Genomic DNA, 144179 nt, shown 5'->3' with positions numbered 1-144179 from the left:
AGATGGATAGATAGATGGATAGATAGATAGAGGGGGTGCATGGGGATAGATAGATGGATAGATAGAGAGATAGAGGGGGTGCATGGGGATAGATAGATGGATAGATAGATAGATAGAGGGGGTGCATGGGGATGGATAGATGGATAGATAGAGAGATAGATAGAGGGGGTGCATGGGGATAGATAGTTGGATAGATAGATAGATAGAGGGGGTGCATGGGGATAGATACATGGATAGATAGAGGGGGTGCATGGCAATAGATGGAGGGGAAGCATGGGGATAGATAGATAGCGGGGGTGCATGGCGATAGATGGATGGATAGATAGATAGATAGCAGGGGTGCATGGCAATAGATGGAGGGGAAGCATGGGGATAGACAGATAGCGGGGGTGCATGGCGATAGATGGATGGATAGATAGATAGATAGATAGCAGGGGTGCATGGTGATAGATGAATGGATAGATAGATAGATAGCAGGGGTGCATGGCAATAGATGGAGGGGAAGCATGGGGATGGATAGATAGATAGCGGGGGTGCATGGCGATAGATGGATGGATAGATAGATAGATAGAAGGGGTGCATGGTGATAGATAGATAGGTAGGGAAGTTTTAAACGGTCAAAATCAGAAGGATATGTTTTGACTCCACTGAAATGTGTCAATTGACACAAAATATTTCCCCAGCAATCAGGGAATTTCCCATGAAGCAGAGAAAGCAATCCCTGCCCACCTCCAGACTGGCATGTGTCGGCGTGTGGGTGGGGTTGCACCCTCACTGCCATGTCTATTGGATTCTTTGGGAGAATGAGTCTGGGAGCGTCACCGCTCGGAGCTGCTGTGTGACACCTTTGGGGTCTAGTACCACGTGCGGGAGGGCAGGCCAGCTGGAGCTTCTGTGGGGGGCTGGCTGTATCAGCAATTGATCTAGGGCATGGTGTGTAAGGAGTTCCTGGCTCCCACAGCCCCACCCAGGCCTTCCCAGCAGGATGCTCTGGAAAGCAGCCTTGAAGGAGCACCCCGATTTTCAGAGACGTAGATGGGTGCTGGCTCATTCCTGCACACCCAAGTTCTCCCCAACAGACCGGAGTCCCGATAAATCCCATGTAATCACACTGACAGCTGTCACACTGGAAATAAATAGCTAACGTGACTCTAGGTACATGCATAAATACTTCAGCTTTGTGCTGTTCCCTATTGCGCTGCTCATCCGCAGCTGTAATGCACATTTAATAAGTACTTATTCATTGCACGGCTCACCGTAATACAGGAGTGCAGAGGTTTTGCTGAGTCAGCAGGAACACAGCTTGGGCTGTGATAGAAAGGGAGAGGAGGGAGTTAAAAGGTACTTAATTATCAGGCTGCGAACAGCCATACTTTTTTATCAAACAAATATGGTTTAAATGGCTGTGTCAGTGTTTGGGTTCTTTTGCTGGATGACAGTTAATCCACAATAAGGCCATTTGCTTTTCTGCTCTGTGCACCTGTGCATGTTTGTGAGCGAGTGGGTCTGTGTGTGTGTGAGTGCAAGTGTGAGGGCACTTCTGAGTGTGAATGCGTGACTGAGTGTGAGTGTGTGGACGTCTCTGTGAGTGCGAGTGTGTACCCGTGAGTGCACATGCATGTCTCTGTGTTTACAAGCATGCATGCAGCGTATGCTAGTCCCTCACCACTCTGCTGTGCTCAGCTGCTGTCTATCCTTTCCATTGCTTTACTACTCCTACCAATTTGCTGCTCGCATCGTTTGCCCCGATCAATCCGGGGATCAGTGCAATGCTGGGCTGGAGAGGCAGGGCTGGAAGAAGGCTGGACAGATGCTGCCAGTGCCCTGCCATGCAGCACCCTGCCTCTGAGGCTGGGCAGAGTGACAAGAGCATGTCACACCAATTCTCCGTTCTGGCTGCCAGTCCATATGTCGCCCCTGCCCAGGGGTGCTGGGCCTTATATTCCCCTCCCCAACTGGGCAAGGGGCTGAGTGGCTCTCACTCTGTGCCCACCTCCTGAGTGCCCAGCAGAGCCCCCATGGCTGCTAGAGCCCATGAGGGTCACAGCTTTGGGATTTCCTCTTGCCAGTGTCAGGGCATGATGCAGGACCCCTCCTCCCAAAGAGGAAGGGGAACACCTGTGCTTAATTGCAGCTACTCATATTTGGACTGTGGTAGCACCCAGGACCCCAGCTATGGAGCAGGACCCGTCGCGCAGGGTGCTGTACACAAGCACATGTATAATGGTAACACGGGACCTCACCTGTGAAGCAGGACCCATCGCGCCAGGTGCTGTACACTAGCAGGTGTATAACGGTAACAATGGACCCCAGCTGCGGAGCAGGACCCGTCGCGCTGGGTGCTGTACATTAGCAGGTGTATAACGGTAACAAGGGACCCCAGCTGCGGAGCAGGACCCATCGCGCTGGGCGCTGTACACTAGCGGGTGTATAATGGTAACAAGGGACCCCAGCTGCGGAGCAGGACCCATCATGCCGGGTGCTGTACATTAGCAGGTGTAGAATGGTAACAAGGGACCCCAGCTGCGGAGCAGGACCCATCGTGCCGTGTGCTGTGCAGACACAGAGTGCAAAGACGGCCCCTGCCCCAAACAGCTCACAATCCAAGAGACAGCAGGTGGGTACAACAGGCAGCGAGGAACATAAGGACACAGTGGGATAACCCTGGCTAGTGAGGGAGTAGCCCCAGCCCCCGATAGCTCCCGTGCAGTGCTGTGCAGGTGTCAGGGCCAATGGGCATTTTAGGGCAAGATCTGATGGGCAAGGAGGTGGCTGTGCAGAGGTCTGGGGAAGCTGCTCTCGCAGGGAGGGCAGCGAGAGTTAAGGTCCTAGCTTGGTAGCAGGAGACCTGGGCTGGATTCCTGGCTATGCCACATCTCCCCCGTGAGCTTGAGGCAGGCACTGGTCTCTTTGGGCCTCATCTCCCCCCAGTAATCCAGGGAAAATGACCCACCCTCCTCTGCCCTGTCTGTTTGAACTGGCCACCCTGGTGCAGGGCCCTTCTCGTACTGTGCAGCGCCTGGCGGGACAGGGCTCTTCTCGGCTGCTGCCATGATACAAACGATAATGATGGATGGTGGCAGCTGTACCTGAGTGAGGGGAGGAGACTTTGCTTTCTCTGGATGGAGATGGTGCTGAGACTACGGTGAGGGGCTCCTCGGCAATGCTGAGAAGAAGGAGAATACAAGGTGAGGCTTGAGAACAGCACTTTCCGTGGGGGGCCTAGGCCAATCCCGAGTGGGGAGGGCCCTTCAGTGCTGGCTGAGCAGACACAGGCTCATCTCAGGGGGTCACTGCCCTGGCTGCAGTTAACCTGGGGTTTGCACTATGCCAGGACCAATTTGAAAGCAAACAGAGTGAAAGAAAAGCTACCAGCAGGGTATGCCAGGGCCACAGAAAAACACACAGAGATGCTGGCAGCAGAGAAATCATCTCCCCATTAGCTCTAATTAGCATGTGGTTGAAAGACAACAAGAGTTTAAATTAGGAAGACATCACAATGGTCCCAACTGTGTTACTGCTGTGCTCATAGAACACCCTGACAGTTGCAATTTAATACACATCTAGGATCTGTCAAGGAGCGTGTGCGCTTGTGTGCGTGGTGCACGAGCACGTTTGTGTGTGTGTGGTGCGTGTGCGAGCCTCTATGCGTGGTCTGTGGTGCGTGTGCGAGCCTCATGGTGCCTACGTGTGTGTGGTGCGTGTGCGAATCGTGGGGAGCAGCAAGGAATCCGCACTGATTCCCTGACCTGGCCCAGGAGATCTGGGCTCTCTAGAAGCCGGGCACTGCCAGCCAGGGCAGGGTCTAGGGAGGCAGGCCTGGAGCAGTGCTGTTAGCGCTGAGCTTTCCTGGCAGCCAGACACGTGCTAAAGACGCCTGAGCACTGGGGCAGTGGGGAAGCAGTTGCCTGTTGCCATGGGAGGAACGACAGGACTTGCACGTGGCTCTGGAGCGAGCCAGCACTGGCCAGGCTCACCTGCAGGTGTCACGGGTCCCCACCAGGGCTGTGACGAGATGGGACTCGTGGGCTCCGAAATGACCAGGACTCTGCACTTGTCCTTGTTCAACCTCATCAGATTTCTTTTGGCCAAATCCTCCAATTTGTCTAGGGCCCTCTTGTATCCTATCCCTGCCATCCAGCGTGTCTACCTCTCCTCCCAGTTTAGTGTCGTCTGCAAACTTGCTGAGGGTGCAATCCACACCATCCTCCAGATCATTGATGAAGATATTGAACAAAACCGGCCCCAGGACCGACCCTTGGGGCACTCCGCTTGACACCAGCTGCCAGCTAGACATGGAGCCATTGATCACTAGTGGAGCATTTTAATGCTGCCCTACAGCCAGGCCAAACCCTTGGCTCAGTTCCACTACAGACTGAGACTGTGTCATGAGTTGGTATAAAAGGGGAAGGCGAGGAGGAGCTCAGCTGGCTGGGTGGGCACAGTGACCCATCCAGTCGGCTTCTAGCCCCAGGCCTTGGTAGCAGTCTCCTGCAAGAAGCCTCCAAGCACAACCCGTAGCCCCACAAAAGGCCAGATGCAGAAAAGGGAGAGAAAGGGGTAAAGCGAGCCCCCACCTCCCTGCAGGGACAGCAGTAACAAACACCAAACAGCCTCCAGGGCATCGTGGGATCACTGCACACTGACAGCCCAGCGGGAGCTGCTGCATGCAGCTCACGGGCTTAGCCAGGTGACAAGCGCTGACCGAGCTGACCAAGTGCCGCCAGCATCGGCATGAAATACTAATTGTGCGAGGAGTGCCATGCTCCAGGGAGACCCCAGAGTGGCCATGGACTCACCAGGGGAGACTCCCCATGTCCCATCAGCCTCACTGGGCACATCGACACTGCTCATGGGAGCAAGGCCCCAAGTCAGGGCGGCGGAGCACTGTCTGCACCATGACGTTCAGCATGCCAGCACAGCCACAGACGATGCGGCCGTTCCGTCTCACGGCTCCCTGGCACCGTCCCCAGGCCCCAGCCGTGTCTCCGCTGTGCAGTCCAGAGCCTGGGTCAGCTGGTGCAGGCTCGCAGAGCTCAGGCTGCAGGGCAGAGGCTCGGCCTGGAGCCTTGGCTCGGAGACCATCCCCCCTCATGGGGTCTGTCACAGCCCCGTCTCCAGCCCGAGTCAGCAGACCTGGACCAGCTGTGGCTCTTTTATTGCAGCGTACACATACCCTGAGGCGCAGGGAGAAGTAACTGGCCATGGAGGGGCCGTGGCCAGGCTGAAAATTGGACTCAGATCTCTGGCATTCCAACCAGAGCTTTAGCCAGTAGAGCATCCCCTGCCCACGCCCCCCATTCCTGTGCTCCCCCCCCCAGTGCTGCAAGGGAACAGAGGGGCCGCAGGCCCTTTGCGGTCACTGATAAGGGTCTCAGGGAATGTGGTGGGGGCCCCTGCTCAGCCCACACTAACTGCCTGGAGACAGCCCTTGGTCAGAGGAGGATGCTGGTCCCTCTGCAGAGGAACTGACATCCAAGAGGGAGGCTGCAATAAACCTTCAGAGAGCGCTTGTGGAAGGGAGGGGGAGCTCTCACCATCCAGGGCTCTGGGAGCAGGAGAGCCAGGGCTATGGATTAAACAGCTTCGCACCTGGTGATGCCAGAGCCACATGCAGGACACAAACCCCTGCTCCAGGGAGGGCTGCACTTGCTGGCTTACGAAGGAAACGTGTGGCAGGGGCTTGTTCTGAGGACGTCTGAGTGTGTTCAGCTCTTAAGGATTTTATTTACTGTGCTCACAAGGTCAATGTTGCAGCCCCTCTGCTGGCTAGTGCTGAGCACTGGACAGGCGCGGGACGTGAGCTGGGAGCATGCACAGTGAGGGGAGCGCTGTGGGGCAGGCAGGGCCTGGTACTGGAGCCCATGCTGGCCAAGGACACAGACTGCCAGGGCAGGTGCAGGACTGTGCACAATACCCCAGTTGCTGCTGCCCCCTCCCAGACCAGCCTTTATTGTGCCAAGCTGTGCTCTCCACCCCGCTGGCCAGGACCACCCCCGCCCGGCCCTCACCCCCCTCGGGCACATGTGTAGGGACCAGGCCGAGTGCGCCATTATCCGGCTGGCTGCTCTCCCTGGTCAGGCTATGGGACAACCCTGGCATCATTCGGAGACGTGTACAGTATCCCCACGCTGGGGCTGATGGGTCCTACCTGTCTCACTGAAGGGAGAGAGCCCAGCCCACAAGAGCGGGAGGGAGAGACGCTGACCTAAGGGTTCAAGATAACGTGGCAGCCTGGGGCACAGCACTGGGCCCCCTCCCTTCTCTGTGCCTGAGCCTGAGCCTTGTTCGGGACGGGTCAGCCACCTTCACCCACCTCCCTGGAGAAGGAGAGTGCTGAGTGCACAGTCCTGCTGCTTTAATTATTTATAGGTACCATGGGCAGAACATGTTCGAATGACATTTGCACTGGAGCCTGGCAGCGCAGATCAGCACTGAGCCAAAAGGAACATGTCAGCGGCTTTATGGCTGGTTAAACCTACGTCAATCACAGCGGCGCATTCCCTTCCTCACCCCCACCCCTCGGCACCCTCTCCCTGCCCTGCAGAGAGCCCGCCCGCAGCACCAGAGTGACAGATTGATAGGCAAACCCACCGACATCCAGTCGTAAGTCATCAGGCTGTTTTATGGGTAAATCACAAGTAATAAGCTTTCCCACTAGAATTAGAATGACATCCCGGAAAATTATGTTCTGGTTTAACAGAGGATGACGGAAAAGCAATGGGCTCCTGCAGAGGGGAGTTGCTGTCCTCTCTGCCCGACAAGATCCTGCCACCTGCAGATTCAGCACTGGAGCAGCAGCTCTGTGCCAGACTGAGGGCAGTGAGGAGGGACACAGCTACCCTGTCTGTCCATCCAGCCAGCAACACCTACCTTTCAACAGCCCCGATGCCCAGGCTCCATCAGTGCTGTTAGCGACCTACCGTGTGCAGAAGCTCCATGTTTATGCTTCAGCCACAGGGCGATGCAGCCCAGGGTGCATGGGGTGCTGAGTGCACCTCTGTGAGACGGTGAGACTTGCTCTGCTGGGCAAAGGTACAGAGCAGACACCAGGTCAGGAGGTGCTGCACTGGCCTGTGCCCTTGCCAGCTCAGCTGGGGTCCCCAGAGCAAACCAGGGAGCTTCCTGCTTTACTGCCTGCCCTAGTCTTGGGAGCCCCGAGCAGCGGGGTGCTGCGCTCACACACACAGACATTCATTCTGTGGGAGCGTGGCCTCGTTTAGGGGCCCTTTCTGCAAACCTTGGAGCCAAGGGGGTGATGCACATGGGTGAAATTCAAGCCCCGTGTGTCCGTGGGGTTTACATGGAGCACAGGCCTTGTCCTTGCTCCTACACAAGAGAGAATTTCACCCTACATAAGAGCTACTCATGTGAGTGCAGGATGCAGAACTGGGCCCTAAACTCACAGGCCAGGCTCCCCACTTGGTGCTGTAAAGATGAGAGAGAGCTCTCATCTGAGCCCGTTAGGGTAACTTACCCTGGTGATGCTGGCACAGAGCGACGCCCCTGGTCGTTATCCTCCTGCCCAGCCTGGGGAGGCCAGTGCCTTATGCTTCAGTACCTTCCCAGGCTCCATAGAAGGACTTCTTCCCTACCCTGCCTGACAGCTTCTTATTCAGCCTGGGCAGCCTGCGGCAGGCGCTGCAGTGAGCCGGTTCTGAGCAGCCTGTGGATCAGAGCAAGGTTCATGGTTGCACCTGCAGGAAACACGTGTCATTCGGTCCATCTTATTCCTCTTTCGTAACCTTACAATTTTGTGATCCATCTGCCTCCCAGCTTCTGCTGACGAAGGCTCAGCAGAACATACCTTCCCCTCCCAGCTCCATCTGGAGGCGGCTCAGGCCTCCGAATGAACAGGCAGGAGATACACGATGTCAGTCCTAGCTTTGATAATTCCTGCCACTTTGAGTAGGAGAATCCAGCATACAGAGCCCATGACTCCTGAAATGTCTCCATCTCTCCTGCACATTTGACAGTGCTCGCTGCTCTGGGATTTAAAGCTAATTGATCCTAGTCTGTCTCTTAGCATCCCTGCTTCTAGAATGTCATTTTCTTCAGAAAATGCTCCTTTGCCATGACTGAGAATTGTGACCACATATTGATTGGAGGCCAGGAAAAGCACTAGGGCCATGGGGACTAGATTAACTTTTTTTGGAAAATGGTTTCACAGTTATTTAGAGAGTCACTCAGTTAATTTCAGGTCATTTATCCCCATTCCTTTCCCTGTGCTCGAGCCAGGCTCCCCCTCCAGAGCATGGCCTGGGATGGATCTCTCTCTGTACTGCTCTTTCTCCTGGTGGGAGCTCTGCAGCTGATGGGAGTCCAGAAAAAGGGAATAAAGCCCTGTTTACGTGGAATAGCAGTGTCCCCGCCCTGGATCCCACCTGTTACGAGGTATAGCTGCCTGGCCTGGCTGGAAGCGTGTTGCACTCAAATGAGGAGGTTACAACACATTTCTCGCCACTCAGAAGAAAGACGTGTGACTAACCTGAAGGGTGAGTGGCCCCCTTGCGCGCACACAGCTGTGACGCGCCTTTTGGGGCACTAAGAGCTGCGTGCACAGGTGACAGAATTCACCCCCCACCTAGCTGGGACATGTCAATTCTAGCACATGGGCCTGCAGGTCTATTGATGGGAACGGGGCTGGAGGGGCGGCTGGGTGGATGTGGCAGCCCACATCACACCCACCTCCTTGGCCAATGATGCTTTGAGATCCAGTGCCACTATAGCCTTCATGTTGGCGTGAGCACCATGCTCACTGTCTTCACCACACAGGAGGGAGGCTGGGGGCATATTTACCGGGTGAGTCTCCCTGGGCCATGCACTGAGGATGACCTTGTTTCTCAGCACAATGGCACTGCACTTACACTGTGTAAATCCAGTATCAAAAGACTCCATGGCCAACTTCCCTCTAGAAATTCCTTCTTTGTGCTTTACAAGAGCATGCCCAGAACGTTTAGTGATTTCCATCTCAGGTGGTGGTCACCATAGCCTGCCTGGCCAGTCGCCTCCCATCGTGCTGGGGTCCATGGGACAATGGACCAGGGCGGCACCACGACCTGGCTTGCCGCAGAACAACGATTTCTTTCTGAAATATTTCAAAGCATTTTTTTCTTTGGGGAGAAAGTGTAGAAGTCAAATGGCTCCTGAGGTGGAATATATTCCAAATGTCAACACAATCTGTGCTACAGTACGGCTAAATGTGATAATCTTAACGCCTGGCTTCTTACTGTCAGTGGCACTGAAGTCTGATGGATTGACAAACAGCCAGAACGACATGCAGTCCTAGATGATAAGGGCTCTCCAGGGAAATCATAGCTCTTTAAAGATGTTGGCAGCTACAAGCAACCACCTTTTATATTTAAAAGGATTACAAGCACTGATTGCACTTCCTGGGGTGAGATTGTTGGGGGTTTTCTGGTCACCTTTCTTCACCAAAGTGAAGCCTGTGTAGCTAACCGAGCCTTTCCAACAATTATTTTGAAATAATGATGGTGTGTCATGTTGGCTGCAATGAGTATTTTTAATGCCTAATTTGTGTGCAGTCTGAAGGGATTTCAAGTCAGAGGTGAGTGCCTCCTGACTAGAAATGAAGCTACAATTGGCTGATTCAATGGGGGATAAGTCAGGGTGGATCGTTCTGTTAGGGACGCGTGCTTCCTCTGGCTGAGGTGGGATTAGAACCTCGCCGGTTGCCATGGTTAAAGGGATGTGTTCTACTGAGAAGGGTTTGGTGTCTTCTCCCTGAAATGAACATCTGGATGAAGTGGAGCTCACCAGCATAGGTTTGCTACAGCAGTGAGACAGGGCAAAGGAAAAATACACATCTGTGTAAAGCCAAGTGCAGCTTGAGTAATTAACAATTCCTGTGCCATGAGCCATTAGTTCTGCTTAGTGATGAATGGAAAACGTCAGAAGACAGCAGCTGGATGTGCTAACCAGTATCTGGGAACAACTGGCGAGAACATGGAAGACGCTGTTTGCCACGTAGTATGGGCCAGCAGATGAGGCTGAGGGCGGGGAGTCAAGAGCCATGGACCGTCACCAGCTCTGTCCCAGACTTGCTGTCTGGCCTTGCGGGAGTTGCTTCCCCTCTCTTGGCCGCAGGTTGCAGTGCGAGGATGCTGAACTCACTCTCCTCTGTATGCGCCCAGTGATCTCTGCGGGAATGACCCTAGCACTGGATGCTACGTTTACCAGAGGCATGTCGTTACTTACCTGCAACAGATGCATGACCCTGATCATCTCGCACTCTAGTGGCTTTTCCAGTCTCCTGGAAGCTGTAACAGCTCTGCCAGCCCTAAACATTTCCCTCAAAGGCTCGTGGAGGGTCAATAAACTCTTGATTCTAGAAAGCAGCTTCCTGTCAGGAGCTGGGTGAGACTCTTTGGGACAACAGAGTGAGGAAGCTGGAGACACAATTACTTTCTCACTGCAAGAATTGGGGGCTTTGCTGTGGGAGCCAGGTGCAGAATGGCTGCCTACGCCTCCTCAGTCTCTCTGTAGGGGTGGTGGGTCCCCGCAGGTTAGACAGGCAGCTGTTTGCATTCCTGTCTCTGCAATATCGTCTGCTTTTCAGCTCTGGTTCTTCCAAAAGTTCCTCAACAGCATCAATGAGCTAATTAGCTGCAGGGTGAACAGCAGAATGCTGTTCATTTAACTCCCGCAGAATGAACATAAGAACGGCCAGGCTGGGTCAGACCAAAGGTCCAGAGGGAGTGAACCTAACAGGTAATGATCAAGTGATCTCTCTCCTTCGATCCATCTCCACTCTCCGACAAACAGAGGCTAGGGACACCATTCCCTACCCATCCTGGCTAATAGCCATTAGCGGGCTTAACCTCCATGAACTTATCCAGTTCTCTTTTAAACCTAGCCTTCACAACCTCCTCAGGCAAGGAGTTCCACAGGTTGACTGTGCACTGAGTGAAGAAGAACTTCCTTTTATTTGTTTTAAACCTGCTACCCATTAATTTCATTTGGTGGCCCCTAGTTCTTATATTATGGGAAAAAGTAAATAACTTTTCCTTATTCACTTTCTCCACACCACTCATGAGTTTATAGACCTCTATCATATCCCCCCTGAGTCTCCTCTTTTCCAAGCTGAAAAGTCCTAGCCTCTTTAATCTCTCCTCATATGAGACCCATTCCAAACCCCTAATCGTTTTAGTTGCCCTTCTCTGAACCTTTTCTAATGCCAGTCTATCTTTTTTGAGATGAGGGGACCACATCTGTACGCAGTGTTCAAGATGTGGGTGCACCATGGATTTATATAAGGGCAATAAGATATTCTCCGTCTTATTCTCTATCCCTTTTTTAATGATTCCTAACAACCCGTTTGCTTTTTTGACTCCTGCTGCACACTGCGTGGAGGTCTTCAGAGAACTATCCACGATGACTCCAAGATCTTTCTCCTGAGTAGTTGTAGCTAAATTAGCCCTCATCATATTGTATGTACAGTTGGGGTTATTTTTTCCAATGTGCATTACTTTACATTTATCCACATTAAATTTCATTTGCTATTTTGTTGCCCAATCACTTAGTTTTGTGAGATCTTTTTTAAATTCTTCACAGTCTGCTTTGGTCTTAACTATCTTGAGCAGTTTAGTATCATCTGCAAACTTTGCCACCTCACTGTTTACCCCTATCTCCAGATCATTTATGAATAGGTTGAATAGGATTGGTCCTAGGACTGACCCTTGGGGAACATCACTAGTTACCCCTCTCCACTCCAAAAATTTACCATTTATTCCTACCCTTTGTTCCCTGTCTTTTAACCAGTTCTCAATCCATGAAAGGATCTCCCCTCTTATCCCATGGCAACTTAATTTACGTAAGAGCCTTTGGTGAAGGACCTTGTCAAAGGCTTTCTGGAAATCTTAAGTACACTACACCCACTGGATCCCCCTTGTCCACATGCTTGTTTACCCCCTGAAAGAACTCTAACAGGTTAGTAAGACATGATCTCCCTTTACAGAAACCGTGTTGACTTTTGCGCAGCTTTTTGCTGGGAGCTTGGCTTGCCTGTCTGTGTCTGTCTGTCTGTCTGACTGGCCTGTCCGTCTGTGAATTCCAACTGCAGCCACCATCACAGCCCCCAGGCAGCAGACCAAGAATGAGCAGAAGCATTGTTCAACGAGGACTGTTCTCTAGGCTGCTCTCCAGGATCTACCGCGTAGAGCCCTTTGGCATATTGGGGGTTAAACCCCCCAGGTGCAGAGAGGACACAAGAATGGCGGTGACGAGAAGACTAATGATAGCGACGCACTCCTTGCACAGTAACATTTCAGCATAGCCTGTGCAGCAGACGAGGCGCGCTCAGCAGATGCAGGTCCACCCCATGGCCGCTTTCCATTGCCATTCTGCTGCAGGACTGACTCCCTTTGCCACCAGGCTCGCAGCACGGCAGCGTGTGCAGGTGATGTCCTTGTGGAGCAGCGGCTGGAAGTGGGAAGAGGCTGACTTCCCAGCATTGCACAGCCCAGCCCAGAGCCTGTTTTCCCAGGCAGGAGGCCCATACCAGCCGGTAACAGGAAGCTGTGACTTCTAGTCCTGATGGCACTGCTATTAATGAGTATTCAGCAAGGCGCAGGATGGAGTTTAGTGGCAGTGCCCAGGAGCAAGGTTTCAAGGCCAAGTTAAAATTAATGATTTTGTTTCTCTCTGTGAATTCTGTGGGTATGGCGGTTCCTGGAGTGGTACCAGCTGTCTGGGACCTTCCCTGGAACTCAGCTTCAGAGGTTTCTGCTTCGGAATCCTAGCTCTGTATGGTGCAGACAAATGGACACGGATGCCTTCTACTGCCTGGAGTCAGACTAGTGTGCATAAAGAGAACGGCAGATAGGCCTCCTTGTTAGCCAGTCCCTGGTGGTCCCAAGGTCTGAAATGTGGAAGTTGCACTGAGGAAAAGTCATAAATAAAATCCATTTGGAATGTTATGTCTAAATGTTCTCTGCCTAGACCATCTCACCAGCCCAAGGCTGCAGCCTGCAGTCTCAGCGCTAGGAGCCTAGATGCTAAACTGAACATATGCAAGGCAATAAGATAAGAGCCTGGATGCTGCATGAAACAGCTATTCAGCAGCTGAAGGACGCATGGGGCCTGGACAGTAACTGAAGTGGTTATGGCTGAAAAACTGTAGGGAGCCCAGATATTAGCGGGGGACAGGACAGGTAGCGCCGGGAGACTCAGACGGCGGCGCACAAGCCGCACACGGCTCTTTGATGCGCCCCCCGCAGCTCTTTGCAGCACACGCTGTTAAAGCGCTGTGTGAGTTAATTATTAACCAGTCAGGAAGCTTTTACTGGGTTAACCGCCAATTACAGTTCAGCTAAGTTCTCTCTAAGCTGCGCGGCAGCTTATTAAACACTGCACAGGCACTCAGGGCTGCGGCGGGGAGAAATGCCCCTTCCCCAGCCCCAGGGCCTCTCCCCCGGCTGCAGCAGGTCCGGGGCTGGGCTGGGTCAGGGCTGGGGGACAGGGGACCTGCCGTGGTCAGGGGACAGGAGCCCTGGACCTGCTGTGGGAAGAGAGAGCTGAGGGGAGTCCTCTCTCCCTGCTGCAGCCTCAGGGCAGCCTGTACCCCAAACCCCTCATCCCTGGCCCCACGCCAGAGCCCGCACCTGCAGCTGGAGCCCTCACCCCCACTCCAACCCTCTGCCCCAGCCCTGAACCCCCTCCCACACTCCAAACCCCTCAGCCCCACCCCCACCACATGAATTTTGTTATGTGCACCAATACGGAGGTGATCGCATCACAAAATTAATTCCACACATGAGTGGGAAAAATTAGAGGGAACACTGCTGGTCAATCATTCTGCTGTGGGAATTTTATATATAAATAGTAAATGAAACAAGGAATTCACATGCCTGTGGCTCTGTTGATCCCCCGAGGTCTGAGTGTCACTGAGTTAAAGGACTCTTAGGCCTGGAAGCAGCTCCGCTGGAGGCTACAGGGAGAAAGGGGGTGTGGTTTTTCTGAGCAGCTGATTACCAGACCTATCATTTCCTTCCCCATTTGTAAGGCCCGGCTCACACTCTGGTTACCAGAGATGTATTTTTCTCCTGGGGTGTATAGACATCACACTCTTTTTTTCATTTTCCCTTAATGATCCCGGCAGATCGCATCCATCTTTTGTAAATAACTCTCCAGAGGAAGTTTGGACATCTTGCCTTCTGGAATTCAACATGGCACCAACATTATGCACAATGTGTGATTGTTACAGGTGATTCTGCGGCAGCATCTCTGCGTGGATGGCTGGGGCACGGAGCTGGGTGGTGCTGCCGCAGTGCCCTGACTTTACTGGACATCTGGAACACAAAGACAATGAACGTCGCAGGGCTGGTGTCCCGATGAGTTAGCTGCAAACGCTACAGTTCTCCAGACCTGCAAACCTCCTCTGTGCTTCACCTACACGGAGCAGGCAGGGCTCGATTCACTGCCCAGAGGGTCACCGTGTCTCCTTAGCCCCTGCCTTGGTTGTGGTCAGTGACTGAGCGTCGGAGAAATCTGTACTTAGCTGTCTGGAGCCCACCGCATTAAACAAAGGGAAAAGGGACAGAGCCCCAACTGGGGCAAGTCGGCTGCAGCTCCACGGTAGCCAATGGGGCCGGATCCCCAGCTGGTGTCAATCAGCAGTAGATCTACTGCAGCAGCCAATGCAGCAGCACGTCTACCAGTCTTTGACAAAACAGCTTTCAGATAAAGTCGGGATCAGTGGAGCTGCGAGGAGTCACCCCAGCCAAGAAGCGGGGCTGTCCCAGGCTTCCTTCAAGCCAGGTCAATAAACGAGTGTGTCAGAGTTACAGGAATGGTGACAACAGCAGCTGGATTTTCAAACAGCCTTCAGATTATGAGCGTGCAGAGGTACTTGCATCTTCAGAGAGACCCACACGTGCGCACACACACACACACAATTCCCCACTCTACACACACCATGCCCTACTCTGTGCACACACACATGCGATGCCCCGCTCTGCACGCACACACACAATTCCCTGCTCTACACACACACACACACACACACACACACGATGCCCCACTCTCCAGTCACTCACGGGATTTGCAGAAACTCACATTTTTGGCTATTTTAGGGGGCAGCATGGGCCCAGTCTGACACTGGCCCTGGGTGTTCTCTGTGCACTGGAGACTGACTGGCCCTTCGTGGGGGTGCTGCTCTCTGACATCTATAAAACACTGCAGAGTTTGAGGAGAACTCACACTCCCCGTTTTTAGCAAAGCCAGCTGCCTCGCTAGCCCTGGAGGAGGGGCAGGTTTGGGCCCTCATGAACTGTCTGACTATGAAAACAGTCAAATGAGAAGGAAATGAGGCTTCTCTTGAACCTGAGCTACTGAAGCTGCACGGACCCTCCCCCGCCGGGAGCCTCACTGCTGTTGAATTGTCCAAGCAAGGAGAAATAATAAAAAAGGGGAGAGGAAATCAATGTAGAAAACACTCTTCCAAGCCTGGCCTGTACTGTGGGAGGAGGGCTGGCGTGAGAGTCCAGGGTGCACCTCAGGTGTGGTGTTGGAATCACAGCTCCTCCTTTTGCTAGCAGAGGGTCTGGTTTCTTGTTGGGAATTTGATGTTCTGCTTATTCATCCACAGTGTCAAAAAGCAAAATCTGTGTCTTGGCCTGGGCCTATTTCTGTGCTGGCAGCTTCAGCTGGCTTCTGGGAGTCCTGCATCCAGGATGGGAAGCCTCTTGCAGCTAAGCGCATGGTTAAACACAGGAGACAGGATGGCATGTAGGAAACATCCATAGCTCTGCGCAAGACTTGTACACGTGCAGCTGGGAGCCTAATGTGCTCCAGCGTTTGCTGCGATTGCGCCATTATCGGTGCTGCATGCCCAGTACAGCCTGATTGCTGCACACGCAATCACCATAGCAGCAAGCGCAAGTTTGGGATGCCTCCACTGGGGCCATCCCGACCTCCTAAGGTGACCAAGATGCATGTACCTGTTCCTGGAACATCCTGGAATCCCTTCTCTGGCTAGGTGTCGTGCTATCTGCTGTCATTAAAGGTCCTTCAGGAAGTGGATGATCTTGGGAACAAGATGGTGGGGGATGACTGGAGGATAAAAGGGTCACATGAACGGGGTCCTACCAGATCCAATGAGAGATTGTTTCAGAGCAAGGACTCAGGGGATTGAGTCTGCCAGGCACCTGGTATGTTTGAGGCCAAACTGAATTCCTGAGAATGAACCTTGCAGATTGCACCTGGCTCCTGCCAGGCAAGGGGTAACTCCAGAAAAAATCAGGCCAGAATGGAAGGACTCAAACTACAAACCGTTCTGATGGCCCCCTCCCTTAAAGGGTTTCCTGGGGAAGGCAGATTAGCATTGTATATTGCTAACACTGTTGCAAGCATTTCAGGGTATTTTGGAAAATGTTAAAGGTGTAAGTGAGTATGGAATAAAGAATTTCTTTGCAGGTTGCGAGAGGCCAAGGGGGGAAGATGGAAAAAAGCAAAGAACGGGTTAACTTTAGACTTCTGGTAGGCCCGAAGATAAAAAGCTAACTTTAGGCTTAAGGTCATGGCACACATCTAACTCTCGGCTGCCTGCCAAGAAAGAGGGGGGCCCCGGAATCCACCAATTAGCCGTAAGAAAGGAAAATTTAACTAAACAAGTCTGCAGAGCCAGCCCCTAACAAGCGAGGCAAGCGAGGCCAGCAAAAAAAAACCCCCAAGGTCTAAGACTGCAAAGGTTGAAAACACCGATGAGATGGCAAGAGGGGGAGCCGAGCCTTGTGTCCCTGGAGACAGTTTTGAGAAAACTGAAGACACCATGGAAAGCTGGTTTGGACTGGCACAGAGGCACCAGGAGCAGAGGTCTCTGAATGAAGCACTCCCAGGGAGCCCAGGACTTAAAATCCTCCTGAGAGCTGAAGCAACTTTGAGATCACAGCGGATCCTTGGATGACCTGGGCCCAGGACAGAACTCCCGTCCACCCTTCCCCCTCTTCTGCTTACGTTACACCCAGGCCTGGCCAGCCTCGGGTAAAGCGTGTGTGAGTATGAAACGGGTAGTGATCAATGGCTCCATGTCTAGTTGGCAGCCGGTGTCAAATGGAGTGCCCCAGGGGTCGGTCCTGGGGCCGGTTCTGTTCAATATCTTCATAGATGATCCGGAGGATGGTGTGGATTGCACTCTCAGCAAATTTGCGGATGATACTAAACTGGGAGTGGTTGATATGCTGGAGGGCAGGGATAGAATACAGAGGGACCTAGACAAATTGAAGGATTGGGCCAAAAGAAATCTGATGAGGTTCAATAAGGATAAGTGCAGGGTCCTGCACTTATGACAAAAGAACCCAATGCACAGCTACAGACTAGGGACCGAATGGCTAGGCAGCAGTTCTGCGGAAAAGGACCTAGGGGTGACAGTGGACGAGAAGCTGGATATGAGTCGACAGTGTGCCCTTGTTGCCAAGAAGGCCAATGGCATTTTGGGCTGTATAAGTAGGGGCATAGCGAGCAGATCGAGGGACGTGATCGTTCCCCTCTATTCGACATTGGTGAGGCCTCATCTGGAGTACTGTGTCCAGTTTTGGGCCCCACACTACAAGAAGGATGTGGATAAATTGGAGAGAGTCCAGCGAAGGGCAACAAAAATGATTAGGGGTCTGGAACACATGACTTATGAGGAGAGGCTGAGGGAACTGGGATTGTTTAGTCTGCAGAAGAGAAGAATGAGGGGGGATTTGATAGCTGCTTTCAACTACCTGAGAGGTGGTTCCAGAGAGGATGGTTCTAGACTATTCTCAGTGGTAGAAGAGGACAGGACAAGGAGTAATGGTCTCAAGTTGCAGTGGGGGAGGTTTAGGTTGGATATTAGGAAAAACTTCTTCACTAGGAGGGTGGTGAAACACTGGAATGGGTTATCTAGGGAGGTGGTAGAATCTCCTTCCTTAGAAGTTTTTAAGGTCAGGCTTGACAAAGCCCTGGCTGGGATGATTTAATTGGGGATTGGTCCTGCTTTGAGCAGGGGTTTGGACTAGATGACCTCCTGAGGTCCCTTCCAACCCTGATATTCTATGATTCTATGAAAGAGGGTTAGGGCTTGAGGCACTAACGCTTTCTTCCTTCCTCTGAGTGATGTGGGGAGCACCCATCACTCTCTGCTGTTATTTTATTATTTATCAATAAAGTTTTAAAACTCAGTTACGTGGTGTGTTCCGTCATCTCCTCCCTAAAGATCCTGCAGCCTCAGCCTGATCACCTGACACCTCATGCAGACTGGTAACAAAAGTCTGTCACACTGGACTATGTTCAGGAGAAATGGGTCTCTCTCCAGTGCCCTGTGCCTGGGCTGTGGTGGGGCTCTGCTCTGGGCTGGAGTCTGGCCAGACCTACTTGCACTGGAGGGGAAGATACATCTCTCTTGTAGCATCAGAGCGAGCTGTAACCTCCCTGCGGGTCTGGGTATGCTGGCACTGGAGGAATTGGCCAGTCAGGGATGCTGGCCTGTGCTTCACTTCAGGGGGGTCTCAGAAAAAGTACCAAGTTCTCACTGGACTCATGTATCAGTCACTATGGAAGCCAGGGCATATTTCTCTCCTTGCAGCCCCTGACTGAGATCAGGGCCCCCCCATGCTGGGCACTGCACAGACCCTGACCGAGATCAGGGCCCATCATGCTGGGCACTGCAGACACACATGAGAGTGCTTGACACAGAGATTACTACCAAAACAGACAAAGGCAGGAGATTTACACCCCATAGTACAGACAGGTGCTATGGTCCAGTGAGAATCAATGACTGGCAAAGTCACACAGCAATTCATTGGCCAGGAACTGAACCCCACTCTCCCAAGTCTCAGCCCAGTGCCTTAACCACCAGGGCGTCCTGCATGATCTTCCCTCTTTGGATTCCAGTTTCATTAACGGGCATGACACTTGTTTGTGCTTGTATTTCCTACTTGTTCCATCTTTGGTTCGGATCAGCTTGAAATGCTTAGCTGCAGCTGTACACAGACAGGGGCTTTTCCCCTACGGTGTCTTTAAAGGGGAGTCATTTTATGGGGAGATTTAATTTCTACCCACGTTATCTGGTGACCTATATAGATGCCACCACAGAATTTAATGCATTATTCTCTTCTCTCTCTGTGCTGTCCAGCTGCTGTGTGTTGATTCAGACTTTTTATGAAAATCTGACTGTTGCATCCCCTCACTGCAGGCAGGTGCTCCCTTTCAAGTAGTTTCCTGGACGTAGTGCGAAAAGGTCATGCTCACCTGCCACCAACTTGCTCCTCACTCCCTAATCTGTGGTGCTAATAAAAGCACTGCTGTTGGATTTATCCCAAACCAAAATGAAAAATCATCTCTTTGCACCATTTTAGTGTAAAAGCACCCGGACAGTTTTGCCCCAGCTAATAAATGAATACAGCAGCATTTCTATGACACCCTGGGGGGGGTGTACGTGTGTGTGAGATGGGGTGTACAAACCCCACACTGGAGAACAAGGGGTTAGGAAACAGCTCTGGGCCCAGGTGGCCCCACACCTGCAAAGCCTGCACAAGATGGAAGTAGGGCTTAAAGGGCCCTGGAAGGGAGCGGTTTGTTGCTCTGACCTGGGCGGGGGTGGGGCAGAGGGCTGCCCATGAGCTCATTGCCTGAGTTCGGACCACGAAGGCCTTAGAAAACCTACAAGGAGAGGCAGGCAACTGTGCAGATCAGAACCTTGATTTGAGATTCTTTGATTTACTCTGTGGGGAAAAAGGAGCCTTGGGTAGGAAGTGGTCCCGGGGAGCAGCTGCTTAGCACCCCATGGTGCAGAGCGTATCTGCTCACCATTGGGCCTTGGACGACAGCCCGGTGGAGAGGGTGGGGGCCTGGGCTCCCCTCCCCGCTCCAAGAAGATGTGATAACAACAGGAGGGCTTCACCTTCGTGGAGAACCCAGCGGGGGAAGACCCTGATTGGTCAAGGGCCCAGGCCCCAAAGTCCCCCTGCGAAAGGGAAGGACTAGAAAGCTGGGGCTGGGGAGCGCTGAAGAACAATACTATACTGTATTTCAGGGGTGGGCAAACTATGGCCTGTGGGCCACATCCGGCTTATAAGACCATTTAATGCGGCCCTCAGCTCCCGCCATGGAGTGGGGTTGGGGGTTTGCCCCGCTCCAGCTGGGGAACAGGGTTGGGGGTTTGCCCCGCTCCAGCTGGGGAGCAGGGTTGGGGGCTTGCCCCGCTCCAGCTGGGGAGCAGGGTTGGGGGCTTGCCCCGCTCCAGCTGGGGAGCAGGGTTGGGGGCTTGCCCTGCTCTGGGTGGCTCCCAGGAAGCAGCCAGCATAACCTCCTCCCGGCTCCTACCTAGTACACAGACCTGTGGCCAGGCGGCTCTGTGCGCTGCCCTGACCGCAGGTGCGGCCCCCACAGTCTCCATTGGCCACAGTTCCTGGACAATGGGAGCTGCAGGGGGGGCGCCTGCGGACGGGGCAGTGTGCAGAGCCGCCTGGTTGCGCCTTGGAGCCGGAGGGGGGACATGCTTCCGGTAGCTGCTTGCGGTAAGCACCGCCTGAACCCTGCACCCCTGAGGCCCCCCCATGCCACAGCCCTGATTCCCCTCCCGCCCTCTGAATCCCTTGGTCCCAGCCCGGAGCACCCTCCTGCACCCCAAACCCCTCATCCCCAGCCCCACCCCAGAGCCCGCATCACCAGCCAGAGCCCTCACCCCCTTCCCCTTGTCTCAACAGCCTGTCCCATCCCTGATTCCCCTCCCGCCCACCGAACCCCTTGATCCCAGCCCGGAGCACCCTCCTGCATCCCAAACCCCTCATCCCCAGCCCCACCCCAGACATTTTTAGGTTCTGATTTTACAGAGATCCTCTGCTTGGACCCGTCTGTCTCTGTCAAATCTCACTGGGACTCTGCACAGGTGGATCCCTTCGCAAGGTCAGCGGCCAAGGGTGGAATTTTCACACATTCAGCATTTTAGGGATGTCCCTCCTGCGCCAGTGCAGGGCGCACTGTGTTGTCATCATTTGTTCAAATTAAGACAGAAAACTCAACCGTTTTCTGAGGAACATTGTTATAAAAAACAATGTTTTTTCATGCCAAGTGCCAGCGTGAGGGGGCAGGAACCTGTGGCGGCAGACACAGTGAGGTGCTTCGTTTACACACACTCTCATTGCTCAGGCACAGGGGAAGGATTTTGCTCAAACCTTCCAAACTCACCTCTGGATGGAGCCTGAGAAGCTCATCCACTAAGCTCTGATGGTGAAAATGATACATGTGTCTCCACGGCTGCACAGATCCACCCTGCTCCAATTCCTCGGGTGTGATGTAGTAATAGTACCTAGAACTTCTGTAAAAAGAACAGGAGGACTTGTGGCACCTTAGAGACTAACCAATTTATTTGAGCATGAGCTTTCGTGAGCTACAGCTCACGACTGAAGGCACCCGATGAAGTGAGCTGTAGCTCACGAAAGCTTATGCTCAAATAAATTGGTTAGTCTCTAAGGTGCCACAAGTCCTCCTTATCTGTTTGCGAATACAGACTAACAGGGCTGCTACTCTGAAACCTAGAACTTCTGTGGCACTTTTCACCCCCCAAGTGGCTCATGCACATGGCCAGGCTAGCAAAGGAGGCCTAAGGCAGTCCACAGAACAGAGGGGAAACGGTCCACACGCTCCATTGCGGGCATAACTGGCAACTTCAAAACGCGGGTACCCTTGGGTGCACTCACAAAACGAACTGCAGGGGGAAATCAATTTGCACTCAATTGCTGGCTTGCGCCCACAGCCAGCTCAGAAGTACAAATATGCACATTTGTCTCTGAGGCTCAAAAAGTGAAGGAATAAATTACTCCAAGGACAGGCAGGCGGCCTGGTGGAAATGCACTTCATGAAGCAACAGACCATCCATTGTCTCCCGGTGTTACAGTGGCTCCCGTGGAGCAACATGCCTGGCAGACGTGTGCTATCGACTACTCACAACCGACGCTGACTACCCGCTGTCACTCCAGGGCAACAGGGCTTCTTCCTCCCAAAGAGCTGGAGTGAGACAGGCGCTTTTTGTTGTCATCACTCGACCTTTTTCTGGGAGAAGTTTTTTCTGAGGAGCATTTTAATAAAAAGCTGGAAATATCCAGTCAAGCAATGGCCTGTTGCTGGAAATCTGTACAGAGAGCAAACTGATTCTGCAGACTGCTCTCTGCTGGAGCATGGCCTGGGCTTGGTGTGTCCATAGCTTGCATGACAGGATTCTTCTCCTGCTTGCTGGGTGCCCTGCCCCCCTTGGTGAGCTGTTGAAGACCACATTAAAAATACCATGCAAGAAAAGGAAATGAAACAAGATAAACTAAATCAGACTCGGGCTAGACGACAAGGAAATAATTTATTTCCAGGTCCTAAAAAGACCTTGACAAAATAACAAGGATGAGAAAATCAACCTCCTGATTTTGTTTGGATAGAGGGAAAAAAGCAATGTGACGCCATCAAACATCCAAACAGTCTGCCAGCTCCTTCCTGTAGGGGGTGCTTATGGGCACAGTGTGGTGTGGGAGTGAAGCCAGCAGTGTTGCCTAGGCACCTCTGCAGCCTGATCCCAGACAGAAGCTGAGCTGGGCTGTTCCAGACCATTGCATTTACAGATAGAATTAAAAATAAAAATGCAGAAGAGGTTGTGTGTGTTGGGGAGGGGTTGGCTGGTCCAGGATGCACAATTGGAAGCCAGTTTGGTAATTCAGAGTACATACCCTGTTGGGCTGCATCCTCTGCTAGACAATCCCTGGCAATTGCATGAGGCCCTTCCTAGAGCAAAGGCCAGTTCAGCAGGTGATTGGGTAGAGTGGTTCATTGTCTCAAAGGGAAAACACAAAAAAGTTCCTGAGGAAAGAGAGGCCTTTCTCCATTCTCTTACTCCTGGATTGGTGGCATTGTCTGGGAGTGACTGAGCATGGTCAAAGGCAGTGCTTTGGGGGCAGGAAGAACAGCTACCGAGTAAAGCCTTTCTGATTGCCTGGTAAACGAAACAGGCCATTTATCTGGCTGCTTCTCTAACATCAGTAGGGGAAAATCATAGTAAAGGTCTAACAAGACAACATGTGGCATCCACGACATGAGAGACTTGCACAGATACCAAGATAGGGGCTGCTCCCCCAGCCTTTGCAGCCATACTGAGACCCAGAGAGACGAGCAACTCTGCTTGTTCAAAGTTTAAATGCTGAATTCTGGCTGGCTTGGGAGAGTCTCCCAAAAACACCTGAGCTGGGGAGACAGATGCTCAAGAGCATGTGAGCCTTGAGTGGCTGCAGCAGGGGAGGGGGAACCTGTTGTCTTAGGAACAACAGGCAGAGAGTATTATTTTTCTAACATGTCCTTTCAGCCTGTCCCCAAACCACAGCATGGGGCTTCCTCTGCAGCTCAGGGCAATACAAACTGCTGGAAAACAGAACACAGTATAAAATGAACATGCACATACATTTATATCAAACACAGTCTCCAAGGAACTGGCAACTGGGATAGAAAACACTGACTGTGGCTAGGCTATGAGGACAAACCCAATGACTATGACAAACCTTGGGAGGCCTTATCAGTTATGTATCAATTACGACATTGATTTTTCCCACATCAGCCGATAAGAAGCTGCTGTAGCCAGAGCTGCACAAGAAGCTGCTTGTGTGCCCTGCTGAACAGGACTCCGAAACGTTAGCTGGGATTTACTCTGAGAATGTCACCGATCTGAAGACATCCCTGGGATACTCAGCATGTCCCTCAAATGCCATTTCGTGGACCACGGCATTTGGACAGCCTGTGCTTTCCCACCTCATTGACCCCAGTTCTCACGGTCCAGCACTGCTCTTTGCCAGGCAGCTCCGAATTAACCGTACTATGTTTCCTGGTACTACACTGTGCTGGTACTCGGGGGACCGGTGGCTCACATTCTCTGGTGATTTTTCCTAAAGCCCCCTGCTCTCGCCCTGAAATATAAACAGAATCCTTCTGTCAGCCACTTCTGTGGAAACCTGAAGGGACTTTCACTCTAGGGCAAACTTGCCAAAAAAACAAACAAAACAAAAAACAAATGCTGGGTTTAGGGGATTGCATGGCTTGGCTTTGCTGATGATGCGTGGTGTCTGGCACCTCCACAAGGCCTGATCCCAGAGCTGGGGTGGACTTGTCATCAAAGGCTGTGATCAGCTGACCGATATTCAGTGGCTGAGGTGAAATGAGTTGTTGGTGTTGTCAGGCCTGTGCCTGCTGGGGAGCGCATCCACCTCCCACACCCACAAATGCAGCTGGCACTACTTGCCACTCTTGTTGGTTGCAGAATGTGGCTCAAGAACTGAACAGGCCGAAGAGGCTCACTCCCTTCTCAGCCATCCAGGCTACCTCCTTTGGGGATGCTGCAGCAAGCTGGCTGAAGTGCTGTGCCTGTGAGAGTGTACACTGCAACCCATACGAACCCGAGACATCAGGCCCCGGGCTGGCTGAGAACTTCCCACAGAAAGCGCTGTCTTTAAGGATGCTCTGCATTCCCTCTACAACACAGGCTCAGAGAGTTTCCTCCTTCACAATTCAGCTTCACTGCCCACAGTCCAGCCACATAGTCATAATCCTGTATTAGTGACATCACAGTTTGTTACCATAGGGATCATTGGGATGCCAGAACCTCAGAACAATGACTTCATTGTTGATTAAGCAGGAGGGGTGGATGTTGGCATAAACATAAATATCTGTGATACATGGCAAAAATGGACAGGAAAATTCTAATAAAAACCATGAGGTGAAACTCAAGCCCAGTTCGGAAGCAAAGTATGTTTGACCCTAGTGTAAAAATCCTTCTTTAAAGGACCTGACCTAGGAACTAGCACCCAGGACCTCCAAAACTCAGCAAATGTAAACTGCTCCACTGATTGTAAGCAGCTGGGATTCTGCACAGAAACACCAGCTCGCCACAACTAGAGGAACTGAAATACAAGGAAAGAAGAAAGAGACTCAGAAAAGTCAGTAAATATAAGGTGGAGAAAAACAGAACGAAAGTTAAAAGCTTGTTTCACTCTCCAAGGAAAGCTCTTAAAAAAATCAAAGCACATCAAATGCTCTGAATCAAGTGGCAAAAACAATTTAGACAACAAAAGGCTCCTCTTTCTTCCTTCCTCTCTTTAACTGGGCTCATTGAACAGATCGATTTAAATGATAATTTGTGGAGGAAAACCCTGTCCGAATTTTCTTGCATTAGATTTTCTCTTTCTTAAATTAACATGGAGTGCTTCAATGGACATTGGTATGGAAGTGATTGGGATGGTAACAGCAGCTCCTCTGGGCACTTCAGCCTTGTTATGTGTGTGCTACAGAGCCTCTACTAAGAGGCGGCTAACAAAGAGCACATCATAAAGCCATCGCTCGCCCTGTCCAAAATGGTCCTTGATGCCTCTCCTTCCATACCAGGGTGGGTAGTGGAGGGACTCTGTTATCTGGACGACATATTGTCCTTATTGTTTGACCTGAGCTTACTTCCGCAGCAGCCCCTGAAGACATGGGAAGCCTGGAGAATCCCCAAGTTCGGAAATCGTTCTCTCCGTCTCGTTGTGAGTTTTTGGTTAATTGTGGCTAGGATTCTTCGCTCTCCTCCTCACCTTTATGCCCGGCGTAGAGAGCTGCCAGCTGCCGGAAGCGTGGCCCCCAGCTGCTCAGATAGGAGAAGTCCTGTTCTGAGCTGGTGGACCAGGTGTTGATGGAGCTCAAGGATGGGATGGGGGAGTCTGAGCCCTCAAAGGCGTAGGTTTGGAACGAGTCATATGGTGGGACAGACAGATCCTCGTCTGCCTGATCCACCTTCCTGCTGATGTAGCCTCTGAACATGGAGAAGTCCAGGTCTGGATTCTGGAACCATTGTGGGAGGGCATGGAGTTCGGAGGGCAGGTTACTAGTCATGCCCCCGTCTCCCGGCCCTCCCCCGCTGTCGCTGCCTTTGAGCTCACTGAAGTCATAGAGGCTGCGTAGGGCTGACATGTCGTAGGCCTCTGTGTCCTGTTCCCCACCCCCCTCATCATTGTACTTGATGACATTGTCCCTCATGTCCTCATCCTCCTCTGAGGTCAGGTGGCTCTTGTGGTGTCGCTTCAGAGTGAGGATTAGGAGAACCAGCACTGGAGAGGGAAAGAGCCGTCAGTGGGGCAGTACGCCAGGGAGACGAGCTAGGGGAAAGGGCAGAGAGTGAGCGTGAATGGCTCCCTCCCTAGCAGTGGAGAGGCTGCCTGCATTCAGGTCTGGTGTGCAGGGCAAGGGGCATGGCGCCCAAATGACCCATTCATGGCAGGAGAACATGGCCCCAGGGAGGGAAGACCAGAGCTGCAGCCCTCTTGGCTGGTGTGAATTGGCATCACCGGCCAGTTTGCCAACTGAGGGCCAGGCCCATAGTGACGACATTCTGCTGTCGCTGTCCCTGGGTCCCCGGTGGGGGACAGTGCAGGCTGGAGCTAGAGCTAGTGCTGGTCTCTGCGGTGTGTCCCAGAGAACTGGGGCAGCTGCATTCTCCATGCTGCATAGCCACCAGGGCACTCACCCCCCCGGAGGGGAAAGTGCAACAGAGATGGAAGGATGGGTTCTGTGAGAGACAAGGAGAAAAGGGGGAGCAGGGCATGGCAGCAGCAGAATGGCTGGAGGGTGATGCTGGAGCGGATGGCACAGAGTGGGAGCAGCAAGATGCAGATGAGTCCTGGATTATCAGCTATTCATCCCATCACCTTTAGCGCACTGATGTGCACTTTATTGTTTGTGGGCAATTCGGCAGAAATTTGTTTGCAATGCATTGGAAAATGAAACCGAAGTAAAGTGCACCCTGTAGAAAGGGTTTTCTAAAGAGAGACTTCTCCAGCAATGCCCGGGGTCCTGCATGTTCCCTGACAATGCTCAGCCGGCAGGGACACCGCAGGGTGGGAAGTGACTCTGTTGATCATCTCCTTTATTTTAAACATGAGCTCCTCACTTGACACATGCAAACAGGCCTGTGTGTGCAGGCCTCCCTCTGCCTGTGACCCAGTCTCTGCCTGCCCAGACCCAGGAGCCTGCCCAGACAAGGGAGGAGGCACTCTGGGTGGAGGGATCTTTCGGCCCGATGTAACCACTGCCAAACCCAGAACCAGTCTCAGCCAGACCCAGTATCACAGCAGCCGATGACACGCTCAGGCACGGAACCCAACGCTCAGGGAACAATTGATCCATCAGACCAACGGGAGAGGTGGGGGCTCCTATGTATCAGAGTCATGACAGGGACTCGGACAACAATTATATTTCTTGTTTATTTAGATCTTAATGCTGACCCACCCCCACAAGGCTGTCACTAGACAACGTCTTGCTGTCCAAGTCTCCTGTCACTGTTATCTTCCCTGGCTTCCTCTGTGTGCTTGGGACCCTGCTTGTCTTCAGTTAGACTATGAGCAACCCAGGGCAGGGCTCAGCTCTGGGCACCACTGCAACAGAAATACTGTCCCTCCTCCACATAAGGAGCTCTCTGAGATGCCAGCACAACAAGGGGTGTTAAAAACCAGCTAGCACAAGCCTCCAGCTTTTGCCTGTGTATCATGTGATGACGCAGGTGGCTGATCCATCTGCAGGTGGCTTGGGACACTTCCATAAACCAAGTCCTGGAGGGTCTCAGCGTGTTCCCTGGCAGAGGCCAGCCTGGGACTTGGCATGGAATGGGCTCCATGCACAGAGGCTTCTCTGGATGGAGGGGTTTCTGTCTGAACTCAGCTCTGTCGGGCTTCTCCCTGCAGAACGGGTGAATTTACTGCCTCTCCCGCTCTGCAGAAAACCATCAAGGAGTCAGGTGGCAAAGGTGAGAAGCTGCTGTTGGGCTGGTGCCAAATAGCTGCACTCGCTGACGTGCAGGAGAGAGGATGGGAGAAAGAGAAGAGAGATGTAGGGGCGGGATGAGAGGAAGCGCAAGGCTGAAGAGAAGCAGGCTGGGACACTCACCGATCAGGATGAGGATGCAAACCAAGAGTGCGATGAGAGCTCCAGGGCTCAGTGCTGCAGACATGACGTAGGCTGTGCTGTTACAGGACTGGATGGCCCCTGTGCTGTCGCAGCTACACACCCGGATGGTCAGAGTCCCCGTGCTGCTCAGGGCAGGAGGCCCACTGTCCACCACCAGAATGGGAAGGAAGTAAACGTCCTGCTCCTGGCGGTTAAAGCCCACTCTCTGCGTGTGCACTGCGGCCGTGTTGTCTGGAGAGAGCAAGAAACCCACGGGCAGGGTTACTGCCAGTGCCCACAGAGCTTCACCAAACTGCCCCGGCCCCTTACTGCCAGCATGAGACAAACATACCACCCCAACCGCCCTCCTCACCAGGCTGCTCCTCCCACGCTTCCTCTGGCTCTGCCACTGGAAAAAGCAGCATGCCCCGCATCCACCAGTGGGCCTGGTGTGCGTTCTCACACTTGTATAACAGGTGCCTATGTACCCAGCTGGCATGAAAACTCCCCGCAGGGGCGGGCTTCTTCAGACTGCACTGAAAACATGGCCCAGGAGTCTGGTTTGCCTGAATTCCCACACAAGCCCAATGGCCTGTGGCAGTCTGGCACCATGAGCAGGGGCAGCCCCTAAACCAAGTGCATGGCACAAAAGTGAGACTAATGGGGACAGAGGGAGATGGGAGCCAGCAGCAGCACATGGGTATCAAACACTCAGATAAATAGCAAAAGGAAAGCAGAGGAAGCACAAACATTTTCAGAGAATCTTCTGATCGCTCCAGTGTCCCTGACGAGGTTCTCATGGAGCAAGCTACAAGGCCTCAGACACTGAGAGGGGATCAAAGACAGTCATAGGACCAGAGACGCAGCTCCTGGGCCAACTAGCTCAGCCCCTTCGCCAGGCAGGACTCAGGGAAGGATAGCTGCAGTTTGAAACAATGTTTTCCTTGTCTCCATGTGTCGACATGCACCTGGAGCCATGGGCCAGGGCTATTCAGAGATTCCAAGGCCAGAAGGGGCCATTGTGATCGTCTAGTCTGACCTTCTGCATAACACAGGCCAAAGAAACTTCCCCAGAACAATTTTAGAGCAGACCTAGGTCTTAGTCTGAGGTTCAGAAGTGCTTTAGGGCCCCTCTGAACTTCCTAAGGGGCAGGAGGAACTCTCTGTAAGCTTCCAGCCTGTCATCTCTTCTGCCACCCCAGCCTCAAGGTGCTTTAATAATATTTAAAAAATACAATCCATACCGAGAAGAACAGAGAGTAACAACCAACCCCCAGGCAAAGAGCAGCCAGATGCTATAACACCAGCTGCATACTGGGCACGGACACTGGCCTGGAAACTGGGAGAGTGACTCTGGCCCATAAGCCAAGCTATCTGAAGCAATAGGACTGGGGGAAGGGGATGAGGGACCGCTTGGCTGCCTTTCCCCACTCCTGGACAGTCCTCACCATGGGAAAGCAGCAGAGAGGAAATACCGGAGGAGGACCAGCACTATCAATGGAAGAATGGTAAACAAATCTCAGAAGCGGCTGCTGAATCTGCCTGCCCTCTTCACTAAAATGTAAAAGGCCCACTGACAGCGGGGTGGCCTGCTGCATGCAAACTCCCTCCCTATTCCAGCTGATGTATGCTGGCCTGGCCCCTTTCTGTATCAATCAGCTTTTTGATCGGCAAAGACATCTGGTCTAACTGTGGCTGTCATGCCACCTGCCATTATGGAAACTGGCATGTGGACTGGGAGCCGTGTGGGCTGAGAAGTCGCTGATGGGGCAGCATGCTGTGCATGTCAGGGACCATGTGCTGGCCATGCAAAGACCAGGAAGTCAGGAGTCCATGGAGCTGTGGGCATGGGAAAGGCCTATAACCAGGATATCAGGACAGGCCTTAGAGAAGTTGTGAAAGAGCAAGAGGAGCACAATGGAAACAAACCAATGGGCAGAGAACATTATGGCAAGGGCAGAACCCACCAGCAGCCAAGGGCCGATTTCCATCCTGATCCAGCGGTGCAATGGGGCCAGAAATGAGAGAATCTGGCCCCGTGGGAACTGCCCCAGCGTAGCGGGAATTCTTGGGTTGCATAGAGCTGGTCTAGTGGCAGTGGGAGTAGTTGGGGAAAATGAGGCATGGCAGGGCTGCCTCAATGCACCAGCTATTCTTGGGATGCTGGAATAGCTCCTTGCTTAGATAGAGGCTGGAGAAGCCAAGGCTGCTCTAACTTACACCAGGGACTATCGGAGCCACAAAGGTGGAGCAAGGTCCTGTGCTGAGCAGTTCGGTCACACCCAAGAACTGGGGTCACGGAATTTACAGTTAGGCTCCTGATGTGTCACAGCCATCACTTAGTCACACACACTTTGTGCAAGGCCCCTGTTTTCCAGCCTCAGGTACATTATGAGGTTTTTATTGACTAAATACACCAATGCTGGAAGCAGTCAGTACAGCTTCCCTTCTGGCACTTCTTGGGATATTCTGCTCCTCTCTCATCACTTCCCTGTTGAGGGCGGGTGACTTTTGTAGCCTTTTTCCACAACTCACACTCATACTGCTGGTTGTTGTGCAGCCTGGTCGCCCCCGTGGTCGTCTTCCATCCACAATAACTGCAAGAGCCAGCTCACCGATCGCGTCTCATAGCCTAGCCTCACATCCCCCAACTTGTCCTAACGGAAGCAACCTGCGCTAGGCCCCTAACAGCCTCATTTCATTTCCTGTCACAGTGTCCAACTACTCGACCATGTCAACATCTTAATTTTCATTGTGGAGACACACTGATTGCCTTTCCTGGGGGTGCCCAAGTCTCTGTTCAGTACATTACGATGGGCTGAATTACAGGTTTATACACTCTGCCTTTTAACTTTCTTGGTATCTTTTTGCCACAGAGAACTGGGGTCAGCTCCCACCACTCCGCTTTGGTTTTGTTCTGAGTATCATTCAGAGGACACCATCAGCAGCAACCATTGACCCCAGTATTTAAATACTTTCATGCTTCTAGGCAATCGGCCTGTGCTGTCCTTTATGGTGAGTCCTCCTCCTGCAGTTAGCACGGCCTCAGTCTTACCAGCCTTCACTCTAAGCCCAGCCCACTCACAACTACATTGCCACTGTTCAAAGTTGGCTTGTAGGGTCTCACAATCTTCCGCACACACCTCTGAGTCCTCAGAGAACAGCATGTTCCCAAGCAGCTAGCTCCCTTCCTTATCTTCTCATTGAACACGTCCATGACAGGCACAAACTAAAAGGGGTGTAACGCTGACCCCTGAGCTCCAGTATTTACTGGACGTTCTCTGCTGTGGCCCCTGTTTGTTTGGACCAGGCCAGTCCCAACACTGTACATACCTGGGGTAAGACACAAGTAGCCTTCTGGCACACTGGCTCTTGCGAACTCCACCAGGCTAGTTTTGTTGGTACACAATCACATGCCTTTTCCAGGTTCACAAAGACCATATCTAGCTGCTGTCTCTTTTCTCTGAACTTCTCCATGAGTATTTGTAGCACAAATTTGAAATTAGATGTGCTCCTTCCCGACATGAATCCATATGGACTGTTCCAAATTTAAACCATTCCACAGAGTTGCTTTTCAAAAGCCTTCTACCACACCTTCATAGCATGTGATATCAGCTTAAGTGGGGGATAATAAGCACATTGTGTATATCTCCTTTATGTTTAAAAACAGCCAACACAAAGCTTTGATACCATTCACCTGGCATTTTCCCTTTCTTCAGGGAGATTGCCCCCCTGTTATCAGTTTGCCACAGGTTTCTGTATTACCAGCGGATAACTGCACTGCAGACATTGTCAGGGGAGCCAGAGGCTTTGGCACCTGGGTAGTCCAGCACTTGGGAAACAGGAAAAAATGCATCTCCTCGTCGCCTTAGGACACAGAACCTGCTTTAAAGAGCTTACTCACACTCAGAATGCGAAACACAGGGCAACAGATTAGCGAGTTGCCCCATACAGCACATGCTATAATGCTGCCGATATTCTGAACTCAGGCAGGGCCAGCATTCAAAAGGATTCCTTTGAATAGACACCACACAAACAAAAAGAAAAGGAGTACTTGTGGCACCTTAGAGACTAACCAATTTATTTGAGCATGAGCTTTCGTGAGCTACAGCTCACTTCATCGGATGCATACTGTGGAAAATACAGAAGATGGTTTTTATACACACAAACCATGAAAAAAAATGGGTGTTTATTACTGCAAAAGGTTTTCTCTCCCCCCACCCCACTCTCCTGCTGGTAACAGCTTATCTAAAGTGATCACTCTCCTTACAATGTGTATGATAATCAAGGTGGGCTGGAGAAAACCTGGATTTGTGCTGGAAATGGCCCACCTTGATTATCATACACATTGTAAGGAGAGTGATCACTTTAGATAAGCTATTACCAGCAGGAGAGTGGGGTGGGGGGAGAGAAAACCTTTTGCAGTGATAAACACCCATTTTTTTTCATGGTTTGTGTGTATAAAAACCATCTTCTGTATTTTCCACAGTATGCATCCGATGAAGTGAGCTGTAGCTCACGAAAGCTCATGCTCAAATAAATGGGTTAGTCTCTGAGGTGCCACAAGTCCTCCTGTTCTTTTTGCAAATACAGACTAACAGGGCTGCTACTCTGAAACCTGATCAGGTGAGGTGAGCTATTACCAGCAGGAGCGGGGTGGGGGTGGGGGGGGAAGGAAATCCTTTTGTAGTGATAATCAAGGTGGGCCATTTCCAGCAGTTGACAAGAAGTCTGAGGAACAGGGGTGGGGGGAGAATAAACATGGGGAAATAGTTTTACTTTGTGTAAACCACCCCCCCCCCACACACACACTGTTCCTCAGAGCTGCTGGAAATGGCCCACCTCGATTATCACTACAAAAGGTCCCGTCCCCTCCCACCACTCTCCCACCACAAGTCCTCCTGTTCTTTTTGCGGATACAGACTAACCGGCTGCTACGCTGAAACCTGATCAGGTAATAAGATCTTTAGCTCGCTGCTGCTGCTGCCTCAGCTCACTGTGGTGTAGTAGAGCAAAGGGGGCTATAAACATTATTAACAGCGTTGTAATAGCGGGGGGCTAGGACTCCATCTCTGCCCACGTTTGCTAGACACCAAGTTAGATACTTGGACACTGTGAAGTAACAGGATGGAGAAGCACACTGTTATATTAATTTTAACAGAACACTTGCCAGTCCATGGGAAACTCAGCAGTTCTGCCCATCTGGACTCAGGGGACATTATCAGGGGTTTGGGACATACCAGCAGGGAATATGCACAAGTCTACTAATAAGCCTGAGAACTTGGGGCAGAGAAATCTTGGCTCAATGGGTCTGACCCTGACACTGGACCCTGTCTGGGGCTTTGAGCTCACCGCCAGATCTGGGTGAGGGACTGGTGCCAGGCCACCTCTCACTCCAAGTTGTATCATGGATAGGAGTTTTGTACTTTGGAGCTGTTCCAGTGTCTCAGACAGACACCTATTTAGCTCTTTGTAAATGTGTACTTAGCACCAGTTCCTAGTGTTGTTTGGGAAGCATATCAGAATGCTGGCAACTCCCATTTTATTTACAGTCAGCTCCAGTTCACATTAGAGAAAGACCTGCTATAACACACCGATTTCAAAATGATTTGTATAAATACAGAATACTCACTAGAAATATGCGTGAGTCCCTCAGGGAAAGGCAGCTACTAACTTCAGCTCTGATATTGATGGAACGACACATGCAGCGTCCATCCAAACCCCCAGGGAAGGAAAGAGGAAGAATTTTGATTGTCCTGTCCACAAAGTCAAAACAAAAGCAGCCAACAACACTGAAATATCACACCGACTGTTGGCAGCTGCCTGACCGAGCTCCACTTTCAGAAAGGCACAGCTCATAGAGGGGTCGGAGAACTTCCACAGACATACATAACTCAATGGCAGAGAGAGAGACAAAATTAAAAGAATACAAAACTCTTTATTTCAAACTGCCTAACAACGTTTTCTCTCCCTGAGCAGGGCTAAGCAAGCACCGGATCCAGAGAGGAGACCCACAGATCCTCATGGCTATAACAAAAGAAGAAAAGGCCTGGTAGTTCATTTAGCTCATCACCAAGCCAATGCCGGACTACTGGTTAGACAGTCTGAGAGCTTCAGCATTAGGCACTTTTCCCAGATATTCAGCCTACATTTCCCTTTGCTCAGTTTAATCCCATAACTAGCCCCACATCCCCTCCTTCTCTCCTTGCTTGATGTTTACATCCTTCAGTAATTTGTAGACTGTTCTCCTGGCCCCTCTCCTTAAGCTGTTGCATAGCCAAATAGTCAGATGTATCCTGCTGTCTTTGCAGGTCAGTCCTCTCCTCTGGCCCCATTGTCATCATATTTGTAATGGCTCTTCTCTGAACATCTCATATTTGCTAATTCCTTTGCAGAATTGAGATGCCTGGAGCAGAAGGCAGGTACTGTCCCACCAGTGTTGTGGTGCAGATAATCATTGTGAATGTAGTCCCAAAGCCACCACAAGGGTCAAAATTATCTTCTTGGTCCACAGCTTTTCAACTTTGAGGTGACAGTGGGGTTATCTATATGGTGAAGTATTTGGGGCTTTTCCATGCTTGCACAGGTTTGCTGCCTCGCACGTGCTAGGCAGTACTCTTGCATGCATCATCCTCTGCTTGTGAAGCCCACAAACCATCTTTTTTTTCTGCTACCATCTTACATTTCAAGCACTTCCCTTCTGTGCTGTCCCCAGATTGCCACATTCTGCCCTCCTACTAATCACCTGGGCGATTTCTTCCCACATACGCCACATCACTTTTCCAGAGAGAGTCCCCTGTTATTTCCTGTCCATGTCTCAGCCACCTTGAGGACCAGACTAACAAAACAGGGCCAAAACCTGCATGAACAAAGTGTCCAGAACCCAGCCCTTGGTACTGGTACAGAACAGGAAAGTTCAGAAACACAAGCTATTCACAGGGATGCCTATGTCATAACCAGGTATAGTGAAACAGTCCCGCCTCTCAGAGTCTTTCTGCAAACAGACTCTGCTGATGGCAGCGATAGCTCTTTTTACCTAAGTCAATCTAAAATAGGAGAAAAAAGAAAGCAGATGAGAGCAATCAAATCTCCGGGTTGGATTTTCATATCCTCGCTCCTCCTGCACTCGCCGAGCCAGAATAAGCATCTGTCTTCCCCTTCTCCAACAGCTGTTTCACAGCTTTAGCATCCCAGGACACGCAGACTCTTTACTGTATATAACTCCCAGTTCAGTGGGCAGCCATACTGCAGTTGTAGCTTCCCTCTTCCTAAAAGGTTTCTCTGAAAGGAATAAAATTCCCTTCTCTAACTTCTGTGGCAGGACTTGGGTCTGGTGGGAAAGAATTCTTGATTATTTGCATTTTACTTCTTCCTAACACAAAATTCTCTGAGCTTCAGGCATCATTACTGCTCTGGTCCCATTGCCTTTTTCTTTGCCTGGGTGGGGATGAAGTGCTCCCTTTCCCTCTCTGTCAGATCAGAGTGTCATGCAGAGTGGGTAACAGAATCTCCACTGGACCTGGAGTATCTGTTACTTCTATCTTCAGGCACTCCTAGAATCCTGATTGTTAAGATTTCCAAGTCTTCCATCATTCCATCCGTTATGTTGCTCTTAATTAGACCTTTAGAGAGTTGAGACATCTGCTTGTCTAGCCCCCAAGCTTTGGAGTCGGTAGGCTCCATGTATCACTCTGTATTATCTACCAGACTTTCTAGGCTGCTGAGATGAGATTCCCTCTACTCTCCCTTCCAGTGCAGTTAGTATTTCTTGGGGAATATGATTTTTGGCCATAATTGTCTCAAATGCTTCTCTAATCAATTTGCTCAGGCCAGGCAGAGCCAGCAGAGACAAGGCAGGAGTCCTAGGATGACGACAACATTTGGAAGGCCACAGACGGGGGAGAAAGTCAGCTTTTTCCATTCTATATCTGCCTTTAGGCGCCTCGATTGTTGTTCTGCTTTCTTCTGGACATGGCCATCCACTGGCTGTGATGGTGCGAGGAGTGTAGAACAATGCTGCACAGCTGGAAAGGTTCACTTCAAAACTTCATCTTTCAACATAGCGCTAGCAGATGATGCTATGGGTGAAGCAGGCTCGCTCTGCCGTGTTAGAAGAACAGGGCCCATGTCGCTTTGTCAGGAGGGACTCAAAGTCTCGTGGGATAGGAGCTTGTATGGGGACTGGGTAACAACAACACAACGAAGAAGCATCTGTGAAACTGGCACAGAATGTGAGTAAGCGCTCAATGAGCTTCGCCCCGACTCACGGTTTTGCAGCTCAGCAGTAAAGATGCAAAAAGTGAGTAAGCGAACACTCGGGAAAAGCGACAGCAAAGCAGGGTGATCCCTACGGACACAAACGAGGGAACCATTACCAAAGCCCCAGGCTCTCTCAGACAGGATGAGCTGTAAGTCAGCCAAAGCAAATGGTCCCCTACTGGCTCTTGCTTTAGGCCCTTTCTTTCTCTGATCAAGAGGAGCATCAGCATTTCTGGAAGGCAACCAGGGCTCAGTCAAGGAAGCTGGGTTGATCTTAGCAACAGAGTGGGAGTGGCAGAGTGGTGTGTATGAAGCAGTGAGTGTGGAGAGGGCAAGGGGAGTGGAAATATTAATCAGGGTCCTTATTTAAAAGGCCCCTTGGTGGGTCGTTGTCTGGGGGTAGGGCCACACGCCTCGGGGAGGGGGAGAAGGGACATGTCCCATGGCAAGTCCTCACCCCTGGGTGGGGCAGGCTGTGTCTGTGGGGACATGGCTCTTCTCTCACTTTTTTATTCACATCCTCATAGATCAAGCTCATGGCTGGCTGGGCCTCTGTGAGATTCCAGACCAGCCCTAGCATCTGTGTCCCAAGCAAGGAGCCCCTCGGTGACTTCTTCAGTCTCCCTGGGCTGAAGCATGGATGGCATGCTATTAGTGCCCTCCAGTGGGGCCCAACAGCCTGGAGCCTCCAGGGAGGGTGGCAGAGGGGGGGCTTTGCCCGCTGTTCCAGCTGGAGGTGGATTATCGGCCCAGATTCAGCGCGAGGGATTCAGTGAATGCTGGCTCTGGAGCATGGGATGGTGGGGCTGACTGAGCTCATTTACCATATGAAAGTGGGGCCTGATGGTAAAATGTTGGAACTTCTGCGCTTTCTGGCTTGTGTTTCTGGTGTTGCAGAACAAGGACAGCGGGTCCTGTCAGTGGCTGCCCTGCAATGATGAAGTCCCAGGGCCGGTTTCAGACTCCTTCTAGCACAGCATGGCTCAGAGTGGCCTCTTCTCTCCAGTCTGCTGTCACCCCACTGCACTTGCTCCATACGTTGGGAGGTGCAGGTGGTTACTGTGGGCAAGGTGGGGCTGCACACGCAGAGGTATCTCATCTCAGCAGGGAGCAGATTGTCCCTCTCTGTGAAGGGCTAGCGAGACGGCTCCAGGATCTCGCGTTCAGGGCTGGGCACCTCAGTTCCAGAATGATGCTGATTAATTGGAACATTCAGAGAAAGGCAACAAAAATACCAAGAGGGCTGGAGGGGCCGAATAAGGATGAAAGAGGAACATTGCTGAGCGTGCCTCGCAGAGCCGGTAATGAGAACCGGCAGCTCTGCGAAGAGAGTAAACGAGCCTGCCGGGGAGCGGCGTGGGGAACTGATCAGAGTGGGACAAAGGGGTGTAAACTAGGAGCAAAGGGCGACAGCAGCAAAGGAAAACGGAGCCCGAGGCGATGTGATGTCTACACTGCACGGCTGCCCCACAGCACGGACGACAGGGAGGGAGTCAATTACACAGCACAACAAAGCGCTGAGCTCTAACTGGGCCGTGTGGATGCTGCAGACACAAACTAAACAATACCTTCTTCATGTTACTGGCGCCCTTGTCCCAAGAGCGTCACGCTGTGGCGTCCCCGCAATTCACACCCCTGTAGGTGCACTGTGGCACAGCACAGACGTAGCCAGACTCAGACTCCATTTTCCTTTGCTTTATGTCAGCCCTTTGCTCCTGGTTCACACCCTCTTGGCCCACTGGCTCCGTAGGCCACGCTGCGGCACAGTGCAGACAAGCTCTGTGTGTCAGAGAACCCCAAGAGCGAATGCCATCACTTGGGCCATTGAATGCAATGCTGGAGAGAGCCCTAGAGAATGGACTGCGGAGGGCAGCTCTGCTGGCCCCCGGGGGACAGGATGGCAGGGACAGACCCTGGCCTCTGTGGGATGGGCTGGGCCCTGACAAGGCTTTTGTCATTCTGACTCTATGAGTCCTGCCTGGTCGGGCACTCTCCCATCCATGGCCACTGGCCGCAATGTCTCCTGCATGCCCTCTCTTTTCTGCTGGATGTTGTCTGGGGTCACTGATCATTAGCCATGCCCATTTGGGGACTATGGCCAAATCACGGTCCTGGCTAACTACAGAGAGCAACCTCCTGCCTGAACACCCAAGGGTGAGCTGGCTCTGGGGATGGCAGGAGGCAGCCCAGGAGCCATCGTGCTGCCACAGGCAAGACGGCTCGGGGAGCCTGGAGACACCACGTCTTGCAGCACTCCGGCTCCCAAAAGCCTGCTGACAATTGTGGCATGTATGTAAAAGGACAGGCTGAGCCATGAGCTCATCTCCGCGGGAGGCATGGTGACCGACTCCCCTTAAGCACTCAAGGGAGTGCAGGAGTATGTCTGGTCCGCTCCGGGGGGCGGCAGGGGGGGAGGGGTGTCTAGGCTGGGGAAGGGACTCCCCACCCTCACAACACAGGGCAGGAGCTGGCTATGCTGCTTCCTCTCCTAGCTAGTGTGCAGTGGTTGTGAAATAAGCAAAGCTATTAGTTCAGCCCCACGCCCCTCTGCAAAGCCCCTGTAAATAGTCCCGTGGGGGTGAGGTCTGGATAGGAGGGCAGAGTCACCCCTCCAGAGCCCACCCATGCAGGGGGTGGGGCAAGGGAGATGCCTAAGTGGACCCGAAGGGCAGACTGTCCCATCTCCCTGGGCCTGCCCCAAGAACCGCTGCCCGTGGAGCCTCCACAGGGTGCACTCTGGGTGGTCGGAACCCACCTGCATGAACTCACAGCATCCTGCCCCTCTCTGCACAGTGGGTCCTCGGCTGTTCAGCTGCCATGCCTGCCTGCAGAAGAGGGGGCAGGATCTAGGCCATTAATTTTTAAAAGGAAATAATTTTCACTCTGGGCCCTTACGTTCTCCCTGGTATTTAGCCATCTTCTGCGGAGCGTAATTTTAACTGGGTTAGATGCTACGGCCCAGTGGCCTCCTTCCATCCTTCCCCTACCCTATGAGGTGTCGGCATATCCCAGCAGTTCTCAGCTCTAGCACATCTCTGTAGGATCCTGGAAGCGTCTCTCAGCTATTAGAATAGAGGCATGCCGATCCCCACTTGCAGCTAGGGACAACACCTTTGCATTCTGCTGCCAGTGGGACAATTTGGCATTTGGTGTGTGCAAACAAATGTCACTTTCTAATAGCTGAAAATCTAATGCTCTGCTGACCACAGCCTCCTAATCCCATCCAGTCCCACATCAAAATCCCACTGTCTCTGCCAGGAGCCTTTCTGCTCAGCCTGACAAACTCTTATACAGGGTCAAAGATGGAGAACATTTCCTGAGAGGATTTTGGTCCCTGTCATGCTGAGAGGATGAGTTACGCTCCTGATGTTGCTTTCTGCTGCCTAACAGGAAGTGAGAGAAGTAGGTGCAAAAAGATTTAACCAAGAGCTTAGTGAATCCATCTGTGATGACATCCATCAGTGTCACTCCTTGGCTGCAGGAGCAATATTTATAAATCACGTTTCAAAACGGGCTACAAATTTGTACAAAGAAACAGATGGGCTGGTGGGTAGCAGTTTGTCACCACTGATATTTATATAGAGAAGGAGACAGAGTGCAAGAGGGGCCGAGCCCGGGAGAGAGAGACGGCAAGAAGGGGGAGAGAGAAACTGAAGGAGGCTTTAGCAAGGGAATGAGCAGGCCTGGAAGGGAACCAAAGGAGAGAGTGCTGGGGAAATTAGATTGTGTGTGTGTGTGGGGGGGGGAATTGGACAGGAGCAAAGGAGGGGAGACAGAGCGAAAGACTGCAGTAATAATACGCCCACCAGCTGATTCTTGTTCTTATTCTCTAATAAGCCGTTGTTCAGCGACGCGTATGCCGGGGTCTCCAGCAGCCCTTGGAACAAGCCCTGCAATTAAAGCTTGTTTCCAGCCAAGGCTTAGGTGTGCTGGGTGATGCTGGCTTTTACTCCTTGTTTAGTGAGATGCCACAAGGAAAGTTTTGGGGATCACTCAGCATGGAAGATTAATTTGCTCCTGCAGAGTGAGCCTCACCGTGCTCTCTGAGGAATCAGGAATCCCTTGCAGTATCAGAGCATAGAGTCTGGAGAAGGGGCCGTGTGCAAGCATGTCCAGGGCTGCCTGAATTCCCGGGTTCCTCTTGGTTTGAAGCCTGTTGGTGGAGAAGCCCAGAGCAGCATGAACATGGAGCACAAACGCCCACACACTGTCTGGGGTAAGAGGGTGGCTTTTGCCAAGCTCTGATAATCTGAAATGTTTATACTCGTGAAAATGAGGTTGGAAAATCACTAATGCAGCACAGGGCCACTGCGGATGCTGGGAGCTACAGAGCAACCTCCCATCAGGGAATGCGCTTGGATAAGTGTAACCTGACTAGGTCAAACAGCCCTGGCTCCTGTGGGGGGAATCCTGCCTCTCAGACCCATCAGAACATTTGGAAGACATTAATGAAGTAAAAGACACAGGTGGATATAATTTACTTGGAGTTCAAAAAGTTTTTGATAAGGTCCCTCATAAGAGGCTATGAAGGAAAATAACATAAGGCATGGGGCAAAATCTTGTGGAGGATTAAAACCTGGTTAGATGATAAAAAAACAGAGACTCCATGAATAGCTGCCCCAAGAGTGGAGAGAGGTTAATTGAGGGTCACCTTGGATCAGTAATTGGACCAGTTGTTATTTAACATACAGTGACGAGACATTAGTTTCTCCACAGTTAAGAGTGAAGCTTTTAATTGCAACCGGGATTTTGATGCTCTGAACTAGGCCAAAACCAAACCAACCTGCCTGAAATGTCAGACAGGATTTTAGGAGGGGATAGAGTTCTTCTGGAAGGCAAATTGGATCAAGTTATGGGGAGATGAAGGCTGCAAAAATGGAGGTGGCTTCACTTTCTGAAAACTTCCTTTACCTTTTGTTTTGTCACCCTCCAACATGGTGCCTTTGGCTAGTAGGCGACCTTCAGGGGGTAAATGGAAGGTAAATGTTTAGTAGAAGGGTTTTAAGATGCCCCCAGACACTTGGGTTCCTAGCTGAGCCAGCAATGTGGCAGGTATCCCTCAGATCCACCTACAATTCGCAGTTGGACTCTCAGAAATGTCAGTCAACCAATAGAAAACTTGATCTGATACCAGGTAGCACCCTCCACCACTCCAGAGTGCATCTCCCCAGGCATATACAGGGATGTGATGCTCATAGTGTTTAATGCCAAATCAACAGTAAATAAGACCATGATGATCAACAAGATCCCAGATTTGCTGAGACCAGGTCCAACAACATTACAGCTCTGCTGGCCCTGGCCCATCCCATCCCCACGCTACTCAGTGCATGAGAACCAGAAATAAACACAGAATGGCAGAAGGCAGGACATGTATCCAGGGTTGTGAGTTCAATCCTTGAGGGGGCCATTTAGGGATCTGGGGCAAAAATTGGGGACTGGTCCTGCTTTGAGCAGGGGGTGGGACTAGATGACCTCCTGAGGTCCCTTCCAACCCCGATATTCTAGGATTCTATGATCTGAAGTCCTGAGAAAGGCAGTGGAGGGTTAGCCAAATGGCAAGATTGAATAGGTGGCAAGGAGCATGAGTGCCAGAGTTATTGGGCCTGCAGGAGAGAAGAGTTAGCAGGGACTGACAGAGAGATTCTGAATCATCAACTGACCAAGATCTCCGAAGAGACGCTCGCTGAGATGAAGTGACAGAGCAGCACAGTCAGACCCAATGGAAGAAAATGCTCCTCAGGGCATGGCTACGCTGGAAACTTCCAAGCGCGGCTGCAGGAACGCTCCCGCGGCAGCGCTTTGAAGTGCGAGTGTGGTCACGCACGAGCGCCGGGATAGAGCTCTCCCAGTGCTCCTGGTAATCCACCTCCACCAGGGGATTAGCCCCGAGCGCTGGGAGCGCGGCTCCCAGTGCTCGGAGCCTGTCTACACAAGCGCTTTGAAGTGCTCAGACTTGCCGCACTCAGGGGGGTGATTTTTCACCCCTCGACCCAGCAAGTTAGAGCGCTATAAAATGTAAGTGTAGACAAGCCCTTCGTGCATCGCAGGGGGAGCGGGTGGAACCCAAGCCGCAGGAGGCCCCTTGAGTCAGTTTCTCTGGCAGACTATTAACAGTGCTGGGAGGTTTGCAGGCTAAGACCAGGTTGACACGAGCTTTGCCAGTGTGTAGCTATTCTGATTCCCAGTGTGGACAGAGCTGCCCTTTTGCCCGTGTAGCAATTCCAGCCCCCCGAGCGAAATAAGCTACACTGGTAAAAGCACAGTTTGCTAGTATAACTGCAAAAGGCTTTGCTAGCACCACTCTGTCGATCAGGGATCACATCTCTTCACACCCCAGCCAACAGAGCTAAGCCAGCAGAAGTTTGTAGGGTAGACCTGGCTGTAGACTAAAGCTTTGTCTACACTACACAGCTGTGTTGCTAAAAGTCAGGAAGTGTAAACACTGTTTGTCAGCACTTTTGCCAACAAAATACTTCCACCCTGTAGGAGCTGGGTTCACCTTGTCGGCAGGAGAGCCCTCCCGCCGACAACAGCCCTTTACACGGCCACTTGCTGAGGCAAGACTTTTGTCTTGGGGGGAAGGGCGGGGGGGACTTTTTTTAAGCACCCGTGAACGACAAAAGTTTTCAGAGTAACAGCCGGGTTAGTCTGTATTCGCAAAAAGAAAAGGAGGACTTGTGGCACCTTAGAGACTAACCAATTTATTTGAGCATAAGCTTTCGTGAGCTACAGCTCACTTCATCGAATGCATACCGTGGAAACTGCAGAAGACATTATATACACAGAGACCATGAAACAATACCTCCTCCCACCCCACTCTCCTGCTGGTAATAGCTTATCTAAAGTGATCATCAACTTGGGCCATTTCCAGCACAAATCCAGGTTTTCTCACCCTCCGCCCCCCCCCCCCCCACACACACCTTTAAAGAGAGTGGTCACTTTGGATGGGCTATTACCAGCAGGAGAGTGAGTTTGTGTGTGCGGGGGGCAGAGGGTGAGAAAACCTGGATTTGTGCTGGAAATGGCCCAAGTTGATGATCACTTTAGATAAGCTATTACCAGCAGGAGAGTGGGGTGGGAGGAGGTATTGTTTCATGGTCTCTGTGTATATAATGTCTTCTGCAGTTTCCACGGTATGCATCCGATGAAGTGAGCTGTAGCTCACGAAAGCTCATGCTCAAATAAATTGGTTAGTCTCTAAGGTGCCACAAGTCCTCCTTTTCTTTTTGACAAAAGTTTTGTTGTGCAATTGGCAGTGTAGACAAAGACTCAGTGTGAAAAGGCCTCCTGTTTCAGGGCACACCCTGACAAGCTGCAGGCAAAAGCAGGGTTTTTTCCTGCCAGCTCTGAACAATTGGCCAGGCATGTTGTGGTTGTTTCCACCTCCCCCTTGAAGCATTAACAATAGTAGCCAGTGCCAGAGGTGCTATAAAAGACTGGACAGACCGGCAGAGTAATGTGAGCTAGTAACTCCTTACGCTCCAAAAAGCAATAGACTGACAAGCCTTAGGCCGTATTTACACAAGCGAGCTTACAGCAGCACAGCTGTACCGCTGCAAGATCGCTCGTGTAGCCGCTCCATGCTGATGGGAGAGCGTCTCCCAATGACGCAGCACTGTCCTCACCAGTGTTTCTGTCGGTGTCACACGTGTGGTTTCTCCTAGGGCTGCCGATTAATCGCAGTTAACTCATGGGATTAACTCAAAAAAATGAATCACGATTAATCACAGTTTTAATCGCACTGTTAAACAGCAGTATACCAATTGAAATTTATTTAATATTTTGGATATTTTTTCTACATTTTCATATATACTGTATTCTGCGTTGTAATTGAAATCAAAATATATATTATTTTTATTACAACTATTTGCACTGTAAAAATGATAAACAAAATAGTATTTTTCAATTCACCGCATACAAGTACTGTGGTGCCATCTCTTTGTCGTGAAAGTACAATTTACAAATGTAGATTTTTTTGTTACATAACTGCACTCAAAAACAAAACAATGTAAAACTTTAGAACCTGCAAGTCCACTCAGTCCTACTTCTTGTTCCACCAATCGCTAAGACAAACAAATTTGTTTACATTTACAGGAGATAATGCTGCCTAGTTCTTATTTACAATGTCACCAGAAAGTGAGAACAGATGTTCGCATGGCACTGTTGTAGCTGGCATTGAAAGGTATTTACATGCCAGATATGCTAAACATTCATATGTCCCTTCATGCTTCGGCCACCATTCCAGAGAACATGCTTCTATGCTGATGACGGTCGTTAAAAAAATAATGCGTTAATTAAATTAGTGACTGAACTCCTTGGGGGAGAACTGTATGTCCCCTGCTCTGTTTTACCTGCATTCTGCCATATAGTTCATGTTATAGCAGTCTCAGATGCTCACCCACCACATATTGTTCTTTTTAAGAACACTTTCACAGCAGATTTGACAAAACCCAAAGAAGGTATCAATGTGAGATTTCTAAAGATAGCTACAGCACTCAACCCAAGGTTTAAGAATCTGAAGTGCCTTCCAAAATCTGAGAGGGAAGAGGTGTGGAGTATGCTTTCAGAAGTCTTAAGAGAGCAATACTCCAATGCGGAAACTACTGAACCCACACCACCAAAAAAGAAAATCAACCTTCTGCTGGTGGCATCTGACTCAGAAAATGAAAATGAACACGCGTCAGTCCAGACTGCTTTGGATTGTTATCGAGCAGAACCTGTCATCAGCATGGACGCATGTCCCCTGGAATGGTGGTTGAAGCATGAAGGGACATATGAATCTTTAATGCATATGGCACATAAATACCTTGCAATGCCGGCTACAAAAGTGCCATGCAAATACCTGTTCTCACTTTCAGGTGACATTGTAAACAAGAACCAGGCAGCATTATCTCCTGCAAATGTAAACAAATTTGTTTGTCTGAGCAATTGGCTGAACAAGAAATAGGACTGAGTGGACTTGCAGGCTCTAAAATTCTACATTGTTTTATTTTTGAATGCAGGTTTTTGGTTTTTTTTCTTTACATAATTCTACATTTGTAAGGGCTACTTTCATGATAAAAAAGCTTGCACTGCAGTACATGTATTACGTGAACTGAAAAATACTATTTCCTTTGTTTTTTTACAGTGCAAATACTTGTAATAAAAAATAAATACAAAGTGAACACTGTACACTTTGTATTCTGTGTTGTAACTGAAATCAATATATTTGAAAATGTAGAAAACATCCAAAAATATTTAAATAAATGGTATTCTATTATTGTTTTACAATGTGATTAATCACTATTAATTTTTTTAATCGCTTGACATCCCTAGTTTTTTCACATCCCTGAGTGACATAAGTTATACCGACAAAAGTGTTAGTGTGGATACAGCCTAGACCCGGTGTGTGAGTGAAGCCCCCAGCCTCCCAGTGCATCTTTTCCAGGGGCATGGCCTGCTATTCTGCTCAGCGTGTCTCTGCTCTAGATGGGGACTGCTTCACTGCTTGTGCGGGAAATCACACATACATAATGGGAAGGCTGTGCCCCTCTGCAGGACAGAAAGGAAAACAGGCCCCCCCAACATCAGAGCCACAGAGCACCTAACAGGAGCTGAGACTCTGCTAGCTAGGAAGGAGCGAGGTGAAGCCTGCAGTAGCCAGACACGGAGGCTCGTGAAAGCTCCGGCTATTTGCCAGCCAAGAATTCTGGGACAGGCTCCTAAGAAGGGCCTGTGTGGCTCAGGCAGCTGCTCGAGAAGGGCTGGATCCGTATCTGTCGGAGATGAACGGTCTGGGGGGTGGAACAGTCCGGGGGGCCTGCTGCATCACATAGCACTTCCCATGGTGACCAGCCTTTCCTGCTCCCCGTTCTTGGCACAGGCCCCAGGCCATGCAGCTGCCAACTGGAGAGGAAGGGAGAATAGGGCAGAAGGGAATTGACGAGGGGGAAGGAGGATGACTCACCCTGGATATCCAGCAGAGAAAAGTGGTGGTTGTTGGTGGCTTCTGGGGCCAGCGTGAAGTAGAAGCGATGGCCACTCTGAGGCTCGTCACGGTCCACGACACTTATTGTCTGAATTAGCTACAAGAAGAAACCAGAGGTCAGAGCTGCTTCCCTGGGGCGGATGTAGAGGTCTCAGCCTGGGGGCTCCTCGCAGCACTGGGAATGGGCAGCGTCTCCCCCAAGAGAGATGGAAAACCTTTGCCAGTGCCATCAGATTCAGCTACTTCCACAACCCCTCCTCCACGCACCTGCAGCTGGGCAGGAAGGGAATGGCATTGCTCCCCCCCGGGCACACAGCACCCGTCTCTTCCTGAAGGGTCAGCTCTCCTGGAAGGAGAGGCAGTTGCAGCTCCACACGCAGTGGCTACCAGAGTAGTTCTGAGAAGAAAATTGCCCCCCCAAGTCATACTCCAGCAGGGTGAACAGTCAGAGAACAGTGCCGACTCCTTAACCCTGAGGCAGGCCTCACCTGGGCCCCACAGCTGCGTGCGCTTCAGGAGGAAGATTGTAGAACCCTTCCCAGATACACAGACACCCAGTCAGGATGTGCCATGCCCAGTGCAGACATTTCACACGCAAATACTGACGTGGCACAATGCGGACGGGGAGCCGGGCGTTCTGATTACCTGGCCGGGCTTGGCATCTTCACATACCGCAGCCTCGTACGGCGTCGCCAGCTCGGGTGGGTTGTCGTTCACGTCCAGGATTCGGATACGCAGAGATGCTCTAGACACCTGAGAATGATTGTCTGAAACAGAACACACACAGGACAACATCGGTGAGCGTCCTCAGCCAGCAGCATCTCATCCCATCTCTTTGTTGTCTGTCAGCAGCCCCTGTGGTCAGTGCAGGTGCATCCCCAGATGTGGAGAGACACGCCCTAAGTATTTATTCCATTTCTAACACAACCATCAACACACCTTCCAGCTGCCTGGCACACAGATTAGCTCAAGTGTGATGCAAACATTTCCCCCACAACTCAGCAGCCTCTGTACAGTGTCCCTCAGCAGCACCAGCCGCATTTCCACGCGTGAAACTCGGCTGCTGGGGGCTGCAGCACTGCAGCCAACAAGGTCCTCTCTCAGCAAGCACTAGCTTTTATGGTGCACGTGAATTCCAGTGGCAAGAACCTGCCACTGATCCCATGGTGAAGATCTCCCCCGGCCAGCTTCCACCAGCTTCACTCTGGAGACTGACAGATATGGGCAGAGGGGATCTGTGAGACTAGACCATCAAGGGCTGAAGGCATCACCTCAGTGAAACGTCAATAAAGCTGAAATGAAAGTACAGTTGGAACGGGAGAGAGAGAGAGTTACTAATCAATACAAAAACAAACGCCGTTCTACGTGTCACATTCAGTCCCTTCCCTTCCTGCGGCTCCCCACTCCCTGGCCCGTGCCTGGACATTCTCTAGAATGCCAGGTCCTTGGCCCCAGGGCTTCTGTGTTCATTGCCGGTGAAGCATCCAGTTCACTTTGAGCTCTACAGGAAGGATGGGTTTGTAGAGAATTGCTGGCCCCTGGAATCTTCCCTGGGTGTGACCTGGCAGCCAGTGCAGAGCATGGGGCACAGGTAGTGTGTCTGCAGGAGTGTGCCCTGCTCAAAAGGATGGGGGAGGGGGGTGGAAGAGGGGAAAGTGCACTTCCAGATGGTGTCCAGGGACTAAACCTAGCTCTCAGAGATAACCTCTGTCTCAGATCATGACCTCCATGACAGTTACGTCCCACTGGAACCAGAAAGCTGTTAATTGTTAAGGCGAGGCTTGTGAGTGCAGAAGGTATGTCCTTTATGGGAGCCAGACTTGGACTATGGAACTTGCTGCCACAAGAGATAAGAGTCTCACCAGGTCCGGAACTAAATGCAAAACTCAGCTTTGAGAGTCGGTTTTCCTGCAATAAGCTCTTCCAATAGATACACACACACACACTATTAAAATCAATGCTGGTCAATCTAAACTAGTCAAGCTGTGCTCCCAACAGACTGGCAAGTGGGAGACAGAGAGAGGTTGCCAACATTAATTCTATTTTTAATCTTTGGGAGGCCCCAGATGCAATGATGATGGGAGCTATGTACGTCCTGGATAGAGAAATTCTAAGGCAGCCCAAGGGCCAGCACGCTGCTGTCATCTAGCACTGGGATTTGAGGCACTGATGGCTGGGGCAAAGTCTGAGAGAAGAGAATGGAAACTCCTGGCAGAGGCATTTCTCCCCACTACATTCTGTGAATCCTGGATCAGGCTGGGCAGAGCCTGGGGTGGCGAACCCCTTTGGCAATAGCTGAGCAGATGAACTCACTCACAGATTTCACCAGTTCTTCAGGCTTCTCCCCATGCCAAAAAGCATCACACCTCTGCCTTATCTGGCTGGTATTTAAGCCAACTGGCTTTCATCCAGGGCCCTCTTTCAGGCTGGCGGTGGGGAAGGAGAGGGGGTGGAGAATTGGAGGAAACAGCACTGCCCAGCTCTAGAGAAAGGGACCCCCAGTGTGCAGCAGACACCGCAGACCATAGCAGCTCACAGCTGTTCCAAGTGGTTGCAAATAAATGCTGAACCAAAGAGGGGCAGAAAAGGCCTTTCTACTCCTCTCTCACTCAGCACTGGGGTCTCCAGGGCATGCCAGGTTGTGTGTGTGTGGGGGGGGGGGGAGCGGCGGTGCTCAGTCTCTCTCTCCCAGAGGCATCACTCTTCCTCTCAAGGAAAGAAGGGGAGTGTTATGTAAAAATTCTTCCAGAGCAACTAAACATTGGGGCAATTCCCATCTTACAAAGAGGAACCCAGATGCACAAGTGGGAAGATCTGTCAGTTCAGCTTCAGTCGACCCTGGTCAGCGTCAGTCATTGCAAGAGCTGGTGTTCCAGCCCCTGAGGCTGTAATGCCCATGTCAGAACAGGGGTGCGTGGACAGGGAAAAGGGCTCAGCTTTATTTCAGGCTGGCGATAAGTCTCCAGGGGTTCTTTGGTTCTGCCCCCTCAGGGACCTGCCCAGTGTCTGACCCTGGTGTGTTGAATACTGCGCGCAGATGTGGTCGCCCCATCTCAAAAAAGATATATTGGAATTGGAAAGGTTCAGAAAAGGGCAACAAAAATGATTACGGGTATGGAACAGCTTCTGTATGAGGAGAGATTAATAAGACTGGGACTTTTCACCTTGGAAAAGAGACGACTAAGGGGGGATATGATTGAGGTCTATACAATCATGACTAGCGCAGAGAAAGTAAATAAGGAAGTGTTATTTACTCCTTCTCATAACACAAGAACCAGGGGTCACCAAATGAAATTAACAGGCAGCAGGTTTAAAACAAACAAAAGGAAGTTTTTTTCACACAATACACAGTCAGTCTGTGGAACTGTTTGCCAGAGGATGTTATGAAGGCCAAGACCATGACAGGGTTCAGAAAAGAACTAGAGTTCATGGAGGACAGGTCCATCAATGGCTATCAGCAAGGATGTGCAGGAATGGTGTCCCTAGCCTCTGTCTGTCGGAGGCTGGGAATGGGCGACAGGGGATGGGTTACTTGATGATTACTGGTTCTGTTCATTCCCTCTGAAGCACCTGGCATCGTCCACTATCAGAAGACAGGACACTCGGCTAGATGGACCTTTGGTCTGACCCAGTATGGCCGTTCTTATGTTGCTGCTCTGAGCCCCTCCCCAGCCAGGGTTGGCTGAGCTTGTGCAGCCATGCAGCACTCCTCGAATGCCACGTTGAACTCTTTCCAGCTGTGCCGCTGTGCCTCCAGAGCACAAGTGCCAACCCCAGGGCACTGCTAGGAAGCAGGGCACAGACTCCAAAACCGGCTGTGAGTTCTGCACGTAGATTTCCCCAACCAATTACCAAGCGTACACTGCTCAGGGACTGTAACAGCCTAAACATGGAGTCACAGGCAGGCCCCTGGGGTTCTCCAGTCTTATCCCTTAGGCAGCATACTTTTGTGATAGCTGGTTGCTTGCACCATGCATCACAGCAATATTCAGGTTGCTTTTAGCCCCAAAGGGCCAGTCACTTACCCCAGGTCAACTGCACACCACAAGCTCATAGCCAATCCTCTAATAAACTATACACAGATTTATTATATAGCAAAAGGAAATAGGAGTTATTTCCAAGGGTAAAGCAGGTCAACACACACACACAAATGAGTTACAACCTCATGTTTCCAAAGATAATAGAAGCTTCTATAATTAGCAGGCTCTAGATGTCCTTTAGGGCTAACCCAGGCTGAGCACTGGGGATCTCTTGCTAATGCCTTAGAAACCTTGTCTGCAGAGTCCAAGAAGCAATGAGATCCAGTTCCTCCCTGTCAGGGGTTTTTATTCCCTTCCCCCCTCTGTTTTGAGCTGCAAACTCAGCTGATGGGAGGAATTCACATGCAAGACTCATCTTCATGAGATGGGGGGCAGGGTGAGAGTAAACAGCAAACTCTCGAGTCCTCTCTAACGTTCCACTTCAGTCCATCTGGTGTTGCTGGGCCTTCCCTTTTGGACACGACATGACAACGGCTCACAATGCAAATGCTCCAGTGAGATTAACGCAGGCAGCAACGCCCCAGCGTTCAATACAGTCTAAACACTGAACTCATTCTTATACTTCCAACCTCTATTTTAACATTACTAGCACCCAGGTGAGCTGGACTGACTCCACCCATGTATTTGTCAGGGTTCAGTTGAAACATGGGGACCTTGGCATGAGCTGGCACCTGGTCTACCAGCATCATAAGCCGATCTCATCTGGGTGTCCACCTGCTTCTGCTGAGACTTTATAAATATTCTAATAGAACTGCGTTATCCATGGGTTTGTAAGCCTGAGCCAACCCTCTCAGGGCAGTGGCAGAACTGGCTTGGCTCCCCGGGAGCCCAAACAGCAGCTCTGTGTCTTGCTGCACCACGCAGCTCCTGCACTTACCTCTGCCTGATAAGCTGTGTGAGCTTTATGCACATGGGATGTGCTAGCTTGTAGGTAGCTTGGAGCTCTGATTTGCTCCTGCTTGTTTCTGCCCCATGGCACGCACCTTAAAGGTACATTAATCCCTCTTTATCATATTATAAACCACTCCGGAGGGCCTAATGCCTTCCAAAGCGCCTCACATGCTTCCAGAAATGAAAAACCCTAATTCTCTGGCTCCTTTGTTCCCCCAGAAGTTATAACTCTGGAGAGGCCCAGCAAGGGAGGGAGCACTACTTGTTAGAGCAGGAGCCTGCTGCCTGTTTGTTGATAAAGTTAAGTCTGGTCTGTGAGTCAGACGGAGTTGTACCCGGGGGAGAGAAGTATGAGCACAGCTCCATAATTAGCAGAGAACCCAAACCCCCTCCCCAGAGCCCACCTTCGCCCCCCTCTCTGCTCTCCTGTTATCGCTTCCGCTCACCCAGACCTGCTGCTTTGGTGATTAGATGGGTGTTCTGGGGGGAAGGAGGCAGAAGTCGTGACTAAAAGCCTGGAACAACATGTTATTTTTAAGAGCATGTTAGTGCAGCAAAATAAACTGCAACTGCTTTTAGGAAGAAAGGAAGCTAAAGGCAGCAGGGCAGGGAGGAAGCTGGGAGGTGGAAAATCTGAGGGGGTGGTAAAGAGGTGTGTCCGGTTCCAGCTGAAGGGGTAAATGAGTGAGCGGGGTTTGATTCCAGCAAGTGATATGGTAAGAGCGTTTTATCTCCTTCCCCAGCAGCCTGGCTCCTCTTGCAGAAAGATGGATAACCTTTCCCTGCAGTTTGATTCTAAAGTGAGCTGGCATTGCCCTGAAGGTGATATACAGAGAAGGAGATGAGAAAAGGCAGAAAGAAAGGATGAGAGGAGGAAGAGAAAGACTCAGATCTCTCCTCGTCTCCCTCCTAACCTTACCCTGACTCCCATCACCCATTCAGAGCGCAAACAATTAGTGGGCAATAGAGCATTCATTATCATGACTATTCTTAATGACTCTTATGTATTTCTACAGGGCTAGCGATACCATGTGCTTGGCACTGCACAGACATGTTTAAGAAAAAGACAGCTGTGTGCCCCAAGGAGCCAGATCTTAACCCAGGATATTTAAATCTTTCCAAACCAGTCAGAAGACAGCCTGTTTCCTACCGTGCCATCCTTATGGAACTAGCTTGCGGCCCTTTAGCTGAGGTTGCAATCAGCGTATGCTGATATTTAGAGTCAGAGAGAACAGCACAAACCCCTCCTATCATCACAGCATCAAAGTCAAGGAGTCTGCAGAAATATACTGTATGTGGATAGTGGAGATATCCAGGTGCTAAGATACATTTATTGAGCACCTGTGACGGTCTCACCTGCGCTTTGCCAGCCGACTTGTCTCCCCCAGAGCTATCAATAACATTCCACGCCTGTGAGCAGCTTCCAAGACATGCCATTAAAAAAAAAAATCACCTGCCACACAAAGGTCTCCTCCCCGCCCGCACCACACCCCACCTCCCAAAAAAATCACCCTAAATCACTGAAGCTTGAGGCCCATATTTATTCCAGGGTCTGATACCTCAAGAAACACTGGGGCTAGAAATGAGAGCATCATCTTTGGAGACCCTTCCATGGGACACATGGTATTTTTCTTTTCTTTTCTTTTTGGCCCTGCTGCATCGCTACGTGCTGGGCCTTTGAACAGAACATTGTTGTGTATTTTTTAAAAAGCTGTTTAAGGGGTTACTAAAATGTATTCTTTACAAAACTCTCCTCTCCCTCTGAGGCACTGGGTTTTACAGGGGGAAGAATATAAAAAGCTGCCTCAAAAGATTTTTTAAAAACTCTCCTGAGATGTGTTTTCTGTAACTTATGGGGTATAAGTAGAATCAACAATGGTCTGGGGTAGGTGCATTGCAGTGCATGTGTAATGAACTGCAAGATTTACTCCTCCTAAGTACCCCAAACCTCACATGCCAGTGCCCAAAAGAGCTTTGTAGCACCCCTGACTCCCATGTAGTGTCTCTATACGTGTGGAATGACACACACACAGAGACACGTGCAGACATGCCTACGAGGGCATAGCCACGTGCTAATGTGTATACAGCTGCATGCATGCACAGACCCATGGGCAGAAAAAAACACATTTTCATAATATTAGCCAGACTGTCAACCCGAGCAAGAGACGGCAGAGAAGTATGACATCATCAGACAGAGCCTGCCAGGACTGAGGGGGCGGAACATGCCAAGGAAGAGTGTGATCAGTTTAAAGAGAGCATCATCTTTCACTGCAACTCTACTCTGTATTCCAGCTCAGCTGACTGACATGCAAATTAGTTTAATTATTTCTTCTTCTCAAATAAATTATATTTTGCAGTGGCTGCAATATGTTGTGTCAGGCAAAATTACATTCAATATTTTTAAACTAATTGATGTCAGCCTTGAGAAAACCTGACTGACAAGCAGCAAGGAAACTAGGCTGCTACCTAACCAGTTTCTGAAATTAAAATTAAACATGCCAGTTTTCTGCATTTCCTCCAGGAGTCTGAATGCCATTAATCTGAAAAGACTGAGGAAGGAGACTGAAAAACACACAGAGCAAGAGCGAGATGATGGAAACACAGCAGTGCAGTGAAGGAGCTGTGGACCTGTGATTGGCAGTTGCCTTCGCCAACCTGAGCAGAAGTATTTGCAGATCCATTTGAGCCCATCACAGTTGCAGCAGAAGTGCTCTGCAACAATATTTGCCTTCAGCAGAAGTGCACTGAAAGGAAAAACTAATCTCTAATTCCTTCCCTGCCCCAGATAAATCTTTAGAAGCCCAGGATAGGCAGGATATTACTTTGCTCTGTGCACTTTTAACATGGGTTGCAGTCTTCCATGGCCCCATTGAGATCCAATGCTCCTGCAATGGAAAAGTCCTGGCTGGAACATACATTAAACAGGGACTGTCTGTCACACTGACTGAGGCACATGGAACCCAGTTCTAAGGCGTGGGCCCAATTCCTCCAGCACAACGGTGCTGAATTCTGAGGCACATTCTGACATTTCTTCTCAGCTTCAAATAAATTCCAAAATAAAGAGTTTTTTCAATGATGAAAATAACCCAATCAGAGCAGTTTTCCTGGTGTTATTTATTTAGATACTAAATTCTAACTATTCCATGCTGTCCCTGGTTTTCAGTGTGCAGCAGATTCTTATACTGACGGTGAGTAACGCTGCAGGCTGTTGTTGACGGAAGCTGGAAGTTTTGGTAGCAGAAGCTTTTGGCAGTGATGAGAAGATGCATCTCCTCTTTTCTTATCTGCTGGCAGGAGAGGAAGTGATATGAGGTTTTTTGTTGATGTGGCTTCAACTCTTAGTTCTACAGCCCAGAGATCCTGGACAGCAACGAGCTGCCCCACAGGACCCACCACACCCAGCAGCAGTGGATAACCATGCTAGTTGGACTTTTCTAATTAAAATGATCCCCATTAACAAAATTTTTTACACCAAAACTGCCACAATTAGGCTTCGGATTCAACCCGCCAATGAACTGAATTATTTAATATTCGCACTGCTAAGGGAACTTGAGGAACCCGCTCTGCTTGGCACTGGTCAGACCTCAGCTGGAGTACTGCGTCCAGTTTTGGTCACCGCTGTTTTCAAAGGCTGTAGACAAACTGGAAAGGATCCAGAGGCGAGCGACAAAGATGATCGATGGGATGGAATGCCAGTCACAGGAGCAAAGGCTGAAGGACCTGGGTATGTTTAGTTTGGAAAAGAGGAGAGCAAGGGCGGGGGGACGGGGGACGGGACAGGATAGTGGTCTTCAACAGACAGAAGACCAACAAATTCTGAAGTGTGTTTCCGAGGGAATGCCACTACATGACCGATGGTCACTTGGTTGCCAAAGAGCTTCAGTGGCGTGAGAGGACATGGACTCAGTGTACAGCCAGGCCACCTTAAGGATCGAGCTAGAGCTTCATGCAGGCAGCGCCAAGTCTGCAAGGAGGGTACGTCCCTGTGGGATTTGCCATTATCCAGATGATGAACGGTGTTTTAGAATCCTTTGCAAAGTCTGTACATGTCACTATCGCATGCCCCATACGAGGAATTCTGTGTACCAGAAGGTTCACACCTTTGGTGGAATTCTGGGGAACGTGCAAGAGCTGTTGGGGAGGCTTGGGGCAGACAGCATTAGTTTCAGGGCAGAGGCAACTGGTTGCAGGGTCCCGACCACCAAAAGGGGTGTCAGTACCTGGAGATGTGCTGAGAGGCCCAGAGCTTGGAACAGTGTCTAAACTCTGCCTTGCCCCAGCGAAGTAGGAGCTTGTGGGATTTAGCAGTCGGATCCCTCTGAGCAGTCTAGTGAGTGTCCAATGGGGGAAGCTCAGCTCGATCTGTGATAACTTCCACCTGAAGACTTAGGCATTGGTTGTTACAGTCAGGTCATGCTCTGAACTTTTCTCTGCAACCGTTTGTCCTTGTTCTTTTACAGGAAGTTCCGCTCCTGCGGCATATCTCTGGAGACGCAGATTCTGCAGCCAAATCTGTCACCCCTGAATCTCAGGAAACACTGGGCCTATCATCATGCTGAGTAGACTGGATGATCGAATATGTCTTTTCTGCAACAATGCTGAAATGGTGACATCACTATCATTTCCATAGCAACTGATTTTGAAATAAACCCAGGATTATTGTGTCACCGCAGAAGCCAGATACACAAGGGAGCAACTCTTGTTCCACCCATATCTCAGTGGATTAGAAAGAGCAAAATGACATACAGTAGAATATTGGGCTTGAATATTTGGCCTGCCAGTGTGTGCACAAGAGGGGTGCTAGAACAAGTGAGTGCATACCCATTTTTCACAAGTGCAGACATGAGTGCAACTGCCTGACCGTGCAGGCAAATGGCTGCTTGCACATTCACATTTGCAGGTACAAGCAAATGCATCTGTACTAAACATGGGCACCTAAAATCAGAACCTGGAGCTGAAAACATGGCTCCTGAGTGAGTGGAAGCAGCATGTAAGACCAAGTAATGTATAAACGGCTCTTACCTCCCCTGAGTCCTGCCCTAGCTCAGCGGCATGAGAGTAATTAAATTGCATCCAAACACAATGCTCTGATTAAAGCCAGTCTCCAGCAGAAAGATTTATCATCTCAATTACCAGCAGTGGACACAGCAGTCAAGTCCTCCTCATTTTACATGAGCAGAGAGGAAAGCAGGAAGAGAATCACAAATATTAGCCTAAGGAAGGTAAACAGCTTTTGTGTGAAATGAAGATTTATCTCAGCAAACACTCAGCCAGATTTGCTGAACAATCCCCAGGTTTGCTGGTTGGCTGCGCAGTTACCAGGGCCCAAATATTCTGCCCGTTGCCAATTGGCACAGACAGGCCACCCTGGAACAGGGGCTTTTTGCTTGTTTCTGGAAGAGGGAATCTGACCCTGTTGTCTTCACCTCAAATAGCCCATATTAACAGCCACACTTGGAGAGTTATGGGTGTGGCCTTAGGCCCTGTGCCTGCTATTCCTCTGATGTGAATGTACCGTTGGTGAAGAACTGTAACTGAGGCGTGGCCCCAGCCACACAGAGTGCTCAGGGAATCCCACAGGTGAACATGTATGGTGGTTCATTTATAGTGCCTCAAAGTCCCAGTCAGGATCAGGACCCCATATCAATGCATGGAGAGTTCCTGCCTCAAGTTACTCGCACTCTAAACAGACAAGCCAGACAAGGGGTCAGGGTTAGGGAGCTGGCCGGGGGGGGGGGGGCGGGGGAAGGGGGCCGCTGGCAAACATCACATTAGTGCCCTGCATTTAGTCTTTAATTGATCATCGGTTGGTGGTAATGGTGGGTGTTTGAGCTAAGAGCAGGAAATGGGGAAGGGGAAAAAGGGAGTGTAGGGAGACAGGTACAGGTCAAACAGACTGTCAGCAGACATGGTTTCAGAGTAGCAGCCGTGTTAGTCTGTATTCGCAAAAAGAAAAGGAGTCCTTGTAGCACCTTAGAGACTAACAAATTTGTTTGCCCAGGGTGTCAGAGGAGCCACCACTACCCATGGCTCCTGAGTGGAATGGGGATGGGGAGTTGTGACAAAGCGGGACTGTTCTTAATGTTTTATCTGAATAGTGTGGGGGTGCCTCAGTTTCCCCAATGCAGTTCTTAAGTATCTAGGTGGTGGGATAAGGGTGTATGATCGTTGCAGAGCCCTAGAGGGCAGGTGTGTCCAGGAGTCTGGACACAGAGAATGGCCGACACCCTGTTTCCTGGCAACTGATGGCCTGGGCCCTTCCCCCCCCCCCCGCCCCGCAAGGTGAGAGCTAAAGGGTTGGAGAACAAAGGAATCCGGTGACCTACTGGCCCGGGAAAGGGACAAAGCCCAGAGGAGGAGGGGCTGGAGGGGGAGTCAGTTGGGGACGAGGAGTGAAGTGCGGACGTGGTTGTCTGGCTCACTGCCCCCCAAAATGGACCCAGCTGAGGGGTCCTGTTCTCTGCACCTACAAGCTCTGTGTTAGATCATGTTCCTGTCATCTAATAAACCCTCTGTTTTACTGGCTGGCTGAGAGTCACGTCTGACTGCGAAGTTGGGGGGCAGGACCGTCTGGCTTCCCCAGGACCCCGCCTGGGCGGATTCGCTGTGGGAAGCGCACGAAGGGGCAGAGGAGGCTGAATGCTCCGAGATCAGACCCAGGAAGGGGGAAGCCGTGTGAGCTGTGTGTCCTGCAGACAGGCTGCTCACAGAAAGGAGACTGCCAGGGAGTCCTAACTGGCTTCGCAGGGAGCAGTTCCAGAGCATCGCCCGGGGACTCCGTGACAGGAGACCCTTAGTTCCCTGGGTTGAGTGACTAGCATGGGGAGATATGGACCTGACCCAGGGCAGGAGGAGGAACTGTATGGATTTGTCTCCTCTTTTTGGAAGTCTTGTGATGTGTTTAGTACAAGGCAATTGCCTGTGAAAAATGGGGAAATACTCTGCCACCTGTTTGTACTGAGCCCCAGCACTGGGCAGCCATGGCCCCCTCCCCTCAGCGCCAAGCCGCAGCACCGGGCGGCCACGGCCCCCTCCCCGCAGCGCCAAGCCCCAGCACCGGGCGGCCACGGCCCCCTCCCCGCAGCGCCAAGCCCCAGCACTGCTCTGGGTTCAGCCTGACATCTGTTATAAGGCCGCATGCTGAAATCCCTTCTGTCACTTTGAAGGCCTTACCTTTACAACTGCCCTTTCCACCAGAGAATTCAGACATAAATTGTACTTTAAATTCAATATCGGCCATTAATATTTCATGATTACAAACCGTTAAGGGTAATGTCACTGGCAGGAACGTCTGGACAGTTAAAATGGATGAGTCAGAACTTACTGACGGGGAGAAGTCAGAATACTAAAGAATCTCCCCAGCTTTTGAAGTAATCCAGTCTGACAGGCCTCCCTGCTGGAGGGGAACTGCAGCATTTACTGACTTGTTCTGAAATCCTAGCTGCTGTGTATAAATATTTTCCTTCTGATTCTTGTCACCTCATGTTTGCTGTAAAAGCTGAGTTGTTCTGCACCACCAGCATCCTCTGTGCTGGCCACCGCTACCACAGCTTCATTTCCATGCCCTCAGGAGGCGCGTGCCCCTGCTTTGGTAACAATCTGTACAAGCTGAATGCATTAAAGGTGTCTAGACACACAGGGGTGCAGGGCCGGGAAGACCAGCCTGGGCCTAGCCAGTGCTCACCACAAGGCCACAGCGGTGCAGCTTTCCCAGGAACATACAGCTCACAACAGCCAGTGGAAATAAAACCTCACTGTAACTAGAGCCAAACCCCTAGGTTCAGATGTCCCAGGACCATGAGGCTGTTCCAATCTGGGTCCAGTCTTTGTAGCTCTGGACCCCTCTCATTGCAATGGCTGAAGCAGAGGTGGGGGTGGAAACAACCCAAGTGACACATGTTCCAGGCTGCACACTGAGTCCCCCTGTGTCCAGGCATCTCAGCACCGGAGCCAGAAAGGCAGGGCAAGGACAGGATTAGCGCTAAGTGAAGTCCTGGCCCTGCGTCAGACCCATCAATGCGTCACCATGCGGCTTGGCGAGCGTGTGCATATCTTCCTGGACAAAAAACAACCCACAAAGACATCCCCAAGATGTCCCCTAAGCAAGACCTAGGCAAACTCCCCTGCACAGAGGCAGATCTAGGTAGGTGCCCTTACCTGTACACACTGAGTGCAGAGAGGAAAAATCCTTTACCAAGACCTCTCTCTCATTTCAAAGGCACCCAGCAGATTGGACTGGAGCCTGGTGCTAACTGTGATGGTGGAAAGTGGGGCATGACTGGGTCTGTGCCTGGCCTGGCGATGCTGGTGCCTGTTACCATTCTGAGACATTAGACAAGTGAGCGGAAAGGTTTGAAGACTGTGTTCGTGTTCTCTGTATTCCCCACTGTTCTGCTTCTTCCTGAAGCCTCTATCGTTCTCGATGTTTGTGTGGAAGGGAACAAGAATGTGGAGGGAACCCAAGCCCTCTCACTGGAGTCAAAAGGGTCAGATCCATTGTCTTACAGGGAACAACCTGCTTAGCTCCACACAATGAGACAAGGGCCTGAGCATGCATTACAGAGAGTGGCAGGGCGCTGAGGATAATCTTGCCACCTTCCTACCCAGCAGCAGAACACCTGTCGTTTATCAAAGCTCTTTTTGCTATTATTTATTTTCTTTTCATTCCCCATGAGGAGTTTGTTCAAAGCCTCTACAAGCCAGGACCAAGAGTTTGTTCTTTTCTGTCTTTAACTGAAGTAAAAAAGATGAACAGAACTTCTGCTGGGAAATTATTTTGCCTGAGTCCGGGCTTTGGCTGCTCAGCAATGTGCCAGGCAGTCGTTCCATGTCACTGTGTTTTGGCAGAAGTGCCGCTATGAGAAAAATCCTCACAGAGAAACGAACATGAAACCTGCACGTCTGCGAATGCGTTTCCTCCTCGCTCTCCCCAGCCGGATGAGAGAGGGCTCCTCAGCAACTGCAAATGAAGGCTGGAAGGGCATCACTGCCCTACAGAAAGGAAAGGCTATCACATGAGGATTTGTTAGTCTCTAAGGTGCCACAAGGACTCCTCGTTCTTTTTGCTGATACAGACTAACACGGCTACCACTCTGAAACCTGTCACATGAGGACTGTATGTCAAGGTTCCAAAAGAAGCTTATTGAAAGAGGGGACAATGGAGTACGGCGAACAGGCAGGCTCCATCTCCCGTCACAGGCCCTTCCTGTTAGCCTCCCAGGTCACCGCTACCATCTGGCCATCAGCTCAGAATTCCCAGGCAGACTGAGTTCTCAGGCACAAGCTCCCTTTTCCACAGTAGCCTTTAGGGAATGCAGTAGCTCCCTATCTCACAGCTACTTGGTTCTGCAAACCTCTGCCCTTTAGGTGTCTCTGTTTCTTTCCCTTCTTCCACTCAATCTTTCAATCCCCGCCCTGCATCTGGCTCTCGCAATTCATCTGTATTCACACATAAGGCAGGTGCTCCCTTTCTACCTGCCGTAGTGCTGAATATTTATTTCACCAAAAAAACGCCTTTCACTTAGAAGAACAGCATGTGCTGGCCCTCTTGGGGAGAAGCAGGAGAGGAACGTCAAGGGGAACATTCAGAAATCCACTCTGTCAGCTATTGGCTCTTCCCTACTTTGTCTGCAGCCCTCCCAGCCCCGGTGAGGGAGCTCAAAGATTCACCAGAAGCAGAAGCTAACGTGACTGCTTGGGCTTTTGTTTTCTCGTTGTCTTCTTGAAGTTTAGAAGAGCAGTTTTATAACATCATTTTCATCCTTCTGGGAAACTGCACAGAATGGAAAGGGCAGAACCAGGCAAACAGTAGGAAAGGGAATTAGCAGAGTGCAGGAAACATGGGCAGAAACAAGCAAAAACCATCAGTAACAACCCCCCACAGGCCCCTTTAGAAAGATAAAAGCAAATCTAGTGGTGTCTTCAAACTTCCAAGTCCTTGAAGTTTGTCCATCATCCACCCATCCGTCTACCCACATACTCAGATGTCCCACATTATTTGGCACTTCCCAAGTACTTACAAAACAGAAATTACAACGAGAACTTCTCTTGCTTCCTTCCCAGCCCACAGGAGAGAGAGCCCGATCAGTTAATGGGTTTCTTTATACATGTGAGTAAGGGATACGGTGGTCTGTGTGTGCAGAAATTATTGAGGGAAAAACAGTCACGTAGCTGAGTTTTGCATTTAGTGAAACTTTTCTGCTGCTCTGGAGCTGGAGGCAAGCGTTCTCCCTGTGAGCAAGGCCAGCCCAGCCTCGAGAAGGGCAATTCTCTGAGCTCATTGAAGCTGCCTTAGCCTCCTTGCTGCTTACTCCCTGTGTTTAATGAAGTCTTTGGAATCACCAAGGCTCTCACCCAGTGGCATTAGGCAGAGAAATAACCTTGATGAAGCACAGGCAGCACGGCTGCTGCATCACCGCAGCTGAGAGCAGGTGCCGACGACAGCACAGAGAGCTGGGCCGAGACAGAGCAGAGACAGCCTGCACAACTGTCTGGAGAAAAGGAAGAAGAGCGCAAGTGATGGGCCTTTCTGTCCATCTGTTGTATTTCATCTGTCAATCTGTCCGTCACTGTCATGGCCCTTTCTAGACACAATGCCCCAAATCTATTTGTTTTTATAAAATCACTGTTTGATGTAACACAGGACAAGCTGCTTCTGCTACTGGCCCGACGCCGGTGCAAGGCGTGTGTGTGTGAATGGGAGGTAGGAGGCGTCCTTCAGAAAATACTCGCAGTGCAGGTGCCGGGGCCGGAGGGAATTTTAAGTTACTGCAGAGTCCCCACAATATAATTTCCTGCCCTGTGGGGGACTGCGAGCGCTGCACGTGTCTGAGGAGAGAGGCAGAGGCGCCAGGACCCAGGCAGCAAATCCAGAAACAGGTTGGCATCAGAACTGAGGAGGAAACACGCTATCTAAACATGGGCTCTTGGGAGCCCCAGAGGTGTCTCATCAGGGGTGAAAGCAGCAAATGAGCAGCGTAGGGATGGCTGGTGGAGCTGCTGGGTAGATAACATGGGTTTTGATTAGCGTTCATCAAAGGTACCATCCGACCACAGCTCCCCTTCTCAACACATGAGACAGGAGGAGTATTTTTAGATTGTCTGGGGAGATGTTAGATTCCCCTTCCTGCATCTTCTCTTACATCATCACTATTTAATGCCTGCTTCCTTGAGGCTGGTCACTTCTGCGCCAGTGAGTGAGACCCACCCCTCTCCAGAACCCTCCTCCTCACCTGCTTCCATTGCCAGGACCGTGATGTTGTGCCACCCTGCCGTCTCCCGATCCAGGACTTTGCCTGTCACAACGGCGCCTGTGTTTGCATCAATGTCAAAGATCCTCTCCAGGTCAGTGTTGCGATCGATGGCGTATCTGAGCACAAAGCAGGAGAGAGCCATGAGTGACTGGGGAGGGGCTAGCAAGGCCTGTACTGACTCCCAGACAGGTTGGGTTAGGCCCTATTACAATCACTTCCAATGTGACACTAACCTGTTCTCTGTCTGGCCCCTATCTCCAGGGACATAGGTGGCCCCATCACTATCTGACTGGAGGCCTTAGAGTTAAGGTGAGGGTATACTGGGGAAGCTTGTACCAAGAGTGCAAACTCCTTCCTTGGGAGAAGCAGGGACTATGGACAAGGGGAAACGTCTGTTCTGATTGTAATGCATCAGCTCAGCACATTCATAGAATCATAGAAATGCAGGACTGGGAAGGACCTCAATAGGTCACCAAGTCCAGTCCCCTGGCTATGGAGAAAGGACTAAATATTACCTAGACCACCCCTGACGGGTCTGTCTAACCTGCTCTTAAACACCTCCAGTGACGGAGATTCCACAACCTCCCTGGGCAATTTGTTCCAGCACTTAACCACCCTGACAGTTAGGAAGTTTTTCCTAATGTCCAACCTAAACAGCCCCTGCTGCAATATAAGCCCATTACTTCTTGTCCTGCCCTCAGTGGATAAGGAGAACAATTTATCACCCTCCTCTTTATAACAATCTTCGAGGTACTTGAAGACTGTTATCATGTTCCCCCCTCAGTCGTCTCTTCTCCAGACTAAACAAACCCAATTTTTTCAATCTTCCCTCATAGGTCATGTTTTCTAGACCTTTAATCATTTTTGTTGCTCTCCTCTGGACTTTCTCCAATTTGCCCACATCTTTCCTGAAGTCTGGTGCCCAGAACTGGACACTTCTCCTGTCTCGCTTACAACATTCCTGCTAATACAGCTCAGAATGATGTTCACTTTTTTTGCAACAGTGTTACAAATTTTTATATTTGTAATTCATATTTGTATATATAAATAATATTTTATATTTATATAAATTTTATATATAATTTTATATATAATTTTATATTTATATAAATTTTATATATAATTTATATAAATTATTTATATAAATTTATATAATTTTATATTTATATTTACATATAAATATATGTAATTCACATTTGTATATATAAAAATATTTTATATTTGTAATGTATATTTGTAATTCATATTTAGTTTGTGATCCACTATAACCCCCAGATCCTTTTCTGCAGTACTACTTCCTAGGTAGTCCTTTCCCATTCTGTATTTGTGCAATTGATTGTTCCTTCCCAAATGGAGTACTTTGCTTTTGTCCTTATTGAATTTCATCCTATTTATTTCAGACCATTTCTCCAGGTTGTCAAGATCATTTTGAATTCTAATCCTGCCCTCCAACGTGCTCGTGACCCCTCCCAGCTTGGTGTCACCCACAAACGTTATAAGTGTACTCTCTATGCCATTAGTCAAATCACTTATAAAGATACTGACTAGAACCGGACCCAGGACAGATCCGTGTGGACACCACTCGATATGCCCTTCCAGTTTGATTGTGAACAACTGATAACTACCCTCTGAGTATGTTTTTCCAACCAGTTGTGCACCCACCTTATAGTAGCTCCATCTAGGCCAGGGGTCTCAAGCAGCCAGTGGAGTTATTTCCTGTGGCCTGCCATAGGCGCCGACTCCACCGGCAGCCAAGCTCCCCTTACCCCCTGCCCCCCCTCCACCTACCTCCCAGCGCTTCCTGCCACCAAACAGCTGTTTGGCTGCACGTAGGACTTTCCAGGAGGAAGGGGGGAGGAGCGGGGATGCAGCGTGCTTGGGGGGGGGGGGGGAGTTGGGGCAGGGACTTTGGGAAAGGGTTTGGAATGGGGATGGGGAAGGGGTGGGAAGAGGCAGGGCAGGGGCGGGGCCTCATCGACTAGATGAGCAGTCTGAGGTATGAAGTTCAGCATGTATGATTCTTTGCTGTGAGTAGTTGGGAAGAATGTTTGTTAAAAGTGGCAAAGTATTTTGTATGAATATTTACTTTAAAAAGTTCCTGCCATTACAGCTATGTTGATAGATTGTTAGTGTAGATCATCATCAGTGTTACTGACCACATAAGGAATAGTTACAAGTATTTATATTTTATTAAAACCCCTCTTCACATTACAGTTTTTAAAAAGTTAATATGTTGACTTTTAATATCATACTATATTACTCTTCATATTTTTCATTTTTGACTACACTTTTGTATCGTTGTATGAAAAGGTTTCAGTGATGCAGCCTTCGGGCCAATGTACTAGTCCTCATGTGGCCCTCGTGGTGATTTGAGTTTGAGATCCCTGATCTAGGCTGTATTTCCCTAGTTGGTTTCTGAAAAGGCCGTGAGACAGTAACAAAAGCCTTACTAAAATCAAGATATATGACATCTACTGCTGCCCTCCTCCCCCATCCACAAGGCTTGTTACCCTATCAAAGAAAGATATTAGGTTAGTTTGACATGATTTGTTCTTTACAAATCCATGTGGACTGTTACTTATCACCTTATTTTCTTCTAGGTGCTTTCAAACATTGATTATTATCTTTCTTGGTACTGAAGTTAAGCTGTCTGGTCTATAATCCCCTGGCTTGTCCTTATTCCCTTTTTTATAGCTAGGTACTATAACTGCCCTTTTCCAGTCCTCTGGTATCTCTCCCCTCCTCCACGAGTTCGCAAAGATAATCGCTAATGGCTCAGAGATCTATTCAGATTCAAGGCAATAAAGGAGCCATGAGTAACTCCCAGACCAGCACAATGGCACAGGAATGGGGCATCCCCCGGTTAGCAGTTCTCACCACTCGGGAACCTCTCTTTGGCTGCACCCGTCTACGTCAGGGTTACTGGATGTCCGGAGCATGGTGCAGTAGCAGAGCTGTGTGGGGATGGGAGCCAAGGACAGCAACAGTGTAAATATAAGTGCAGTCATAAAAATTAAAGGTGGCAAGGTCCAATTTGATCCCAGACCATGCATCCCTGAGGTCTACAAGCAAAGACCACAACCACCATGAATGGTGCTAATGCAAACACCTAAGCAGACAGACAAACAGCAGATTGTCCTTTGACATTCCCTGTATTTTCCTACTTTGTGCTATCTAGTTTTAAATAACTCAAATGAAAACTCCTCTGGTTTCCTGCAGGTGTCTATCCCACCATTTCACAGGCTGCTGGCTGTCAGGAAGGGTTTTTACTTTTCCATCTAACTTTCCCTTTTATTTCCGTCTTCTTCTGTTTCTGAGAGTCCCATCCCCTGACACCGCCCCAATCAATCTTGCTCTGGTTCTGTAGGTAGGTGGATCGACCCCTGTGTTTCACCTGCACAGCTAGCTCCTGAACAAAGCCTTCCAGCACCCTGAGCGCTCAGTTGTCCCTGTGAATCTTTTACAGGGACCTTCACAGAGCACAAGCTAGGGTAGCAGTAGGATGGGGTAGGGTTGGGATCCCGCCTCTTCCAAATTCCTCCCTTTCCCAGCAAGCGGCCAAAGGGGCTGGGGAAGGAAGAGGCTGCTGAGGCAATAGCACTGTCCTATCAGAGGCAGGACCTGCTGAGCAGCTCCGTGTAAGCGAGAGGAAAGAGCAGCCGAGCAGCATGGCTGCATCCGGGACCTGGCGGGGCGGGCGCCAGTGCCATGAAGCAGCCCAGTGCCATGTACCTGATGGTTACAAAAAGCAAGAGAGACGGTATCACAGACACAGCTGCTCCAAAGGCCAAAAGGGACCCACAAACCGTCTCCTCACCAAGCAAGCCCCAGAGAGCCACTCCCCAAAACTCTCCCAGTTGGGAGCTTCCCGCACAGGCCACTTCCACAGGGCAGGAGCCAGCACAGAGCCATGGTCAAACCACACAGTGTAGAGGACAGCACCCACAAGCAGGGCTCCCCTGCCAGGCAGAGTCCCGCTGCAACTATTCAGCGTGTTGGGGGGAGCACCTCCTGCCAGCCTAGCCCCTGGGCTAGGTGCCCCCTGCCCATAGCCTCAGCACAATAAAAAATAGGACCATTCGAACAGGAATCCTTCTAATTTCCCTACCACCTTCCATCCGAGCAGCCTCGTGTGCTTTAACAAACGGGGAGTTTAGCCTCACAACCCCCCTCTACGCCCCCCAGGCAATAGAGAAACAGCAGGTATGGTTATCCCCATTCTTACAGGGGTTACATGTCCTGCCCCAGGTCACAAAGTCAGTCTGTGGTTGAGCAGGGGGAGAATCCAGCCCTCCACTTTAACCACATCATGATGACTGGGATCTATGCCCCCAGTGCCCCAGCACAGTACAATATTTCCAGTAACCATACACTCGCAACCAAGCATGTTAGCATTAAATCACAGCACAATTGGACTGCAAGCTCTTCGCAGGCAGGGGCTGGTTCTGCTGTGCCCAGCACGGCACAGCCCCATCTGATTGAGCTCTCAGAGCACAGACACAACACAAATAATAAACTACAATAACACCACCATGATAAGAATTAGAAGTCCAGGAGGCCAGCGAATCATTGGCAATACAATATAATTGTATTGTCTACAGCATCTTTCATACGCAAGGCATCCCAAAGCCTTTTACAGAATTAAATAATCCAAGACAACAAAAAGTAAAATGGGATAAATTACCAAAAGGAGGGTGGTGAATAAATTAAAGCGTTCAGGCCAATGACAGAGGGAGGGATAAATTGAGGGGCAGAGGCAAGGGAGCTGAGAGAGGAACCGAGCGGGAGAGCTGATGAAGTAGGAAGGCACAGGAAGGCCACGACAGATGGCAGAGGCTGCATGCAGAAGGCTCCCAGTGACCGTGTGTGGATGAAGTGGGGGGAGAGGATTCCTAGACCATGAGCTCTTTAGGGCAGGGATCGTTTTCCTATTGGTTTGTGCCCCGCCCAACACAATCGGGCCCTGATGCAGCCGGGGGCCTCCAGGCAGCAATATCAATATTAGTAACGACACAGAGACAAGACCCAAGAGCTCCACCAGAGAGTGTTCAGACAAGGAGGGTGGCTCCCAATGTGATCTCAAGGCCACAGATTCCGCCACTCACATCCCAGCCTTGTTTAGCCACAGCTTAGCCATGGGACTGACTTCCTCACGGGTCATCAATGAACTTCCAGGTGACACTGCTGCATACCTGTCAGGCTAAGGTGCTTACAGAGCAGCCTCCCACACAAGGTTTTAGCTGCGTGGTTCTCATTAAAACCAACACCCGCCCTTGGCTAAACCACTATCCTGGTGCACAAATACCATAGGAAACAGCAAAATACAGGGAGGCAGACACAGACAGACAGACACTAGCTTGAAAATTAAAGGACAAAACTGTCCAAAATCATCACCATATAGATGCACATGCAAATATATGTTCTGCCCACGCAGTTACCTCCCCCACCCCTTTGCCCCAGCAGAACGTAGTATGTATTAGGAGACTGTGACCCAAAGCTGGCATGTAAAATTAAAAAGGTTGCAGAGGAGGTTTTAAACTAAGGGCTGGGGGAAAGGCAACACATGCAGAGGAGCACACGGTTCGGACAAAGATGTTCCTTAGGGGAGCGTCTATTAATGGGGAGTCTCCATATCCTAGTAAAAAGGAGAAGATAGAAGTTGATAAAGTACAGGTAGGAACTGAAGAGAAACAGTCAAATGAAAAAGAGTCCCATTCAGTTACCTCACATGAAGGCAGACAACTAAATACTGACAAATTTGCTAAGTGCTTGTATACAAATGCTAGAAGTCTAGGTAATAACATGGGTGAATTTGAGTCTCTGGTATTCAATGAAGGTCTAACAGGCATCACAGAAACTTGGTGGAACGATGATAATCAATTGGACACGGTAATATCAGGGTACAAAATATACAGGAATGACAAGCAGGTCATGCTGGTGCGGGAGTGGCACTAGATGCAAAAGAAAGCATAGTGCCAAATACAGTAAAAATCTAAATTACTCAAACTGTGCCATAGAATCTCTAAGAATAGAAATTCCCTGCTTGACTAATAAAAGTAGAGAGGGATATACTACCGCTCACCTGACCTCGATGGTGATGATGACTGCGAAATGCTCAGGGAGATTAGAGAGCCTATAAAACTAGAAAACTCGGTAATAATGGGAGATTTCAACTATCCCCATATAGACTGGGTACATGTCACCTCACGATAGGATCCAGAAATAAACTTTCTAGACACAATTAATGACTGGTTCTTGGAGCAGCTAGTCCTGGAACCCACAAGGGGAGAGGCACTTCTCGAGTTAGTAGTAAGTGGAGCACAGGATCAGGTCCAAGGAGTGAACATACCTGAACTACTGAATAATACCATAATGCAATTAAATTTAACATCTGTGGCCGGGGGGCGGGGGAGAAACCAAAGAATCCCACCACAGTAGCATTCAACTTTAAGAAGGGGAACCACACAAAAATGAGGAAGCTAGTTAAACAGAAATTAAAAGGAGTAATCACGAAAGTGAAATCCCTGCAAGCTGCATTGAAACTTAAAAAAAAAAAACCATACTAGAGGCTCAAACTAAATGTATACCCCAAATTAAAAAAAAAATACCAAGACCAAAAAATGCCACCATGGCTAAACAACAGAGTAAAAGAAGCGGTTAGAGGCAAAAAGGCATACTTTAAAAACTGGATGTCAAATCCTACTGAAAAAAATAGAAAGGAGCATAAACGTTGGCAAATCAAGTATATAAATGTAATTAGGCAGGGCAAAAAAGAATCTGAAGAACAACTAGCAAAAGACACAAAAACTAACAGCAAAAAAAAGAAAAGAAAAGAAAAAGTTAAGTACATTTGAAGCAGGAATAGTCCAAACAATGGGTGGGCCACTGGATGATCAAGGTGCTAAAGGATCACTCTAAAGTCATTGCAGAGAATCTAAATGAATTATTTGCATTGGTCTTCGCTGCAGAGGATGTGAGGAGATTCCCACACCTGAGCCATTCTTTTTAGGTGACAAATCTGAGGAACTGTCCCAGCTTGAGGTGTCAATAGAGGAGGTTTTGGAACAAAATGATAAATTAAACAGTAATAAGTTACCAGACGGTATTCACCAAAGAGATCTGAAGGAACTCAAATATAAAATTGAAGAATTACTAAGTGTGCTATGTTTCAGACAGCAGCCGTGTTAATCTGTATCTGCAATAAGAACAGGAGGACTTGTGGCACCTTAGAGACTAACAAATTTATTTGAGCATAAGCTTTCGTGAGCTACAGCTCACTTCATCGGATGCATGCAATGGAAGACACAGTAGGGGGATTTTATATACACAGAGAACATGAAACAATGGGTGTTACCACATACACTGTAACAAGAGTGATCAGGTAAGGTGAGCTATTACCAGCAGAAGAGAAAAAAACCCGTTTGTAGTGATAATCAAGGTGGGCCATTTCCAGCAGTTGGCAAGAACGTGTGAGGAACAGTAGCGGGGGCGGGGGGGGGGAGGGGAGGGAGGGATAAACATGGAGCAATAGTTTTACTTTGTGTAATGACACATCCACTCCCAGTCTTTATTCAAGCCTAATTTAATGGTGTCCAGTTTTCAAATTAATTCCAATTTAGCAGTCTCTCGATGGAGTCTGTTTTTGAAGAAACTCCCTGAAAAAGCAGAAGAACAAATCCGCACAGACACACCCCTAAAACCCTGACCTGGGGTATTCTATCTGCTACCCAAGATCCATAAACCTGGAAATCCTGGGCGCCCCATCATCTCAGGCATTGGCACCTTGACAGCAAGACTGTCTGGCTATGTAGACTCCCTCCTCAGGCCCTACGCTACCAGCACTCCCAGCTACCTTCGAGACACCACTGACTTCCTGAGGAAACTACAATCCATCGGTGATCTTCCTGATAACACCATCCTGGCCACTATGGATGTAGAAGCCCTCTGCACCAACATTCCACACAGAGATGGACTACAAGCTGTCAGGAACACTGTCCCCGATAATGTCACGGCTAACCTGGTGGCTGAACTTTGTGACTTTGTCCTCACCCACAACTATTTCACATTTGGGGACAACGTATACCTTCAAATCAGCAGCACTGCTATGGGTACCCGCATGGTCCCACAGTATGCCAACATTTTTATGGCTGACTTAATGCTTCCTCAGCGCTCGTCCCCTAATGCTCCTACTCTACTTGCGCTATATTGATGACATCTTCATCATCTGGACTCATGGAAAAGAAGCCCTTAAGGAATTCCACCATGATTTCAACAATTTCCATCCCAACATCAACCTCAGCTTGGACCAGTCCACACAAGAGATCCACTTCCTGGACACAATAGTGCTAATAAGCGATGGTCACATAAACACTACCCTATACCGGAAACCTACTGACCGCTATGTTTACCCACATGCCTCCAGCTTTCACCCTGACCACACCACAAGATCCATTGTCTACAGCCAAGCTCTACAATACAACCGCATTTGCTCCAACCCCTCAGACAGAGACAAACACCTACAAGATCTCTATCAAGCATTCTTACAACTACAATACCCACCTGCTGAAGTGAAGAAACACATTGACAGAGCCAGAAGAGTACCCAGAAGTCACCTACTACAGGACAGGCCTAACAAAGAAAATAACAGAACGCCACTAGCCGTCACCTTCAGCCCCCAACTAAAACCCCTCCAGCGCATCATCAAGAATCTACAACCTATCCTGAAGGACGACCCATCACTCCCACAGATCTTGGGAGACAGGCCAGTCCTTGCTTACAGACAGCCCCCCAACCTGAAGCAAATACTCACCAGCAACCACACACCACACAACAGAACCACTAACCCAGGAACCTATCCTTGCAACAAAGCCCGTTGCCAACTGTGTCCACATATCTATTCAGGGGACACCATCATAGGGCCTAATCACATCAGCCACACTATCAGAGGCTTGTTCACCTGCGCATCTACCAATGTGATATATGCCATCATGTGCCAGCAATGCCCCTCTGCCGTGTATATTGGTCAAACTGGACAGTCTCTACGTAAAAGAATGAATGGACACCAATCAGACTTCAAGAATTATAACATTCAAAAACCAGTTGGAGAACACTTCAATCTCTTTGGTTACTCGATTACAGACCTAAAAGTGGCAATTCTTCAACAAAAAAACTTCAAAAACAGACTCCAACGAGAGACTGCTGAATTGGAATTAATTTGCGAACTGGACACCATTAAATGAGGCTTGAATAAAGACTGGGAGTGGATGTGTCATTACACAAAGTAAAACTATTTCCCCTTGTTTATTTTTCCCCCTTACTGTTCCTCACACGTTCTTGCCTACTGCTGGAAATGGCCCACCTTGACTATCACTACAAAAGGTTTTTTTCTCTCCTGCTGGTAATAGCTCACCTTACCTGATCACTCTTGTTACAGTGTATATGGTAACACCCATTGTTTCATGTTCTCTGTGTATATAAAATCTCCCCACTGTATTTTCCACTGTATGCATCCGATGAAGTGAGCTGAAGCTCACGAAAGCTTATGCTCAGCTAAATTTGTTAGTCTCTAAGGTGCCACAAGTCCTTTTCTTTTTAAGTGTGGTATGTAACCTATCATCTAAATTAGCCTTTGTACCGGATGACTGGTGGATAGCTAATGTGATGCCAATTTTTAAAAACGGCTCCAGAGGCAATCCTGGGAATTACAGGCCAGTAAGCCTAACTTCAGTACCAGACAAACTGGTTGACTCTATAGTAAAGAACAGAATTATCAGACACATAGATGAACACAGTACGTTGGGGAAGAGACAACGTGGCTTTTGTAATGGGAAATCATGCTTCGACAATTTATTATAATTCTTTGAAGGTGTCAACAAGCATGTGGACAAGGGTGATCCAGTGGATATAGTGTATTTGGACTTTCAGAAAGCCTTTGACAAAGTCCCTCACCAAAGGCTCTGAAGCAAACTAAGCAGTCATGGGATAAAGGGGGAGGTCCTCTCATGGATCAGTAACTAGTTAAAAGACAAGAAGCAAAGGATAAGAATAAATGGTCAGTTTTCAGAATGGAGAAAAGTAAATAGTGGGGTCCCCCAGGGGTCTGTACTGTTCAACATGTTCATAAATGATCTGGGAAAAGGGGTAAACAGTGAGGTGGCAAAATTTGCAGATGATACAAAATTACCCCGAATAGTTAAGTCTAAAGCAGACTGTCAAGAATTACAAAGAGATCTCACTAAAGTGGGTGACTGGGCAACAAAATAGCAGATGAAATTCAATGGTGGTAAGTGCAAAGTGAGGAACACTGGAAAACATTATCCCAACTATACATACAAAATGATGGGGTCTAAATTAGCTGTTACCACATAAGAAAGAGGTCTTGGAGTCATTGTGGATAGTTTTCACATCCACTCAACGTGCAGCAGCAGTCAAAACACCTAACAGAACGTTAGGAACATTGGGACAGGGATAGACAATAAGACAGTAAATATCCTAATACCACTATATAAATCTATGGTAGGCCGACACCTTGAATACTGAGTGCTGTTCTGGTCGCCCCATCTCAAAAAAGCTTTAGAAATGGAAAAAGTACAGAAAAGGGCAACGAAAACTATAAGGGGTATGGAACAGCTTCTGTATGAGGAGAGATTAATAAGACTGGGACTGTTCAACTTGGAAAAGAGACGACTAAGGGGGTATATGATACAGGTCTATACAATCATGATGGTGTGGAGAAGGTGAATAAGGAAGTGTTATTTACCCTTTCACATAACACAGGAACTAGGGGTCACGCAATGAAACAAATAGGCAGCAGGTTTAAAACAAACAAAAGGAAGTATTTCTTCACACAGCACACAGTCAACCTGTGGAACTCATTGCCAGGGGATTTTGTGGAGGCAAAAGTATAATGGGGTTAAAAAAAAAAAAAACTAGATAAATTCCTGGAGGATAGGTTCATCAATGGCTATTAGCCAAGATGGTCAAGGATGCAACCCCATGGTCTGGGATTCCCTGAGCCTCTGACTGCCAGAAGCTGGGACTGGATGACAGGGGGTGGATCATGCAAGAATCATAGAATCATAGAATATCAGAGTTGGAAGGGACCTCTGGAGGTCATCTGGTCCAACCCCCTGCCCAGAGCAGGACCAATCCCCAACTAAATCATCCCAGCCAGGGCTTTGTCAAGCCTGACCTTAAAAACTTCTAAGGAAGGGGATTCTACCACCTCCCTAGGTAACGCATTCCAGTGTTTCACCACCCTCCTTGTGAAAAAGTGTTTCCTAATATCCAACCTAAATCTCCCCCACTGCAACTTGAGACCATTACTCCTTGTCCTGTCCTCTTCTACCACTGAGAACAGTCTAGAACCATCCTCTTTGGATCCACCTTTCAGGTAGTTAAAAGCAGCTATCAAATCCCCCCTCATTCTTCTCTTCCGTAGACTAAACAATCCCAGTTCCCTCAGCCCCTCCTCATAAGTCATGTGTTCCAGACCCCTAATCATTTTTGTTGCCCTTCGCTGGACTCTTTCCAATTTTTCCACATCCTTCTTGTAGTGTGGGGCCCAAAACTGGACACAGTACTCCAGATGAGGCCTCACCAATGTCGAATAGAGGGGAACGATCACGTCCCTCGATCTGCTGGCAATGCCCCTACTTATACAGCCCAAAATGCCATTGGCCTTCTTGGCAACAAGGGCACACTGTTGACTCATATCCAGCTTCTCGTCCACTGTCACCCCTACGTCTTTCTCTGCAGAACTGCTGCCTAGCCATTCGGTCCCTAGTCTGTAGCGGTGCATGGGATTCTTCCATCCTAAGTGCAGGACTCTGCACTTGTCCTTGCTCAACCTCATCAGTTTTCTTTTGGCCCAATCCTCCAATTTGTCTAGGTCCCTCTGTATCCTATCCCTACTCTCCAGAGTATCTACCTCTCCTCCCAGTTTAGTGTCATCTGCAAACTTGCTGAGGGTGCAATCCACACCATCCTCCAGATCATTAATGAAGATATTGAACAAAACCGGTCCCAGGACCGACCCTTGGGGCACTCCGCTAGATACCGGCTGCCAACTAGATATGGAGCCATTGATCACTACCTGTTGAGCCCGACAATCTAGCCAACTTTCTACCCACCTTGTAGTGCATCCATCCAGCCCATACTTCTTTAACTTGCTGACAAGAATACTGTGGGAGACTGTGTCAAAGAACTGCCTGTTCTATTCACTCCCTCTGAAGTATCTGATACTGGCCACTGTCGGAAGACAGGATACTGGGCTAGTTGGATCATTGGTCTGGCCCAGTATGGCCATTCTTATGTTCATAGACAGATGCTGATAATCTCCAAGAGCCATCACAGCAAGTGGGCAGGACCCCGGCATGTCCTCATGTGTGATATACCCCCATTTTCTGCCTTAGTTCCCAATGGAAGCACAGAGCATGCCAAGGGCATTACCTTTCCTTTGATCCTCAGATTTCTTTAGAGAGGCCTCTAACACCAGCCTGGCCTGGATCGCAGTCTCCAGTACTCATCTGCTGCTCTATGCTTATCAGTTGCCAAAAATGCAATTGCAAGGAAATGGGAAAACCTCTGGGTGTCCAAATCAGCAAAAATCTCTCAGATGGAGACTAAACTGCTGGAAGAAATAATAGAAACTGGTGCAACAAAATCTCAGATACTTCTGATGGGTTAATCAAGATATTTACGTAAGCGTTCCCATTATTCTTCCACGTCCCCTGACCTTGAGCACCTCTCTCTCTTCTTCTCCATTGCATATGTAGTTAGAGATGGAGATGGTACTTCATTCTCTTCTCCATGTCTGCCTATTTCTGTGGTAGACATGAGTTGCACGCATCTGTTTTGTTTGTCCTCTTGTCTTTGCTGCATAAATAAAGAAACTTATTCAATAAAAATAATTGGGGAGAAAGATACAATCACCAAGGAGAGACCCTTGGGTTTAGAAGCATCTGACATCCACTGATTCTGTGTGAAGCCAGGGCCAGGGTGCAGGTGTGAGTATAACTCTGTGCTGGAGCCTCTCTTCTCACACTTGTAACTGCTTTGCTTGTGAGCGTATTTTAAATCATGTCTACTTTGTCTTTTAAGGATTGATTGTCCTTATCGAGCTCTGCAATAATTCCAGTCCCTTTACCATTTTGCTCTTCTCCCACAGTGAGGAGGAGCTGGATTTCTGAGAAGCCTGCGTGTCCAGCTCTCTACAGTGTAGTAGGGTTGAGTTTATTTTCCTGGGTCCCAGCCTTGGATCTCTCCAGTCCTGGTAATTCTACAAAACACCCTCAGCAACTTGTTCTACTACCTTAAATACCCTGGGAGCTCTCGGATACCCTGATTGTCGCTGCAGAGTTCTGGGATGAGTCACTTAATGTCTGTACAGCACATTGAAGACAAAAAGCCCCATTATTGCTATTTAACCTAAATTCTCCTCCCCTCTTGCAGCTTGAACCCACTCCATCTCATCCTGTCCTTGTTCGTTAGACAGAGCTACTGATCTCTCTCGTCTTCATACCATTCCTTTCTCTAGTTGGAGACAATGAGTCTCCCCTCAGAGCACCCCCCCACTGAACTCCCAACGCCACTTTCTGCAGTACCTGAGTTTTCCTTCGGCCCTTCTTCCAAATAGCAGCAAGTCCTGATCCTGCTTCACTTGTGGGAACTGGCCACTCACAGCCTGAAGTGAGCTGGCTGGAGATGTAGCAAAAGGGAGGCCAGGCAAGGTGCTGGGCGGACTGCTCACAGCTAGAGAAAAGAAGGCTTCACTCCGCAGTCAGTGCTGAATCCAGCGCATCTGCGTGGTGCTAAGTGGCCTCCGCTGCTGGAGGGTGAGATGTGAAGTTGAGGCCGGGGCCGTTAATGATCCCGCAGCATGTTTTCAATAGATGGCGGGATGTTAACCCAGCACGGGGGGCAATTTTCAGTTGAAGTACATGCTAGGGATGGGTGAACTGAACAGCAGGGACTTGGTGTAAACAAGAGAGGCATGCCACTGGCAAGGTACTGTGGTCAGGTAAACTACACACAAATACACCTCGCTGGATGCATCGCCACCACACAAGAGCTATAACACAGACACACATAGCTCCTTACGTGCCCATGCACGCATCGCTAACCTGGCGTCCGTGCTCCTCCCACAGTGAGGTGCCAGAGTGTTTAGGGGCAACTCGCCCCACTGGGACATGCCGTGGGGACTGTGGTTCTGCCGTGATCATGCTGAATCGAGGTCAGATAGCGACAGGATGTGAGGTTCTCTCTTTGCTCCCCAGGGCCACGTCCATTCAGACAGCTGCCTGCCCTATGCTGTTCCTACACGTCCAGAACCGAGATCAGCAGGAAGAAACAGTTCGGGCCCACCCAGCTCAGCCCAGGAGGGCTAATGCCCAGAAATGGCCAATCATGCTGAATCAATGCAGTATTTTTGGGTCATGTGGATCTTTGTCAACTGGGCACTGAGCTCTCGCCACCAGACTCACCTGCCATTACAAGCAGAACATGAGCCCTGCCTTCCAGTGTCTGTGATGTGATGTCATGTGATGCTGCAGCCCAACCCCACCGAGCTGATTGGGCCCACGTTCTCCAGATTTCCTGGACTATGGGATGTTCCTTGCTCCTCTGCCTGAAGCCTGCACAGTGATTGATATCCGGGACTTTACGCTGTCGCAGTCCCTGGTTCTGATTGGAATGCAGCCCTTGTCATCCATTTTCCTCTCTTCCTGCTGGCATCGCCTGTTGTTTGGATGTTACAAGTGGCTGTTTCATTTAGGCAGCTTTCTTGGTGCTCATCTTTCTGCATTTCTCAAGCAGGTTGTTTCATTCCTCCCGTGACCACGATGAGGAGCACATTTGCTGCCATGTCCGTTGGCTTTTGTTAATGGTGGTTTTGTTAATGGGAAGCTTTTCAAACCCTATGAAAAGCTTTTTGTGATGTTTGTTTTTTTCCTCTTCTCTCTTTTGTGCTGTGGCAGATTGTAGTTCTTGCTGTGTTGTTGAAGTATATAAAATGCCCGTGTCCAACACATGTCTCTGGATTTGGTGAATGCCAAACAAGAATATCTCTGAGAACCTTAAATCCCAAGCAACATCTTCCCAGTGCTGATAAAGCCTGGAACGCAGGCAATCAGAACTCAGGCTCTCGCTGCAGAGAGAGAAACAAAAGGCTCCCATACAAACAAGCTCACGTACACAGGCAGTCTATCAATGTATTACCTAACACAATGGCGCGGCTGAGAAAAATCACACTATGCAGAAGAAATACAGCAGGAGCCGAAAAGCCAACTGAAAATTCCCATCTAAAAATGTCCCAGCCCCTGCCTTTGTCAGACAGTGAATAAGAGCTGGAATGAAATTAAAAGCTCTTTCCCTTTAGATAAAGATTCCCTGCCATGTCCTGACGGGGTTTATGCTGCTTTTTCACCCTCCTCTCAGGCACAGCCACCTGTATTTGGACACACACAGGTTGCGGCTGTTTTTCACTGAGTGATGCAAGCCAAGCTGCCTGGGCTCCCATCTCTTATTGACATGAGAGGGGATGGCTGAGCCCAGGACTTGGTGTGCTGTGGTGACCCACCCAGATGGCTGTGGAATCTAAAGACCCTCTTGGGCATCAGAATCCTGACATTGTTTCAGGGCTTCGTGGAAGAGTGACCGCCCTCGTGGGAGTGGCACTGAACTAGCAGCTTGGAACCACAGACTCACCATGGTACCGATACAGAGATCCAATCTCAGCCTGCTACAGAGAGTGCTATGGGACCGCTCTCCTGCTGCAGCCAGCTCTCTAGGGATGGGGGTTGTTTAGCACTAGCCCTCTGGGAAGCAGAACCTGTCTAAATCCCAGGTCAGTGCAGGGTGAGTGCTCAGTCACCGGGATCACCTGAAGGTGCCTTGCCTGGAGCCATCGGCTGGGGGTGAGGCAGGTATTCCATGGAGGATGGGGACCTGTTGGGTTGCTAATTCTGTCTGTAGAGGGAGGGCCCCGGCAGAGTCCAGAGTCACCCTGGCAGAGCTGGAAGGGAAGGATTAATTAACTCTCCAAGGGAATGACAAAACTCCTCTCTCCATGCAGCTCTGGCACAGCCTCCACCAGCAAACTCTGTTTGCCTGGGAAAGCCCAGACTGCAGCTCCTTCCCTCCACCCTCTCTGTCCCCTGGCCTCTGCATGGGCAGGGATTTCCAGTACTTGGGCCAGGCTGCTAGCTTTTGAGGAAGTAGCGTTTGGATGGATGTCAGCAGGTGTTGGGGTCTGAAGTCATCCTAAAGCCTGACTTCAAATGTAGCATGAAAAAGCAGAGTTTGCTGGGCTCCATCCTGTACAAACCATCTGAGGGCAGCTCTTGGGCTTGGGGAATGGGTTTGTTCCAGGGTGAAATGGGCACGTCCAGGGGCATGACTGACCTTCTTTGGGATGGCTCATGGAAAGGAGGGCAGCAAGTACCCAGGCTGCCTCCATGTTGTGTCTGACTTGGACAATGTTCCATGTACCAGATGGCGTCTCCCAGGAGGCTGGAGGAAACCTCACAGCCCAGGCACAAAGGCTGCTGCATGCACGTTGGGTTTATGGAACTGTGCTAGATATCCGTGCGTGCCACTGCTCATTCCCATTGTCATCGGAGGCATGAGCTGCCATGAGGAAGCGCTTCAGGAGTTATTCAGCCAGCCTGATGGAGCTGGAAAATGATAGGGCTCCACTCTGGGACTCTCTCCCTTCTTGTGCCTTTAATGCATGAGGTTCTTTGTGAGAGTGACACACGGACAGAGGGTCACATGCGTTTTGGCAGAGGACAGGAAGCCACGGAGATGGCCAGCCCTGTTAGAGGCTATGAACTGGCCAACAGGGGGAAATAAGGGCCTTCCCCTGTCTCTCCCAGGAGCATGGAGTAGAGCTGGAGTCCTGTCAGCTTTTCACAGGTAAGCGTACGTACAGGGTCTCACATCAGCTGCCCTGCGCTGCCCCAAAAGGGGAGAATAGAATCCACCCATCTGTGTAACCAAACCTGCCACGTTCATGAGCCAAACCCACAACCCGCCCAGAGAACATCATGGCATTCCCTGGCAGAGCAGCTCTTCACACAAGCAATGGGCGGGAGCAGCGCAGTCTAGGGGCAAGTTCAGCGGGTGGAGGGGACCACCTGGGACTGAGGGCACTCGTGCCAGACCTGCTCTGGCTCTTCCTTTACTGGTCCCCAAAGCTCAGCACTGGGAGCTTGGTACTAGTGGGAACTGGAAATGCTGATGAGGCCAATCTCAGCTCAGTTGTCTCCAGGGCTCCTTGGGATTCCTCACCTCAAGGGCAGAGTGCTTGTTCCTCGCCATTGCAAGGTGAGACTGCAGCTCCTCTGACACGTACATGGCACCAGGCAAGTCCAGCACACAAAGCGGAGTCAGGGGCTGGGGAGCCACCATGGAAACACAGCTACAGAAGGGGCTGCCTCTTTCCTCCTCCTTTCTAGTAGCAAAGGATCAGACCGGTAAAGGGGATCCACCCAACTGCAGTGCCAGCAGAGAGGACTCAGCACAGACTCCAATGGGCCTGGGATTGAACCCTGGAGTGCTGTCAGGACAAGTTGCTCTCCTCTGTGCCCCAGATGAAGAAGAGATGCTGTGAGTCTAGCTGGGAGTTAATGCGAGGTGACTTCCTGCCGAGGAGCATGTCACCCCCCTGTGGGGCCCCGGGAGGGTTCCTGTGTTAATGTCTGTGCAGAACTTGGAAGCTGTGAAGAACTAAGTAAGTGCTGAGGATTGTTACGTTACCCGGGCGGCCAGAGGATGGGAGAGCAACAGAGGTCTGACAAAAAGTCTCCTCTTCCTCACCTTGGTGCCGTGAGGGAGATTTGGTGCTCCCGCAGGGAAGGGAGCGGTGAGGGGGCCTCTCATTCACACCTGATTACATGGAGCTGCTGCAAGGCAGAGCTCGGGGCAGGGGGAGGGGTGTGGGGGAATGGGAAGTGGGAGCTCACCCTCACGTTACAGGAAGGGGACTTATCTCTTATGCTGCTAGGCACTGAAAAACCACAGCCAGTGGACAGTCAGGTATGTAGGCAGGCAGAGTGCCCCAAGGGAGCGCGACAGGACTCGGAGGAGCTGTCTGCCTAGGGGTTGCTGGAGGGAGGATTCATAACTGAATGCATCAGCCATGACAGGAGAAAACACATTCCGATTTGTGGGGCTGAGGCCAGGGGGTGTGGGTACCTCGGAGTGCCACTGGCCAGGCTCTCGAGGCTGGACATGTGAGATGTGGCTCTGTCTGGAGTGCACGGTGCTGCTGCAACAACAGAGACACGCTCCTGCTTCTCTCTGCTCCAAGCGCCCCTTCCCAAACATCACCATCTCTCTCAACGGTCAGAAAGGCTCCTTCCTCTGTATGCACGTGTTCTTTCTGCAAATAATGCATCACCCCTCCCCCGCCCCCAGGGAAGCAGCACAAGAAGCAAGCGAGAAAGAGCAATTCTATCCCCAAGGCCCATTTCCTACCATAAAGACCAGAAAATAAAATCTACATTCTGCAGCAGTGCTAGCAAAGTCCCAGGAAGGCAGCGGCTGTGCGCACACACTATGTGAAGAGGGAACGTGCACAGTATGCATGTCAACACTGCAATCAGAGGTGTGATTGCAGCTCGGTTCAGCACACCCATGCTAACGTCAGTCTAGCTAGTGTGGCTACACAGCAGTGGAGACATGTATGACCCCTGGTACAGGCCAGCAATGTAAATATGTCCCCAGTGTTCTGGCTTGGCTTGTACAGCCCACCCGGGGGTCCACACTGCCCCACCTTCGCTGCTCTTTTTAGCCATGCCAGTTCAATTAAAGCTAGCATGGGTGTGCCTACATGAGCTGCAGTCATACCTCCGACCGCAGCATAGACACACCCCTGTGCCTACAGCGTACCTGAGCTAAGGCTGAGTGTGCCCGGCCCAGCGTGTACACGTCTGAGGCACAGTACGTACTTCATGCACACACAGAGTCTATGCACAGCTTGTTTGTGTGTGAATGTGCAGCTGTGTGCGTGTACTCTGGGAGTCTGGGTCATGTACCCTCTATAACAATAACTGTTCCCAATAACTCACCCCAGCAGGGCTCTCTCACCGGCTGCCTTCCTAGCACAACACCCTATGCTGACTGACGGGAACTGGGCGGGCAGTGAGGGGGTTGTGGCTGTACACGTTAAGTCAGCTTAACTTCTGTACCCGGAAAGATAATGGAGCAAATAATTAAGCGATCAATTTACAAAGATCTAGAAGATAACAAGGTGATGGGTAACAGTCAGCATGGATTTGTCAAAAACAAATATAGTGTCAAACCAACCTGATAGCTTTCTTTGACAGGGTAACAAGCCTTGTGGATGGGGGGGAAGGGGTAGATGTGGCATATCTTGACTTTAGTAAAGCTTTTGATACTGTCTCGCATGACCATGTCATAAACAAACTAGGGAAATCAAATGCAACCTAGATGGAGCTACTATAAGGTGAGTGCAAAACTGGTTGGAAAACTGTTCCCAGAGAGTAATCATCAGTGATTCATAGTCATGCTGGAAGGGCATAATGAGTGGGATCCCGCAGGGATCAGTTCTGGGTCCTGTTCTGTTCAATATTTTCATCAATGATTTAGATAATAGCATACAGAGTACACTTATAAAGTTTGTGGACGATAAGTGGGAGGGGTTGCAAGTGCTCTGGAGGATAGGATTATAATTCAAAATGATCTGGACAAACTGGAGAAATGGTATGAAGTAAATAGGAAGAAGTTCAATACGGCAAATGCAAAGTACTCCATTTAGGAAGGAACAATCTGTTGCACACATACAAAATGGGAAATGACTGCCTAGGAAGGAGTACTGCGGAAAGGGATCTGGGGATCGTAGTGGATCACAAGCTAAATATGAGTCAACAGTGTAACACTGTTGCAAAAAAAGCGAACATCATTCTGGGATGTATTAGCAGGAGTGTTGTAAGCAAGACACAAGAAGTAATTCTTCTGCTCTACTCTGCGCTGATTAGGCCTCAACTGGAGTATTGTGTCCAGTTCTGGGCGCCACATTTCAGGATGTGGACAAATTGGAGACAGTCCAGAAAAAAGCAACAAAAAATGATTAAAGGTCTAGAAAACATGACCTATGAGGGAAGATTGAAAAAATTGGGTTTGTTTAGTCTGGAAAAGAGAGGACTGAGAGGGGACATGATAACAGTTTTCAAGTATGTAAAAGGTTGTTACAAGGAGGAGGAAGAAAAATTGTTTTTCTTAACCTCTGAGGATAGGACAAGAAGCAATGGGCTTAAATTGCAGAAAGGGAGGTTTAGGTTGGACATTAGGGAAAACTTCTTAACGGTCAGGGTGGTTAAATACTGGAATAAATTGCCTAGGGAGGTTGTGGAATCTCCATCATTGGCGACTTTTAAGAGCAGGCTAGACAAACATGTCAGGAATGGTCTAGATAATTAGCCCTGTCACAAGTGCAGGGACTGGACTTGATGGCCTCTCAAGGTCCCTTCCAGTTCTATGATTCTATGTTTAAAGTTTCCCGTAGGGATTCCTACATGGTTCTATGTTAATTCGAAGGTCCCATGCGAGACTTTGGGATGCTCCCTCCCCACCAAACAGCCAGGCACTGTGCATTCCCCAGTGCCTTGCTGTGGCCCTGAGCAGGCCTGTTAGAACATTATCTCTGTGTGTCATTTGCCGATTATATTCACAGGCTGTCATCAGCTGTTTCCCCTTCCATAGTGTGTGCTCCTCTCTGGAGTCCCTGCTCCTACCCTCTGCCCTGTTCTCTGTCATCAGGAACAGCTCCAGGATAAAGCTCTTGAATCCAAGGCCACAATGCGCTGGCTCCAGGCTACTCCTGGGTCAGCTACACAGGTCTCCTTTCCAGCACACAGCAATGCTCCATTTCCAGTGAGCAGCTGTGTACAGAGACCTGCAGCACAGATTCCCGGCACCATAAAAACCAGCCTTCCAAGGGAATTTTTCACAAGTCCAGGATGTTTTCTGTACATCAGCTTTTCATTGCCACCGCTCACCACTCAGGCCACCTGGCAGAGCCATAAGGCTGCTTTTGTGCTGAAGATAATGAGAGTTTAATTCTCAATTTCCTTAGCCACAAATGAATGGAAGTGGGAAACGTTCTGTGCAGATCAGCTGCTGCCCAAAGTGTGCCCTGCCCAAACATCAACTCCATGGGTCTCTGATCCCTCCCATGACCCCAACCCCTGCCCCTGGCTCCAATGGCATGCCCCACAGCACATGCCATACTGTACATCTGTCAGTCTTCTTCACTGCCTATCTGTCATCTCTGGTCACTCACCAGCCTGTTCCCTGAGGCTGCCCTACTGTCAGTCACACGTATGTATGAACATTGCCCATTCCCCTTTTCAGGTACTCCTTTGCCAATGACGTATCTGTCATTCACACGGCTTGTGCCCTCACCTGTCTGCTACTCGCACACTGGTTCTGTCACTCACCTGCCAGATGCCTGCCCTATGTCACCCATTCGCCTGCCTGTCCTCTCTCACCCGGTGCTGTCACTCTCTGCTGCATGCCCCTCTCCAGTCACTCACCCACCCACCCAAATCCCTTCTCAGGCACCCGCTGGGCCCCGTGTCACTCGCAGCCCCATCACCTGGCAGAAGAGAACGTGAAGCTAGGAAGGTTGATTTTACCGGACAGGGTTGTTTGCAGCATCGGGGTCCAGGGCGGTGACCACTCCTACCACAGAGCCAACATACGCATCCTCCTGGACTTCCATCAGGTCAGAGGGGGGCTGGAACTCCGGGGGCTCATCCACATCCAGCACAGAGACCCGCACAATGGTTTGGTCTCGGAACGTGCCCAGATCTACAAACCTTGGGTCCACAAACTTGTTCAGGGCCTCCACAACCACCGTGTGAACCGTCTTGGCCTCGTAGTCAAGGGGCTGAGACAACAGGACAGGGTTAGCGATTCACCATCTGACAGTTCCTTCCCAATTCTGGTGCTTTCACTACTGCTGCTTTGGGTTAAACCCCACCAGGGCTCTTGGGAGAGGCCAGGACTGGAGAAGCCCAGAGTCTGAGCTCCTGCCATGCCCCCTGCAACGTCTCCTGCTGGGCAGGGTACTCGTAGCTGGGAGTGCTCCTGCCCCACTCCCTACAGGGCTGCTGCTAGGAACAACGTTTCCTGCCCTCCCCCACTCCACATTCAGATAAGACATGATGCAGGAACTCAGAATGCACTGAGAAGGCAGTGCGCACCGTGGGGGCGAGTGAGTGATTTTCAATGGTGTAGTGATCATTAATCACCCTGTGATTATTTCTACAGCAGAGGTGACTGGAATGCAATGGTCTTGGTGAGCACTCATTCTTTCCTGCCCGCACCAAGTGTTTTTGCCACAAAAAGCAGACTCGCTCCGCGTGTGGTTGGTCAGGCTCAGGCATTCCGTGGGCATATTGCTCTCTAATAGGTGCTATCAATAACGGGGATTAGTGTTAGCCCCCTACGCTGCACACCTCGCTTCTGCGCACGGCAGCATTCACCCCTTCATTATGGATTTGTCTGAAAGTCTCTCTCTGTAAATTCTGCACTCACAACTGTCTGTGTCCCTTAGCATCTGTGGCCAGCGACTTCATCAGCTGGCGCCCTGCCTGCCTTGCCTTTCTTTGGCCCTTTCTTTCCAGTCTTTGCTTCTCTCTTTCTCTCTCCTGACACTTCTCCAGCTCCCTGCTAGCTGCGGGGGTGGGTCTGAGGCTTCCAACTTCTCTAAGATGCTATTAAACCAGCTCTCGGAGGAGTGATTCCCCAGCCTCTGAAATACACCAGCAGCAGCAGATATCATCAAAAGGGAAGGGCTCTGTCCTGCTCTGAGAGTCCTGCTCTGCCCTCCCCCACCTACCGCCTCTGCCTCCACCTCACACCTCCTCCTGGTGCGTTCCTCTGGGTTTACCTTCTGCACGGTGATGATCGCCTCCTGGGTGTTGCTGTCTGTGGTGACTTTAAACATCTGCACCCCGTCCTCATCTTTGATCTGGTACGTCATGTCTGTGTTCTCCCCCACATCCGAATCCTCCGCCTTCACTCTCCCAATCGCAGAGCCCACAAGGGCAGTCTCCACAACGCTGAACTGGTACATCTCTGCCAAGGGAAAGGAGAGGTGCATCACAGTGCGGCCTTCGCTGACCCTGATCCCCAGGTTCCCTTCAGGTAGTGCACAGACACGCCCTGGGGGCACCTCCACTAGGTTAGTGCACCAGCCTACAGGCAGAATGCCAGCAACCCTATTGGGTACACCTGGCTGGTCCCTGGTCCGGTGCAACTCAGCTCCCGCATGCACAGATCGCAGAATTTTGTCCTGTCCTGTCTAGTCTGCAATGTCCCATTTATCCTTGGCAGCCATGCCAGAGTCTGGGCTTCATTGCGGGCACACGTGGGACCCGGCTGGAACCACAGAGGATGCCCCATTTCCTATACTCCTGTGCAAGGCGTGTTGGCTTTTCCTGCGAGAGGAAAACAAATAAGCCCACTCTGTGTGAAAGCAGCTGGTGAAAGGCATTAGGGAGCATCCCAGTCTCTATAAGTCTGGTAACCTTACCAACCTGTCTCAGAACCAGTTGCACGGATGTCGGCCAGTCCAGGGCCAGTGCCGAGGTCTCTGTGGGCACAGCATTCTCACAGCCCCATTTCCCCCTGCTAGCGTCCGGAATACAAATGTGCTCATCGGGCAGAGCTCCCTCCAGCTGCAGCTTGGAACCCTTCGTAGCTCTGCCCCAGGCTGCTAGCCAAGTGCTACAGAGCTCTGCAGCTGGTGTGCGAGGCAGAGCCCAGTCCGGCAGCTCTTCAGTGACAGGATTTCTGTCCCTGTGGTGGGACTCAAATGCAGGTCACAGAGCTTTGGCAATGGCTTGGGATCTAGAGACCAGCTCACAGTCACACCCCACATGCTCATGGTGTGCAAGCAGGGTCTAGTGACTGCCAGGTAGCAAGGAAGGGCCTGGGGCTCATTCAAACCAGCGCCTGAGGTCTGGATTGGCCCTGAAAGATGGCGGGAAGAGACCGGCTGACCTGCCAATGGAGTTTGGGGGTTACTCTCCCTCCTCCAGCGCCTACAGGCCCAGGGAGGGAGACAGAGACAGACAGCTAAGCCTACTCCTTGCAGCTACAGTCCTGCAGCCCCACTGACTCCCCCAGGGTTTGCTGGCTGTCACTGGGACACCCCTCCTGCTTCAGTTAATGGGCTGGGATCTGCAGAGTGCTTGGAGTAATAAACCCACTACACAACGACCACAGGCAGGAGCAGGAGCAGCCAAGACTCCTGCACGTATCACCGGTCAGATCCCCCTCTGCCACCAGCACTGCCCTGTGGAATAAGGGAAACCTGCACAGACCTGACCATGCACTGGCCCGCAGCACCGCGACCTGCCTTCTTGTACACCCAGAGCCACCAGTGTCAAAGAGTGTCTCTGCACTGCCAGCCTGTCCAAGGTGGGCAAGTTGAGGGCCAATGGGGAGAGATGACACTGACTCCCGAAGAATTCTAATAAACAAATGGGTCTGCATTGAAACTCAGCATTGATTGGGTCCCCCACTCCACATGTCACTTGCCCTCTTAGACTGCAAGCTCTCAGGACAGGTTCCAGATCTCTGGGTCTGTGAAACACCTAGCACAACGGGGGTATGTCCTGACTGGGTGTCTGGCTGCTACCCCAATGCAAAGTCAGCAACAACAATCCTGCACAGCAGTGGCTGGCTCAGCACCAGACTGCCTGCAAGACCCGCGGGACAGGGAACAGCGACTCTTACTCTGTGGGAATCGTGGAGGGTTGTCGTTGACGTCTGTGATCACAATTGTGACCGTGGTGGATCCAGAGAGGCCACCCAGCTGCCCTGCCATGTCCGTGGCTTGGATCACCACTTCATACCGGTCCTGAGTTTCTCTGTCCAGATTTGCCACTGCTGTCCGGATCACACCTGGAAAAGACCAAAGGGGAAGCAGTGAGTGTGAATGCAAGGGCGGCCCATCAGCCCACGGAGCACCCTTCTCACTTCCACCCTCCCCTGGGAGCAGGTCATGGAATCCTGTAGGCCAGGCTCAAGGCCAGAGCATGGTCACAAGGCACGAGCCCTTCACCTTCTCTTGCCAGCAGGACTCAGCTGAGGGAGGAGCATTAGCAGTGCAACGACTTAGGCTGGGCCCAGAAAAGCAGGGGGGACATGGGCATCGCCCTGCAGAAAACCTGACAACTCCGCAAGCAAACAGCCCCAACCACCCGGGGCAGCGGTGGGAGGGCCGGGACGGAGCCAGGTCATTTAGTAGGAAACAAGAGGTTTCATGTGCCTGCATCAGGATCTGCGGGCAAACTTGGGCGGGGGCTTAGCCACACCAGCTGGGTTTGTCATTGCTTGTTTCACCAGGAGAAGCTAAGTACCAGCTGTCTTGTTATAACACACAAAAATAAAGATGTTTAATATGAAACAGCGAAAGGCCCCAAGAACAGGCTCAGAACCCAGCTAAACAAACACCCCCAAAACATTCACAGAAAGGGGTGTGTGAATGGTACTGCCCAACCAAGCACAGATCTGTCCCAGGCCCAGGACAGCATTACCACAATCCACCTGTTGTCTCTCATACTTGGAGTGTAAGCTGTATGGGGCAGAGCCCAGATTTGTGTTCCGGGCTTGTCCAGTGCCTCGCGCCATGGGGCTCCTAGACACTACCACAGAGTCATAGAATCGTAGAACATCGGGGTTGGAAGGGACCTCAGGAGGTTCTAGTCCAACCCCCTGCTCAAAGCAGGACCAATCGCCAACCAAATCATCCCAGCCAGGGCTTTGTCAAGCCTGACCTTAAAAACTTCTAGGGAAGGAGATTCCACCACCTCCCTAGGTAACACATTCCAGTGCTTCACCACCCTCCTAGTGAAAAAGTTTTTCCCAATATCCAACCTAAACCTCCCCCACTGCAACTTGAGACCATTACTCATCGTTCTGTCATTTGATACCACTGAGAACAGTCTAGATCAATCCTCTCTGGAACCCCCCTTCAGGTAGTTGAAAGCAGCTATCAAATCCCCCCTCATTCTTCTCTTCCGTAGACTAAACAATCCCAGTTCCCTCAGCCTCTCCTCATAACTCATGTGTTCCAGTCCCCTAATCATTTTGGTTGCCCTCTGCTGGACTCTTTCCAATTTTTCCACATCCTTCTTGTAGTGTGGGGCCCAAAACTGGACACAGTACTCCAGATGAGGCCTCACCAATGCCTAATAGAGGGGAATGATCACATCTCTCGATCTGCTGGCAATGCCCCTATGTAGACATCCCAAAATGCCATTGGCCTTCTTGGCAACAAGGGCACACCGTTGACTCATATCCAGCTTCTTGTCCACTGTAACCCCTAGGCCCTTTTCTGCAGAACTGCTGCCGAGCCATTTGGTCCCTAGTCTGTAGCAGTGCATGGGATTCTTCTGTCCTAAGTGCAGGACTCTGCACTTGTCCTTGTTGAACTTCATCAGATCTTTTGGCCCAATCCTCTAATTTGTCTAGGTCCCTCTGTATCCTATCCCTACCCTCCAGCGTATCTACCACTCCTACCAGTTTAGTGTCATCTGCAAACTTGCTGAGGGTGCAATCCACACCATCCTCCAGATCATTAATGAAGATATTGAACAAAACCGGTCCCAGGACCGACCCTTGGAGCACTCCCTTGATACTGGCTGCCAACTAGACTTGGAGCCATTGATCACTACCCGTTGAGCCTGACAATCTAGCCAGCTTTCTATCCACCATATACTCCATTCATCCAGCTCATACGTCTTTAACTTGCTGGCAAGAATACTGTGGGAGACCATGTCAAAAGCTTTGCTAAAGTCAAAGAATAACACATCCACTGCTTTCCCCTCATCCACAGAGCCAGTTATCTCGTCATAGAAGGCAATTAGATTAGTCAGGCATGACTTGCCCTTGGTGAATCCATGCTGGCTGTTCCTGATCACTTTCGTCTCCTCTAAGTGCTTCAGAATTGATTCCTTGAGGACCTGCTCTATGATTTTTCCAGGGACTGAGGTGAGGCTGACTGGCCTGTAGTTCCCAGGATCCTCTTTCTTCCCTTTTTTAAAGATGGGCACTACATTAGCCTTTTTCCAGTCCTCCGGGACCTCCCCCGATCACCGTTAGTTTTCAAAGATAATGGCCAATGGCTCTGCAATCTGCAAAACTCCTTTAGCACTCTCGGATGCAGCGCATCCAGCCCCATGGACTTGTGCTCGTCCAGCTTTCCTAAATAGTCCCGAACCACTTCTTTCTCCACAGAGGGCCGGTCACCTCCTCCCAATGCTGTGCTGCCCAGTGCAGTAGTCTGGGAGCTGACCTTGTTCGTGAAGACAGAGGCAAAAAAGCACTGAGTACATTAGCTTTTTCCACATCCTCTGTCATTCGTTTGCCTCCCTCATTCAGTAAGGGGCCCACACTTTCCTTGACTGTCTTCTTGTTGCTAACATACCTGAACAAACCCTTCTTGTTACTATTAACATCTCTTGATAGCTGCAACTCCAAGCATGATTTGTCCTTCCTGATTTCACTCCTGCATGCCTGAGCAATATTTTTATACTCTTCCCTGGTCATTTGTCCAAGCTTCCACTTCTTGTAAGCTTCTTTTTTGTGTTTAAGATCAGCAAGGATTTCACTGTTAAGCCAAGCTGATCACCTGCCATATTTACTATTCTTTCTACACATCAGGATGGTTTGTCCCTGTAACCTCAATAAGGATTCTTTAAAATACAGCCAGCTCTCCTGGACTCCTTTCCCCCTCATGTTATTCTCCCAGGGGATCCTGCCCATCAGTTCCCTGAGGGAGTCAAAGTCTGCTTTTCTGAAGTCCAGGGTCCGTATTCTCTTTTCTTCCTTGTGTCAGGATCCTGAACTCGACCATCTCATGGTCACTGCCTCCCAGGTTCCCATCCACTTTTGCTTCCCCTACTAATTCTTCCCGGTTTGTGAGCAGCAGGTCAAGAAGAGCTCTGCCCCTAGTTGGTTGCTCCAGCACTTGCACCAGGAAATTGTCCCCTACATTTTCAAAAAACTTCCTGGCTTGTCTGTGCACCGCTGTATTGCTCTCCCAGCAGATATCAGGGTGATTGAAGTCTCTCATGAGAACCAGGGCCTGCGATCTAGTAACTTCCGTTAGTTGCCGGAAGAAAGCCTTGTCCACCTCATCCCCCTGGTCTGGTGGTCTATAGCAGACTCGCACCACGACATCACCCTTGTTGCTCACACTTCTAAACTTAATCCAGAGACTCTCAGGTTTTTCTGCAGTTTCATACCAGAGCTCTGAGCAGTCATACTGCTGTCTTACATACAGAGCAACTCCCCCACCTTTTCTGCCCTGCCTGTTCTTCCTGAACAGTTTATATCCATCCATGACAGTACTTCAGTCATGTGAGTTATCCCACCAAGTCTCTGTTATTCCAATCACATCATAATTCCTTGACTGTGCCAGGACTTCCAGTTCTCCCTGCTTGTTTCCCAGGCTTCTTGCATTTGTGTATAGTCACAAATACCTAGTGCTGCCAGGGATGTGGCAAGCCCAGAGTAGTCGCCAAGGGCACTCTGAGACCATCAGGAGTAACTCCCATGAAGTCAATGCCAGCCTGAACCTGGTTTGAGGGAGGGGAGAATCAAGCCTAGAGCCCTGTGTCTGCACGACAGACCTATCTATGTTGGTGTAACTACATTGCTCGGGGTGTGAAAAATCCACAGCCCTGAGCAATGCAGTTACACCGACCTAGCCCCCCACCAGTGTAGACAGTGCCGTGTCGGCAGGAGGGCTTCTCCTGGTAGGAGGTGCAGGAATGTCCTCACTATAGCGGCGCAGCAGTGTTTTAAGTGTAGACCTGCCCTTACTCAGGAGCCTGCAGTGAGAGACCTGCAGGGGACCAGGCTATTTAGCCATGTCTCTTCCCTGTCTGGCCCTGACCTGCTCACACGGTCCACTCCTGAACAGGCACCAGGCTCCAGCCCCTCACATGCCCTTGTTCACCTCTCCCCAGAGGCCAGGCTTGAGAGGTGGGCAGCCCATGGGAGCAAAGAAGCAGAGTCCTGGGGAGCCAGAAATGTTCCAGGACAATACTCAGAACCTCAAGTTGAAGGAAGCCAGGAGGAGCCACTGAACAGCGAGGAACAGACATTTCTCTCTCTCTCTCTCTGATGACATTTGCAGGCACTAAAGGAGCTGGCGATGCTTTCTGAAACTAGCAATTATTCCAGTGATTATCATCGTTAGGATTTATTACGAAGACATCACCATTGTCTCCGATCCCTGCAGCTCCCTCACTCTCGTGGACAGGCACAATTTCACCCATCCCACCTCCCCCTGGACTCTGTCATTTCGGTTCTGTAATTACCCCAGACTCTCCAAGCAGCACTTTCGCTGCCTTCGGTCCGACGAATCAAAGGGAGGATCCATTTCGCCTACCTTACCTCAAGCAGGTTCCCACGCACTCCCATCAATCCAGCACCTGCTTTCCTGTGCACTAAAAAGTGACTCATGGACCGCTCTGTATGCTCCTTCCCTTCCCTGGGGTCCATGCCTCCTGGCAGCTGCACGGGGTGGGGTGGAGGACAGGGCGCTGAGGTCAGTTCCAGAAAGACCTTTCTACAGAGGACTGGGAATAGCTCCAGGTGAACTGGATGTGGCGCCCTCTGCATTGCAGATAAATTCAGATTTCTGCCACCGCTACACCCAAGGGGCTCAGTCTCTCCCCATGACTCCCTGGACAGCTCCCCGTGTCAGCCCCATGGCTGCAGACTCCCTTTCTTGCTTTGTGTCTGTTTGGATAGAATTGTTTCCCTGTGAGAGACGCTGCCAATGCAGTCTGTATTGGCTGCTGCCATTCCCACTGCCAGAGGGCGTGGATGCAGGAGGGTGGAGACCTTTAGCTGATGCTCTTCCCCACATCTTGTCACACCCCCTCAGGGAGGTTTGGGGTTTGCATTTTTAAAGAGCACTGGAAGAAACAAGGCCCTAGTGGGAGGGACCCCTCTCGGTGAGCCCTTGGCCCCATGGGACTAAGCTACATAGCAGGCTGATCCCTGGGAGCTGTGGGGCGAGCAGGCTGGTTGGCAGCATTTACAGTCAGACCCAGTCATCCGGCTCTGAATATTAAACTGTTATTTCTGGGGAAGCACCATTGCATTCACATTTCAGCAATTCTGTTAATTAAAGGGGTATGAAGTGTTTTATAATGAAAACGATTCTTGTCAGCACAATAGCGCTGAATTGCGATGAGACAGAAAAGCTCCTGCATTCAGCACAGTTGTAATGGTTTAACTGAGCCACTTAATGAAACATGCCACGATGCCCCCTTGCAGCGCGGTACCCGGTCCAGCCGCACCCTCCAAGGTCCCCACACAGCACAGTACTTGGCTCAGCCGCACCCCACGACAGCCCCTTCAGCGCGGTACCCAGCCCAGTCACAGCCCATGATGCCCCTGGCAGCACGGTACCGTCCCAGCCACACCCCCCGACGCTCCCACACAGCACGGTACCCGAGCCAGCCACACCCCCCGACGCCCCCTTGCAGCGCGCAGTACCTGGCCCAGCTGTGCCCCCCAATGCCCCACACAGCTCAGTACCCGACCCAGCCGCACCCCCGATGCCCCCACACAGCACGGTACCCGACCCAGCCACACCCCCCGACGCCCCTTGCAGCGCAGTACCTGGCCCAGCTGTGCCCCCCAATGCCCCACACAGCTCAGTACCCGACCCAGCCGCACCCCCGATGCCCCCACACAGCACGGTACCCGACCCAGCCACACCCCCCGACGCCCCCTTGCAGCGCAGTACCTGGCCCAGCTGTGCCCCCCAATGCCCCACACAGCTCAGTACCCGACCCAGCCACACCCCCCGACGCTCCCACACAGCACGGTACCCGACCCAGCCACACCCCCCGACGCCCCCTTGCAGCGCAGTACCTGGCCCAGCTGTGCCCCCCAATGCCCCACACAGCTCAGTACCCGACCCAGCCGCACCCCCGATGCCCCCACACAGCACGGTACCCGACCCAGCCACACCCCCCGACGCCCCCTTGCAGCGCAGTACCTGGCCCAGCTGTGCCCCCCAATGCCCCACACAGCTCAGTACCCGACCCAGCCGCACCCCCGATGCCCCCACACAGCATGGTACCCGACCCAGCCGCACCCCCGATGCCCCCTTGTAGTGCGGTACCTGGCCCAGTCGTGCCCCCCAATGCCCCCACACAGCTCAGTACCTGACCCAGCTGCATCCCACGGCGCCCCCTTGCCGCACAGTACCCGGCCCAGCCGCACCCCACAACAACTCCATACCGCATGGGATGGGAGCGTCACATCAGTACCCAGCCACACCCCATGATGCCCCCACACAGCACATTACCCAGCCCAGCCGCACCCCCGACACCCCTAAGCAGTGCGGTACCTGGCCCAGCCACACACCCCAATGCCCCCACACAGCGCAATACCCAGTCCAGCTGCACCCCACGATATCCCCATGGGACCAACTACATCCTAGTAGAAAGTAAACCCCAAAAGGCCCAGGGCTGTGCTGGCCAGGGACATGACTTGTCAGTGCATCCCAGCTCTCCAGGCTGGTGCAGGACCATTCTGTGGCTTTGGTGGGCCTGTGCAGACCCCATCCTGTGGAATGCCAGTGCTGCTACTTCTGGCCCAATTCACCCATTTCCATGAACCTCCAGAATGTTTCTTTCTAAGATCTGCTTTAGCTCAGTCAGAAGCTACGGGCTGGCTGCAGGAATCCCTGGGCGAGGGTCTGTGGCCTGTGTGGTTCCAGAAGTCAGACGGGATGATCAGAATGGTCTTTCTAGCCTTAAATTCTATGAATCTCTGAGAAGTTTCAGGTCTGGGTTTGATTTTTTTTGGGTCATGGTCCCACTTAGCTGTGGCTTGAGACAAACCCACCCGCTACTCACCAGCTCCCCCATGGCCACATGGGGGAGTGAGACTTTATTCCAGTCCGTAAAGTGCTCTGAGAGCCTCAGCTGAATGGTGCTGGGGAAGTACAGAGGGTCATTAACACACACATGTCTCACAGCTGGGAAAGGACCGGTCCCTCTCAGAGAGAGTGGGAAGCTCCTACTTCTGATTCCATTCTGCTGAGGCTTGGTAGAAGGACCTAACATGGTCCCCCTCCCCCAGCCCCATCCTGAGGAACCCCCTTCCTGGGGACTAGACACAGCACAGCCAAGGATATAAAGGAAAGGATAAAACCAGCAGCCAGGGTTCAGCTGCATGGGGGTGGCCCCAGCAGCTTCCTCCCCAGGCCCACAGCTCTGCTGCTTTCCCAAACAAGGAGAACAGCAAGACAATCTGTCCTGCCCAAAGACTTCCAGCCACGCCACTCTCTGACAAGAACCCCCTTACATCCAGCTGTGTCTTTTCAGTTTTTGTCAGTGTCTATTATAGCTGTATAATGCAGCCATGTAACGACATACCCTCCAGTCCCTGCTGCGCATGGCTTTCCAGCAGGAGCCAGATTAATCACAGAGAATAATTACAACGCTACGGGACACTTACATAGTCACACAAACGCCATCAAACTGGCTCAATGGCAGACACTCTTTGGGCGATAAAACCAAAGCAGGACAAGTTCTCAGCTGGTAAATGCCTCCCAGAAATCCAAACACCCTGCAGGTTACTCGCTCTCGATGCTTCCAGCTCAGGGGGCTACGAGTCCACATCCTGGGGCTCCTACCCCAAGGAAACAAGACAGAGACCACCCCACACCCACCACAATGCCCTGCCAGAGAGGAGAGCGTGGGCAGGACCCACCTCAGTGACTCGGCCAGGGTTTTAGCAAGCTGGTCCAGGGGGCTGCCAAACTCACCTGAACAGACTTTGATGGGCAGGTCCCTTCCAGGTGCACATACCTGCCTGTGCAGGACATGGAAATGCCATGTTATTTGCCAGCTTTCATTATGTCCCCTTCTGGGAAGGCATGAGGCGCCGTCAGATTTCTGTCCCAAGCCTGATGCATTGTGTGGGAACATCAGAGCCATCCATCCTCAGCCCTTCAGCACTCATCACTGCTTCCCGAGCCTCCCAGTCCATCAGCACCTCCCCGCTGCTGCCCCATGCCTGGTGGGCACTGGGTGAGCATGGTGCCTGCCTGCTCCCCCCATGCAGGCTGCGCCTCAGTGGAGACAGGCTGGGGTTACTGAGCAAGCGGCATGGTTCTCTCCCGGTGATGCCACTCGGCAGTGGGGCTGACCCGTCGTGTTGCAAAGCTGAGCCGCTGAGGTGCCATTTTTACACACTCAGAGCCAGCGTGCGGGGTTGCCGTGGCTGGGGCGGGAACTCCCAGTGACACAGCATTGCCCTGGAACCCAGCCTCACCACAGGCAGGAGCCTGAGAGAAGAGAGGTGAGGCAGCCTGCTGCTCGCCTGATTCTGGCCTCTCCCAGCTCTGACAGCGACATGGCTGGCCCTGGGATCTCCTTTGATCACAGTGACAGTGTCCTACTCCGCCCCCAGCTGAGGCCGACGGACTGGCTCGCAGCAACATCCCATGCTCAGGAATAACGCTTGGAAAATGCAACCCCCTTGACAGGGTGGCTTTTCTCTTCACGTGGGGTTCCAACACCCTAGCAGGGCACCCCCGCGGGGCTACTCCCCCCTCAGCCCTGACAGGTTTCCCCAGAATCCACTCCCAGCAGGTCACTCCCTCTCCCTCACACTCCTCACTGACACAAGCCCTGCGCTCCCCTGACACACCTGCATTCTGAACTCTGCCTTCCAGCGACTCATTCTGCCCTCTGCATGGGGGGGTCACACTCGCCCGCCCCAGCTCAAGAACAGCCAGGCCAGGGCCCAGCTGCACTTTTTTGTGCCCTCGGCCAAGGCCTGCTCCAAGGGAGGTCACTGAGACTTTGCCAAGGGGGCCTTTCCTGTCCTGCTCTTCCTACGCCCTTTGAGCGCAGGAGCCAAGATGCAAAGACCACCACTGAGGAGGGGCAGGTTGCCCTGGTGCATCCAGTGGCCTCTGCTGTGGGTCCTTTATCTGTTTCAATGAGCAACCAGGATGAAGGGCCTGTGCTCCCAGGCTGTGGGCACACGGCCGCAATTCAAATTGCAGGCACATAATGGTGAAGCCAGACTCATCCGCCAACTCCAAGCCAGGAAACAAGGAAATAACCAGCCAGAGGTTATATCAAATCCAAGCCTTGCTCCAACTCCCCCTCCTAGCCCAGCCCACCACTCCCCCCTAGCCAAAGCCTGGGGAAGGAGGTGGGCCCTGAAACTCCACGGGTCTGGGCTATCTAGGGCTCAGGGGGAGTAAATCCAGCAGAACTGAAGCAACCCTAAATAACACAGCAGCAAGGGCAGCCCAACGCTCGGGAGCAGCCCTACAATGACACAGCAGCGAGGGCAGCCCAGGGCTCGGGAGCAGCCCTACAATAACACAGCAGCGAGGGCAGCCCAGGGCTCGGGAGCAGCCCTACAGTAACACAGCAGCGAGGGCAGCCCAGCGCTCGGGAGCAGCCCTACAATGACACAGCAGCGAGGGCAGCCCAGGGCTCGGGAGCAGCCCTACAGTAACACAGCAGCGAGGGCAGCCCAGGGCTCGGGAGCAGCCCTACAATGACACAGCAGTGAGGGCAGCCCAGGGCTCGGGAGTAGCCCTACAGTAACACAGCAGCGAGGGCAGCCCAGGGCTCGGGAGCAGCCCTACAGTAACACAGCAGCGAGGGCAGCCCAGGGCTCGGGAGCAGCCCTACAATAACACAGCAGCGAAGGCAGCCCAGGGCTCGGGAGCAGCCCTACAGTAACACAGCAGCGAGGGCAGCCCAGGGCTCGGGAGCAGCCCTACAATGACACAGCAGCGAGGGCAGCCCAGGGCTCGGGAGCAGCCCTACAGTAACACAGCAACGAGGGCAGCCCAGGGCTCGGGAGCAGCCCTACAGTAACACAGCAGCGAGGGCAGCCCAGGGCTCGGGAGCAGCCCTACAGTAACACAGCAGCGAGGGCAGCCCAGGGCTCGGGAGCAGCCCTACAGTAACACAGCAACGAGGGCAGCCCAGGGCTCGGGAGCAGCCCTACAATGACACAGCAGTGAGGGCAGCCCAGGGCTCGGGAGCAGCCCTACAATGACACAGCAGCGAGGGCAGCCCAGGGCTCGGGAGCAGCCCTACAGTAACACAGCAGCGAGGGCAGCCCAGGGCTCGGGAGCAGCCCTACAGTAACACAGCAGCGAGGGCAGCCCAGGGCTCGGGAGCAGCCCTACAGTAACACAGCAGCGAGGGCAGCCCAGGGCTCGGGAGCAGCCCTACAATAACACAGCAGCGAAGGCAGCCCAGGGCTCGGGAGCAGCCCTACAATAACACAGCAGCGAGGGCAGCCCAGGGCTCGGGAGCAGCCCTACAGTAACACAGCAACGAGGGCAGCCCAGGGCTCGGGAGCAGCCCTACAATGACACAGCAGCGAGGGCAGCCCAGGGCTCGGGAGCAGCCCTACAATGACACAGCAGCGAGGGCAGCCCAGGGCTCGGGAGCAGCCCTACAATGACACAGCAGCGATGGCAGCCCAGGGCTCGGGAGCAGCCCTACAATGACACAGCAGCGATGGCAGCCCAGGGCTCGGGAGCAGCCCTACAATGACACAGCAGCGAGGGCAGCCCTGGGCTCGGGAGCAGCCCTACTATAACTCAGCAGCGAGGGCAGCCCAGCGCTCGGGAGCCCTACAGTAACACAGCCGTGTGCACAGCTGATGGAGGAAATACACTTCAGGGTCAGACTTTCAAGGGTTAATAGCAACAAGACAAAACATGTCTTCAAATGATGGAAAATACCTGGAGAGCAGAATCTTTATCTATGGAAGGAAAATGATGCAATTGCTGAGAGAGACTCGGTAGCTTCATTTCCTGTCCATGTTGCTGGATATTCCCCCACCCCCAAAGAGATAAAAATCACTGTAACGTATCCAGAGGGCAGGTGAGAAACAGTGACAAGGAGCAGAGAGGAGGCAGGAGCAGGGGACAAAATAGCGTGTGGGAGATATGTGGGGCCAGTGGCCAGCAGGGCACAGGGACGTGTGCACACACAGACATGCCAGTCTCTCTACACAGGGCCCAGGATCACCTACATTTCACTAGTTCATCAGGCTTGGACCCATCCCCCAACCCTTGGCTCAGGAGACCTGTGGGGGAAGGGGGGCGAACGGGACAGGCTCAGGGAACCTGGGCAAGGTCCCACTAAGGACTTGTTCAAACTACCACTTCTACCTGTGCAACTTATATCGCTCAGGGGTGTGAATAAGCCACCCCCAAACGACATAAGTTACACCGACCTGAGCACGCAGCGGGGGCCGTGGGGATGCAGGATGGCACTCAGCAGTGGGAGCTGCCGGGACACAGGATGGCTGCTGCTGCCGATGAAGGGATAAGGCGATTCAGAAGGGAGAGCTGTGCATGGTGTGGATTTACTGCAGCCAGGAAATGGCCACTCTTCCTGCCAGCCGCTTAGGAGCCTGTGCCCCAAGACAGGTTTCTAGCAGCCAAGCTGTAACAGACAGGCCCAGAGGACTTAGTCCTGGGGGAGGGCAGTGGACTAGGGTGGGGTGGGAAAGGGAGGGGCAGCCTATGACAGCACAAAATGAAGCTAAATCCCAAATCTCTCTTGACATCAAATACTAATTTCCACTTTACACGAGTAAATAGGCCCTCACTCTCCGCACACCAAACACACAATTTGTCCCAAACCAACTGACCTTCCTTAAAGGCCCAGTGTGTCTTAAAGGAGAGAGAATCACACAAACACAAAACAGAGGAATCTCCTTGGAAGCAGCTCACGCCTGGGGACATGGGATCGTCCCAGTTCAAAGCTGCCCGTCCCTGCCCAGGGCTCAGGCGGATAATCCCGAGACAGCAGGGGCTGTTTGGGGCTGATAGAGAGAGTCCCCACGTAGGTCAATGCAACCCCGTGAGCGCAGCCAAACACGCACCCGACACATTTATGCGCACACTCAGATGCGCTGCCAGCACAGGGTCCCAAGAGGAATTCAAAAGGAGCTCTGTTTAGCGGTCTCCCCATCCCAAGGGGCACAAATCCTGTGACTGGTTTGCATCCGTATGGTTCAGAGACAGACAAAACAAGTGTCAGTGTAAACTGCTCCTTGTCGGCAGGAGTAGGGGGTGGAAGTATTTTGTCCGCAAAAGTGCCGAAAAACAGCGTTTACACTGCCTGACTTCTTGCGACGGCTGTGTCCCTAAAAGCTGTGTAGTGTAGACAAAGACAAAGTCTGCGGAAGAGAAGAATGAGGAGGGATTTGATGGCTGCTTTCAACTAGCTGAAAGGGGGTTCTAAAGAGGGTGGATCTAGACTGTTCTCAGTGGCAGCAGATGAGAGAACGAGGAGTAATGGTCTCAAGTTGCAGCGGGGGAGGTCTAGGTTGGATATTAGGAAAAACTATTTCACTAGGAGGATGGTGAAGCACTGGAATCGGTTATCTAGGGCAGTGGATTTCAAACTTTTTTTCTGGCGACTCAAGTGTGACAAAGTGGGACTGTTCTTAATGTTTCCTCTGAATAGTGTGGAGGTGCCTAAGTTTCCCCTATGCAGTTCTTAAGTCTAGGTGGTGGGGTAAGGGTGTATGATCATTGCAGAACCCTAGAGGGCAAGTGTGTGCAGGGGTCTGGACACAGAGAATGGCCAACATCCTGTTTCCTGGCAACTGATGGCCTGGGCCCTTCCCCCCTGCAAGGTGAGAGCTAAAGGGTTGGAGAACAAAGGAATCCGGTGACCTCCTGGCCCGGGAAAGGGACAAAGCCCAGAAGAGGAGGGGCTGGAGGGAGTTTCAGTTTGGGGCTGGCTGGGACTTGGAGTGAAGGGCAGACGTGGTTGTCTGGCTCGCTGCCCCCCAAAATGGACCCAGCTGAGTGGTCCTGTTCTCTGCACCTACAAGCTCTGTGTTAGACCATGTTCCTGTCGTCTAATAAACCTGTTTTACTGGCTGGCTGAGAGTCACGTCTGACTGCGGAGTTGGGGGGGCAGGACCCTCTGGCTTCCCCAGGAGCCCCGCCTGGGCGGACTTGCTGTGGGAAGCGCACGGAGGGGCAGAGGATGCTGAATGCTCCGAGGTCAGACCCAGGAAGGGGGAAGCTGTGTGAGCTGTGTGTCCTGAAGACAGACTGCTCACAGAAAGGCGACTGCCCCAGAGTCCTGACTGGCTTCATGGGGAGCAGTTCCAGACCATCGCCCAGGGATTCCATGACATCAAGTTAAAGAAAATTGTTGAGGCCCACGACCCAGTGGAGCTGGGGATGAGGGTTTTGGGGTGTGGGAGGGGCTCAGGGCTGGGGCAGAGAGTTGGGGTGCGGAGGTGAGGGCTGCGGGGTGGGGCCAGGAATGAGGGGTTCAGCATGTAGGAGGGGGCTCTGGGCTGGGACAGGGAGTTGGGGTGTGGAAGGGGTCAGGGCTCTGGGCTGGGGGTGCAGGCTCTGGAGTGGGGCCGGGGATGAGGGGTTTGGGGTGCAGGAAGGGGCTCCGGGTTTGGGGGTGGGCTTAGGGTTGGAGCAGGGGATTGGGGCGCAGTCTTAACTCAGGCAGCTCCCAGTCAGCAGCGCAGTGGGAGCGCTAAGACAGGCTTCCTGCCTGTCCTGGCACTGCGCATCGTGCTGCGCCCTGGAAGCAGCCAGCAGCAGGTCCAGCTCTTAGGCAGAGGCGCGCAAGAGGTTCCATGTGGTTCTCACCTGCAGACACACACACCCAGCAGCCATTGGCCAGAAACTGGCCAATGGGAGTGCAGAGTCAGTGGTTGGGGTGGGGGCAACGCGCGGAGCCCCATGGCCCCCCTGCCTAGGAGCCGGACCTGCTGCTGGACGCTTCCGGGGAGCAGCACAGTATCAGAACAGGTAGGAACTAGCCTGCCTTAGCCAGGCAGCACCGTCGACGGGACTTTTAACAGCCTGGTCGGTGGTGCTGACCAGAGCCACCACGACCCAGTGCCTTATATTCCGCGACCCAGTACTGGATCATGACCCGCAGTTTGAAACCAACTGACTAGGGAGGTGGTGAAATCTCCATCCTTAGAGGTTTTTAAGGCCTGGCTGGACAAAGCCTTGGCTGGGATGATTTAGTTGGGGTTAAAAGAAAAGGAGTACTTGTGGCACCTTAGAGACTAACCAATTTATTTGAGCATGAGCTTTCATGAGCTACAGCTCACTTCATCAGATGCATACCGTGGAAACTGCAGCAGACTTTATATATACACAGAGAATATGAAACAATACCTCCTCCCACCCCACTGTCCTGCTTGTAATAGCTTATCTAAAGTAATCATCAGGTTAGGCCATTTCCAGCACAAATCCAGGTTTTCTCACCCTCCACCCCCCCACACAAATTCACCCTCCTGCTGGTGATAGCCCATCCAAAGTGACAACTCTTTACACAATGTGCATGATAATGAAGTTAGGCCATTTCCTGCACAAATCCAGGTTCTCTCACTCCCTCACCCCCCTTCAAAAACCCACCCCCATACACACACAGACTCACTCTCCTGCTGGTAATAGCTCATCCAAACTGACCACTCTCCAAGTTTAAATCCAAGTTAAACCAGAACATCTGGCGGGGGGGGTGGGGATAGGAAAAAACAAGAGGAAATAGGCTACCTTGCATAATGACTTAGCCACTCCCAGTCTCTATTTAAGCCTAAATTAATAGTATCGAATTTGCAAATGAATTCCAATTCAGCAGTTTCTCGCTGGAGTCTGGATTTGAAGTTTTTTTGTTTTAAGATAGCGACCTTCATGTCTGTGATTGCGTGACCAGAGAGATTGAAGTGTTCTCCGACTGGTTTATGAATGTTATAATTCTTGACATCTGATTTGTGTCCATTTATTCTTTTACGTAGAGACTGTCCAGTTTGACCAATGTACATGGCAGAGGGGCATTGCTGGCACATGATGGCATAAATCACATTGGTGGATGTGCAGGTGAACGAGCCTCTGACAGTGTGGCTGATGTTATTAGGCCCTGTGATGGTGTCCCCTGAATAGATATGTGGGCACAATTGGCACAGTTGGGGTTGGTCCTGCTTTGAGCAGGGGGTTGGACTAGATGACCTTGGTCCTGCTTTGAGCAGGGGGTTGGACTAGATGACCTCCTGAGGTCTCTTTGAACCCTAATCGTCTATGATTCTATGATTAGAGAGACAAGGTGGGTGAGGTCCTATCTTGCTGGCTTTTATCTTTCCCCCACTTCACGAGGTACACCACATGTTGTAATCGGCATGTGTAGACCTATGGGTCTTGAAAGGTGTATTGTGGGGAGTGTTGATCATTGCAGAGCCAGCTAGATCAACAGATGCAAAACCTACACACATCTCCATGGCTACAATGATCAACCCCCCACAACACACCTTGGGGACCTATGGGTCCCACACATGCTGATCACATCATCTGATATTCCTCATCCAGTGCACTGAACGCCCCTACGACCACCATGCCAGTGAAACCAGCCACTGCGCACTCGAATTAACTCTCACAGGAAAATGACAAGACAGAAACACCCTATCACCTGTGGGGGAACACTTCTCGCAAAGGGATCACTATCTGACCTCTCAGTCCCCGTCCTCAAAGGATACCTGCATGACGCAGGGAGCCTGGGAGCTTAAATTCATAACTTAGCTAGCCACTAAAAATCCCGGACTGAACATTGACACTGGATTTATGGCTATTACAACAATATATAACCCACTAACACCACCACCCCCCTCCTTTCCCCTCTGACTGGAAGGGTTTTAACAGGCAACTTCACTCTGAATGGTCCCTGGAAATGTGTGTTAACTACTTATGCTAAACAATCTGTTTCCCCCTTGTGTTTAGCTGTGATGCTGGAGTCCCTGTCCCAGACCTGCAGAAGAGCTCCATGCAGCATTACTGGGTGTCTCTCTCACCAACAAAAGTTGTCCAATCAAAGATATTACCTCCCCACCCTTGTCCCCCAGCAGCAGGAAAACACTCGTTGGGGTGTCTGTACTGCTGTCAGGTGGGGGCAGGGTGCATGAAGCTGGAATAGGGAAAGACCAATCTGCACTGGCCTCTGTGTCCAGATTTCAGAGTAGCAGCCGTGTTAGTCTGTATCCGCAAAAAGAAAAGGAGGACTTGTGGCACCTTAGAGACTAACAAATTTAATCTCTAAGGTCCCGCAAGTACTCCTTTTCTTTTTGTGTCCAGCTAGACAGAGCCCGGGTTCATCCCCGGCACCAGCCCTTTCATTCCTCAGCCTGTTCCTCTCACTCTATGGCCAGCCTGCAGCTCCCCATCCCCTCTCCGTTTGCAGGGAAATGTTCCCTCCTGGCACTAAGAATGACAAGAACCCAGAGCCTGGGCCTCAGCGACAGAAGGTGCTAAAACCTCACTGCCAATGGCTGAAATTACTGTTTACAAACAGCTACATCAGAATAAAAGGTCCCTGAGCACCTGCTAGGGAAGCGATTCTAGGCAGGGCTAGTGCTATACAGACGTGCTGTTAAACAGTGTTTCCTTGTGCTGCTCCTGCTCCATTGTGCCTTGCTATTACTAGGTCCCCTGGCTATTCACCACCCAGCACAGCACAACATCCCGGGTCACTGAGCTGGCAGAGACGTGCAGTGGCCGTGACGAGGAGAAAAGACACCCCTGACGCTGCACCAGAAAGCCACTCTCAGAACCCAGATGGAATGGCCAATGGGCCTGGCTCTTTATACGCTAATTGCTCAGACTCATGTTCATGTCTTATCATCCAAAGCCTCCTAGAAAGCTTCACTCGCTCTACAGAGTCACCACTTCAGCCACTACCAAAATGGGATGTTTTCAAAGCTGTCAGTGGAAATGGCACCTGCAAGTTTTGTGCATGCAGAACACCAGCTCTGTGCCTTTTTAACTGGCCTTACAGTCCTTGCCCATGCAGGGTGGAGACCTGGTCCAAGCACACAAAACTTGCAGGCTTAGTTTCAACGTGTGGATGAAATTTGGCTCCTACAAGACACAAGTGGTGCGTTGTTCTTGTAAAACTGAGTGGCGTTCTAAACATCCATTACGCTCTGTCTACCTCCAGCTAACAGCACAGAAACCAGGGCCTGCTCTCAGGTGTGGCACAGAGCTCCCTCCCTTACTCACCATTCCGCAAGCCCTGCATTCCAGTGGAAACCATGGGGACATTCTGGGAACTCAGCAGGGACCAGGTGTATACCATGCTCCACAATGCCCTTGCCCTCAGCGTTGGCTGTTTAGCCGCTCGTTCCCAGAACAGACTTCAGAAGGCAGCAGATCGCTAATATCCTTGCACACTGGTGATGCAGCATTCAGCTTGGTTAGCAAGTAATGCCCAGGAAGTGGTATTATTCGTAGTGTGCACTATGGTAGGACACAGTGTGCTAGGGACAACCACACACACAGGGTGCATCTACACTGCAGCTGGGATGTATAATTTCCACGTCAGATAGACGGACACCTGCTAACAATGGGAGTGTGGCTGCAGTGGCTCCAGCTGGCGACCCAAGCGCAATCCCGTCGGAGACCCTCGCGACACACTCGGGCAGCTACCCCAGCCACTGTGGCCACACTGCTCTTTCCCACTCAGAGCTAGGGCTTGTGCATCCACCCAGGCTGGGAATTACCATACTTCTCCCAGCTTCAGTGCAGCCAAACCCATAACAAGACCCATTCTCTGCCCCGCGGTGCTCTCAGTCTGAGCAGCTGCTGAATGCTTCAGCTGGAAATGGGCAGGAACACCAAGCACACCCAGAAACCACCATGCACTTTTTACATCCCGTACCTGAATGTGCAGGCACCCGCCCACGTGCCCACTGACTCGGATATCTCCAAATACCCTCACGAGATATTCTCACACGGGGGGAGAGGAAGAGCCACTTGTGACGAGCAACAAGGAAGAGACAGGGAATCTGAACAACATGTGTCAGTGTGTGAGCGCGTTCGTTTGTGGGGTGTGCCAGCGTGTTGGCTCCTGTGGGTGCATGAGAGCAACAAACAGCAGAGAAGCAGGCCAAAGCAAAAAGGGGTTCTTCGCTATCATGTACTGTAGGAACGATAACAAGCCACAGTGTATGAACTGCAGCTGCCCAGGGCACTAGCCCTTCTATTATCATTTGCTGGATTCCTGGCACTTGATTACAGGGTTTGTACCTTAAAATCTGCTATTGCCAATGAAGCCTCGTCCCTCCTCCATGACCATTAACACTAATGGGACTTCCACCATCAGGAGGAGATGCCAATACACACCCCACTAGCTCCTGGGGACAACGCACTTTATACCAGCTTGTCACAGCACCACCTGCTAGGGGTTTATTACAGATGCGTTTTATAACAGGCTTTATTCTAAGTTAAGAAATGGAGCAGCTTCCGCTGTTCACTCATTAAATATTAATAGAACATTTATAAACTGATCCTTAATTTAAAGTGTTACCTTTAATCAAAGCCAGGGTGACAGCAACGCAGCCGTTGGTAAAGCCCCTCTGGTAGGATTTAAACCTCGCACACTGAGATTTTTTGGCACCTAAGGGTGCATTACTGCCCGGGATACAGTGCACAGACGCTGCTCCTGCCGCCAGCGAGTACAAGCCAGAAAGACAACCGCAGTCTGCCCTGAACAACATGGACCTGTTACAGGGTGGCACGTGGCTCTCTCCAGCTCAGTGGTTCACTCGGCCTCACTTGCTCTGATAGCGAGGAGGTGAGCGGGTACAAATGCTTGTCTTGACAGGCAGCCTCTACCCTTCATCCTGGCTCCAATATTCCAAGCTCGTGTCAGAACTGCTGACAGCGGCCCGATGACTGGCATGACGGTCTCTTCCTCCCCGCCTAGCAGATGGGCACTCACCTGTTTTACTGTCCACTGTGAAGTGCTGCTCCCCTTCCAGTACACTGTACACCACCCTGGCACTGCTGCCGTACGTGGGGTCATCGGCATCTGATGCCATCACCTTCATCACGGACGTGCCTGCACAACAGGACAGGGCAGAAACAACAACAAAAACAAGCCTGAACCAGCTGGGCCTCAGACCTTCAAGCCTGGGTTCCCCTGGGGCTGACCGGGCACGGGTTGGTAACAGAGCACAGAGGCTGATGCAGCCAAGGACTAGGAGCAGAGAACCTATGCTGGGATGATAACCCCCACCCCCAGTAGGACAGGTTACAGGGGAGATGGCTGGCTATGCCTTTCTCTAGGAGCCTTTGGCAGATTGTGCTCCGTTCTGGTGTCCACGATTAAAGGCTGCTGATAAACTGGAGAGGGTGCAGAGAAGAGCCATGAGAATGATAAAGGATTAGAAAATCTGTCTCATAGTGAGAGACTCAAGGAGCTCAATCTGTTTTGCTGATCAAAGAGAAGGTTACTGGATGACTTGATTACAGCCTATAAGGACCTAACTGGGGAACAAAAATTTGATAAGAGGCGGGAGGGTCTCCCTCTAGCAGACAAAGGCCTAACAAGATCCAGAGGCTGGAAGTTGACTCTAGACAAATTTGAACTGGAAATGAGGCATAAATACTTAAAATGAAGGTAATTAACCATTGGAACAACTTCTCAAAAGTCCTGGTGGATTCTCCCATCACTGACTATTTTTAAATCCAGACTGGATGTGTTTCTAAGAAATCTGCTCTAGTTCACACAGGAATTAACTCAGGACCGCCCCGCGGCCCGTTATCCCAGGGCCCCTGTGCCAGGACAGTGTTCCTATTTGGCCAATTAGGAGGGTGGGGCAGCACCTGGGGGCTATAAAGGACCAGGGCAAAGCAGAGACAGGGAGAGAGCTGCCAGACTGGGAGTCAGGAACTGGCAGAGACTGTCAGGGACCTGGGGGAGACCGAACTGAAGGAGGAGAACAGCAAGAAGGGTTTGCTGACTGCTGTCCGTAAACCAGACACCCAGGGTGGAGAAGGAGCATCAGAGAGAGATGCCTGCTGGCTCTAAGCCAGAGTCAAAGCCAAGGGCCAGAAAGGGCCAAAGGCAGGGGAGCAGCAGAGCTGACCTGCTGACGTCTCCAGGGTGAGAGAGTTGGACCTAGAACAACCCTGAGGGGGGCGGGGGAGTGAGGGATGCTCCCCTGGTTCAGATGAGCTGCCAGCAGAGTGGGGATTCCGCTAGGGAGAGCAGGGTGCCACTCTTGCTCGCAGGGCTGGGGTGGCTGTCCTGGCAGAAGGACAGGAGAGCCGTGGCCTACAGAGAGACGCCAGGGCTGCATGTTGCATGTGCTGTTTGGACTATGCCAAGGGAATTCTGGGCTATAGTTGAGACTTTTGTTATGATTTATGTGCACGGGTGACCCCTTAGGGGCTATATTTATACTTGGAAGGTACTTCCGACTATTTCTGGGGACTTCAAAGGAGGGAACCTGAGGCAGGCAGGGGCTGTGTCTGCAGGAGGTCCCCTCTGGCCTTGCAATCTCTGATCCTAGGCAATGCTCTCCTCTGCCTGTGTAAGGCTGAGAGGGGCTGGGCTGTGGGAGGGCTCTGAGACTGGTAATGGGATGCGATACCTTTCACCACTAGGCCCCTGGGCTAAGCCCAGCAGAAGGTGGGAGCTGCTGGACGCTCTTCCCAGATGGGATGACTGTTCTGTGTGGGTCTCCCCCTGGTTTCTAGGGGAACAGGCATCACCATCCCAACTGCCCCCTTCTTGGCAATACTGCCAGGATTGAAGGGGTCATGGAGACTGGGCCCCTCCCTCAGCCTAAGGGGGTCCCCCAGAGCAAGGGTGAGGAGAACATGGCTGCTGCCTGGGCTGTGTCCTGGGGCTAAGTAGGGGCTTCAGACCCTAGGGCTGCTGCTCCAGCATCTTCCACAGCAGGCAGCATGCTTTAGCACAGAGACATGCGGGGGGGACAGAACTGCCATCCCGCCGGCTCCCCGCCTCTCTCCGACCCAGACACGTCAGTGGCGTCCTCATGCACCACACGTAGCAGGGCCGGAGAAGTGTAAATTGGATAAAAGTCCATCAAATGGTTGCAATTACGTTATTGATTTCCAGCGCTGTCTCATTAACCAGGGTGCTTCACTCTGACTGTCCCTGTGATGGCTCTAATTTGACATCATGTTCAATTTGACAAAAGCAGGACCCCAGGACGTGAGAACCGGGTGCCAGGGAGGGAAGGGCGGGAGGGCGATGGAGGCGAGCACAGAGAGGGAGGGAAGGAGATGTTCCTCCTGCCTGAAGAAACCCTTGGGGGAAGGCAATACTTGATACAGCGTCCTGCTATGGCTGCGCGAAGCCACCCAGCATATCTACAGCAGAGAACGCGGGGACCAACATACACCCACACAGAAACCAAGGCGCTTCCACGCTGGACCAGACCAGTGCTGCAGTGCTAACCCCCTACTCCCACAGGCGGACTGGAGCCCAGACCAGGATGGGGAAAAGATATGAACTGATCACAGACATTGTGACGGTTCAGTCACAGGGATCCCCTTGGGACTGTCACCTAATGTGCTGAAATTACCTCTGAGACCCTTTTCCCTGCCAGCTTGGGACTCCAGAACTCTGCCTTGTTGAGCCAGACACGCCAGCCTGCTGCAACACAGACTCAGGGTCTAGGCTACATCCCCAAAGCTGCAGACTTTATCCAAACACTACTCAGCACTTCTCCAGCACCCTGACACCCAGTTTCCAATGGGATCCAAACCCCAAATAAATCCGTTTTACTCTGTATAAAGCTTATACAGGGTAAATTAGTAAATTGTTCACCCTCTGTAACATTGATATAGAGATATGCACAGTTGTTTGCTCTCCCAGATATTAATCACTTACTCTGGATTTACTAATAAACAAAAGTGATTTTATTAAGTATAAAAAGTAGGATTTAAGTGGTTCCAAGTAATAACAGACAGAGCAAAGTAAGTGACCAAGCCAAATAAAGCAAAAAAACGCAAGTCTAAGCCTAATACATTAAGGGACTGATTACAGGTAAATCTCACTCTCAGAGATGTTCCAATAAGCTTCTTTCACAGACTAGGAAAATCCTCCTTTCCTAGTCTGGTCCCAATCCTTTCCCCTGGTACAATCCTTGTTAGTTCCAGCAGACATCTCCGGTGGAAAGCAGGGATTTTCTCATGACTGGCTGCCTCCTGTGTCCTGCTCCACCCCTTTTATAGCTTTGGCACAAGGCAGGAATCTTTTGTCTCTCTGGGTCCCCACTGCTCCTTCTAAATGGAAAAGTACTTTAAGATGGATTCCAGCATCAGGTGACATGGTCACATGTCACTGTAAGACCCCTAGCCTCCATTCCCCGTGGGCTGGCCCACACGTACACAGGGAGGCTTTCAAGTAACTAAGGCCATTTACAACTAATTGTTTCTGGAGCACCCTTAATGGCCTCTGTGACAGCATAATCAGACAGCATAATCATAACCAGCAAACTACAGTCTTTCCATAGACACCCCACTTGACCTCCTCTGTACAAGACCTGCTGCAACCATAGGACCCCGGTTGCAACAATGATCTATATGGTCACAGTTCACGTCAATAATGTCACAGCCTCCACTTAATATGTTTACATCAGTGATACAAGTTTATATCTTATTCTCCTAACTCCAGATATAGAAATAATACATGCAAACAAATAGATGAACTCACTTAGTAGATCACAAGCTTTCTAATCACACCATACAAGGGGTATTCAGCATAAAGCATATTCCAGTTATGTCATATTCACAAGCATATTTCCATAAAGCATATGGAATGCAATGTCACGGGCATAAGGTACCTAATGAACCTGGGGGACTCTCTGCCACTGTTGGGGCTAAAGGCTACGCCGGGCTCACAGAGGACTGACCATTCATATGGATAATGAGGACATCTAGTTGAGAAGGGTTAAAGAAAAGAGAGGAATCTAACCTCTCCTGCTCCAAGGCCTCAGGGCAAGGTAGAGACACCCCACAGTCCCGTATTCCATTACAGCCTGCTCCGCGGACTCCAACTGACTTCCCTGGACACTGGGTTGGGGTTTTACTTCCCCACAAGGCAGTTTCACTTCCTGTGATGGATCTGGAGCTGGCTGATGTCAGGGACAGGAGACTGGATTAAATGGGCCATGGTTCTGATCTGGCAATCCTTACGTTCCCATGATGTCACATGCTTTGCTATGTTAACAATAACCACAAAACGTTGGCTCTAGCTACACCTATGTGAGGAATATACGTACCCAGGTCTCCTGGCTATTCAGTATGCAATCGCTGCTTGTCCAGGCAGTGTAGAGAACCAGATTCCAAATACTGTTACCTGGCAAAATACCCAAATCCCTATAAATACTTCATCCAACACCCTGGAGCAACATCAGTTCTGGCTAAGCAAAAAGCCTGAATGGGTGAAACACATCAGTCAGTGACACCCTGGTTGTAACAGAGCAAAAGTGAATGGAAAGCCACCCAGGTGCGAGGTAACTCACTGGCAGAAACGCCCACCCAACTAGTGACATTGCCAAAATCCAAGCCCCTGGGGGCAGAGCCCAGAGGCCATTCCAGCCCTGATCCTGCCAGGAGTCATAAGCCCATGGAGTTAGCAGGGCAGCTTTCACTCCTATTTACACGGATCTGCCCCTTCCTGCTGTCCCTGGAGGAAATGAGCAGTTATGTAGCCACTTTGATCGATCTCAGGCCTCCTCCTCAGAGCCATAGCAATGCCACTAACCCAGGAATTCCCATCATCAGCTCTCAGAGATGGGCTGGTTTGAGCCAGCTTATTTATGCTTTGCTGTGTGCAGTAGTTACTGTGTATCCCTGCCAGGCATGTCCAGGCTACCCCGAGGTGATACTAGTTCACTGCCTAGCTTAATGAATGAGTGTTCAGAAACACCGCAATAACATTTCCATGACAGGCTCTCTCTGTGCCTCCCATTCACCCTCCCTCTCCGTCTGGCTCTCCCCTGCCCATCACCCAAACGCTCTGCGTAATATTCGCTCCCTCCTCCTCTTTCCACCCACCCCTGCAGTGTGCCTCCCACGCCACACTCCTGCACCTTCCCACGATAAAACCTGACCCTGCCAACGACAGGCATAAAAACACCAGAACAGCAATTGTGTGGGATGGAGAGAAATTCAGATCATAACTGGGAAATGTCCCGTTTAATGAGGGTCCATTACAGGCCCTGCGGAGTACAGCACACAGCATCAAGCCCTCCAGCTGCCCCACCATGCTGCATTCAGGAGACATGCTGGAGTCTGCGGCAAAGACGCGATGATCCCCAAGAGTGACACTGGCCCACGCATGGCGGTGCCGCCCCACGGGAAGACACCACCCATGGCAGCAGCATCCCGTCACTCACCCACAGGAACACATTGCCCAGGCAGTGCCACCCGGACACGGACCAGCAACGACGCTGCTCACACGCCGGCACCATGCTGATCCTCTGAAAGAACAGAGCTGGCTGGGCGCACGCAGCTTGGTCTGGCCAAGGAGACCACTTTACAAGCTGGAGGGAGGTTAGAAAAGCCACAACTCCCTGGCAGCAGGGTTGGAGCAGAGCAGAGTCATTTGCTCCCGTTATCCCTGCTCATGACATCCCAGGGCCGGACGGTCATGACAGAGCAGGCCAGTGTCTAATAAACCCCCTGCGGTGACGTAGCTCTCCTCCCATTAACGGCCATGAGCCAGGATGGGTAAGGAATGGTGTCTCTAGCCTCTGTTTGTCAGAGGGTGGGGATGGATGGCAGGACAGAGATCACTTGATCATTACCTGTTAGGTTCACTCCCTCTGGGGCACCTGCCATTGGCCAGTCGGCAGAGAGGATACCGGGCTGGATGGACCTTTGGTCTGACCCAGCGTGGCCGTTCTTACCTTCTCCCATGGCCCCGGCTATATGTCCAGCTAAGTAGCACTTGCAACCAGGCTGCAGTACAGAGGCCAGGGGCCACTGGGCAGCAGAAGCAGCCGTTAAACGCTTCTGTCCCTGCTTCTTGGAACCCAGAGACACTTTTCATCCAGGAAGAAACCCTGCTGCATGTGCCCTGCGAGCGAGAGCTGTACATTCCCCAGACCCAGGCCTTCTGCACGATGACTCTCATGAGTCTGTCCATCTGCCTGTCTACCCAGACGTTTATGTGAGTGCCTTGCCCAACTGGTCAGCCCCAGCATGTGATGTAACAGTGACCTCTGCCCCTGAAGACAGGCTGCTTTGCACGTCCTTGGTTTTAAGTCTCAGTAAACCGACAGGTCTGGTCTTCGGCCCTGGTGACCCAGGTTTGTGGCCATGCCTAGCTCTCCTGGGAGCCTGATCTGAAGACTCATGCTCTACCAGTCACCCACTGCTGCTGAGAATTCAACTGCTGCGAACACTCACAGCTGCCTCTTGGTCAGAGGAGAGACAGTCCTGCAGCTACTAGTCTGGGCCCGGCCCATTGAGAGCTTGGAGATCAAGACCAGGACCTGCAACGGCTGCAATGGCGAAGCTGTGCTGTGCTGAGAGCCCCATGGCGATGCGCCCCTGACAGCCCCATGCTGCCAGCATACACAGAGCAGGAGCAGCTCACAGAACCAGCTGTCAGTGCGCACAATACCACTGCTGGGAGCAGCTGTCCAGAGGAGGACAAACCTGCTGCTCGTCTCTGCAATGCGCAGGGTGTTTCACAGAGTCCCAAATGGCCCCCACAACACCAGCCAGGTAGAGAGCATGAAACCCATGTCACAGATGGGGAAACTGAGACACAACCATGTAATGCTGCTGCTCAAGATCACACCCACCAAGTCAGGAACAGAGCCCAGGAGTCCTGATTCCGACCCCTCTGCTCTAACCACTGCACCCACTCCCCTCCCGCACCCAGGACTAGGGCCCAGGAGTCCTGACTCCGACCCCTCTGCTCTAACCACTACATCCACTGCCCTCTAACCACTATACCCACTGTCCTCTTCTAAGCATTAGCGCTCAATTCCAAAGTGGAGCAGCACCTGCTGTAAGTACATCTTGTCCTCCTACTTTTAGTTCATTTCTGGCATCTGCCTTTGCCATAAAAATACAATAAATAAAAACTAAACATCCATCATGTGCTGCATAACCCACATCCCATCTCCAGGAACCCTGAACTCATAGCCAGAGTGATCATTAGACACGTAAAATGAGATAAAGACCCAAGTTCCTCCCCTGGCCAGCTCGCACTGGGGAATCAGAGGATACCAACAACTATACATAAAAATTAATGAGTCAGACAGGATGTGTGTCTCTCGCTCTCCTGGCTGCAAAGGTGCAAATCTCCCACTGCAGGCTGGAGAGACTGTGTGCTTCCCCTTCAGAGCCTGGGCTGGGGGCCCAGGCCCATTCTAGAATAGCATTCTTCTACTAGATCTTTTCACCCTGGTTCTGTTCTGGAACAACAGGCCCCGCAATGGCACCAGAGGAAAAAACACCCTCCCCACACAACGCCTTCACAAAGCAAGCGCTTGCCCAGGTGGCCATGCTCCTTGGAGGCTGGCTGGGGAAGGGTGCCCAGCAGCATGCTGGCTGCCAGGTGCTCCCAGAAGGTGCTGTTGGGGTCACTGTCCCCAGCCCCGAGAGCAATCTCTGGAGAGCTGTGTGGGGAGATAATACAGCCCTTAATTCTGATGCCATGAAATGCTGCAGCAGGTTAATCTCTGCTCTGGCCTGCAGGAAGCCAGGATTAGCAACTTGGGGAGGGTCTCCTCTTAGGCACCCAGCTGGCAGAGGAATTGTGTCCAGCTCTGGCTTGAGGAAATCAGTGCAGATTAACGAAGCGTCTCTAGCAAAGGGATTCTCAGGGCTGTTCCAGCCGAGCCCCGCGAGCGAAGGGTCAGCTACCAAGACCCTTCTCCAGGGAGCCGCATGCAACCACGTCCCATCTAGACCACGTCCCACTCTGGAGCTGATGCCACTGACTGTGCCACTTGCTCTGGCAGCATGTAGCTACAGCGAACGTCAACAGACAACGGAAAGCAAACAGGCCCCGCTCAGAACCCACAAGGACCCGGCAGGGACCTGCACACACCAGTCCAGATGCCAGCCGAGGGTGAATGCTTCAGACCCATGCAGAATGCAGAGTGCCCCACGCACACGGCCCCGAGCCCTTCCCTCCCAGCCCTGTCCTGACTATGACGAGCTCAAAGGGATGCACTCACCATAGCCCAGCTCCTGGCACAGGCTCACTCCCATCACCGCAGGAGCGTTGCTCCTTGCTCCTGCCACGACAGAGTGGGAAGGAAGGCCCTGGGCAGATGAGAACAGGCTCCAGCACAAGGAATCCCTGCAGGACTCTGCCCCAGCCATGCAAGAGGCCAGGGAGTCCCCCTCCCCATCCCCCTTTCCCACTGTAGTAGCTGCTGTGTCCCACTCAGAAGTGACATGTAGGGGTGACATGGGGGGGCAAGTGCCTCCGCAGATTGGCCTTCTCTCCGTGCGCCCCCCTCCACCACCACCCTGGCAGTCAGTCAGGGAACAGGATGGAGCTGCTTCTACCTGAGAGAACCTGGCTGGGAGGCAGCAGCGACCCGCTCCCTGACCAGGCTCGGCTGCCAGGGACAGGGGCAGAGCATGCTGGGCCCAGGCAGGGAGCAGCCCGCTGACCCCCAGCTGCTGGGGACAGAGACCCAGCAAGCTGGAAACATGCTGGGGGTGGGTGGGGAGAGAGGTGGCTCCGTCAGGAGGGTCCTGCCCTTGGATGGCCTGTTTGGGCACCAACCACTGAACATGGAGCCACACAGCACACAATGTCCTTCTCCCAGCTCGGACCAGTCAAGCTCTCTAAACTCTTGGCCACTGTGGGCAACCTGAACCTAGCCCCTGAGTACCACTGGCACAGATCTAACAGAGCTTGCTCACACCACCCAGCACTCAGGGAGCCATCACCCGACACATCCTGCCTTGCAAACCAGCACCTAGCCTCCCATCTTCCATTTCTCAGCACGCTAGCCACAAAGCTAGCAGAGCCGCCTCAGACACAGCTACCCCCTGCCATCGGCAGACAGCGCTGTTCGTGCTGACGGACGGCAGCTGATCCCACAGGCCCTGGCATTCTTTCGACCCATCAAAGACCTGGCAGGGGCCAGAGCAACCACATTCAGCTGGATTAGTTCTTCCTGCCAGGCTGATCCCAGGGGGGCAGCACGGGCCAGTGCTCGCAGATCTCCACACTATGGAGTCCCTTCAGAGTCAGCCCCCAGCTCCTCATCCTCATCCTTTTATTGCCACCCACACCATGTCTCAGCTGGCCCGATACCTGGCATAGACCAGCCCCCACAAGGAGCACCTGCCTCTAGGCAAGACGACAGCTGAGCTGGTAGAAGAGGGAGCACACCTGCATGATGGCTGTGAGGTCAGTTTCAGCCCCTTGCTGATTTTGGATGCCCAAGTAGCTACAGCTGATATAAATGCTCCCTAGCCCGGCTTAGGGCATGCCCAGCATGAAAACATGGACTTCAGAACACCACCAGCTGATCAAGAATGGCAGCGCGCCTCAGCAACACAGTCCCCCCCAAGCAATGAGCACCCGTCCCTGCCCATCTCAGCAGTGCAGCCTCCCCACCCCCAGCACCCATACCCTGCCCACCCCAGAACACAGCCACCCCCACGCCCAGAGCACCTGGTGCCTGCTCCCTGCCCATCTCAGCAATGCAGCCCCCCCGGCCCCAGCGCCCGGCACCCACACCCTGCCCACCTCAGCAATGCAGCCCCCCCGGCCCCAGCGCCCGGCACCCACTGCCTGCCCATCTCAGCAATGCAGCCCCCCCGGCCCCAGCGCCCGGCACCCACTGCCTGCCCATCTCAGCAATGCAGCCCCCCCGGCCCCAGCGCCCGGCACCCACTGCCTGCCCACCTCAGCAATGCAGGCCCCCCGGCCCCAGCGCCCGGCACCCACACCCTGCCCACCTCAGCAATGCAGGCCCCCCGGCCCAGTGCCCGGCACCCACGCCCTGCCCATCTCAGCAATGCAGGCCCCCCGGCCCCAGCGCCCGGCACCCACACCCTGCCCACCTCAGCAATGCAGGCCCCCCGGCCCCAGCGCCCGGCACCCACGCCCTGCCCATCTCAGCAATGCAGCCCCCCCGGCCCAGTGCCCGGCACCCACACCCTGCCCATCTCAGCAATGCAGGCCCCCCGGCCCCAGCGCCCGGCACCCACTGCCTGCCCATCTCAGCAATGCAGCCCCCCCGGCCCCAGCGCCCGGCACCCACACCCTGCCCATCTCAGCAATGCAGCCCCCCCGCCCCGAGTGCCCAGCACCCACGCCCTGCCCATCTCAGCAATGTAGCCCCCCCGGCCCAGTGCCCGGCACCCACACCCTGCCCATCTCAGCAATGCAGCCCCCCCGGCCCCAGTGCCCGGCACCCACGCCCTGCCCACCTCAGCAATGCAGCCCCCCCGGCCCCAGCGCCCGGCACCCACACCCTGCCCACCTCAGCAATGCAGGCCCCCCGCCCCGAGTGCCCAGCACCCACTCCCTGCCCATCTCAGCAATGCAGCCCCCCCGGCCCCAGCGCCCGGCACCCACTGCCTGCCCATCTCAGCAATGCAGGCCCCCCGGCCCCAGCGCCCGGCACCCACTGCCTGCCCATCTCAGCAATGCAGCCCCCCCGGCCCCAGCGCCCGGCACCCACACCCTGCCCACCTCAGCAATGCAGGCCCCCCGGCCCCAGCGCCCGGCACCCACTGCCTGCCCATCTCAGCAATGCAGGCCCCCCGGCCCAGTGCCCGGCACCCACGCCCTGCCCATCTCAGCAATGCAGCCCCCCCGGCCCAGTGCCCGGCACCCACACCCTGCCCATCTCAGCAATGCAGCCCCCCCGCCCCGAGTGCCCAGCACCCACTCCCTGCCCATCTCAGCAATGCAGGCCCCCCGGCCCAGTGCCCGGCACCCACTCCCTAACCCAGCTGCAGATGGATCTTGCAAAAATGCGACTAATGAAATGCTACAAAACACAGCAGCGTACGGAGGGCTCTTAGACAAAGAATTCTACAGGACAGATCCATGGGGGTGGGGACAGCCTCCAGACAGGCATAGTTAAAAACATGCCAGCAAGTTTAAAAAGTATGGATTGGATGAATGGACTATAAGGTGGATAGAAAGCTGGCTAGATTGTCGGGCTCAAGGGGTAGTGATCAACGGCTCAATGTCTAGTTGGCAGCTGGTGTCAAGTGGAGTGCCCCAGGGGTCGGTCCTGGGGCTGGTTTTGTTCAACATCTTTATTAATGATCTGGATGATGGGATTAATTATGCCCTCAGCAAGATCGCAGATGACACTAAACTGGGGAGAGAGGTAGATATGCTGGAGGGTAAGGACAGGGTCCAGAGTGACCTAGACAAATTGGAGGATTGGGCCAAAAGAAATCTGATGAGGTTCAACAAGGAAAAGTACAGAGTCCTGCACTTAGGAAGGAAGAATCCCATTCACTGCTACAGACCAGGGATCGAATGTCTAAGCGGCAGTTCTGCAGAAAAGGACCTTGGATTACAGTGGATGAGAAGCTGGATATGAGTCAGCAGTGTGCCCTTGTTGCCAAGAAGGCCAACGGCATATTGGGCTGTATTAGTGGGAGTATTGCCAGCAGATCGAGGGACGTGATTATTCCCCTCTATTCGGCACTGGTGAGGCCACACCTGGAGTACTGTGTCCAGTTTTGGTCTCCCCACTACAGAAGGGATGTGGACAAATTGGAGAGAGTCCAGTGGAGAAAACCATTAGGGGACTGGGGCACATGACTTACAAGGAGAGGCTGAGGGAACTGGGGTTGTTTAGTCTGCAGAAGAGAAGAGTGAGGGGGGATTTGATAGCAGCCTTCAACTCCCTGAAGGGGGGTTCCAGAGAGGATGGAGCTCGGCTGTTCTTCTGAGAGTGCCTGCTCATATCGATTCCAATTAGGCGTGCGCGCTGCGTGCACGATCGCCAGAGAATTTTTACTCTAGCAACACCCCTGGTTCATGGCGCTGGATATATACCCCAGCCGACCGAGCGCCCCTCAGTTCCTTCTTGCTGCCCGTGACGGTCGTTGGAACCATAGAGCATGGCATAGCTGTCCTCCACTCTCCCTAGCTTTTCACTTCCCATTGTTAGATAGTTGTCATAGTTAGTATCGTTGCAGTAGTTGTTACAGAGATAGTGATAAGTTTAGGCTTAATTTAATGGGTTGGAAGGGGTCCTTCCCCTCTTCCCTGCCTGCCGCTTGGGCTCATGCCCAAGGCTCCGGATTTCAAACCTAGCTCAGCCTGCCAACGGGAGACCCCCACGACTCCTGTCTGAAGTGCCTCGGGGAGTCTCACCATGCTGACAAGTGTAGGATCTGTACGGCGTTCAGACCTCGGACCAAAAAAGAGCGGGACTTTAGACTCAAGCAGCTCCTTATGGAGGTGGCCCTTAGCCCGGGCCCTCCATCGGCGCGCCAAGTCCCGGCACCGGTACTCCGGAGACGTTCACAGCGGTGCAAGACCTCATCGTCCTCACAGAGCCGGCATCATCATAGACTGCAGCACCGCATCCAACTTGTGTGGTACCATCTAGGGGCAAGCCAACTCTAAAACATCCGCCATCTCTGCGCGTGCAAACACGGCACCGCTCCTGGTCCCGGATCCGGTCCCGATCCCGACGCCATTCGCAGTCCTGATGCCGCTCCCTCTCGTGGCGCCGGGCCTACTGGCACCATCAGTCATACTCACGGCACCAATCTGGCTCTCGGCACAGCTCTGGACCAAGATACTGTTCAGGCTCCCAACACCGATTAGAGAGCCGATCTCCTTCCCTGAGCCGATCCTGTCACGGAGTCCCCGGGCGATGCTCTGGAACTGCTCCCTATGAAGCCAGGCAGGACTCTGGGGAAGTCTCCTTTCTGTGAGCAGACTGTCTGCAGGACACACAGCTCACACAGCTTCCACCTTCCTGGGTCTGACCTCGGAGCATTCAGCCTCCTCTGCCCCTCCGTGCGCTTCCCACAGCGAGTCCGCTCAGGTGGGGCTCCTGGGGAAGCCAGAGGGTCCTGCACCCCAACTTTGCAATCAGACGTGACTCTCAGCCAGCCAGTAAAACAGAGGTTTATTAGATGACAGGAACATGGTCTAACACAGAGCTTGTAGGTGCAGAGAACAGGACCCCTCAGCTGGGTCCATTTTGGGGGGCAGTGAGCCAGACAAACATGTCTGCACTTCGCTCCACGTCTCCAGCCAGCCCCAAACTGAAACTCCCTCCAGCCCCTCCTCTTCTGGGCTTTGTCCCTTTCCCGGGCCAGGAGGTCACCGGATTCCTTTGTTCTCCAACCCTTTAGCTCTCACCTTGCAGGGGGGAAGGGCCCAGGCCATCAGTTGCCAGGAAACAGGGTGTTGGCCATTCTCTGTGTCCAGACCCCTGCACACACTTGCCCTCTAGGGTTCTGCAATGATCATACACCCTTACCCCACCACCTAGAGACTTAAGAACTGCATAGGGGAAACTGAGGCACCCCCACAATATTCAGAGGAAACATTAAGAACAGTCCCGCTTTGTCACATCTCTCCCCCCTTTGACACCGAACTGAGCAGGGTCACTTTATCCGGTGACCTGGGGAAGTTCGAAGCCACCAACGTTCCCATGGATGCCCCAGCATCTCTCCCATTCCTTGGTAGGAGTTACACCAGGCCCTTCCAGTTTCACGCCCTCCCTTAGGTCGGGGGTGGTCGATAGCACTCGCAGGCCGCATGTGGGAAGGTTTATGTGGCCCGTGCCCTTTGGCCACCCCCAAAACCCCAGGGGGTCAAACTGGGTTGGGGTCTTCTCCCCAACAAGCTGGCCAAACACAGCCACTTGGTTATAGGACTGGTCACGACTGATTCACACAGTCACTTGGTTATAGGACTTGATCACGACTGATTTTCCTGCTGGTGTGCTCCGAACGGCATACCCCCCTGCAGACTTTGGTGCCTTTCATCCTGGATTACCCCCTGTCCTTAAAACAACAAGGTTTGGCTGTATCGTCTATCAGGGTGCACCTGGCAGCCATTTCAGCTTTCCACCCAGGGGAACATGATCAGTCGGTTTTCTCCAACCCTATCGTCGGCAGATTCCTTAAGAGACTTGACCGTGTATACCCACAGGTGCGACAACCGGTTCCTGCGTGGGACCTTAACTTGGTCGTCTCCAGGCTTATGGGGGCCCCGTTCAAGCCGATGGCCACCTGCTTTCTCCTGTACCTCTCCTGGAAGACAGCCTTCCTTGTGGCTATCACCTCTGTGAGATGTGTATCCGAGCTCAGAGCCCTCATGTCGGAACCACCATACACGGTGTTCCATAGAGACAAGGTACAGCTGCGACCTCAGCCTGCCTTCCTTCCTAAGGCAGTGTCAGCCTTTCACATCAGCCAGGACCTCTTCCTTCTGATCTTCTACCTGAAACCACACGCTATTCGATGGGAGCAACAGCTGCACTCCCTCGATGTTCATAGGACTCTCGCCTTCTATATTGAGTGCACGAAGCAGTTTAGAAAAAAGACCCAGCTCTTCGTTGCTGTGGCCGACTGGATGAAAGGCCTCCCAGTCTCCTCACAGCGCATCTCTTCCTGGATCATGGCCTGTATCTGTGCTTGCTACGACTTGGCCAGTGTCCAGACCACGCACCTCACCACCCACTCCACAAGGGCTCAAGCCTCATCGGCCGCTTTCCTGGCCCAGGTTCCAACACAGGAGATCTGTAGAGCTGCCACTTGGTCATCGGTACGTACCTTTGCCGCTCACTACGTGATAATTCAGCAGTCCAGGGGCAATGCTGCATTTGGTTCAGCGGTTCTGCACTCCGCAGTATCTCACTCCCACCCCACCGCCTGGGTAAGGCTTGGGAGTCACCTAATTGGAATCGATATGAGCAAGCACTCGAAGAAGAAAAGACGGTTACTTACCTTTGTAACTGCTGTTCTTCAAGACATGTTGCTCACGTCCATTCCAAACCCGCCCTCCTTCCCCTCTGTCGGAGTAGCCGGCAAGAAGGACCTGAGGGGGCGCTGGGTCAGCTGGGGCATATATCTGGTGCCACGCCAGGGGGCTCCACAGCCCACCCACGGGGTGTTGCTAGGGTAAAAATTCTCCAACGATCGTTCACGCGGTGCGCACACATCTAATTGGAATGGAGATGAACAACACATCTCGAAGAACAACAGTTACAAAGGTGAGTAACCGTCTTTTCTCAGTGGCGGCAGATGACAGAAGCAATGGTCGCAAGTGCTAGGGAGGGGGTGGAATCTCCATCCTTAGAGGTTTTTAAGGCCCGGCTTGACAAAGCCCTGGCTGGGATGATTTAGTTGGGGTTGGTCCTGCTTTGAGCAGGGGGTTGGACTAGAACCTCCTGAGGTCCCTTCCAACCCTGACATTCTATGACTCTATGGTGTCCAGGGGCACACAGATAAGCATAGTGCCCTGGGGGTATGGTCTGCAGACAGGTACAGTGCCCCAGGACACTGGAGCACACGGATGAGCACAGCACCCTGGGGCACTGGGCATGCAGACAGGCACAGAAGAGGGGAAAATTTGCCCCAAGGCAGCAGGGAGCCCCATCAACATGCCCCAGCCCCAGGAGCAGAGAGCACTCAGGACACTCACTCTCTGAAAAGGATTCCAGAGTGTGTAATGTGTCCCCAGCCCAGAGATCCCAGCGCTGAACTAGGGTCTGTGTTCGCTCCTGGTCACTCCCAGTCCAAGAGCTTCCAGACAAGCTCCGATGTTCTGAGCACTTTCTATTAAAAATTCAGAGCCACCTGTTAGATGGCCTGTAAACACTGATTGCACCCTGAACAAATCCCTTTTCTCTGCTTCCAGTGGGGAGATTAAACAATTTCTCTTGGCAATAATCACTTTTGCAGCCAGCTGACTTTGGGCTAAAGGCAGGGCCTGATCCCAAGCTTTGTCTGCACAGCCAAATCGTCTCTAATCTGGCCTGATGAGACTTGCTGCTACCCAGGGAAATGGGGGAGGGAAGCGAAACGGGGGAGGGAAACATGGTCCCTGAGTCACAGGCTGCCTATTTCACCAGGGTCTCTTTGCCATGGGCTGATCCTGCAAGGTGCTGCGCACATGTGCACAGCCCGTGATGATGCCAGGATCAGGCCCTTGGACTCTGACTCTGTGGGATTTGTCTTTGGCCTGGTGGCAGCAGGCAGCTGTTAATCAGCCCTAGGGAGCTTGGAAAGGGAGCCCAAAACTCAGCTGATTTTATCATTTGCTAATATCAGGGAATTCCCGTGGTTCCCAGACACCTGGCTGGTTCCCCATAGGGTCTGTCCTGCCGTCTCAGCACACCCCACGCCTCTTCACCAGGGATTTGCCTCCAGCCAAAGTGCAGAGCTGCACCTGCAGTAAGGCCTTGCTCCCAGGCTGGGGCTAGAGGTGCTGAGGGGTTTGAGCCAGTGCAGAATGGCCCTTCCATCCCCTGTTCTCAAGAGCATCTCAGCAGAGTTTCTCTGTAAGAGGCATAGCGTGGTAGTGTGGCTGCTGCAGGTTTGTCTCCAGGGCACTGGAGACTGGTCAGGAATGGGATCCATTTGCACTTACCCCTGGTGAGCAGGTCTCAGCCCCCGTCCCTGAGATGGCAGGGAAAGCAGCAGAAGTAACAACGCTCCGCACCGCGCCATCTGCTTACCCTCCTCTGCCCATGATGTGATGACTGCAGCTGCTGCCCGCCCCAACGGGGCACAGGCACTCAGGCCCGCCAGCCAGCAGTGCCCCTCTCATTTTTTCCATCCATGTGCGGAATGAATTTTGTTCTGTGCACCATACTGAGGTAATGTGCGAATGTGCACCACCAACAGAAACAAAAACCTAGATATAATATACATTTTTAAAAAGTTATCAGAGGGATAATTACTCCAGCCAGGACAAATTAGGCATTTTAGAACGGTCATGGAGTGTGGGGGAGTCCAGGCCCTGCACCCCTCTTCCTGGGATCCACTGAGACTCTCAGCCCGCCAGTAAAACAGAAGGTTTATTGGACAACAGGAACACAGTCCACAACAGAGCTTGTGGGTACAACCAGGACCCCTCAGTCAAGTCCTTCTGGGGGAGCAGGGAGCTTAGACCCCAGCCCTGGGGTTCCCTGTGTTCCTCCACCCAGCCCCAAACTGAAAACTAACCCCCCCCAGCAGGTTCCCTGCTGCAGTCTCCGTCCACATTCCTGGGCAGAGGTGTTACCTCCCCCTCCCGGCTCAGGTGACAGGCTCTCAGGTCTCCCATCCCCAGGGCACATTCCCAGGTCAACACTCCCCCCTCCCTGCTGCGTCACATCCTCACAAGAACTCACTACTCAAATAATTAAATTTAAGTGTAAGAGAGAAATCAAAATTTTGAAATGCATAGACCAGTCAAAAAACTAAAACAACACACTTTGAAAGAAGTATCAAGTAACAACAACAACAATACAAGTATGTGTTGGGAGGTGAGTGTGAAAGACTGAGTGAGACAGAGAGCGACACGCGCTGCCCCCTTAAGTAGATCAGCACTCAGCAGTCTGAAGCCTGTGTGTTCAGATACAACTACAGCTGCCAGCAAGCTCCCTCCATCCTGAGCCCTGTCTTGTGTCCTCCCCACCGCTCTAAGGAGATGGGGTACGGGGCAGGGGACACCGACATCAGTGCACGCGCGCACACACGCACACAGACACACACACGCACAGCAAGCAGGAGGTCCTGGGAGCAGCTGGCCAGGGGCTCCAAGGCAGAGGGCAGGAGCAGTGTGGGGAGGGACACCTGAAGTGCACGGCACTTGATGGCCTGCTGGGTGGCTGCCCGGCCTCGCAGCTTAGAGGGAACTAATGCTCCAAGCAGAGACAGCAAGTGCCCCTGTTCAGAGCTGCCAGAGCTCAGCACACCCTTAGCAGCAGCAGCCTCGGCACTCACCCAGCTACGCAGCATCTTCCCTGAGAAGACCCTGTATCCCCCACCTCTGGGTGCTTGCAGGACCCTGAGCACAATGCCACCCGGAGCCCAATGGGTAAGTTCTGTGCTCCATCCCCTCTAACCCAGCTCCCTGCAGAAGTCCCTGGCTGCCCCACACAGCTGAACTCTAACCTCCCAGGCAGTGTGGTGTGGTGGGAACCCAGAGGGCCTTGGCAGCTCCCCATGTCTCAGGCACCCCAGTGAAACGGCTGGATGACAAGCTGGTGGCTTGCAAAGAGTCAGCTCCCTCTGGAAAGCCTCCGCTGTCCGGTGCCTGTGGCCAGTCCAGGGGGTGCTGGGCATGACTGTAAGGTAATTTCCACCTGCGATGGCAGCTGCGATGGCAGCTCAGTGTTCCAACACCCTGTGCCCAGCACTGGCCAAGACACTTCCCATATGCCTGGAAGGAGCCCTGGGTCCAGAGTGCGTACAGCCTGGCTCCGACGGCTGAGCTCCAGCGAGCTTCTGATTCGGGGGGGACACTCCCGCTCCCCTGCCCTTTATGTCTCTCAACCCCTACTGCCGCCAGACTCTCCTTCCCCCACCCCAGGGTCCGTCTGGCACATTCTCTTGGGCAGCAGACCATGCTGGCCCCTTTCCCAGCCTCTCAGCCCCTTCATACTCCTGCTGCCTGAGCCTGGGCTGGGAGCAAAGCTGGCTTTGTGTAACCGCCCTCAGCTCCTCAGAAATAGTTTGCTTAAATCTCCAATGTTTGCAATTCCCTTAGATGCTGGGAAATCAGATGTCTTTCCCTCCCAATCAGTTCTCTTCCTTTACGCAAATACTGTCCCTTGATCTGCTCCTAGGGTTGCAGGAGCCCATCTGACCATGTTCGCTTAACTGCTTTCTGTGCACCAGGAACACGCCCCATCCCTAGGAGAATGCTGGGCTGGGGCTGCAGCTTGGGACCTGGCAGGGAGTGTGAGGATTTCTTGGCTGGTCGACCCTGGCTTGGCTGGCAGGAGGACCCGGTAAGAGCACAGTTAGGCCAGGTCACGTTTGGAAAGGAGCTGTCGATCCCGCACTTTTCTGCTGGCTGAGGGAGCAAAGTCTAGGAAATCTTGCCAAATGACAGCCCTGGTCACCAGCCTGGAGGGCCCCTTCATAACAGTTGGGTCCTGGACCTTTCCAGAGCAGTCTCGGACAGATGGCTGGGCCCCAGCTGCTGTGGGGGGCTGGGTAAACCCCTGTCACCGGGGCTTGAGTAGAGACCGTCAAACTCATTCCGTGCAGTGCCTGGGCTGAGCTGCCCCCCCACCCATATAAACACCACCCCAGGGAAGTGCCCAGGCTGAGCTGCCCCTCACACAGTGCCCGGGGCAGAGCTGCACCCCACACTGCATATACTCGGCAGTGCAGTGCCCGGTCTGAGCTGCCCCCCCCTCCACACACACACACTATACACGACACCCCTGTGCAGTGCCCAGTCTGAGCTGCCCCCCGCCCCTCCCACACACACACACTATACACAACACCCCTGTGCAGTGCCCAGGCAGAGCTGCCCCCCACACTCCAGTTACCCCCCCCACACACACACACACTCCAGTTACCTGGCCCCATGCATTGCCCAGGGCAGAGCTGCTCTCCCATAAACACCTGCCCCCTCTCCCCCACCCCCAAGTGCAGTGTCCTGGTGGAGCTGCTTCCCAGTGTCACTGGCTTGGCAGAAGCAGGACCCACCACTGTTGCCGGCGGTGTAGCACACGGGACGGTTGTCTCTCCAGCACCTGAGCCCTGTGTACAGCTCTGCGAAGGAAGCCAGGGTGCTGGATGGTCTGGGGCCTCGGGGCATTGTCAGCAAACTCTGTGGGTGTCTGGATGGACTCTCCAGATCTCTGCCTAGCTGCTTCGGGTGACTTTGTGCAGCTGCGCTGGCTGCCTCTGCTGCACAAGGAGCTCTCCCCTCTCCTGGTGGCTGGGATCAGCTGGGCCATAAGGCCAGCACTGGTGCAGCAGAGCTCCGTTCTGCTCTCCAGCGCAGGGTGGCTGCAGGCGAGGAGGAAGCATCTGCCCTGATATTTCAGAGTTTTGGCCTTGGGCCCCAAAGCAGTTTCCCCACAGTCTTTGCTTCCCTTTGGGGCTGGCCAGGCTGCTGGAGGCCACCCGCTCACACTCGCTAATTTGGGGCTGCCTTGGGTCAGCAGGACAGAGGCTGTCGGTCAGCGCGGGCTGTCAGGTCCCCCGCTCTGGAGCGACACAGCAGAGGCACGTCCAACGCTGCTCCAAACACTTCTCTTTACTTTTCACTTCTGAGGATTTTAATTTGCAGGAATCGCCTCCTTTCATGTACTGAAACCAAGTTTCTTTCTCCCTCTGATCTCCAATTTTGCACAGACACTGTCTCCTTTGATATGTCTTGTTCACATCAGCCTGTGATCAGGCAGCTCCATAATTGTTAGTGATTTTCAAAGCACGGGGCTCCTGGTCTAACACCCAGAGTCGAGAATTCTGCCCTTTTTAAACAATGCTCAGGCAAACTACGTTAATTTCGTGGCTTCCCCCTTTTCGGAAGGGGGGTGCATCTCCCCCTCGCTGCCTGCATCCTGCCTTCCATTTGTACAGGAGTCCTGGTCCGTGGCTGATGGCGTTCTTGGCCAGAGGAGGAAAGGGTTCCTGACAGAGGCTGAAACTGCATGTCAGGAGGAATTCAGTCAGCAGCAGCCCCTCTGGTGTAATGATTTCTGTACGTGCTGGAGGCCATCACAGGGCTCTGAATGAGCAGAGCATCCAGGAAACACAGCAAGAGACAGACCTTCTGGCTTCCTGCCAGGCCCCAAGGAGAGCCCTTCCCTTGCTGCCTACCTTGGGTGCTCACAGGAACCAAGCCTGGGCCCCTTTCCAGGGCGCTGCCTGTCACACCCCCAGATGGGAAAACCAGCTATTTGTCCTCCTGCTGGAGCCTGTGCCACATGATCCCCGCTGCCGTCCTCCTGGGGCTCTTCCCACTCTCCTGCCTTCTCCTCCTCCTCAGTTCTGCTCACTGCTGGTCCTCTCGCTCTCTCCTTCCTTTGCACCTGTCACTCTCCACCTTTCATCCCCTGCGGCTGTCAAGCGGGACCTGCCTTAACATTTGACGTCAGGCAGGCTTGTGCAGACTCTGTCTTTCGCCTTGAGGCAGCCTTTGGAGAGCAACGATTTGCAGTGACACTGCCTGGACTGCCTCCCCTCTTGCAGCCTGCCAACCCCAGGCCCACTGCCCACCTCAGTCAACCCACGCCCCTAGCCCGACACAGACAGGGAGCAGCAAGACACCCAGAAATAGGGAAAACGGTGAATGGATTCTGCGGCTCGGCCAGAAAGCGCTGCCAGCGTGAAGTAGGGAGAAAGGGCAGAGGCCCCGCTGCTGCCCCACTGCATGTCCCCGCCCCCACCTTACCTTCAACACTCAGTGAAGCACAATAACCCCCTGCCAGTGTAACCCTGTCCTGCCCTTCCCCCGTGTGGCTAGCACGCTCAGTGAAACTCCCCCGCACAGACCCTGCTCTGGTGCACAGCATTCCAGACCCGACAACCTCCTACCACAGGAGCAAGGGCGGTGTGGTGTGTGAGGTAGGCCTCACTCAGGAAATGAGAGGGATGAGTTTACACGTCTGAGCCAAGCAGCTGAAGTTTTCTCCCATTACGGAACAATTGTACTCAGTTCAACACCACTGCCGGCCTCTGCTCAGCGGGCGCTTGTGACCAGAGCTGCAGGGCAGGGTTCATAGAATCATAGAATACCAGGGTTGGGAGGGACCTCAGGAGGTCATCTAGTCCAACCCCCTGCTCAAAGCAGGACCCATCCCCAATTAAATCATCCCAGCCAGGGCTTTGTCAAGCCTGACCTTAAAAACTTCTAAGGAAGGAGATTCTACCGCCCCGCTAGGCAACGCATTCCAGTGCGTCACCCCCTCCTAGGGAAGAAGTTTTCCCTAAGGAGTTGAGGAGTATTGGCAGAGCTGTGGGGCAGGTAGGAATGGAACAGGACGGGGGCTTGGATCAGGACTGACATGCGGCAGCAGAGCTCGGGGAGGGGAGCCAGGGAAGCACAGATATAGCAGGAGGGGCTCCAGGACCTGCACAGCTGGGGGATGGGACTTGGCGCTGAAAAGGCAGGGGGGCTGCAGATCAGGACTGTGTGGGGAGCCCAGAATGGAAAAGCAGGAGGATCATGGGTTGGGACAGAGGGACATGAACAGACCAACACAGGAGAAATTTGCACTAGTGAACATACTAGTGCACAATGAACAGGCCCTGAGCAACAGAGTGGTTCAGGGGGACAAAGGCTATGGGCCCATTTCTGTGTTCCACAGGCATCCGTGGGAGTTCTGCCCGAGTGAGGCGTGCAGGATGGGGCCCTACAGAGGAAATAACCAATGATTCTGCCCTCTCCTGGCTTTGTTCTAAGTCCCCAGGGTACATGGCCTCCCAGGTGGGGAGGCCACGCACACACAATGCCAAACGCAGGCTCTACCCCCATACGCCAGCGTGAGGTGAAGCCTCCTGCTCACCAGATACCTGCACCAGGGCACCTAGACCTGCCAGGCCAGCAGCACCAGGGAGCAGCTGGCCATACAGCTGCCAGACAGGACCAAAGAGAGCGAGCGAACAATCTGCAAGGTGCTGGGCAGAGGTGAGGAAGAGATGCCCTAGTCTCCACCAGCAGCACCTTCCAGGGGCTGGGCCATGGCAGGGGGTCATTACATTCTCGGAGCCCGGGAACAGCCAGGTTCGTGGAAGCTAAACACAGCAGGGGCTAAGCCTGCAACAGAAGGTGGGCACCCAACCTGGTACCAGCAGCCCCTGCCCAGTGAGCCCGTAGATACAGCGGGCAGTAATGATCCCACAGGCCTCCAGGCTGTAAGACAATAGCTTAGCTAAACTAATCATGTCACAAGGCACAAGACTTAGCATACGTAGGTAACCAAGAGTAACCCTAGAACATAGGGTATCGCAAGGTAACGTGCTGCAAGGACTATGCTGCTGACAGGTACCCACAAGGGGCAGGTTTATCCCAGCCTGAGGTAGCTTTAGTTAGAGACATCGGCAGATGTCCAACAATGTGAGTGTCGTGGTACCTAATGGGTATATACGCTAGTGAACTTGAGGTAAGGGGATTAATAACTTATGGGAGAAGAACACCCCAGCATCAGTACAGTGAGGAACTACAAATACGGGGAAGGGGCTGAGCCCCTCCTGAATATGTATTAGGCCTGGCAGCGTCACAAAGACATATTGTAACAGATGTATCCCACCCACGCGTCTGGGATGCCAGGATGATGACCACTGGGGATGGTGCTGATAGAGAGGAGAGCTAACATGTTAGCTTGTTCTGCAAGGGGCGGCTCAGCTCGTTTTGTGCTCTCTCTGCCTTTCTGGCTGGGCTGGAGAGCTTGTAACTTTGCTAACGATGTTAATAAAAGTGTGAGTGTTGTGACCATGTACGTCCGGGTTCCCAATTAAATAGGAATTCTGATAATACTGCGCCTGATCTTGGGATGAGAACCAATCAAACCTCTGAATGTTAACTGGGAATTTTTAAGTAATCAATATAATTAATAGACCAGGCAACAGCAGCCAGGCACTGACAGATGGGGGAGGTGGAATCCCAGGGGTGGGGAGAGCTGGGAACGTACGTGCCGCAAACACAGCCAGAGGCAAGGAGACATGGCAAGAAATATCAGTCTCAGTATGATCCTAAGCAGCAGCAGACCCTACCTCCAGCAAGGCCTGGGGCCTCCTCCCCAGTGCCTGAGAGCAGCAGAGACCGGCATGTATGGAGGATAGCTGGGGCAGAACTGGGCAAACCTCAGATAGGGGCAGGGGGTTGGCACCCAGCTCAGCCCACTCCCATTGCACAGGCTCATGGGCGAGCCCACGTGCTTCTCTAGCTGGCCATCAGCGCTGAGGATTTACTCAATTGTTTCCCTAAACTGCTTTATTTATTTTCCCCCTTGGCTCCTTGGCTCTAGTTGCTGAAATCCCTGGATTTATGACAAGTGATTTTGTGCTGGACAAGACTCTAATTTGACAGCTCAGGGTAATGGAAGGGAGCAGGGGCTGCCAGCTCCTCACCCCCATCCCCTTGTGCTCTGTGTGGGTGCAGGGCACCTACCTATGGGGGACAGCTCGGCCACGCTGCCTATGTAGGGCCCCTCCAGGAAACGGGGCTCGCTGTCGTTTATGTCCTGCACCTTGATGATGAACTCAGACTCAGGCTCCAGCAGCTGATTGGTCTGGCGGTCCCGGGCCTGTGCCCGCAGTGTGTAGAACGTCTTCTGCTCCCGGTCCAGGCGCTCGGTGGCATGGATGTCGCCTGTGATCTCATCAATGAGGAAGATGGTTCCTGCGCCCTCCCCGGAGATGGTGTACTTGATTGTCCCGTCCCCCTCATCTGAGTCCGAGTGGATCTGCAGAGGAAGGACAGAGGGTGAGGGCTGGTGCTGAGAGAGGGCAACTGAGCCAGCTGGAGCCATAGCTGCCACTCCTGCTGCGAGAGCCAAGACACTGAGGAGACCCCTGGCAAGAGAGGGCCCATGGAGTGGGAGGGGCTAAAGCAGGGGTCTGGGGTGGGGAGGGCAGGCAGAGCAGGGGCCCGGTGCTGCATGGTTTTCACTGCCAAGAGTTAGTCCAGATCGGCCTGTCCCTCTTGGAAGGGAAGAGCAAGCGATGCGCTCGTCCTGGGCTGGGACCTGGAAGACCTGGGTTCAATTCCTGGCTCTGCCACTGCTTTGCTGTGTGACCTTAGGCCTGTCACCAGATCTCTGCCCCACTCCCTTCTAACATGAAGCTGAGAATAATTCTGTGCAGCTCAGACCACCGCCATCACACGGGCCAGAGCAGCCCTCAAAGACAGAGTGATTGACAGTACAGGAGACACAACGTGAACAAAGCCAATGCGTGTGAGGCTTCGACATCCACAAGGCCAGCATCGAGTTACTGCATGCAGCACTGTGAAACCCGCTCTGTGATGTGTGTAAACACCAGCTCACTGCCCTTCCAAACCCGAGCCAGCTGTCCCACTACTCTGGTGTGCATGCTCTGGCCCTCGATACCAGCGGCTGCCAGCCCTTCCACATGGTGACAGCTTCATGTCCACCCAGCATCCTGGCAGGGATATGAGCCCTGAATTCAGCACCAGAAACAGCCCCTCAGGAAAGCAGCTTTTGTAGCCAACAATTTCCTCTTCGTTTTCTAATTAAGATGCTATTTAGAATGAGGGAGCGAAAGGGTAAACAGCAGCTCCCTTTGCCCTGCAGCCACCTGGAATCCAGGCCAGGCGTCCGGAGATAATTTTATTGGTGGCATTAAACTGAGTTATGAGGTTTTTACAATCCAGCCACTTATGAGAAATCTATTAACAGTAACTGGACAGGCAGAATGCATCTCTGAGGAGAGCAGCCCGGGCATTAATTGGGGCAATCCATAATGGACAGGCCCCCAGAAAGGTTTCATCAGACGCATTCATTTACTCCCCACAATTTCTGCTGAGAATCAGCAAAGTTGCCAAAAAAAGAGCTGTCCATTAATCGGCTAATGAAATATGAAAATGTTTATGGGCCATTCAATCTTCCAAACTGCAGTTCTATAATCCACCTTAAAGACATTCAGTTCCACCAGCAAGAATTTATACCAGGACCTGCCTCTTTTTATGATGCCTTCATTATATTTATCTTGTTAGATACAGTTTATATATTTATTTCGTGAGTAAGATGCCCACACATTGGACAATTCAATGTTCTTTCCATGCTAGTCATATATTATTGTCTATGTCAAATATACACTCCCACCCTGCATTGCCAGGAAATATACTAACCTGCCCAGCATCACCCAGAAAATACACCCACCTGCCCAGCATTGCCTGGGAAATACACCTGACCAAACAACATCATGCAGGAAATACAGCCACCTGCCTGGTATCACCTAGGAATTACCCCTACGTGACTGGCAATACCTGGAAAATACACCCCTGCCAACCCATCCTAGGAAACACCGACTCACCTGGCCCCACTTGAGAAACACACCCAGACACCCCTTTGCAGCTGGCTGCCCTAACAGCAGGGTTCTGGCCCCACATCCCTTCTCAGGCCCCTAATGGCTCCACACCAGGTTTGCTTGACTCAGTAACACCCATTCTTGGGGCTGGTTCATTACAAAACTCTCGTGCAAACAGTCCCAAACGGAAATCCCCAGACAGCCCACTGATCACTCCAGTGCACATTGTCCTTACAATCCCATGACAGCCAGTCCATCGACATAGCACATACCACACTCCAGCACCTTCCACCCCACCCGGGGTCTTCGTCGGTCCTCTCCTGTCCTGCCACGACAGCCACCCCAAAGCCCCTCCAGCTGAAGCGCAACCCCGCTCTTCCTAACAGGAGCCCCCACAGCCTCTCCACAGGGAGGGCATACTCACTTTCCCTCACTTCATAGAATCTTACAATATCAGGGATGGAAGGGACCTCAGGATGTCATTGAGTCCAACCCCCTGCTCAAACCAGGACCAATCCCCAACTAACTCATCCCAGACAGGGCTTTCTCAAGCCTGACCTTAAAAACCTCTAAGGAAGAAGATTCCACGACCTCCCTAGGTACCCCATTCCAGTACTTCACCACCCTCCTAGTGAAAAAGTTTTTCCTAATATCCAACCTAAACCTCTCCCCCACTGCAACTTGAGACTACTACTCCTTGTTCTGTCATCTGCTGCCACTGAAAACAGTCCAGATCCATCCTCTTTGGAACCCCCCTTCAGGTAGTTGAAAGCAGCTATCAAATCCCCCCTCATTCTTCTCTTCCGCAGACTAAACAATCCCAGTTCCCTCAGCCTCTCCTCATAACTCATGTGTTCCAGTCCCCTGATCATTTTTGTTGCCCTCCGCTGAACTTTTTCCAATTTTTCCACATCCTTCTTGTAGTGTGGGGCCCAAAACTGGACACAGTACTCCAGATGAGGCCTCACCAATGTCGAATAGAGGGGAATGATCACGTACCTCGATCTGCTGACAATGCCCCTACTTATACAGCCCAAAATGCCATTAGCCTTCTTGGCAACAAGGGCACACTGCTGACTCATATCCAGCTTCTCACTGTAACCCCTAGGTCCTTTTCTGCAGAACTGCTGCCGAGCCATTCGGTCCCTGGTCTGTAGCGGTGCATGGGATTCTTCCATCCGAAGTGCAGGACTCTGTATTTGTCCTTGTTGAACCTCATCAGATTTCTTTTGCTCCAATCCTCTAATTTGTCTAGGTCCCTCTGTATCCTATCCCTACCCTCCAGCGTATCTACCTCTCCTCCCAGTTTAGTGTCATCTGCAAACTTGCTGAGGGTGCAATCCACACCATCCTCCAGATCATTAACGAAGATATTGAACAAACCCGGCCCCAGGACCAACCCTTGGGGCACTCCACTTGATACTGGCTGCCAACTAGACATGGAGCCATTGATCACTACCCATTGAGCCTGACGATCTAGCCAGCTTTCTATCCACCTTATAGTCCATTCATCCAGCCCATGCTTCTTTAAACTTAAACTTTTTCCTTTGAGGTTTTCAAGGTCAGGCTTGACAAATCCCTGGCTGGGATGATTTAGTTGGGGATTGGTCCTGCTTTGAGCAGGGGGTTGGACTCGATGACCTCCTGAGGTCCCTTCCAACCCTGATATTCTATGATTCTACGAACTTGCTGGCAAGAATACTGTGGGAGACCAAATCAAAAGCTTTGCTAAGGTCAAGGAATAACACGTCCACTGCTTTCCCGTCATCCACAGAGCCAGTTATCTCATCATAGAAGGCAATTAGATTAGTCAGGCATGACTTGCCCTTGGTGAATCCATGCTGGCTGTTCCTGATCACTTTCTTCTCCTCTAAGTGCTTCAGAATTGATTCCTTGAGGACCTGCTCCATGATTTTTCCAGGGACTGAGGTGAGGCTGACTGGCCTGTAGTTCCCAGGATCCTCCTCCTTCCCTTTTTAAAAGATGGGCACTACATTAGTCTTTTTGCAGTCATCTAGGACCTCCCCCGATCGCCATGAGTTTTCAAAGATAATGGCCAATGGCTCTGCAATCACATCCGCCAACTCCTTTAGCACTCTCGGATACAGCGCATCCGGCCCCATGGACTTGTGCTCGTCCAGCTTTCCTAAATAGTCCCGAACCACTTCTTTCTCCACAGAGGGCTGGTCACCTCCTCCCCATGAGGTGCTGCCCAATGCAGCAGTCTGGGAGCTGACCTTGCTCGTGAAGACAGAGGCAAAAAAGCATTGAGTACATTAGCTTTTTCCACATCCTCTGTCACTTCCCCAGTTCTGCTATCCTCTCACCTCACACCAGCCAGAGGTGGGCCCTCCCACTGTTCTCTTGGACCTCAGCCCTCTTTGGCCCTCTGGCTCCATCTCTCCTTCATAGAGACCTCGGAGGGTTAGCCCATCCACTGTTCCTGTCTACAGCCCTCTCCAGCCCCAGACTCCCCAGCTTGGATGTCAGTAGGCAACTCCCTCTGCTGACCTTCAGCCCCCTCCATCCCTAGCACTCCAGTGTGGGAAGGTTAGCCAGCAAACCCCTCTGCTGCTCTTCAGCTTTCTCCACAGAACATCAGCATCTGTCCGTCCCTCCTCCCTCTGACTCTCCCTGATCCTTTCTAGCCCCAGGTGCTTCACACCCTCTCAACTGGCCAAGCGGGAGTGCCTGCTCTGACACAGGGCACAGGACCTGCTTCATTTAAAGAGGCCAGCCACCCTGGACATACCCTTCCTGTTGCCTGGGCAATATCCCAGCCCTGCAGAGATTGCAGCCGTAAGGTTGTCATCCAGCTGGTTTGCACAGGAACGACCCTGCCTGCTCTGCATCACATCCTTCTGCCCCATGTCAACTCTTGCCAGAGACTGAAACACCACGGCAGAGACTGTATCCGTTCCATAAAGTGCGGAGGCCACATACACAAATGCATTTCTCTGCTCATAACAACAGCGACAAGACTCATGATTAATCATCAGCCAGGAGATAAACCTGCCCGTCCAGCCCCTTTGCCCAGCAAACAGTCCAAACTCGCAGCATATCCCTCCTCCACATTTGCTTAACACTGACTCCATGCTCAGAGCAGATGCCAGCAGCCCTGTAACCTGGAAAACCAGGAAGGAAAACGGAACCCTCACTCTGGGGGCTGGAAAGACAGATTTACAAGGGAAGATTAATGAGCTAAATCTGCATCACTTGGCTAAACAACAACTAACGGGGGAGTAGGATAACCGTCTGCAGATGTCTGAGGGGATACAGCAAGGAGGGTTGGAGAAGGAGCAGGGGGTGCTTTGGGTGTGAAAGTGAGTCTGCATTTACACCCCTAACCTGGTGTACAATCACCAATATTGCATGCACCAGCACAGGGTTTGGGCACAGACATGGCCAGTCGGACCTCAGAGCAGTTCTGAAACCTGGGCCACAATATGGATATGCAGGTTTTTAAAGCACAAAAATGCAACAGTCTGATTTCTCGGGCTCTCTCTCTGAGAGTCAGTGAACTTGGCACACAGCACTAACCTGAGCTCTGACACCTGCAGCAGCTGCCCCCGGATCATTTGCCCCATGGGGCATGTCTACACTGCAAATAAACACCTGCGCCTGGCCCATGTCAGCTGACTCAGGCCCGGGGCTCTTGCAGTGTAGATGTTTGGTCCTAAGCTGGAGCCAGGGCTCTGGGACCGATTAAACAGCCCTGCGGCCCGAACCCCGCAAGCTCATGTTAGCTGACGGGCCAGGCGCGGGTGTTTAATTGCAGTGTTGACATACCCATGCTGCATTTGGCTCCTTACCGTCCATTTAAATGTTGGGATGGATTTTGGTGATCCGTCCTGTTCACAGGGGTGAGAGGTGAATGACATCAGCGTGGAGGCAGGTTTGGGTTAGCATCTTCTGCACAGCTCTACCAGTGCAGCCTAGCCCTACCGCCGGCTCCTACGGCATTCCCAGAGCCCCTCACATCCTGCAAACCCCTCCAGATTGAGCTGCAGCACCCCCAGCTGTTGCAGGGCGGTCCCCCACCCACCCAGAGTTCTGCCAAGGCACCACAGTCCCGGTCTTTGCCCCCATCCCCACCCCAGTCTGCCAATACATCCGGTTCTGCAGTGAAACACACTATTGCTCGTTCCTGGCCTGCCTCCCCCTGCCACCACAGACCCACCAGCACAGAAACTAAATACGGTGACAAGCTGCAGGGTGGCTCTGGTGAGTGGTGTCACAGAGACAAATGCCTTGCCCTGTGCTGTGGCCAGTGCACGCCTGCCCCAAACGTCCCCAGGGCCTCTCCAGGAGTGCATGACCAAGGGGCAAAGCCAGCCTCTCCCAAGCCAATCTGGAGAACAAACCTTGTACTGGGTTTGCTTTGTAGATGGCTCAAGAGAGGCTGCGGCAGTGCAGACAGCCAGAGGGTGCAGAGTTTGACAGTGCCAAGAGCCAAAGGAGCAGAGACAGCAGCCATCCCACAGTGCAGATAGCCACAGGGACAGCCACCATTTCCCTCCTATGGCCAGTCCTCCAGAGACCCCACTGGCCTGGATCCCATCTCAGCTGTGCCAGGCTAAATCAGGACTCAATGGAGTTACTCCAGACTTACACCGGGGTGAGATCAGAATATGCATCTGCATCATTAACCCCCTGAAACCTGCCCCTTCCTGGGACAACAGGCCTCTCCGTCCTTCGTCCCAACTTCTTGGCACACCAGGAGCAGGTGAATCCAGGGCAAACATAATCCCAGCATCTCCAGAGCACAGCTGGGAGGCTCTCTCTCACCATCCCATAATTTAAAATAAAGCAGCAGCTCCGGAGCAGGGTGCAATGACCCCTTCCCTCCTGGGCATGCTCTTCACCCAGGATGGGGGAAGGAAGCCCCACATTCAGCCACGGAGTCACTCCTTATTCCTGGTGATGAGGTGTGTCTGGGCAATGCTGGGAAAAGGGCCTCTTAGAAAAGACGAAAATCTTTCAACTGTTCAGTTTGTTAAAAAGGGAAATTATTTCCCTGCTCTAAAGGGCTAACACTGGGATTTTACAAGGCCATTAATTATTGCCTGCTAATTAAATCAAAATTAAATGTGAATAGAGGTGCATTTTCCTTATTAAAATGATTAAAAAGCAAGCACAGATACATAAATAAAAACTACTTTGGGATTGAAAAATAAAGAAAATCAAATAAAAACTGGCCATAATGAAGGCATGCTCTGTGTTTGCTCCAGCTCATAAAGCCTTAGTTCATCAATTTTCTTTAAATATTAGCAACTTAATTAAATCTGCTTTTTTCCCTTTAATCCCCTTTTATCTAAAATAGATCTGTCCACATGCAGAAGTTTGTAACTAGCGCTGACCCCATAATTCTCCTTAAAAAACCCAAAGAAATCCACATCAAACTGACAGCAGCCTCGGGGGAAATTACAGTTCCGAAAAAGGATTAGCAAGAGAATCCATCTTGTACAGAAATGTTATTGGCCCTCAGACGAGCACATGTAGGGGTGTGGGAGGCTAGCCAAGCCTTTCCCAGCTGGTGGCACTGCTGGGAACTGTGTAGGTGCCTCCTAGAGAGAGCTACCAGCAGTTCCCATACCTGCCTGTCCCCGCCACACGTTCTCCAGGGAGAAGTGCAGGAACACTGACCATGGGAGGCTCACAGCTGCTCCATAACGGAGCCGCGCTATGGAGCAGTTAAAACACCAGCAGCAGGAAGAAACTGTAACTGGTTTCATTCTCCCCAGCCTCTCCTGGCAGGGGCACTGTGGGGAGCAGGGCAGGAGTGCAGGCTGCGGGAGCAGCTCCCGGCTACTCCAGCCCCAGCCTGGACAGCAGCTGTAGGGGAGAGCAGGCCTTTGAGAGGGATATTTACAGGGAACTGTTCTCTGTGTGGCCTGGCTGTTCACTCTGGGCTAGCAGGTGATGTGAAAAGGGGATGTAAAATGGGCCAGTTTTAGGTTCCTGAGTTCATTTTGGAAATGAGGCTGTTGCTAGGCTACCTCTGGAATTCGACAAGGCCTGATGCTTCAAGTCGCTCCCCAGGGGAGCTGTCAATTAACTGTAACTGTATCCAGCATCTTCATGGAGGAGCAAGGCTTCCTGAGCGTCTGCAAAAACGGGCACAGAGGATTGTTTAAAATTCAACTGGAGCCTCACCCATGATCCTGTCCACGTGGCATCCCCCCAGACTCACAGCCCTGAAGCATACGTGCCCCAAGCACAGCCAAGCCATTGGAACCGACTCACAGCACACACCTCTGCCCCAGCTGACACAGGGGATCACCCCCAACACAGTCCACGCTGCGCCTGCATCAGGGCATGCTGGGCAATGGAGATGCTTGCTCACTGTGCTGGAACGGGAAGGAGAAGGTGCCCTGGGATGGCCTAATCACAGAGCCCTGAGGAAAGCACCAGCCAAATACGTCACATGGGCAGGGCTGGGGGGCCATCCACACTGCACAAACACTGAGTGCCAACCTGGGTGCTGGAGGACAAGCACATGCCAGCCCCAGCTGCTGGCAGGGGCAACATGCAGTTAGCTACCACAGTTACTGTCTCTCTGGGCTTTCACACCACACCCCTCACCAGAGGTTCGGAGCATCTCCATGGTACCAGGTCTAACAGCAGTATTCATCAGCTAGCAGAGAGGGAAACGCTAAGGGAAAGAGAAGATATAAATGGCATGAACTGAGTCGCCTCTGAAGTTAGCACACTGTCACTCCCCTGGTCAACAGCCACTGTGCCAGGCCCTGCACTCAGCTCTCACGGGGACACAGGACTGGCTCTGTGGAGCCTACGCACCCACACCAGCTTATCCCACCACCCCCGGTTGTCCCGCCTCCCCAACCCACCATCAGTCTCAAACCCAACGGCAGGGTTTGGCAGCGGCTGAGTCTCCCTGGGTGCTGCCCAGAGCCCAGTGCAACGCAGCCTGATCTGGACTGGGCACAAGCGTAATATCAATACTGCCACCAGGAAGGCCAACTCCACTCCCCTGGGTGCCCCAGTAATTCCCACAACCCCGGACTCCTGTCCAGGCACTAGCCCATCCCCCATGTACCACCCAGGACTGGGACGTAGGAGCCAGACCCCAGTCCTTGGCCTAAAGCAAAGCGACTCTGCGCCTGTAATATTAGCCTTCGCCCGAAGAACTCCCCCCCCCCGCATCCCGCCTGGCACATTCATATGCAAATAGAGGCATATTAAGTGCATTCCATGCAAATCTTTTATGCAAATTGGAATCACATTATGTAAATACAGCAACACCTTTACTCTGGGGTAACTAATTGGGCAGAGGAAGAGGGAGGGAGGAATTTGCACATGGAGGCCTGAAGGGGCTGTTTTCTGAGCCAGCCCCAATCTGCATGGACCAGGAACCAGAAAACAGCCAGCACAGTCCTCAGGGGAGATCTGGCGGGTAAGTTTGAGCTCATTCCTCCCAGGACTGGAAGCAAACCAATGGTGAGAGTCTGAAACCCAACACAACCACCCCTGCAAGAGGACGACTTGGGGAACGCAGTGCCATGGAGCTATCCTGTGGGGGAGGGGATGCAGTGCCATGGAGCTACCCCTGGAGAGGAATGCAGTGGTGGGGGAAGGGGAGGGGTGCAAGGCCCATGTGCCCGTTGCTGGGAAGGAAGAGGGAAGCCCTGGCTGAAGTGATGATGATGCTCCCTTCAGGGCAGAGTCGTTGCCGCTCCCACCTTGGCGTTCCCAGGGAGGAGGGTTCTGGATGGGATGGTAACTGGCCCTCTGGCTGCCCCCCATGCACACACCCAGCAGGAGCAGCTCTGCCCAGGTGTGAGTCCCAGGGCCCAGTCTGGCCCTGCTGTGCAAAATCCCTGTGTCCACAGAGCCCATCCGCCACCCCACCCCCAGCTCCCTGGCCCTGCTCATCCAGCTTCGCAGCAAGGGTCACGTCTCCACCAGAGCCCAGCACCATCACTGGACAGTCACTGCACTGTGTATGTCGGGGTGCTCCCCAGAGCACTGCCCACCGCCTCCCCTTCCCCTCCCCCCGGGGGCACCGCCATCCCGCTTCCCATCGCCCACCCCCCCTTCCCATCGCCCCCCACAGCACCGCCAGCCCCCCCGACTTCCCATCACCCCCCACAGCACCATCACTGGACAGTCACTGCACTGTGTATGTCGGGGTGCTCCCCAGGGCACTGCCCACCGCCTCCCCTTCCCTTCCCACCGAGGGGACTGCCATCCCGCTTCCCATCGCCCACCCCCCCCTTCCCATCGCCCCCCACAGCACCGCCAGCCCCTCCGACTTCCCATCATCCCCCACAGCACCATCACTGGACAGTCACTGCACTGTGTATGTCGGGGTGCTCCCCAGAGCACTGCCCACCGCCTCCCCTTCCCCTCCCACCGGGGGCACCGCCATCCCGCTTCCCATCGCCCACCCCCCCTTCCCATCGCCCCCCACAGCACCGCCAGCCCCCCCGACTTCCCATCACCCCCCACAGCACCATCACTGGACAGTCACTGCACTGTGTATGTCGGGGTGCTCCCCAGGGCACTGCCCACCGCCTCCCCTTCCCTTCCCACCGAGGGGACTGCCATCCCGCTTCCCATCGCCCACCCCCCCCTTCCCATCGCCCCCCACAGCACCGCCAGCCCCTCCGACTTCCCATCATCCCCCACAGCACCATCACTGGACAGTCACTGCACTGTGTATGTCGGGGTGCTCCCCAGAGCACTGCCCACTGCCTCCCCTTCCCCTCCCACCGGGGGCACCGCCATCCCGCTTCCCATCGCCCACCCCCCCTTCCCATCGCCCCCCACAGCACCGCTAGCCCCCCCGACTTCCCATCACCCCCCACAGCACCATCACTGGACAGTCACTGCACTGTGTATGTCGGGGTGCTCCCCAGAGCACTGCCCACCGCCTCCCCTTCCCCTCCCACCGAGGGGACCGCCATCCCGCTTCCCATCGCCCACCCCCCCCTTCCCATCGCCCCCCACAGCACCGCTAGCCCCCCCGACTTCCCATCACCCCCCACAGCACCATCACTGGACAGTCACTGCACTGTGTATGTCGGGGTGCTCCCCAGAGCACTGCCCACCGCCTCCCCTTCCCCTCCCACCGAGGGGACCGCCATCCCGCTTCCCATCGCCCACCCCCCCCTTCCCATCGCCCCCCACAGCACCGCCAGCCCCCCCGACTTCCCATCGCCCTCCCCAACACCGCCAGCCCCCCCCAACTTCCCATCACCCCACCGGGGCACTGCCACCCCAACTTCCCATCACCCCACCGGGGCACTGCCACCCCAACTTCCCATCACCCCCCCCGACACCAGCAGCTCCCCCAACTTCCCAACACCCCACCAGGGGCACTGACAGCCCCCCTTCCCATCACCCCCAAGGACACCGCCAGCCCCCACCACTTCCCATGGCCGCCCCCCAGACACCGCCAGCCCCCCTTCCCATGGCCGCTCCCCACAGACACCGCCAGCCCCCCCACACTTCCCATCACCCCCTGGGACACCGCCAGCCCCCCTTCTCCATGTACCCCCAGGGCATTGCCCACAACTTCCCTTCATCCCCTCCCATTGAGGGCATCGTCAGCCCCCGACACCGCTAGCCCCCCTTCCCATCGCCCCCCTGGGACACCTCCAGCCTGCCCTTCCCCCAGTGCCCCCGGGTGCTGCCAGTTTGCCTCCTCCCCTCCCCCTGTGCCCACACAGCACTGGAGGTGGCAGCTGTCCATCTAGGGGGTATTCCCTGCTCTGGATTTTCTCTGAACCTACTGGCCCTGCTGAAGCCCCATCAAACAATGACTGTGTCTAAAACTGCCCGGCCCTGAGGGCTCCTAATCCACTCGAGCAGCCTTCCCACCCCACTCAGGGATGCTCCTTGCCTTCAGTGCAGCCCCCCCCCCAGCAGGGCCTTTCCTCCCGTGCGGCAGGGGCACCCGCTGTGCCTGGCCATGCTCCTGGCCTAGCTCCAGCCCCCTCCCCTCCCGGCAACAGGCCTGGGCCCTGCAGAGACATACCAAGGTCACTTTACCTTTCCCACGTACAGCGGCTCCGTGCCCGTGTACTCCTCAACCACAAAGAACTGGTTCCACACCCAGCCGCGCTTCACACGTCCGCCTGCCAGCAGCATGCTGTCCCCTGACTGCTCCAGGCCCGGCCTCCCAGCCTCCATGTGAATGGCCAGGGCCCCCAGCTGCTCCAGGGTGCAGAGTAGCAGAAATATGGTCCACGAGAAGCCTGGCAGAGCCATCACTACTGCGCACCGGGAGGCTGCATGGAGAGTGGCTTTCAGAGAGGACGCTGACATCCTTTGGGGAGCAAGAAGGGGCCCGACACCACCACTGTGGGGCTCACCAGCCCAGATGGGGCAGCTTCCCCATCCCCGCCGAGAACTCACTCCAGGCAGTCAGGCTCCTCAGGGTGCCTGTGGGCTAGGAGTTACGTCTGCCAAGGCCCCAGGCATGCTGCTGACAGCAACAAGCGACCAGCATCCTCGGCTCCTGGCATTGGGCTGAGCAAGGAGAGAACAGTCAAGCTTTCTGCCTTGAAGAGGCTACAGCCTGGGCCCGCTCAGAGACTCTGTGTGGCCAGACAACTAGTGCTTTCCCATCAGCGCTCACATGCCACATTCGCCAGCGACCCAGGGCTGCGCTGCTCCGTGGCTGGGCTGGTGGCTGCAGTTCCTTGGGAGCCAGGGGTCAAAAGACCATTTATCCCCCCCTCTGCTCTCCCCATATGCCACCCTGGGGACACTTCAGCAAGCAGAGAGGGGGGTTCTGCTGCCTGTGGCAGGGCTCTCCCTGTGGGGGCAGAGAAGGCTGTAGTTTGCAGGACAGCAGAGCGAGCACCTTTGCATTAAGTTTCATGAGAGATCTTAACAGGAGTGGCCTGTTGTGGCCAAGACGGGCGCTCACCCACTCCGGAAACAGGCCCTGTGCTATCAGGCTACAGATCCACGTGTGGCAGGCCCTGGCACAGGGCTGCTCAGGCTGAGGGCATTTGTATTCTCCATCTTTGCGGCTGTTGCACTCCAGTTTCCAGAGGAGAACCCTTCACCAAGCTGCTGCCAGCCACTTCCATCCTCTGCCAGTTCACTCGGGTGAGCACAGGGCAACTGCCAGCATCTCTGGGAACCTGAAAGAGGCCAAGATGTTAGTGACGACCCCTGGGCTGAGCACTGCACTACCCGCTCTGAGTGCCTCCCCTCGCCTGGCTGCCCCTCATGCTCCCTTCATCTCCTGTGCTTGCTGCCCGGCTCTTTTTCTCCCCGGCTTTCTCTCCTTCTTTGTGGTGCTGCTGTCCCCTCCCTTGATGCCACGTGTGGGAGCCTGGCATTGCAGGAGCTGCGAGAGCCAGGGACATCGGGAGGAGGAGAAGGAGGAGGAGGAGGGTAGCAGAGAAGAGGAGCTTTCATCTCTATGGAAATTCCTGTATTTAGCAAGGATCCGGAGAACAGCGACGGCTCAAACCAGCGCGCCTCCCCCTCACACTGCTTCTGGGATCCAAGTGAGAGTAAGTACAGTTACTCGGGGTGATCAGATGGCGCCGGGAGGGCCTCACAGGCTAACGCTCCCAACAGTGGCTGTTGGTGTGGGGCTGAGGGACACAGGTTTTGCGTGACACCCTGTGTGTGCAGCTGAGCACCCTAATGAGCACGTGCTTTGGACAACACCAGCCTGAACCAGGACTGGAGCTCAGGGGAGACTGGCTCCCCAATTCTGGCCTCCACCCATTAGCCTGTCCAGCCCCTCTCACCAGCCTCACTCTTTGATATTCTCAGACTGGGAAGGAGCTGCCAGCCCCGAATTTGGGTCTATGGGAGCCAGAGTGACCTTCATTGAGCTCCAGGTCAACAGCAGTTGAGGAGATGAGTCCAGCGAATACTCAATACCAACTTCCCAGACAGCTCTGGCCTTGTCCCAGACACAGACAAACAAGCCTGGGCAAGAGATTTGTGACCTGCCACCAGGATGGAAACATGCTCTGTGCAACAGGGACCATTTCAGATGGTTTGCAACAAGCCTCGCCTTGCTCTTGGGAGGATGGACAGGCACCTCTCTGTCC

At 52.3% G+C, this 144179-nt stretch overlaps 1 protein-coding gene across 1 annotated transcript; it reads right to left on the bottom strand.

Annotated features, from left to right (window-relative positions):
• Positions 1 to 25551: 25551 nt before the first annotated feature.
• Positions 25552 to 142422, bottom strand: CDH22 (cadherin 22). Its single transcript, XM_077831854.1, has 13 exons — positions 142147 to 142422; positions 130250 to 130544; positions 128839 to 128992; positions 111174 to 111178; positions 106160 to 106279; positions 87102 to 87269; positions 85249 to 85436; positions 83990 to 84243; positions 62310 to 62446; positions 46793 to 46914; positions 46127 to 46244; positions 27922 to 28173; positions 25552 to 26090 (listed from the first exon to the last, which is right to left on the bottom strand). Exons 1-13 carry the CDS (start codon positions 142420 to 142422, stop codon positions 25552 to 25554), a joined length of 2628 nt encoding a protein of 875 aa, XP_077687980.1.
• Positions 142423 to 144179: the final 1757 nt, after the last annotated feature.

Source organism: Eretmochelys imbricata, chromosome 13 (genome assembly GCF_965152235.1).
Source record: "Eretmochelys imbricata isolate rEreImb1 chromosome 13, rEreImb1.hap1, whole genome shotgun sequence".
Classification (NCBI taxonomy): domain Eukaryota; kingdom Metazoa; phylum Chordata; order Testudines; family Cheloniidae; genus Eretmochelys; species Eretmochelys imbricata.
Note: the sequence above shows the minus strand (reverse complement) of the source record. Positions and strands in the feature narration are given on the sequence as shown.

Bases quoted from the DNA above. Each gene is read 5' to 3' on its own strand.
- CDH22 (XM_077831854.1), bottom strand. From the start codon at position 142,422: ATGTCAGCGTCCTCTCTGAAAGCCACTCTCCATGCAGCCTCCCGGTGC. The intron at 62,447-83,989 runs GTAAAATCAACC...CTTTGTGCTCAG, and splicing joins GCTGCAAACAACCCTGTCCG to ATACGCCATCGATCGCAACA. The intron at 28,174-46,126 runs GTGAGTCATCCT...TGCTCTCTCCAG, and splicing joins TTCTCTGCTGGATATCCAGG to ACAACACGGCCGCAGTGCAC.